Source organism: Phaethon aethereus (assembly GCF_964289735.1).
Source record: "Phaethon aethereus genome assembly, chromosome: 13".
In the NCBI taxonomy this organism is placed as follows: Eukaryota; Metazoa; Chordata; class Aves; order Phaethontiformes; family Phaethontidae; genus Phaethon; species Phaethon aethereus.
The window spans coordinates 7367173-7511351 of record NC_138589.1 but is presented as its reverse complement, the minus strand read 5'-3'; the positions used below and the strand labels follow the sequence as shown (position 1 = coordinate 7511351).

The window sequence follows — 144179 nt, the reverse complement described above, 5'->3', positions numbered from 1 at the left end:
TTAAAATAATTCTAAATGCCACAATTAAAGTGAACTATTTCTACAACTTTCTTCCCTTTTTTCAATTCACTAAGAAATCCATAAATTTTCCTTTTTTTTTTTTTTTTTTTAACCTTTTCTCTTGCTGGAGGGCCAATGAGAAGGTTCATTTAATCCCTACCTGATTCAGAGCAGCTGCTGGCAAGGTGTGGAGCCCTGGTCTGAGCATCCCGAACACCTCCCATGAAAATGGTTCAAGTTCACTTGCACGGCTGTCATCAAAGCAGCAGCACCCTTGAAACCACTGCTTTCCATGCTGGCATCTGTTGAAAAATACCCAGTTTATAGCTAGAGATAAAGAAAGTGGGAAGGGAGATTTGACAGTAAAAAAATGAAACACATACATAAATCTGTCTTTAAATGTAGCGCACACATATATAATTATTAATTCATCCCTCTCTATTATCTTCAAACCCAGCAATACACAGACTTCCTCCAGGCCCTGCTCTGTAAGTACATACGTCTCTGTTCCGCAGAGTTTTTCAACACGTGCCTAAACGCTTTGCTGCTCTGTTGTCACAACACATCGTTTGTGTATCTCCTCCAGATATATGTACAGGGAGTTTGTGTGGTTCCCCTAGCCTCTGGTCCCGCAGTCACTCTTGAGCAAAGAAAGCCCTGTAAGCCTGCCGACCCCCCAGAGAAATGCAGAGTTCACCCATCCAGGCTCTCTTCCCAATGCCAGAACTTAAACTCACATTGTCATTTAAATAGATACATTCCACGAGCGCTAATAACAAGGGAAGACTTCACAGGCTTTATTAAAATATTTAAGGCAAATGACACAAGCCTGTGTGCTAATTTAATAAAAATACATTTAATAATTCAATTTAATTATGGTAATTTAAGAATGCAATAAAAATACATTTTGAATCTATTATCAATCTCGTTTCCTCACAGATGCCTTTCCTTTTTATTCTGGGGAATTTTAATAAATGTGCAAAGCTGAGAGCGGCAAAGTGCCGAGCTGTTCTCTCCGGGAGAGAACCAAGAGCCCTCCTGCAGCTCCAGATGACGTCCACATCTTGTCTGGTTGCTGGAGCAATTTGGATGCCGGATTTTCTGCTTAGAACCCCTTTTGGGGATGTCACTGTCCTATATTATACATGACACAGACCCTGTACTGTATGCAGTGCAGCCACTGGTGAGAGGGAACCAGTACTGAGATGCAGCAGAGCCTCAGCATGGCTTGTCTGAAGGTGGGATTTGTGGGTGGAGGCAACCGACAGCTTCACAGTATCCACCACCTCCTCCATCAAATTTCCCATCCGAGCCCCATGAGGCTGACATGGAGACACCAAGCCCTGATCCAGGAGGACGTGGTGGGCCCTGCCCCTCCACTCACTGCCATGCTGCTCCTCAAAGACACCAGCACTTGTGGAAATATGCTCCCTTTTCATGCAGCGGAAAACCGATACACACACTTGCTTTTCATGCCAACTAACTCGGGATGATGATTTCATTTTGCTCTTCTCTCTTCTGACACATGGATTCACACTGAACACAATTTTTAAAGTTTGATGGCATTTTCAGGAATATACTACCTACACAGCAATACTAACGAGTTCTTTTCTCTTTGGAGAGTGGTTACACCATCCCGCTATCTCAGGATATTAGTCCATCCACACTGGATGGAGAGCATCCAGAATATTAGCACTTTGGCTTGAGTTTTTCCCAAACGATTATGTTTAAGGGAGAAAGCTGGCACAGTCAATGTTATCTCAGGTAGTTTCACCCTGGCAGCATTATAGGAAATTGATGGTTTGGCCTTACTATGGGAAATGCAGGCAGGACCACCAGCCTCTCTATAACATATAGATTTATTGGCATTCAATACTGAGAGCAAAACCCTATATATTTCTATATATAGATGTAATTATTTTGAAAGTGTTTCAGAATCAGTTTGAAATTACAAGTTACAAAAAAATAGCACAGTTGTGTAAAGGCAAAAATAAAAACTTCATGACAGCTGGGATGCCCAGCGAGGACTGAGGGAGTTAGGCACCCAATGGACCAAGCCTGCTTTGAGAAATCCAGCCTCAGTAGGATTTAAACTTTCTAAAGTCAACAAGAGGAATATCTTCAACACAAAAAAGTACTGATCTGGTGGACACCAACTGACCAGGCAGCACAGGGAAGATCACCTTAATTGTGGAGCAGCCAGTAACAGAATCAACCTTAAATTAAAGAATATATCATACGCATAGACCTAATTAAGAGATGTCGCATAATATCTAAGAGAAATGTGGCAAAATGCTAATGCCCCAGGAAAATCCTTAGAGGACGTTTGATCAGAGGGTTTATGTGCAGCTAAGACGACCACACAAAATGGTAATCAACCCATGCCACGACCTGGTGCCCACAGCACCTCCACCCTTGCCAGCCCTTGGCACAGCAGGAACCAGTCTGGCTGAGGTTTGACAGAGGTGGGCAAACACCTGAGATCTCTCGATCTGCAAAGGAATACAGGCACATACAGGAAACTCTTAAAGGACTGGATTATTTCTTAAAAAGAGATGATGTTTCCAAAGCACACAGCACAATGCACTCATTCAGCAGAGAGTCAAATGTCACAGTGGATACAGCTGCAAGACAGTGTCGCTCTTTATTTACAGTAAAATATGTCAAATAGGGAACACAAAGGCATCGTCGGGATAAACATGGGACTGGAACACACAAAGGCAGGCGGCATCCACAGTGCATCAGACAACCTGAATAAAAGCCCCGACTACAATACCAGCTCAGTTTCTATGGTGTTCTTGAATTAATGCCTCCAAACACTTTACATAAATAAATAACTGGCATCCCACATTTCGGTCATAAGAGAGGACTGACAGAGCCTGAAATTTGGGCTACAGTGCAGCAGAAACCAGAGGCGCTCTGGAGGGAGGATGTGCACAGAAAGGAAAGGCTTCATGTGAAGAGCCGTTGGTGTGTCTGTGGGCAGGACCCAGCCAGAGCATCTGAGTTTAGACTTTGGGAAGTTAGAGTGAAAATGGATTGAGATGTTACCCAAGAGCACTGAAAAACAAAGGGAAAGTTTCACTGTGAAACACATTTTACTATGTGCAGGATTAGAAGCCTGTTCCAACGGCACAGCGTGCATGCCATGTGCACCAGCATTAACATTCATACATCTCTAATAAGTATGGTGATTTTAAATTCCTTTTCACTTGTGTATGGCACTTACTTCTATCAATCATTTTTCCTTGCATTAAAGGAGACATACAATAGTCTGAAATCAAGGTAGAGTAAGTGGTGCAGTTAGTGACACTTTTTGAAAAATACTATCATACACTGGAGCTGAATTTAGCTCACATATCACAAAAAACCCATCTGTAGAGGAGCCACACCCCACCCCACCCCCAGTTACAGGAAAACAATCATTACTGATAACCACGCTAAAGATACAGGCCGTGCAATACCTATGAATAAAAGCAGGTATTTTTCCCTTTCCATAGTTCACCAAGCAAAGTATTCAGTTTTGGCCTCTGTTCCAATTAGATGCTGCAGGAAACGGTGTGGGAGTCAGGCAGAAGATCTGCACTTCATGACAAAACCGCCTTTAGCACGAAGAATTTTCTGGGCTCTGCACCTGCCTTTTAAATATTCCCGTAAAGATAACTTATAGCATTATAATGTTACTTAATAACTTGCAATGTTTAGCATAAGAAAGTATCACATTTCCACATTTGTAACACAGCTCAGAGGAAGTATCTCTCTCTGATGATTTATTCTGGGTTCCTTTCATCCCCACTGGACATGGGTCCATATTGCTTCTCAAAGGACATAAGGAATAAAAAATACAGTCTCAGTTTGAATTACTTAAAAGAGGATTAAAAAGTCTTAAATTAAATTACTTAAAAGAGGCTTAAAAGCCCTGGTGTACACAAGGTGCTCGATGGCTCTGGGGTGAGCCAGCCAGTGGTGATACATCGGGGTGTCTCTCCAGCTGCCAGCTCCAGCACAAGCCCCTGGCCCTCGCCCACTCCTCGACGACAACTCAGCTCTGCCGAGCTCCGATGAGGCATTTCTGCAATGAGGATGCGTCACTGCATCTGGGAGCATGTTCACGTCCATGAGAGTAGTTCACTGTGCCCACCAAGACCCCTTCTTACCAGGGTTGCAATGAAGGAGCTCATTCACTTTCCGGGGTTTCGTTACATGGGTGGAAGCTCCCCTTGTACTCAATAGACATCTTCACTGCTGTCTTGACCAGCAGCCGTGGCAAAAAACACGATATAGGATTTATAATTTTATTTACATCTCTGTCAGCGTTGTTGAGATACGGAGACAGTCAGCTAAAATGGGAAGGGCGAAGCGTGGAGAGGCCGGAGGAGGGGAGAGGCACAGCAGCGAGGGCAGCACCAGGAGCTCAGAGAGGGGCTCCAGGGCAAACCGTGGCAGCAGCCTTCAGGGCTGGTCATTCTCCACTAGCACAAAGCCGTTTAAGCGCACTCTTTAAGCCAAATGCTGTGTACTTTTACATAACTGAAGGAGAACAAATACCCCATTAGCAGATAATTAGCACTTGGACTCAGAGTGCTTATTTAAGGTATTATGGATCGACCTCCAGCGTTAGGAGTGATTCATGTCCCCCGTATATTCAGGCATCCTTGTTTCTTTTTATGATTATAAATATCTGTGCCATGTATCTGTGTAATGTTGATGAGATGTTCAGAATTACACTCCTGAGACAGAAGATTTCTCTTTATCCAGGGAAAAAGTTTACCAACGTTAATAATGGTGGGTGCATCGCCTTTCCTTACACCTTGCAGTCAAGAAGTCCCATTCACGCTAGACCGGGGCCATCTCTAGAAGTGCAAGGTGGATTTCCAAAGCCGTTAAACCTGGTCCCAGCAGGGTGTTAGGAAGTGCTGGGAGGCCTCGGGGCAAACTCACCCCGGGAGCTGGACCTGGCAGCACCCACACCATGGAAACTGTCTCAAAATGCTGTACCAAAGACTGCCAAACACGAACCGAGCAGCAGCCGTCTGGACTGGTCTCCCAACAGCAGCCGAAGAGCAACCTGTTGCCAGGGCCTAGGCTTTTCCAAGCATTTTACACAGGGAAGCACGGCTTGTCTAAAAATTCCTGTATTTCTGAAGGCTTACACTCCACTGTTAAATTCCCAGTAAAATAACAGGGAGAAGTGATAGGAAGGAGAGGACCTGCGGTTCGTTCCTGCTTTGCCATGTAAGAAGCAGACTTGGACAATCCACTTCACCTCTCCCCACCTCTGATTCCTCATAAACCACAGAAAAACAGTAATCCTTGACCATATTTCTATTCCTGCCAGCATTAGCCTGCCATCTACTACTACTGCTGCTTCCTAAGAAAGCATGACCAAGTAGAGACATTTACACCAGAACCTTCTCACCCTCGAGATTGTCTCTGCCAGGAAAACCATTACTAACAGCTTTTGGAGGTCTCTTGTGTTTAACCCCAGTGGTAGGAGGTCAGTGCTCACAACCGCACTGCAATGTGTCCCAGCTCAGCCCCATCCCAGGGGTTGTCCCGATCCCAGGGGAGCAGCAGTGTCCCCTCTGCTTCTGCACCCCCAGAGCTGTTCACGGGTCCAGGAAAGTGAAGTCCAAACAGCAGCTTCATGTTAAACCAAGTGGCTCCAGGACGGGCAGCCAAACTGCTGCTGGCACCTCCTCTTCCAGCTCCTTCCCACTGCACCAATGAAAACTGAAACACAAATCAAGTCCTATTCTACAAAATTAATAGTTGCCACTTGCTTCTTTTCTGTGTCTGCTTTTGCTCTGTAATTACGCAAAAAGACATGGCGTACTGTGTGGTGCTATTGATTAACAAACCCCACAGCTGCACAGGCAGACCCCCAGGCAGTTTTGAAAGCAACATTTTAGAGAAAGTTTGTCCTTTAATATTGAGATATTTATGGTCTCCCCTCTGAATCGGTGTGATAACGTGAATGAGCTTGTGGTGGGGAGCAGGTGGCAGTGTGAGAACATGCAGTTTTTATTCTTGTGAAAAACTTCTATAGAAATTAATAGACAATTATCTCCTTGTTATTGAATAATGTGGGATGATGCCAAAAACCCAGGGAAAAGATCTCATCTGCTATGAAATCGGGTAAGATTTGTCAAGTAGTTTCTATAGAATCTGCCCAGTTTTTAACAGATCTCTCTTGGTTTCATCCCTTCACAGGGTTTTGGAAAGGTCATAGAATATTACCCTATTATCAGCCCCACTGATGTCCTATGACTGGCAGTGTTTATTCTTCTCTTTTTAGGACTCCTTTCTTAGATAGAAAAGAATAAGCCTAATCAGTGATAAGGCTTACAGTCAGCTGAGCAAAATAGGAGAGGCCGAAGGATATTGAGAGAGCTGGGCTTGTTTACATTTTTTTTAGTTTAGTTTTGTTTTTTTAAATACTAAAGCATATTTTTAAATGCCACAGTACAAATTCTCAAAATATGTATAACAATGCCACTTAAAAAGTTGCCCTGCTATTTGTTTATTTTATTTGGTTATCTTGCTACACTGCCCAATGTTATTGTTGCATCCTCTAACCAGGCACCAAATGCCCAGGGCCCTGGCACATGGTGTTTCCCAGCGGCAGGCACAAATATCCAAGAGAGCTACGAAAAACTCCCACACTGAAGCCTGCACACTTCTCTGGGCAACTCCCACAGCGAGGTAGGCTCTGGCTGGCGGCACTGGTGGGCTGCAGTGCCGAGTGCCTGTGCCTGCAGCTCCTGGGGGAAAACCGAGCCCAAAGTGGCCATCAGCTTGTTCTCCACGCGGGGAACAGCATGACGTGCCCTCCCGGCATGCCCTCTCGAGAGGGAAAAAAATGCATCCCCATGAAGACATGCCGTGGGAAAGCAGCCTGGTGCATTTCTGAGGCTGTGGTTCTGGTGGTGGGCCCAGCCCCAGGGCAGCAGCTGGGGGGCTCATCGGCGGCACGGCCGGGGGCGTGGGGCCATGCTGGGAGCAGCCGGACAGGCCACGAATTCCTGCCAGCGGCCGGCCCAGCAGGGCATAGCAACGGGAGCCAGGGGAGGAACGTGAAGCAGCAGGAGCTGTGAGAAAGCGAGCGGCGCTGCGGGGTGAGGCGGGGGGACAGCGGGGGGATGGCGAGCGGAGGAGGCAGGGGCGGCGAGGCCGGGGGCGTGCGGCGCCGGCAGCACGGGCTCTCCTGCTGTCAGCCAGGAACAGACAGCCTCCCTGAAGTGAGTGTTACGCTGTCCTAACTCACCAATTTATGTACCGCTTTGATTTCTGCTGGCCCGTGCCTGGGCCTGGTCCCCTCGGAGAAACCCACAGCCTCTCCTAAGCACAGAAGAGGTTTGGGTTCCAGCAGCACACGTGCCTGCTGTACTTAGGAAACCCGAACGTTACCAATGCATTCCCAAGGAAAGCGGCCGAAGCCGGGAGCACGTGATGGTGCTGGCGGCTGTGAGCGCCAGCCCGCCATCCGCCGCTGGCCCGCCATCCACTGCCGGCCCCGGCCCCACAGGGGGCTTTGCCTTCGCTTTGTGTGCAGGGCAGCTGTGGGGGCCCCACGCTGGGGCTGAGCCGGTCGGGAAGGGACGCCGCCTCCAAATGACCGAATGCGGCCCCCCGAGAGCCTGCGACGCACACACACGCTTGTTGCCGCCAGCCCCACAGCGGGAGTTGGGGGCTGCCTGCTGCTCTCCCCACCGAATCCCACCGCTCCCGGCCTAAGGCACAGATTAAACCCCTCCCCCCATTTTTGGGCTGCCAGTCTTTCACAATCCCGCTTTCTTGGCCAAGGATTTGTAACGGGATCGCTCCCAGGCGCAGACCGCGGGAGCCGCCGTGCTGCTCCCCATGCACACAGGTTCCTTTTGAAACACCATGGCATTGGGGTCACTCCTCTGCTTGGTGCAGCCATTGCTGTTTTGCACCGGCTCCAGCTCCCAAGATGAACTAGCCCTTGCTGGGGGCAGTCATTGCTCTGCCACTAGATTTCATGTCGGAAAAGATGTTTTTACTGTGCGTGAGTGTTGTTCCTCTGCGTGAAGAAAATGTTAATCAAACTGCAGAGAAGACACAATAGCTGTACAGATACATTACATATCTAGTTTCTGTGTGATAAATAATTAATAAAGTTAATCTATTTGACCATACTCTGCTCAAGTCATACCCTTACAACCAATCAATAGCAATAAGATATAACATTTGTATGAGGCTTCTCTTTCTCCAAGTGCTGTGTGATCATTAATAACCAACGGCTGAGTACTGCCAGTAACGCACAGGCCAGTGAAAACTTTGGGAAGTTTTGATTACATCAACAATTTTGCTTTTAGTTTGTGAAATGCTACTGACGCGCCCTGGCATATTTAGCAGGCACATTGGCTGGGGTTTCCCTATGAAGTTAGGGAAGCTAATTGCTGAGGTCCTGTTGACTTTCAGTGGAAATGAATTCCCAGTAAAATTCAAGCCTTTCCAAAACCTTAGCCTTGATATTTTGAAAGCTACGCATAGATAGTGCCAGTTTTTTAATACTTTCCTAATTTTAGGGATGAACATTGTCCTCTCCTACATAAGAAAGAAAAAAGATGAAAGAACCTGGTTTAGGAACAGCAGGAGATTGTTTAATTGTATGAAGTTTACAAAACTTATATAAAGTTTACAAAACCATCACTACTGTTTCTGTTTCAGCACTAGCAGACATCTGCACCTGAAAGAGCTCAAGGCTGGAGGCTAGCACAGGGCTGTGAGTCATTCAGAGGGTAGCAACAACCCTCCTGCTTTCCTCAGGAGTTAAATCAAAATAGTTCCCGACACACAGCAGTTTGTTTCTTCTCTAGCGATTTGGAGAGGGAGATTTGCTTCCCACAGGGTGAAACATGACATGTGGGGCTGGCGCTCCTCCCAGGCCACTCACCTTGCTCCCTGAGTGGGCATGCATGCCGGGGCAGGAACACCAGCCCCTTGGGGGCAGTGACCAAGCCAAAGCCAAGACCCTGGCTTTCCTGCAGACCACCTCCTTCCAGCTGGTCCGCACTGCCCATGGCCACAGCTGCCCCCAGGTTTTCAGTGGGGTCAGCCGCACCTGCTGGCTGCTGCCTCAGGCACTGCCACAGCAGGAGGAGAAAGATGGATTGTCCCTCCAAGGGTGCCTGGCACCAACCCTGGGATGGCCATGCAGGTCTGCCCGCGGGTTTTGTCCCCCTGCTCTCTGTTTCAGGGGAGTCACACACCCCATCCAGCACCACCACTCTACCATGGTGCTCCTGTCCTGGTCAGGGTAGCATTGGGGTGAGTGAGCTCATCTTTTGGGGGCATTTTTAGCAACTACCTGCCCAATGGCTGCAGGATAAAGGGAGTCTGGCTGGATGGGAACAGGTCGACTGCTCCTAAACTCCAGCCCTCCTACAAGCCCATCCTTCCCCTCTACAGTCAGGTCCGACAGCGCGTGTGAGCAGGCCTCCAGTGTAGCCGTACTCGCACTCGGGTGCACACCCCACTGCAGCCCACCCCGGCTGCGGCTCAGTGCTCGCATGGCGCAGATGGCCACCCCCAGCACTGAGTGCTGCGGCCACGCTGGAGCAGCTGAACTAAAGAGCTGCAGGAGGAAGAACACAAAGGCTTTGTAGAAATATGTATTTCTTTCTACACCAGATTCTTTGTATATACAAAAAATCCTGCCCTGCTGTGCTAGGAGAAAAAAATCCTGTGGGCATTTCAGACCTACCTATTTTATTAACGCAAACTGCCAGATTCAACATGCGAGTCAGCCTGAAAAACAAGAGGCTGGGAAGGAGGAACATATCCACAGTAAGCACTCGGCAGGCCCGTCAGTCATGTCGCCCCTAGCTGGGGATCAGAAATAGAGGTGGGCGATAGATAGCAGTGCAAAACAAAGATGCTGTAATTTGGAGTGGGTTTTGCCAGCTCTGCCTGGGGCTGCACTGTACCTGCCTTCTACTTACTGGTCAAATGACCTGAGCATTCCTGGGCAAAACAGTAATGGCAAGCATGTTTTGGACATGGAAAATGTTCATGGCAACTGCTGCCTACATTTGCACACCTGAGTATGTACACTCAAAACATGGCTGCATGCGCCCCGGTCGAACCTGGATGTGACACTACGGTCATGGTCAATTGCTAACTGCCCCATACGGTGTTGGTGTGAAATAGTATCAATTTAATACTCCAGCATACAACTTCAAGAGATTTCAAACGATTTCAGAATAACCACATTTCAGTAAATATCTGTAAAATGAACTCTCAAGAAAAGACGTAAAAACTTTAAGCCCCAATCCATTAAATATTCACAGTGATGTATTTGCTCAGCTCTAATCAGCATCTGAAGAGGACTGATAAACACTGCTTATGAGCAGTTCAAACAGCAGACTGGGTCAATGTAAAAAATGAAGTGAAAACCCAGGGTATCAGCAGTCAGTACAGGGAATTAGTTGTCCAATAACAGGAAAAAAAAGTTTGGGATAAAAAGCTTTCCCAGATAAATACAATTGGCTCATTCTAATGGCTTGCTCTGGAGGTGCAGACACCGAAAGTCTCCTGGAAAGAGCCAGACCTCTGGGTGCTCTCCCCAGGGACACGCAGTGAGAAGGCACCCATCTGCCCTCGCAGGGTGCTCTCATCCACCCCTCTATCTGAAGATACTGGGTGTCTTTGAGGTCTCTGCCTCTCTAACACTGCCAGAAGTTGGTACAGATAAGCATGCATGCAAGAAGGCTGCAGAGTGCCATTTCACTACAAAACCACTCTGCAAAATCCTCTCACTATTTTTAGTCAGTAGAAAAGATGCCCATGCAGGCAGGGCACAGAGAACCAGAGCAATACCAGCAGAGATGGGAGCTGGAGCAGAGAGAGAAGTTAGGCTCTGGAGTTGACAGAAGCATGACTGAGTTTTCGGTGAATATTGCATGGCTTGGGGCAGTGCCACAGGACTCAGGCTCTGTGTCCACGTGAAGTGCAGCTACCTCTAAAAACTCTATGCATTTGAGCAGATGCTGTGAGGAAAACAAGGCTCTTGAATTACTCTGACTCAGTTTCACCACTGAGCAAATGGAGCTGATAACTGCTGAGTCTCTCTGGGGAATGCTCCACGACTCAGGCTGTATTTGGGTCATAAGAGACTTCAAAGGTCCTTTGAACAAAAGCACTAAACTGCTGCAAAATACTACAGGCACTGGTAGACAGTGACCCTGGCAGTAAGGCATGCTAGAACTACAAAATTCTTCTAATCTTTCCTCCCCAGCCAATTCTGTCAGACTTGCAATCACTTTTGCAGCTCTTCCTTGAACTCTTCCCTGCTCTCAGTGCTTTTTTTGTATACAATGGGATGTCCAGACCCATCACGCTGTGACCCCAGTGAGATCCCAACACACCCAGGTGGTCTCAGAAGGGTGCAAGTCCTGGCCCCGCTGGCACCCGCTGCTCCCAGCGCTTGCGGGCTCTGATGATGAGCCGTGTGTCCCTCAGGAGCCCAAGACCTCACATCAGGAAGAAAAAAAAAATGAAAATTATGGAAGAGGCTTGGACACCATCAGAAATCAAGCCATGGAAAGAGCTGGCAAAGAGTTAGTTACTAAATATTTTAAGACCAAATAAACCTGATGTTTTAGAAGGCTTTGGTCCAATATTTTTTGCAAATTACACGTGCATCCTCTGATATATACCTCCGCAGCCACAAACACAAAACATGATAGGGACAGAGAAAGAAAAATCTTGCTGAACAAGGGAGTTACATACTGTAGGAATGCAGGAGCCTGTGATCTGCGTTATTTCTTTGCTTAAGGCCACCTAGCAACAGCGCATAGGTTAATCCTCCACAGACTGAACAGACAGCATCAGCCAACAGAAAAACAAAACATCCCTGCTAGAAAAAAATCAGAACAAGAATTACCCATTTGCAAGAGTGTTGCAGGAACAGGCAGCAACAAATAAGAAAGAGGTATACATGATACTCCTGCAAAAGGAAGATTTCCCTGTAAATGGAGTTATTGTCCACCTTGTTATTAAAAATACAAAAAGAGCTTTACAACATTTACAGAAAACCTCTGCAGGAGCTGCAGGAGCCCTGCTCCGCAGGGAGCTGGAGGGATGAGCTGGACCGTGGTCAAGGATGGTTGCCATCTTAGAAAGTGCCTTTAAATGATTAATAGAGCGTCCTCTAAAATGATAAATAAACCTCTGGAGCTGTAACCCTTCTGCCAGGGGTTAGCAGCACCTGCAAGGGCATGTTCAGAACCCTACGAGCATCCGTTGGACGTTAAGACATACCATCACCTTCTTAAAGCCATAGTTCACAGCAGCTCAGCGCTCCCTTTGCAGCTCTGCCAGGCTCCCCTGCACCAGGAACATTCTGCTACAGGGAGTTGGCAACGCAGAATTAACTCACCAGGAGATCGCCACCATGCCGGAGCTGCCCCACTCAGCCACCGTGCCCTGGAGAAAACACCCTGTGGGGCTTGCCGGCCCAAACACCCACTGCGCCTGCAGCGCCTGCACTTTGGCAGCGCATGGTGTGGCCCTGACAAAGCTGCAGCCCAGGAGCCATGCCATCCCCCAGCATTCCGGCATTGCCCCTGCCTGCACCGCCCCTCCCACCTTCCCAAGGGGTAGTCGCCAGGGATGGGATTCTGGAGGAGAACGCAGTGGGAGGCCACCACTCCTCGCCAGCCTGCTGCAGCATGCCGCCTGCCTTCCCTGACGCCCCAAGCTGAGTGTCGCTTGCAGCTCACCAGTGCCAGCACAGCCGGCACTGTCCCCAGGGAAGCTTCTGACCCAGATTTTCTGAGGGGTCTTTGCCGCAGGCACACCTTCTCATGCTTGCTGGGAGATGGTGGCCAACATGCTGCTGTGCATACCTGCGCATCTGGGATGTGATTTATTAAAGGTTTATTGTTGCTCCTTTTCTGCTGTTCACCAACAGAGGGTATTGCTGCTGTCACACTGGGTCAGGAGCTGCTCGCAGGAGGAGAAGACTTCTGCTCTGAAACTTTTCCTACCTGATGAAAGGTCATGGCTGCCCATCCCCTTGCAACTCACTAGCTGCGCTGCCAGAGCCAGCTCAGAGAGCAAAGCAACCATCTCCCAGCACAACATATTCTCAGTTCAAAGTTCTAGGGAGGGACTTGGGCAGCTGACGGGGTTGTGGCTCTCTTCATCGAGGTTGGTAAATCAAAACATGTTCAAGTATACTAGTGACACCTGGGCTGGATGCCCCAAATGGTGACTCCTGGGCTGCATGGGGCTGCAGCAGTGCACCATGCCTGGCTCTGCCCACAGTGAGCTGTTCCCAAATGGTGAGCAACACCCAGCTTAAAGACAGGCACCAGCAAGGCCCAAATTAAATTACTTCATTTATTATTTACAAATTTAATTATTGGGCAAAATCCAAGCATTTCCTGCCACTGTCTGCACTGGCCGCTCACACCGGACGGGGCCCCGAGCCACTCGTTGCCTTTGCTGGGTGAGTGCTGAAGCCAGCTGGAGCTTTGCCTAAGCGAGGTCTGGCTAAGACGAGCTAAGTACAGACCTCAGGATCTGGTCTGTGGTGAAGCTGCTCTGCAGAGGAAAAACAAACAAACAACAACTCTGCACTAGAGGCTTCCCCTAATTCTGTAAAGTGCTGTGAGGCTTGCGAGAGGCTCTGTATAATCAATAACACCATTAACAAAAAGGTGGCTGAATGGCAGTTACCTCTGATTAAAATAGAGCCCTTGGTGTATTGCAGCAAACAGCCATGTAGCTGTTTCTCTGATCAGAAGCAGGTCTTTCCTAGTGTCAAATAATTCATGTTAAAATCACAGCAATAAGACAGACTTTCTTGCAGCTGTTCAGAAGTCTTTGGAGGCTGCCATTATACTTCACCTTTTTAATGCTTTATGTATTACAGCTTTATTTTCACCTAAGGCTGCGATCCTAAGCTTCCTCACAGCCTTATCTACAACTCATATTTCAAAGCCTAATCTTCCTGCCCTCAAACGTAGCATAAAATAGCTTGCAAAAAGGGTTGCAAGGAAGCTGCAAGTTCTGCGCTTTTATAGCCTTTCTCCATTGGATCTGTGTAGGTACTATTCCTCACGGAGCCGAAAACTTCCTGGAGAAGTACTGTAGCTAGAAGATATTTCTTGACCTGGTGTAACATTCTGTCCACCCTGGCTGGTGGAGAGATTATGAAATTTTAATTGGACTGAGAGCAAGATATCACTATAATTGGAGCCCAAGTGCCTGCACGAGCCCGAGAGCTAGGACTTGCTGGAAATCCTCGACAGCTGCCAGCGGCCCCAGTGCCCAAACATGCTTGTGCCCTGCGTGGAGGCAATACGCATCCTCCTCTCCGCTTGTGTTGCAGCCACTGGCTCCCTTCCAGAAATGAAAGGTTTTGCAAAGGAAGGGTGCTCAGGCCTGTTCAGGTTTCCACCTCCCCTGCAGTGGCACGAGCAGCAGCACAAGGGACAAGAATATCCCATCTCATCTCAGCCTGAGCTGAAATCTGCCCTTGGGAACAAAGTTGTCACAAAATGACTCTGCTGCAGCACTGGTAGTGGTCTCTTGCTCCACTGAGCTGCGGTCCCCTTCTCCAGTGCCGGGCTGATCAGACAAGCCTACCATGGCTGTGCATGCGGCAGCCCCACGGCAGGCACAGCTTGCCCCACAGCATGGCATCTCAGGTCTACACACTGCCTGTTTTTGTACCACCATCTGGTAGGACATAAACCAAGCACTGACTTCCACCACCTCCAAAAGGTAGGCAGGGGCCGTTGGTTGGAAAAGCTGGGCATGCTGAAGGAATGCAAAAGGTGGGATTATTTATTATTCACATAGATGCTCAGCCCGTAGCGTGTCGCCTGGCTCCATGTAATCGTACAAATCACTCAGCTGAGTCAGTGATCTAACTGTAGACCCCACAGCTCAGGGACTCGAATGATCCCTGAAGGACCATGTTCAAACATTCATGCCCAGATGACACTTGCTCCCATGCATACTTTTTAAATATTTGCCAGACACGATGACAGATCATTCTGCGTATGTCACATATAAAGTAAGATCTTAGTTTTACCAGGAAGCCCACATGGAAGAATCATCAGCAAAACAAGGTGCCACTACAAAATAACAGCCTGAATGCTTAGCAGAGATTGTCTTTATCTAAAGGTCAAAGCAAGCCTCCCTTGCATAACACACTTTTTTTCCTAGATAGGTACAAATCCAAGCTCTGAGGTAGCCAAGTGCTCCCCATTCCTAATCGTCATCTGCTAACAGAGCAGCATGCAGCTCTCCCCACTCTGGCCATCCCCACTGCAAAGGGCTTATCGCATTACTGCTGCTCTGGGAAATCTTGACTCCTGACATCAGCACTATGAAAGCAGCTGTTGATGAAGCACCATCACTTTACAGTACAGCTCAGCAAAAGCTTTGGCTTCATCTCTACCTGTGATGCCATAAAACCTCAATGGGCAAACAGCCCCACGTCAGAGCAAGGAACCAGCTTTGCCAAGTGATTTCATTGGCAATGGTCTTTGCTTATGCCAGCGTGAGGGACAGGAGATGAGGACCTCCCTGGCCCTCAGGGTTGCTGTACTAAGGCCCCCCTCCACATCGCTGTCTGGTGTGTGCTTTTCATGGGACAGGCACTGCGATGGGAAGGCTCTGAAAATACTGACTGGTTGTGCAGGGCATTCATTGTCTTGAGAAAAGGATTATTTTTGAAAATACAACAATGAACCAAGGATGCAGAAGGACAATTTAAAGCGGTTGTGTTGGGCAGAGGTGTCCTAGGGAACTCCTGAGCACGCTGTCTGCTGCAGGCTGCTGTTCTGAAACCACTGGGCAAGTTTCTGGCCTCGACTAAAGGCAATGGCAAAACTGGGGTTTACTTCAGTCAGGTCTCTGGTACCGGAGGATGCTCAAGGGCTAATGATGAAATGTTATTTGGCTTCTGGGCATGATCTCCTCCAGCATCAGGATTGCTAAACAGAAAAGAAAAAATTAAAAAACCAGAAGCTTGAAGGATGAATTGTTTGAGATACAGCATTCATTGACGCAGAGCTGGGAACAGTGTATGTGATCCTGTCCTGTTTAGCATCAGCCTCCCTGCCACACTTTCTCACCTCTCCTTAGTCCATGTCTCCCATCACATCCCAGCAGAGCTGCAAACCTGCACCCCCGCGCCAGGCATGGCCAGGCCACGCTCTGCCTGATGCCCCGGGCCAGCCCCCAGCCTACCTGCATGGGAACCACAAAGAGAGAGCAAACAAAATTACCAGTAAGAAAATGCTTTGCATTTTTGTAGCAGTTTTCATCAGAACAAAGCATTTGCAAGCCATGCAGAATTCAATTAATGAAGCCTTCATTTCTTAATTCATTAAAAAACAGAGCCTGCTTTATGACCTCATAATTGAAATCAAGTTGTTAGATATTGACTGTATTCACTTTTTTCTCTTTTGTGAGAAAATTAATAAAAAAAAATATTAAAAACCTCAGTCTGTATTGAGTGAGAAGGGAAGGAAATCCACTTCTTTGTTATAATAAGGTATCTATATTTCCGCTTAAGCATTTTCCAGTCGTGCCATCCAGCAGGTGTACTCTGTGGATCTGAAACCAGAATGAAGTCCCTGCTCTGGGAGTGCAGTACATCACTTTGGGAACAAAGCGGCCTGGAAGCTCTGATCTGCCACCAGTGCTCCTCCTGCAGCAACGGGGTGGCCCAGGAACAGAACTGCCCAAGCAACCGGGCACCAAAGTCAAACAGTACCAACCCCCCCAGTTAGCATAAATAATTGGTTTTCCAACATGAAGGCCTCCATGGGGAATTTCCCATCAAGGAACTATGTGCTACTAAGAAAATTAAAGGTTGAAGGTTCATTACTGGGACAAGTAGAGCACGAACTTTTGCAAAATTCCTCATCGATTAGCATCATCTCTTGACCTAGAAGAGAAACTCTAAGGAGAGTTGATAGGAATTTGATTCCTGCTGGGATTTATTTCTATTAAGTATTATTATTATTATTGATTTTGGCTCATTATTTTTCCTTTATTTAAAAAAAAAAAGAAGGAAGAAAGTGAAGTTCAATGGGCTTTCCATCGCCTGGCTCCAGGTAAGGCTATTCACATTGCAAGGCAAAATAGAGTTGCAGATACAGATGCTATTAATACTTCCTTTCTAATTAAATTCTACAAGAAATTGTGCAGGATATTTCTGTCCCCATACTCATTCTAGTCCCATCATCTTTTGATTAACTATCCTCATGCACTAGGAATTAAGGTGTGACCTCTAACTTTTTTTGAGAGAGATGTGCTGTTTTTAATATTAACAGCTCCATCTTTTCATTGTTCCTTGAGCAGGGTTGGGAGGAGAAATATAATTACACACAATGGGGGTATAATTCATACATTAAAAGTGACATTAAAATGATAGGTAGCAAAATATAACAATATAACAGCTTGTCTGTCACTCTTTTATGGATTGCTGGCACCCTCCAGCCCCATTACAAACACATCCCTGGAGGAAGCACAGCAGGAAGACATGAGCGAGATTAACGCCAGCGGAGACCTCATGGCGCTCAGTGCCGTGGGGCTCCCTCGGCAGGGATATCCGATTTAAACTCCTGCTTCCCACAGACGGCTGCTGCAGCCCACGCCACTGGCACCCGTGGGTCCCGCTCTCCTGGCAAGGAACCGCCCCATTGTTGCAGATTCCTGAAGCAGAGTCCCAGCGCTCCCATTAGGAGATAACGTTATGCATTTTGATGTATCTGGGGCATGGGAGGCCCTCCTACGTAGCACACAGGAGAGAAGCTCTGCTGCCCGCAACATTGCCTCCTTCCCAGAAAAATGAGCTGGCCCTGGCAGCGAGGAAGCCAAGCACCCATCAGCAGGGAGGCACACCAAAAGGGTTGTTTGCGTGGAGCCAGGCTGTGGGTACCAGCTGCCTGTGGGGCAGGGGATGCCCAGGCTCAGCTACAGCTCTGCTGCCGGCGACATGCCTGGCCTGGCAAGTCGCTTGGGCTTTGCCTGCCTGCGGGAGCTGCAGCTCAGTTTCACTCACACACTGCTTGTACACGGCTACAGAGAAACAGAGGTGCAAACCCCTGTACATGCAAATTTGGGGATTTTTTTCTGCTTAGCTGCAGGGTGCTCCCTGTCAGCATAACCTAAATGTAAAATGCTGTTCGGAAACTGAATTAGGGCATCACCTGCTGAACACAAGAATGTCCAGTGTCCTTCCCATCTGCGTGGCTGCCAGGCACCCCTCCAGAGCTCCTGCACCCGCTTCACAAGCACATGGGTTTGTGTGCGGCCCCAGCCACCCAGACTGTTGATCTGCCCTAACGTGATCCATTTGGGCTGAAGTAAATTAGAAAACATTCCTGCCCATGGGAGCTGTCCCCACCGGCAAGGAGGCACAGCCTCCCTGCAAGCCCAGCTGGCTCCAGAGGAGGATGCTTCCCACGGGCAGGCAAACACCAGCTCAAATGCTTTTGGTGTACATCTTCCTCAGACTGCAGAGAGCTTTCTTCTGAGCACATGTGCTTGGGTCAATGATCACCATGCTTTATCTAGTATGAAATTCAAATTAACTTAAGTATATGCTTACATTTAAGTGTAACTGACTCCTTGGTTAATCCCCACAAGGAGAAATTTGTGATCACTCCTCTCTTGATAACCTTCTTGCAAAACTGGGGCCATGCTTCATCGCCTGCTCAAGCTTTGCAAAGACCAGGTCTTCACATTCCTCAAAAACAAAGCGTAAACATTGCTTTTGACAGCAATTAGCTAATATTTAATCAAAATTGTATTTTTTTCAGGTCCAGTTTTAAGACCTGAAGATCCTGATGGATTAAATAGAAGTGTAAAAACATCAGTGGAAAATGCATCTAGGGCTCTTACAGGGGGAGTCTGAAAAGATGCAGCTCCACGTGGGAAGGAAAGTGAAAATCCAGAAGGATCCAACCTGAAACCTTAACACAGCAGCCAGCAAAATTCCAGCAGCAGGAACTTCACCGGACTGGCAATATTCTAGTTAAAATATGCAAATAGCTCATTTCTGCCTAGATAGTAAAACATGTATTTTAAGATAGGCCTGTTTTGGAGCACACCAGCCCTTCCTGCTCCCCACTTCTTATACCCATGAGGCTCATTTAAACACCAGTTAACAAACAGGGAGGTGAGACAGACCACTGGGGGTCCTGCTGCAGCAAGCAGAGTTTCCTTACCCTGAGTCACCCTGCAAATTCTACTGCAGAATTTTTGCCATTGCATATTTGTTTTCAGGAAAATGGACAATGGGAGGCCTCTATGCCCGGGGTGCACACTTTGCTCTCTCCAAACTCTTCCCAGCCACTGCCCCACACCTTGGGACCGCCAATACAGATGATTTCTCAGTGCATGGGAACTGCTTTCACCCCAGTTTTTTTTTTTTTTTTCCTTTTTTTTTCTTTTCCGTTTTCTTTCTTTTTCCTTTTTTTATCTTTCTTTTTTAAACATAGAATATTTTAGTCCATCCTTTAGCACTTGTCACCGTATAAATGTAAGGAATTAACTGACACCAGAAGCAAGGTTTTGCTATGTTAATTACAGCAGTCCCAGTTCTTTTGGAGCTGCGTGGAGCAGTGCACATCGCAGCAGCCCCTGTGGAAAACAGATCACCGACACCGCGCTGTGCTTTCTCAGGCTGCAGCACCGAAAGCAACCCGAAGGAATTAGGTTCTCTTGATGTCTAAAATTAACTGGAATAAACAGTACTTGCTGTGGTGGCTATCCCAAGTAAAAGCATCAGATGCTTTTTGTGGCAGAAATTTAAACTGGTTTGATCTATAACATTGACATCAAGGAAATCCATTGTTGCTACAGCACAACAGCCCGTCCAAACGGCAGGATGGGGGTGACTGCTTCAGCACCTGTCCCTCTCTCGGGACCCCCATCCCACACAAGGTCCTGCTTTCGCTCTTGGCTCATCCTGCAAGCCAGGGCCAAGCATCTGCCCCAAAATGGGGAACGAATCTCAGTCCTCAAGTACACTCAGTATTAAATAAAATCACTTTCCGTGTCACAATAACTTTCAAGTCAGCTGGAAAATTGTGGTTACATAGATTAGAGCAGTCACAGACGTGCCATTTCAGGCAGCACAAACACAGAAACTAGAATTAATTTTTACAATACCACATTGTGATAAATGGATGCCATGTTTATTTCTGGAAAACTTCAGAATGGTAAATGTAAGTCTGAAAAATAATGGACTCCTGAAAAATGTAGGACAGTTGGGACATGAGGTTAAATTTTGTGATTTATAGACAGCTGTAGTTTTATGCAGTCTTTGAGTTGCATTCTATTTTCCTTGGGCTGCTAGTTACCAAGGCCTGCTTCCTTGTTGACCAAAAAGGTGAAAGGAGAGTGGCTCTCATCTTGAACCTTTCTGGGAGCAAGCTGTTTTTTAAACATCATCATCGTAAAATATTGGGGTATGCATTTATCCCAAAGTATTTGTTCTTTTTCCCCATGCAGTCATACCCACCAACTTCCACTTCACACACCTGAACTCTACACAGCTTGAAGAAAGCCTGTCTAATGGTACCCATACTATACAGTAGTGCCATACCACCATTCGGTGCCGGTGCCTGAGGAAGCCCTATGCGATGGGCAGCCTGTGATTGCACAGCACAGGGAGTGACAAACTAGAAAATCACTGCAATACCCCAGCTTTAAGAAGCTCTTTTACATTAAAGGCTAAATCTGTCTGTCTGTCTACCTAGTAATTATGCCAAGATTACCACCATGGCACTCAAGAAAACAAGCAGCTAAGAAGTCCTTGGTAAATTTATACATATATATATATAAAAAAACCCCTATCCTCTTATTTAAAAAAACTATATAGTTAAGATATCTTTCAGCTTCACGTTTCCATTATCCATGAAGCCTTTACCTAGATATGCACATTTTCACATTTTATCGTTAACATAAGACTTAAGGGCATATCTAAGGGTTTAGGCAGTGGAAGTGGAAAGCTCTCCACGGACCATGAGTCATTAGCTGCAGCTTATAGCAGCCAAGCACTGAGCCTATGGAGTAAAAAAGAAGAGATTGGGTTTATTCGGGTTGGCCTGCAAGCACCGAAGGGAGCAGTGCTGTGGGGCATGTGTCTGGCCCTGGTGCATCAGCCCCAAGGGGTCTGTGGCCATGCGGTGGTGTCCTGGGCACCTAGAGTCGCTGTATCATCACCGTGCTGGCATGTCACCCCATAACTTTATTTATTAAATAGCATCTTTACGTTTGTTCCTTTTGCACATCCTAACATCCTCAAATGACTTGAGAGGGCTGTTCAATATATGTGGCTTCGCAGAAAATAAAAGCTGGAAAAAGAGAGCATTACATCTTCTTTTCTAAGACAGCCCTGGGTCAATATCTATACTCGTTCATTTTCTATACACCTGCCACGTGCATTCACCAGCCAGCACTTCCAGCACACTCAGGCTGTTCACCCATGCACTTGCAAGAGCAATTTCAGTACACAGATTTAAAGACTGCTTTTGAAAACAGGTCTAGCAAGACTGACATGTAATCTCCACAGTAGGGCCAGGCAAAGCTCTTGCAAGCTACTGACAAGCACAAGCATTAGGCTAAATATCTTGCAAATACAATTTCAATACATCAGGGTTTCTGCACAAGAAAACAGCGCTGGAGCACAAAAGACTGTGAGAGCCGGAGGTGGATGCAGCCTGCAGGCTTTGTACCTACATGATACCCTGGTCCCTGCAGGGGGGAACCTGATTCATTTCACCATTGTGAAGCCGGCTCTGATGGTATTAGGGCCAGCCACAAACAAGGCTGGGTCCCCTCACTCCCCGGTGGCATGGGGTGGCAGCATGCACCCATGAAGCAGGGAGGGTGCAGGTCCAGCTACGCTCTTGGTTCAACTGCTGGCATTTCCTTCAGTGTGAGTGAGGTGAGACCTTTGAAAAGGAGCTAGAAGGAGGTGAGGGGAGCCCCAGACACAGCCCCCATCCCTGCTGAGCAACGCGTGTGGAGAAGTCAGCAGCAGGGTACAGCCATCAGCAGCAGCAATGCCAGGCAACAGAGGACTCCCAGCCTTTTGGTGTCTCCAGCCCCAAGGTGCCTGCAGAGGAGGAACCGCAGCCATCACAGCCAGTGGTCCTGACGCAGGAGGGGAGAACACGCTGCCCACCCACCCCAACACTTCTCACAGCAGAGCATGGCACGTTGCTGCTGTCAGCAACCCAGCCCCTGGGCCAGCACGGCCATAGACCTATTGGGCACATCCTGCAGCTTCTTCTAGCTGTGATAGATCTGTTCTAAAAACACATTTCCTCTTTACAGTACTGTTTAGTGGTTCTGAATAATTATTCCCTGTGATACTATTTTCCATAGTTTTAAGAGCCAGTGATTTATTTTACTGCTGTCCATCTATTAGATTTTCATGTCCTTAGGAACACAAGCACCAACAAAGGAGATAGTGCAGGCTCCCTACAATTGTACATGAAGCATCAGCAATAAAAACTTGCAGCAAGTTTTCATTTTCTGCTTTCTTGAGGTAAGTTTCTGGAGAACTGACATCCATTTGTCAAAAGGCATTATTATGAAGCGATACCTATGAGAGCCGATATTGACTTACTGTCTCTGTGAAATTTCTTCTCATCTCTTTCCAACAGAGCTGAACACAAAGCTGTCACCGTCTCCAGGGAGCAATTCAAATAAACTTTTAAGCTAGTACCAATGCCCAACGCATCTCCTTCCAGGACTAGCAAGACTTCAAGAAACTCACTGGGAAGAGCTGTGCAAGTGCCGCTGAGGAGAGCTGCGAGATGCATTCCCCTCCAGTCCAGAGGGAATGCTGCTCATGGGGGCCATCATATGACATCTGGGCAGTGGCCACCCAGGGGACAATTTATCACTTTCACCCATATGCAGATCTCCTAGGAAACAGCAAAACACTCTCTGCAGCACAAAAGCACCCTCTAATTTAAGAAATTGAGCTGAAAAGGGACATAGCGTTTCCAGGACCTGCAGCCCATGGAGGCAACCATGCAGCAGAGGGCAGGGCTGGCTCACAGCACACAGGTGTGTATTTCCCCCCTTTTTCAGAACAACCCAATGCCTCAGCAGAGGAACAGAAAGCGGAGAGAGTGTGGCAAACCTAAGCTTGCCATCTGCTCCAGGCAGGCAGGGCTAATTTAGGTGTGTAATGCTCTGCACTTTCTGCCATGTCCTCTGCACAGGCAGTGCAGGCAGGCTGCCGTCCGCAGCAGGCAGTGGTGAGGAGCCAGCACACCCATGCACTGAGAGCCCATATTATGGACATGGTGATCTGTGATCATAGGCAGTCTCCTGCCATAGGGTCAGGAAAAGTTTTGGCTGTCTTTTTCCCTTGTCATCTCTGCCTGCCATTATCCCTCCTTGCGCTGGAATAAGGAGGTCAGCCAGACCCACACAATTAGAGGAAATTGTCTAAGGTTGACCTTGTACCCTGCCAGGTCCTTTCAAGTGTGGGCAGTCTTTATCAGTAGCAGCATAGAAAACACAGAAGAGATGTCCTTATAGGTGGGAGAATGAGACTGTTAAGACATTTTTTTGCTCACTCGCCACAAACTAAGATAGTACCTCTGCCACTTGGGTGAACTTAGGTTATTCCCACTCATATCTGGCAGCCCATGGTTTTCTCCTTCATCTTGACTTCTGCTATTTTCATTCTGTGATGTCTGTACTTTTGCACTATTGGGAGTGGATTGTGTGTGGATCACTAACTTTTGGACAGGTCAGCTATCTCAGCCTGAGCACCACTAGATGGATACTAATAAGAGGAAACGAATACATCAAAGAAAATTCTCTCTTTTTCCCCTCATATCCCTCTCCCAGGCACGCTGCTTTCTTCTGCTCTTGTTGTTGCTGCCCTTTCTTGCTCTGCGTTTATGCTCTGATTTCTGCAGATGGTGCTGTACCAAGATGAGGCAAAGATTGACTTTTTAGGTCTGCTGGAACTACCCGAATAAGCCTGCGTGGAGCCTCCCCTTCAAAAGGGACCATGTAAAAGACATAATGGATGTTACAAACCGTGCACACAAAATTTAACAAAACAATTAGAGCCGTGGCTGTTAGGAGATGAGTGACAGTGCTGTGGGGAATATATCAGCAGAATGTGGAAGTGGCTGTTTGAAGGAGAGATCTAAACCCTGGAGCATGTGGGGGCCTCAAGTCCAATTAAGTCATTTGACTGCTGGACATGGCTGTAGCTAATATTTGGCCCAGATGGATCTAGGTAAGTGTACCATGTTTGTCAATTCCTTGGCAGAAGATGAGGTGCAGGAGCCCTGTAAGAGCTGAGCAAATACCCCTTCATTTTGCACAGCTTTAGGAGACTCGGGAGTGGAAACTAGGGGGCCACTGTGGTTGCTATAAGAGTTTTTCTGAGGACATTGTCCAAACATAAGATCAATTCCTCTTTATTTGTAAGTGATGGAAGGTGGTACAGGACATGGCTGACCATTTATCCATAATAACTGTATATTTGCCCTACCTGCCAATAGACCATATGTAACTCAACCCAGTGACACTAGCAAGCTGATCATGCAGAAGTGTTGGGGAATAGAGTCTCTCTGGCTGCACTGATTGCGGCTGGAGACATGCACGTGTCTCAGCTGCATTGACGTAGCTGTCTCTGAGGGCCTAATCTGGCCAGCAAAATATTTGCTACCAATGGCAATCCCTGAAAAGAAACTGCTCCAGCCTGACTGCCAGGCTGGCTCACAATGACCACAGTGAGGAAAAAAACATTCCTTTACCAGTAGAAGGAGTAAAGCAGATTTGGAATCAGCAGGGTACAATAAATCTGGATTCCCAAAACACTGTTTTGCACAGCACCAGCACTTTGAGGATTTCCAGGGCAAAAAGCAAGTATCTCACATGGCAGGACTGCACTGGGTGTGAGCTCCTGTTTCTGCTGCACTGGCAGATGACACAAGATCAGGCTCTAAAGCTGAGAAATTTGGTGGTTTGGACCTGTGAATTCAAAATAGTTGGGCCGTAGGAGCTTTGTGGAAGTCTACCTGCATCAAGACTCAGGACAATCTCCCAAAGCAGTTTGGGTTATCTTCTTTGGAGATACATAAAGCCAAAAATTCCCCAAATGGCAAAGGTCTGCCAGGCCTCTAAGCATTTGGTATGGCCCAGAGAGCAGGGCAGCAAACCTGCCGATTTCCAGCAGCGAAGTCAGTTTGTGGGGTAGTTATGGATGCACAGAACACTTGCCTAACCCCTTCCTGATCTCCTGCTTTTTTTCTTCTCCAATTTAAGCATCAGCCATAGCAACAGTGGTGTCGCACAAGGAATAAGGATACACGAACTCCACTCAGTCCAACCCAAAGTGCTGACCCTGCCTCAGCCACATTTTTAACAAGCCTGGGCACAGCAAGCAGTTACAGGAGGTGCCAGGATTTGCAAAGGAGCCCTTAGACGTGGCCCACACCAGAGAGATGTTCCCAAGCTTGTGATTAGACACAGTGGAGAGAAGCAAACCAGAAGTGCACGACAAATTAATGGCTTTGCAATTTGTCACTACAGCAATGGTGCAGGTTCGGGTATACAGACCAGCCTGGTACTAGCCTCAAGGCACCCTGGGCAGATAATGTATGCAACATGGGCTTGAAGGACAGACTTTCAGAAATAGCTTTCAAAAACCATAAGCTCTTATTAAACTAATTCTTTAAATTAGTTAAGCATCATTTGTACTCTTTTAGCAAACAAGTGAGTGCAGAAACACTGACGTTGGGTGCCCAGTTGCTTCCTAGACTCCTTTATGCACAGGGTATTTGTTTAAAGCTATTTTAATGACCATACCTGCCTGTGCTAAGTAAAATGGAATGATCTTTCCATTAGTGGAACTTGGAGATGGTATCTCACTTGCGGTTTCTGTTTTTCAGATGCATTAATAACTACAGCCCACATTAAATCCCAGCATCAAGGACTTGCTCCAGGTTTGGTTATTAACAAGCCGGTAGGAAGTTCTGCTGACTCCTGCAATGACGGCCTGACCCCTGCGCATGGAGGCAGCGGGAGATGCACCCAGGGCTGGTCCATGCAGCCCTGTGCCCCTGGGGCACTGCCAGGGATGGGAGCAGGCTGCTGGGGCAAGCTCGGGCATCTGCTCAGAGCTGCACATCACCTTATGGACGTACCCATCAACAGGCAGCGTGTATATAATTCTATATACACGGGTCAAATGCACACGTGACCTGCAGCAGCACAAGCTGGTAGGGGCACGGCCACGGGTCAGGGCACTGCCAGCATGTCCCATGGCCATATAGCTAGTACATCCCAAAATTGTGCCCATGCTGAGGCTGGCCAAGCAGCCGGTCACCAGGTCATGCTGCAGCCGCCTGCCATCACCCGCTTCAACATGATGGCCCAGCAGCCCCAGCCTTTGCTCCACGCCCTAGGCTCATGTTTGGGTTTTTAAATACATGTCTCATGCAGTATTTCAAAGACTAAACACCGGTCACCTCCGACATTGTTGGTTTTTAAAACCTCATTCGATATTTGTATGTGAGGCTGTGTTTTCCCTTGTGGTTGTACCAAGAAATTAAGGTAGATTTAAATTTTTCCAACACAATTATTTTCCTCAATGATTTCTGCTAGACGAAAAGTAGACCATGGGGAAAAAAGCAACAACAAAAAAAATCAAAGTCCTAAAGACAGGTCAGGAAATATCCTCCCACATAGCAGGCTGCTTGCACCCTTGTATTGAAGGGCTCACAATCTCTCACCCACAGCCCAGCCATCTTCCTTTGGTCATGATCTAACACTGCTATTGCACCAAGCATGAAATTAGGATACCACAGTTTGCTGAAGATGGTGATGCCCAACTTTGTCAACAGCACCAGTGGAAATGTTTCCACCTCCAAAGTTTTTCTATATACACCAACCTTTCCTGCCCAAAGCAGGGAGGTCAATGCTGTTTTCCAAACATCTGCAGTGACAGATGAGGCAGTGAGAGATGTACAACATGAATGACTTTGGGGCAGGTGCCAGGGAGACCTTACAAGGACTGGACCTCAGATGAAGAACCACCTCTGATCCCAGCAGTACCTGCAGGAAGCACAGTCAGCCTCAGCTGTCACTGTGCTGCCAGGTCAGGCTGCCAGCCACCAGTGCCTCATTGCCCAGGCAGTCCCCACTGCAAGGAGGTGTCACATGGTATTTGCCCCCACCCTACTGAGCCACAGCATACCATTTCCAGCAGTCATTTTTTGAGGAATTGGCTGTCTCTGGGCTGCCCATAGCAAGCCCCCACATCCTGCCAAGCCCCCATGGCGGCACAGCCCTCCCACTGGCCCACGCTTGGCCACCCCCGCATCTCTGAGCTCGCCCCCTTTGCTAACATCCCCATTAGCTGGTAATGACTAACATTTAGAAAACATATTTCCTCCCACATGGTTCCAGAGGGGTTTGCAAAGTGAGCGACAAGAGCTCGGCACAGGGACTGCTCTGCTCTCTGGGGCGAAGCGCCACGGCGGCTCCAGGGTGCACCGCAGCCCAGGAGAAGCCCCACGCACCAGCACTGCTGTGGGACTGTGGTGATGCCAGCAAGGGGCTTAGCACTGGGGACGGATTCCTGCACACAGAGCCACCACTGTGGGGGAGGTAGCCCCCAAACGAGGCCAGCATCTCCCAGGCATCAGCAGTTGCTGGTGTCCCCATGCAGCACTGCCTCCTGGCGTGGTCGGTGCCCAGTGGGCGAAGGCTGCCCAGGGACCACCGGTGCCATGGGGAGCTTTGCACCACTGGCACCCGCTGCCCTACACCTGCCATGGGGGCCGAGAAAGCCAGCGAGACAACAACCATCACAAACTTCTGCTACTTTTCTAATTTTCTAAATGTCCAGCCATTAAGCATTTCAAATTCCTTGCCACGGAGTCATTACACATTCAGGTGGAGAGGAAAGTGAGCTCTGCAGGAGGCTGACAGTAATTCTGCATTAGTTAAGCATTAGCTGACAGATGTACAAAGCAAAGCCATTACTCTCGTCAGCCGTTCTGCCCCGACTCCTGTCCCTATTGTGGGGCTCCTCCAACCAACAGCTCCAGAGCATCGCATAAACACTGTGACGAAAGCCTGGCAAGAGAGGGGGGGTCAGTCATAATTAAAGGTGAATGAAAGCAGGGGGAAGGATCTTGTCTGGAACAGTTTGGCAAAATGTTACCATTGCATTTATTTCAGTGCTTTTCTGTTGAAGCAAAGTCATGGATACAAACCTTTCCAAACACACACAGAGGCCATTTAGAGTGGCCATGCCAGAAGTAATGCTTACATAGACTTCAGGTTGCTAAATATTAAACAAATTTGAATTTATTTGAAATTCAGCCCATTAGTAACGATACTGTGAAACCACAAGAACTCCCTTGAAAATTTGGCCTCCAAATAGCTTTGACTAAATCACTTACTACATACTAATCAGTAAGTACTATTAATAGGAAAAGAAATACATTAAGAGATCACTGGGTACTGCCAGGATCCAGAATTGTATAAAAGATCAATACTGCTTTTCTGCTCAATAAACTTTAAAAAATGTTAAATATATATAAAAATGCAAATTATAATTCCCTATGATTACTGTTGTTGGGTGCAAAATCAAAGTGCAAATAATTAATTCTCTGTAGTCTTTCTGTACCCCTCCATCATTGGCCTATCTGAGCCCTGCAAAAGCCTGAGCACTGTCCCATCACCAGACACAGAGACCCCGTGGTTAAGAAACATGCTCAGTGCTATCAGGAAGAAGTTTCCAGTGTGGGAGTAAAATCAAACTGGTGTCTCAGACAAGTCCTTGTATGACAGGCAGACAAAGTCCTTCTTATCACATACTACTTTTAATGCAAAATTATGTCCAGGAACCTAAAGAGCCTGTTATAAAGTGCTTAAAGATATAATAATACAGAAAAAACTCCATGGCCCTCTATTCTTGCCGTTTACCAGATGACATCTATGTTAAAAGCTTTTGCACAAGCAAGTGCAGACACAGTGAGAACAGGACCTGCACTCCCTGTGTGTCAGCCTGTGTGAGGTCCCTTGCAAGCACAGAAAAGGTTCATGAAGAATTAAAATTAACTCCATGATCCTGATGAGACTCAGCTGAATACTTGTTTTCAAACATCTGAACAAGATTTGCTGAAGTTTCAATGCAATTAATTCCTCCCAGTAGTTCTTGCTATTTTTGCCCCCAATACCGTCACTGCTGTGCAGTTTCAGTTCTTTCCCGCTCTGTGGACAGACAGTCAGCAGTGAAGATGTTTCCCTTTAACGCACCTCAGAACAGCTTTTGTATGCTTTTAGTTTCTTCCACAAACGGGCCATGCAACGAGAAGGAAGCGAGGCTGGCGCCTCGATGGCTGTGTGCACCCGAGCCCCCGACAGTGCTGGGCTGCCTGCAGGGCTGCTTTGGGGATGCTCTGCCCCCAAGTCCAGCAGCTCAAGCCAAAACAAACCCTTTTGTGAACTAAACTAATAGTAGAGGAGAAAAGAACGGTGAATTCTGAGAACCAGAAACCTCCTAATGTACTTCTAGTTTTAAGTTTGAAACTAATTCACAGAACCTATAAACCCATCATTCCCTTCAGGATCTGCATGGAAAGGCACAGAACAAAGCTCACACCTGCCAGACTTTCTAATGGGCCCGTGATGCTTCTTGCCCCATGCACAAAGCCTGGCTTACCTTCTCTATCTCCCATCTTTAACTACTTGGACATCGACCACCTTTTAATGACTGGCTTCAATATTTTATTGCCCTGTACCACTTTCTGTTAAACCATCTTTTATCACATCCCTCACGCCTGTTAGACACTCCTCCTTAATAAATTATTAAAACATGTATTTAGATCACAGCAGCAAAGAAATTAGATTACATTGATCCACGGTAATTTGCTCCCACACCGTTTCTTCATGAAACAACATCCCTGCCATGCTTCATTCATATCGGACCTCAACACTGAACTCTCACCTCCAACATTTTCATCAGCTAAGTGTGTGGCTAACCTGGGAGCTGACGCAGGCAGAGGGCAGGGGGACCCTGTGTGGTGAGGATGCCGGTGGGCTGCCACAGGCTGTGTCCCTGCTGGGCAGGTGCTTTGCAGAACAAAAGGAGGCCCTCCAGAGAGGGAGTTATCAAATTTAAGAAGGGCTATTTCCTCCTTCTTGCATTCCTCTTTGGCAGCATTTTTCTTAAAGAAGAGACCAGACAGATTTTTAATTATTTTCAAGACCTTCCTGGAATACCAATGTCTCTGTACAGCCCTGTGTGCTGGCACGGGCAGTTGCAGTACTCTCCCAGGGACAGTGCATTGCCGCAGGCCCATGATGGTAGTGGCATAACCATATCCCACAGTGCTGTGGTGGGGACAGGCAGCTGTGGAACGGGCTCCCAAATGCATATGCATTGGGAAGATATTGTAAGGGAACTTCTAAAACATTTTTGTCCATGGATAAAAATATATAACACTCCCCCTCCCCAACCTGGTCCTTCTCCAAAACTCACCAGTTATCTCATCCTGATGTATCGCTTTTTTGATACAACAATTTAATTTCAAACAGAAATCAGCCAAACAGCCAGAGAAGTGTCACCTGCAGGGTGCCACAGAAACACTACCAGTACCACCAGCCTGTACCTCCAGGGAGCTCCTCGTCCTGCTATCAGGAGAGGTTGAGGTACCCCATCCCATGGGGAACGGTTGTGACTGGCAGGCAGGTTGGGGCAACCACCAGGGCCCACTGGCTCATTCTGCACAGGACAGGGGCCTGCGTAGAGGAGCACAGCTGAGCCCAGCGCCGGCTCCCCAGTAGGGTGCTGCCCTGCTGGCTAACTGCAGACAACACACAACACAGGCAAAAACTGCCTAGGTTAAACAACTCGCCTCTGTGGGGAAATTCATCTAGATCCATCTTGGTGTATTCAAAGCAGAAAAGCTATTTCTGAGCAACTGAATCCATTATCATCTTTATTCCAAGCTCTAAAATTAGCCCAGTCTGAAAGTACAGACAAACACTAACATTAATCAGGTAACTCAGTTTGTGCATAGGAGGTGACTTTGCACACCAGTGGGACTGTGGATTGTTCTCCACAATGAAAAACTACTCCACTTCTGAGGGGATGCTCTTTCCCAGGGCAGACAGACCCCAGATGTTGGCATGAGGCACCTTGCTCTGCACAGGCCAGCACGCAGTACCCCAGTGGCATAGGAAGGTCTGGCCTTCGCAGGACTATGGTGCCATGTCTCGGCCCTTTGCAAGGGGGATGCTGGATGTGTCAACCTCCCCGCTGCCCTGGTGCACCCCTCAGCCAGGTGCCCTCCCAGCCACAGCCATGCTCGACCCTGTGGAGAAAGGGGTAGGTATTTTTCTCCTAAGACTTCTCAATTCCCCAATAAGATATTAAAACGGATCAGTTTCATTTTCAAACTCAGCAATAATAATCGCACAGCTGTACAAAATAGCAGCAGCTGAGGCACCTCACTTACACAGAGCCCAGCACCATGTGGCTGGCTGCCCTGCACAGCACACTGCAGAACCTGTTAACACTAATTTTGTTAACTTCCCACATCAAAAGATGAAACTCTTTCTTCAGAGTCTCATTTGAGGCTTGTGAGCAAAGAGTTTTCAAGCCTGCTCTGCCACCGCAGGAAGGCAGGAGAGAGCCTGATGTGCAAAGGCTTTTCTAATTCAAGGTACTTTGGAAAAAAACAGCTGTTTAAGTGCTGTTGCATTTATCAAATCTTTCAGTAGCATATTTGGGAGATTCTTAATAGGTGAGCCAGCCTGTGCTTGCTGCATGTTATCACAGCAAATCAAAGCAACACACAATTTTCTACAGGTTCTGTAATGTCTAGGTGAGTACAGTGCTTTCTGCACCGATATTGTGCTCTTGCATATCCATCTGTCAGTCCCACTGCCCCTTAAACATGGGCATTACCCTTCTGGGGCAGGCTGGGGTGATGGGCAGAGGCAGGGGTGTTTGTTTCTTATTTTGGGACATTTTTGTTTGCTGTTTTTTAAAACTCAGAGGCAGCTAACAAAGAACATCTCCCTTTCTGACCCAAATCCATTTCAGTGTCTGAGTGGAAATTTCCACGGTTTTAACCAATTTTTTCATTTCATTACATGTCCTCTTCTAAACGCTCCAGGTAAGAAGCTAAACAAAGAAACAGCAAGGAAATCCAGAAACAACTTTCTGCCTCTCTCCTCCCCATTCAGCTGCACAAGCTTTCAGTGGCAGAACAGAGATAGAGCACAGATACAGAGAGAGAAGATCATTGATTTTCCCTAAATAACACAACTTTAAATCAAAACTCCAGTTTTAATCAAGAAAGTTAGGACTGGTGATTTTCCTAGCCTCCTGCTATTACTGAGCCTTCCCGTGCCTCTTGCTGCCGAAGTGTGGGCGCGGGATAGCCTGGGAGTGCCGCTCCCTGCAAAGCTGCTCCTCTGTGCCCGGCCTGAAGGCTGCGGCCCCCTTTCCACCCTGTGGGGCCCGCACCCATCGCATCTCCGGACCGCCCACGCACAGCTCCGGTTGTTCAGATTGCTGCTTTCAAACGTACAGGAAGGAGATTGCGCAAGAAACCCCTCAGTCTGGAGAAGAAAGTCCTCTGTCATGCAGCTCTACTTTTCCTTTCTATTCTTTCCTTAATCATCTGCCAGAACAGGCTTCATACTGAATGAATAAAAATACTGTAGAATACGGTACTTATACAGATCGGTATCAGTGAAATGATCAAGAACTTGTAGCGTATTTTTCCAACATAAATATCCCGACATACGCAACCACCATCCCGACCTAGCTGAGCAAGACTGACGCATTCATTTCTCTTCTTGCTTTTTCTTGCCTTTTTTTTTTTTTCTCTTTTTAAAGGCTTCCAGAAGCAAACTGCGACCTACAACGCCGAGGACCTTGTACCCTGCAGACGCAGTCCCCCCCGGCTCTTGCTGAGCCCTCCTTCCCCGCGCTCTGCGTCGGCCCGGCCGACCCCCGCCCGGACACACAAGGTCTTTCAAGCCCGCGCATTGCAACCCGCCCGGCCGGCTCCGCCGCGCACTCCGGGCCCCGCGCCCGCGCAGGGGGTGGCTCCGCCCCCGCCCCGCCGGGCGCTCCCCGGTGCGCCGCTGCCCCCTGGCGGTCGGAGGCGGCAGCGCGCCCCGCGGAGGGGGCCGGCCCGCCTCTGGGAGAGGGCGGGGCTTAACGCCGCACGCGCCATCACCGCCCCGCCCGTCCGGGGCCCGGCCTGGGACGGAGGCATGAAGGGTAGCGGCTCCCTCTCCGTCCCGCGGCCGCCCTCTTGCCCCGGGCTGCACCCGCGCGCGGCTCTCCTCTGGGTTTCCTGCAGGTACCTGTCCCCACCCGCAACAGCTGAGGCAGCTCAGCATCTCTGAGCTTCCTCAAACGCCTGAAGGGAACCGAGCCCACACGGGTGCTGCTCCGGTCTGGGAATGCTGTCAAAGACTTCAAAAATAACCCGCAAGCTTCGCATTTGTCCCACTGACGTCTCCCACTCACGCTTTAAAGTCGCGGCTTTCCTAACCCTCACAGCCCCTTCCCACAGAGCTGGAAAACTGGTACAAGGGCCCCTGCGAGCAGGTCAGCCATGGAAAGCAGAGCTCAGACACATACACCCATGGGTGAACAAGCTGACGAGCCTGGGAGCAAAGGGTGGTGTAGGCAGGGCTGTTTTCCCCTTCCCTCACCACTTTGGGACTCAAGGAACATGGAGTCGCTCTGAAGGAAAGGCTCAGCGCTGGAAAAAACAAAGGCGCTGAAGGAACCGTCCAGCAAGCTCAGGAGAGGTGCGACAACCCCAACAGGAAAGGCAGGAGCTGCAGGCAAAGGCACCAGCTGCGATTGCTAACCAACAGCAGGAGTAATTAATAACACCACCTTGGCTACTGCCAGGGATGTAAGCCCAGAATCATCAGATTATCTACTCTGCCCATTCATCTGGATGACTTCTCTAAAGCAATTAACCCCTTGGAGCTCTAAACTGTAAGAAAAGCATCAGAGAATCCAACATATCAACAACGGTTTCAGCCTGCAAGGATGGAAGGGGAAAAAAAGGGTTGTTGACTCAGTGAGTAAACCCCTGGAACTTGGGGCACATTACATCCTTGTCAGCAAGGGTAAAGAGCTTCCCAGTTATTAGATGTCTGTCTTCTGCCAAGGTATCTGGACACTCATATCACAGCCAATCATCTTTTTGTGAGAAAAATCAATCGCTTAAAACTTAGCAGCATGAGGCTTGTTTTCACAGCTAGGGCTCGTTTCTGTGGTCTGTAATAGGCTCCCAATGTATCTCCAAATGCTCCCTAAAATATGTACTCAAAACAGGCAATTCTAGTATTCTTTCTCTGAAAACAGCACCAGTAAAAATGTTCTCCCTTCTGCTAATGGAACCACAAGGATTGTATTTACTTCTTCCACTGCAGCACAGCACTAAGTCTTCCAGCTGCAGCTCCAAAGCACTATCTTCCCCCATCTGAAACACACCTTGCCTTCTTTGTACCCAGAAGTGCAGCAAGAGCCAGCTCTTGCCTTTGGCTGTGTGTGCGCTGATTGAGTCCACTTAGAAAACAAAGTCAGACAGAAACAAAGTCTTTCTTATTTACTACCTTGCTGCTTCACTGTTTGAAGTGCTCAATCTACCACACATCTGCGCTTGGCTTGACAAACCAACTCATCCTGCCCACAGCCTGCCTCTGCATCCAACCTTTTCACACAGTTGTTAGTATCAGAAATTTCAGTAAGATTTAACCCAAGAGCCTAAAAATGCTTACAGAGAAGGATGAAGAGGATTGAAATTTCACAGCTTCCATGAGAACCAAGTTATCTGCTGTTGCAATTTCAGTGTAGCTCACAAGAGGCAGCAGATACATTTCCAATAAGAGTTTCTACTTCTATTCATCCTATTTGCATTATATGTCTTGCTTCAACACATCTAATTACACAAATGACACAATCTAGCACTCTTCCCTCCCAAAGTAAGAGAGAAGACCCAAGCAGACACTACTGAACTGTTCCATAGCTGCTTTGCACCGAATTGTGTAGGAAATTGCTACTAAATAAAGCAATACAGTAAAGCAATACTGCTACTAAATAAAGCCAAGCAGTACAATGATGCTTCAGTTTGTTTTCCATGCCCTAGGAAGCCTCACAAAGCTTTACAGATGCTGAACAAAGTGTTCAGGCATTAGGAATGTCAACTCATGTCTGAAGTTGAAGGTGTGGGGTCCACCACGAGGTCTCGCCAACACCCATGTGTAGTACAGCTCACTCTCTGATCACAAGATTGCGTATTTAAATTAAGACACAGTGCTTCTCTAATTGAGTGACTATTTGATAAGGAGCAATACATAATTTTATTTACCATCAGAGTTGGGTTTTTTTACTATAGGGAATGTAACTAAGGAAGTGCCTACGGTTACCACACAGCATTTAGCACACACTGCACACAGCCTCCTGTTTCCTCCAGCTTTTCCCTGACATTTGTCCCTTGTCACTGAGGTCAAAAGAGTCAGAGGATTTGGGATATGCATTGCCAGCATACCAAAATGGGTACTCAAAGAAATTCTTACACAAACAGGACCCAGTTACAGATACTTTTTACATGGTTTGCCTAAAGTTACACAGAAAAGATGGGACAGGCAAGAAACTCCAAAATACATTGTGATTTTTGTGATCTCTCAGCTCTCAGGCTTAACACAGCCTTAGAGGATTGGAGTCTGTTGCTGACTTATGTCAGGAGCCTTCCAACTTCTGCAACATCTATTACATAAGAAGGCTTCGATTTTAAAACTCCGCAGATAATTATTGAGACAAATACTCTGTGCACATAAGTGCGCAATAATCAAATAACAACAGAAGACAACTGTAACTAAGGAATACAGCGTAATTGTGACACACATCAGGGATGTGATTGAACTGGAGCCTCAGTTCAGCATCTTCTAAATATTTGATGTTGCAGCTTCAGCAGTTAGTGTAGCCCCAATACATAAACCATCACTGAACAGGTTGCATACCTTAAATCAATCAGAACTCAACAGTTCTCAGTTACTGACACTTGAGTCTGAAGTTTACCCTGGAAATCAGGAATTATAATTACAGAGAATGCCAGAATTTGGCAGTGAGCATTTCTGAACAATTAGTTCTCACTGAAGGGATATTAAGAAGCTTCTAAGACATCAATGTAGCTTAAGTACTGTCAAGCCAACACTGTACATAATTTCATTCATAACAGACCTGAGAATAGACATTTTCTTCCCTTTACATGTTCCACTTACATCCCCAACAGTGTTACACCCCATTAAACACTATAAAAGGATGATGAGAAAGAAGTGCCAAAGAGGAAAATACCCAATAAAATATGTACTTTTACAAACATCAAAAAGCTTACAACACACAAATGAGCACAAAAGAAAGGATAAGTGCTTTAGGCTCACACCATTTGTTCAACCCACAGACCAAGGAAAACCAAGCACCATGCATATAACTTATTATCACAAGAGGAAACATCTTCTTGCCTGGTACCCATGCAGCACTCTCACCTTTAGTAAAACTCATTAAAACAAAAAGCAAACTAAAATCATATCAAAGTATTTGTGTATGCCTAACCTGAAGTATCACAGGTAGCTATGAAAAACCAGTTTGAGAAAGAAATGTAGAATTAGGAAATGCTTAATAGAACTGTACCTAAAAACATTAAAATAGTTAATCATCAAGCTTTCATCATCATGCACTCAGACACTAAAGCAACAGCACTGATCACTCAGCAATTAATAAGCCAACCAATATTTGTATTTTTCAACACATCTGTTGCAAAGAGCAAAGTTTACTGCCACTGCACCATGGTCAGGTACATAATCCTCAGCCTCTCTACTCACACTCTGCATTTAGAGAACGCTAGGAATCACTTTCATAAAACAATTACTTTTCTTTCTCAACCCCACAGCTCATGCGAGTGCTTGAGGGCAGCTGAGCAGACAGGTTTTCTCCACAGTCCACCAAGGATTCATACCATGCCTGGGCACCACAAGGCATGGAAACAGCTGAGCCCACTGCACCCAGGTTTTACACACAGCCTTTTAACAATATGCACAAGCAAAACTGCATTAATTGAAGGCTGCTTTTGCAGTTTATAACTTACTTTGGACAGACATGTAATGAAAAAGCTCTTACCTGCAGCAGGCCCCTTCTTCCAATGTGCTGCCAGCGGCAGGCAGCCCTGCCAGGTGGAGCAGGTGAGCTGCCTGCCCCTGGCACAAGGCTCACCTGCCCATCACTAGCTGCCAGCTGGTGAAGCAACAGAATAAAAGAAAACACAGGCAAAGGGAGCAGTGCACTTTCCTCCCTGGTCTGCAGTGGGTAGAGAGCACACCATGCTTACTTTTGGCCATGGAAATAAAAGGCAAAGCAACAGCACTGTTTCTTCCCCCTCTGTTGGGCTGCAGCAGCTACTGGGCTCTCACCACTCCTGCAGCACTTTGATCTGCTCAGGCAGGAGAGCAGCTTCAGACACCGTTTTGCTCTCCACGATTTGTGTTCAATTCCCAGGCTTTTGCTGAGGGGCTGGCAGTGAGAGATGTTTTTCCCCCCCTCAGCAGCTCTGACCAGCAAGACAAAGCGCAGCCATCAGCCAAGGAGGTGGGCAGCCTCCCACTGCCTTTGTCAGCACTCCTCTTCCCCCCACTCTGTCACCTCAGGTACACAGCATGAGGGAAAGTATCAGACCACGATGTTGGTCCACTGCAAAAAAGTTATATGCCCCCAAATACACATTTTTAAATGAGGAAGTCACTTTCTCTTGCCTTGGTTACTCAAACTTTGCCAGTCCTCTGCAGAACGATGACAGCTCAACAACATTTTCATTTACTCCAAATACAACATTTAAGTTCAAAAGCAGGTCAGAGTAGCACTGGTATTTGTCCGAAAAACACTTTAAATCCAAGTTTTCTGTCAGAAAAGTAAATCCAGCTAAAGATGTAGGAGCACAAGATGAAAAATACAGTGCCTCTAAAATGTATCACCACATGAGCCCTGAGGACATCTAAATCAGCTGTAGCACAGGCGATATTAAAAGCATTCAATAATTCAAGCACTCTGGGCATATGTCAGCCTTAACTACAGTTGAAAGTTATCTTTCCTTTTTCTGCTTGCTCACTGGAGCAGGATTCTGGTTAAAATCTCATCTGTCGTCTTCTTTGTAAAACATGATGTAGGCCTCAAATGGCTACTGCACAACTAAGCAGTGCAGCAAATGAACAGCAGATTGATCAAAGGATGCGTTGAGAGCGATTAGGTGGCCACCACACACCTCCCACAGGTCTCTGACACCGGCCACGCTTCATATTTATTCCCATCCTCAGGTGTAATATGAAGTTTTGAAGACCAGAAGACAGACAACTGGTAAAGATTCAGTCTTCTCCACCCCTGGCCTCGGCCATTTCACACAGCCTTATGCTCCACACACAACTGGTAACTCTGAGGAGAATTGAGAAAACTCCAGAAACTCACCAGCGACTAAAAATTGAGCAGTGAAAGCAACTAACTGGGAATTCGATCTCTCTCCTTCACTCTTCACAGCCAGCGGCCTACCTCAGTGCCCTCACGCCTGAGGGGCCGCCCCCGGGCTGCACTGCAGGGCAGGCCGCACCGACGCCCACCAGGGACTCGCGCTCTGCCCGCGCCGGGACACGACTCCGGCCGAGTAACGCAGACTGACCCGCTCCCCGACGCCATGCCTCAACTACCGGCCGCTTCTTCCACAGGGGAAGCCGTATCAGCTGTGTTAAAATGCAGTAGGACTTAATTTACCTGGTCAAGGTTCAGTCTGCTGCTTTTTTTTTTTTTTCTTTACTCACCATCACTGTGTTCTTGCATGCTCCCCAGTACTGTGCGGAGCATTGGCCTTTTCAACCAGGGAGCATACCTCACCCAAGGAGGAATTTTAATTTGTAATAAAGTTTAAGACCACTTCTAAGAGTCTGCAAACAGCAAGTCAATGAGAAATTTCTAAACTATTCTAAGCTGCTCAGAACTCTCCTCGGGAAAAATAAATTAAAAGTTGATTTTTCGTTTAGTTGACAGTGTCCTACAAGGCTTGGGTTTGGGCTTTTGTGTTTCAGGGTTTTTTTGTTTGCTGTTTGGGTTGGGGTTTTTTTTGCTGTACTTACATGAGTGAAGTTTCAAATATAATTTCCTTTGTACACAGGCATGCTGAGCTTAAAACTTTAGTGTTTTATTTTTCACTGGTATCCCATCAGTAAGGCTATTAAACCAGAGTCTCTTGAAAAGTAAACATCAACAGAAACACCCCACTTGTATCCAAACCCAGGTGTAAACTGGCTTTGCCTCAACTCCCTTAAATTTCCTTTTCACAGGCTCAAGATGACTCCTAAAATGGCATCATAACACCCCTTTCACTTTCTTTAACACTCCTCTTATGTTCTTCAGAGTACAGATACATACCTCTTTCACTCTTTATTCCCTTAGGATATTTAGTTTTAGCACCCTCCCCACGACACGGAGGGATTAGGGTTTACACACACGAGGTGTCAGCTCTCCACCCGTGGTTTGAGCCTCTGCGCACGCCACAGCAGCGCCCCAACTTCCCACTCTCTGCCTTCAGAAACAGAGGTTTTACACCATGACAGATAACTCTTTAGCAAAATTCACCTCAAAACCTCAACCTCAAGTGTTAAAAAAAGAAAAACCCTTAAATGATACAAGTTATTACATTTAATCCCTTTGAGGGAAGTGGGGAATGATTTTGTGATTAAGGACCTACTGTGGGGCTCAAGAGAATTAGTTCAATTCTGGGCTCTGAAACAAGCTTCCAGGTTCCCCTGGGAGAGCCTATGCAATCTCCTATCTCACATGGACACCGACAGGGTAATTTATAAGTGCGTGCAGCCCTCAGACATCATAGTATCAACAGCCAAATAAATGCATAGGTAGGAGTTAGGTGGGCCGCAACCATTTTGAGGACTAGTTAGCTATCCAAAGAGGGCACTACCATTAGACTATCACTTACCACAGAAGTCATACCTGTGTTTTTAAAAACAGATATTAGAGGGAGTTTTGAAAAAATAAGCTATATTATTACTTACTCTTGGGCTGACAGCTAGTTCCTAATGGTTTTAGCTAATGCATTAAGTGAATGAAAAAAGCTGCAAGATAAAAATAAGTTGGCAGGCCTTGCAGAAAGACACCACTTAACTCTCAAGCACAGGACTATTTTCCAGTTTGCACTGCAGGGAAATCTTGCTCAATTAAGATCTATATTTGGTATCGCTTCTTGGCAAAATTAAATTTATGAATTGATTTAATTCATAGAATGAACAAATTCAATAATGAAAACTCATCTGACAACACAAGTTATGATAGAGCAAATCAAGCAAGCACTATCAGAAAAACATAGAACTGAAGTCACTGTGTAACCTTCTAGATGGCAAAGTGCTCCACTACACAATCCAGTGAAAGCATTAGACAGCCTGTCTTGCAAAAAAGAACAGAATTAATTACTCCAATATACTGATAAGAACACATATTAGTCGATTCTTGTCTATTCACTATCAGCAGAAATTTTCCCCCACGGTTATGAAAAGCAGCTGTCATACACCCATACCAGAAATATATAAAAACCTACTTCCAGTTTTTAAAGACATTGTGTAATTTAATAATTTAAAAATTTGACTCTTTTGTGAAAAAGTACTGTGCTTATTATGGCTGCAAGTAATATCTATGATGTATTTAATACATTACAGAAGTTATTTGCAGTAACTGAATGTGTGCTTCATATACATCTAAACTATTTTCTCTATGAAAGTAATTGCCTCTTTCAGAAGCTGGAAAAATCCACGTAAATTTTCAAGATCAGTGTGTCTGGCATTGTTTCTTTATGTTCAATCTATAAGCAGTAATTTAACCTTAAGATCAAGTATATTTGCAGAATGGCTACCATTTATTTTGCATGTATTAAATCCAAGTATGCTTGATATTTCAGTAGAACGGCTGTTAAATATTTTTAAAATCTGGTATTTGATTGGCTTGTAACTACAGATTAAGGTGGTTCCTCACATTAATTTACTGACTGCTTTTCTAACTACAATTGTTTCAATATTTTCCTTAATTTTTCTACTGTTATTACTTCAGGTTATAATAGAAGTGCAAACAGTTGAAAATACAAAAAACCAACCCCAAGAAAATTCAATATTCAAGAGATCAATATAAAACTGTTTCAAAGCTATCAGTTATTAGGTAAGCATGTAACACCAACAGTTCTGGCTGAGGTTAAAGTCAGTCCTTTCACCTTCATCTCTCTAAGGTGAAATGCAAAAACAACTGATGGACTTTCATTGAATTTAGACACATTCCATCCATCCCATCCAACATGGGCTGAACATCAGGTCTGACCAGACCTGCCCATTCTAACTTGAATAGTCAGATTAAGTTGAACCACAAAGTGAAATTGGTAACAACTGTATAAAACGAGTAACTTTATTTTGTGACTGTCTAGCAGCTTCTAATTTAAAATTACAGAGGTACAACACCGACATTCATGAATAATTGTTTTAATAGAAAAGCCTTCTTAAATTTTTCAGAAGTTCTTACAGGCTGGAGTGCGACAGAAAGTGCGATGCATGTGTGGTTACAGGACTTCCACTATTGCCAATGGTGTCCGCAGTGTCGTCTTAGTTAGGCTCGCCATCAGTGCTGTACTGGTTTAACACGAATAGCTGTGACAAAATACAACAAATACTGTAAGACAGCTGTAATTCCTGTATCTGGTCACCCTCCCCACTTCTACTTATATCTAAAAATCAATTCCCCTCTTCAACCAATAAAAGGCTAATTGCCATCTCAATTTTTCATTTTACTGTATTATCAAACCTAACGATTTGCTATAAACTTTTGATTGTTCCATGTCCTCAAACAGGTAATCTAACTTCTCATTTCAATACAAGATAGAGTCCAATATCCTATTTCTTTTAAGCATCCTGCATACCTGAACCAAGTTTCTGGTAAGAGCCCGCTGCAAAGCTAACATACTCCTCCAGCTGACACTGTGCTGCAGAACATTGTTAAAATGAAAAGGTATGTCCTGTCCTAGTGTCTGATGCAGAATCACATATACCCATATTACCACTGATGGGTGCATGTCTCACCAATTCTTGTTCCTGTCCAGGCAATGTGTTTCAATATGAATTGGCCACACACTTCCTAGCATCTAATCTAAATCATCTTTATTACAGATTAAAGCAATTACTTACTCTACCTACGATGAACACAAAGAAAAGTTATCTCCTCTCTACAACCTTGAAAGAGTCAACCCATAACCTTGAAAGAATCAACCCATGCCAAGAGGAAGAGCTTTGAAAAACACACACAGTAACTAATAATCTTTTATAGTTCTGATAACACTGTTGAGATTATGTCAGCTCAGAGCTACTGCACACTCTCAGATAGCTCCATAGCACTGCATGTCTAATAAGCAGTAAAAACATCCACTTCCATTTCACAACTAGAGAAGTACATCAGTATATTTTCATATATTATATTTTATATGTCTATAAAACACAGGGATAGCAAATTACTCACATATTTAACCATCATGCTTAGTTATTGCTGTAATTCCTACCAAGGAGGAAAAGCTTCACTCCTTAAAAAGGCTGAAGAATACACTCAAAGCAACAAATCAGCTTGCCTTGCAAATCAAATGAATGTGAAATGTCACTTGTCTGCTCCTTTATGCCCTGGCTTTCTACCAAGTACAAGCTCAAGCTAAATCTAAGCCCCTTCCCTCCTCTCCCTCCCCTTGTGACCATGGCTGCTCCGAAACCTCTGTTCTAACACAACAGCCAACTTATTGACCAAGTCCAAGCAGCTTGCAAGTACAGGAAGCAGCTCTGGCAGGCACTGTAGCTAGATAACCAGAAACCATTACCTGCAAGAGATATTAGTCACAATGGGTCTAATCCCCTTTTAAATTAGTGGAGAAAATGTATTTCAGTGTCTCATTACACCCTCCCCCCCCCCCCCCCGCCCACTACATGTCTATAAAACCAGACAAAGACCTAGAGAAAAGCTAGCTAGCCTTCCTTCCTACAGGCCAGAAGGTATTTCCCTCGCAAGGTCCGCAACCCTGCAAGCAGGGCACATGACTGCTCAGCTAGACTCAGTAAGTACTTCTTTTAAACTGATCATGATCTACCTTTTCAAATCCATTCTCAGTGAGCTATGGGGATCTGGAAGTTTTTTGGTTTTTTTTTTCCCCACCCTGAGAGTGTTTAAAATGAGAACTTTAAACTGGAATGGTGATGTAAGAAAATTAGTTATTTCCAGTGTAGCTTTCATTTGTTTCCCCAGTCGTCTTAGAAATCAGGCCTTCTTCCTCTCTCCCAGTAAAAAAATTGAAGTCAGGAAGTATGCATTATTATTTTTCTCATCTACAGCAATATCTAATCATGTTTTTCTACCTATTTTAAATTTTAAATACTCTAATTATAAATTACATTGTTGTATTTCTACTGTGAATAACATTTCATTTTGCTTGAATGACAACAGTAACAACCACACAGGCATCTGTGTGGTAAGTACCCTGGTTACTACCGAAAAGCCAAAGAAACCCACTGGCCTTGTATGCTTTAGAAAGCAGTATCTAATTATTTCAGTATAGAAACAGTATCCTTCAGGCTAAGACTGGCTTGAAGAAACATGACTTGTTTGTGTTATTTAAATGAAATAAAGTTCTCCTGCTAGAATACATATATAGTTGTTAGCATCAGGAAGTTTTTAGCTAGAAGTGACTTACAGTTATTACACCAAACAGCTACAGAGCTTTGTCACTCTCACCAAAAGGCCAGGTGTTCCTCCAAGCAGTGGCCATTTTGCACGTTGATGTCAAAAATATTCCAGAAGTCCAAATCCTTTAGCAGGTGCTAAAAGAGGTGGAAGATTATCCTTCACATCTGACAGTCCTGTTTAGAAGAGGTTTTTTTTGTTTTTCATTGTCAACCATTTTAAAATAAGTAAAATCTGCTTTTATTTGCAGAGGACATTATTTTAACTGTGAGGGTCTGAAAAACACCAGGCTTAAGAAACACCAGTTACCTATCTGAAAACAACTATAGAAACATAGGGAAATGAGCACTGCAGACAAAGCAGTGACACCACACACCAACAGCTACAAATGCCTTAGCCTTTATCATTAATAGTGCCCTACTTTAAAAAATGTACAACCACTGAGCTACAAGTATAACCTTCCTGTACGTATTTAACAACGGAGCATGCTGACCTGCAGTGTTACTAATCTTGGCATGAGCACACTACAAAGTAAAACTCTCCCTGATATTAATGTTAACCAGCACACGCAAGTTAAAACACAAACCGACAAATGAAGTACAATTAGTATGGAAAGTTAAAGCCAGATTTTATTTCTGAGCGATTTTGTCATGACAAACATATTAGATGTCATCTGAAGCTGGTTCTAAGCAAGAATTTAATCCATGTAGGTCACTAGTTCTGATACAGTTTGTACCTAGTATTCATTCCAAGGAATCAGACTCATACAGACATCCATAGCTGTCAAGAGCATACATGTCATTTCTTTTTACACTACCATTTAATAAAAGAAAATAATCCAATTAAGCAGATGCCACAATATTTTGTACTGACTTCCCTATTTATTTCAATCATTAAAGCAGTATTTAATTTACAACAAAGCACTGCACTCTAATCCTATGCATCCAAGAATATTCATGTTTAAAACCCGAACCGCCCTCACTGTTTCTGCTGCCCTTTTGGGTTTCAATGAGCTTCAGTTAACTCAAAAGAATTGCGGCCAGCTTGGTAACTAAAAACGAAAGCTTTGTAGAATGGGAAAAGTTCACAACAGGGGAGGAAAAAAGGCTTTCTAAAATAGCCAGGTGTTCACCTCAACCCATACCAACTTCAAACAGATGCAAGGACAGCAGTTGAATCTGATTTCAGACTAAGGACATGAAAGATGAGCTTTATGTTTTTATGCTTTTATAATGTTAGAACAAAATCATTTTTAGATAAAGAATAGTATACTCCCCTACTCCCCTATTCTTTCACATAAAGTTTGCTCTGAAAATAGCACGGCTGAGTTCCAGTCTTTCAACCATTACTTGATCACTGCCAAATATTTGCAAGTTCAGATTTTTCCACATCCCACCCACCTACTTGATTGTAGCTCACGTAGTATCTGCTATGTTTTGTTCTACTGTTATGAGTCAATGTACTAAGGCAAATGATCAAGTCAGTCACGAAAACAGAATGAATTACTTTGAAATACAAAACAAATAGTATTGAAACAAGAGCCCCTGACAGTATCACCCAAATGAAGGTTTAACCTGAGGAAGGGGTGACTGGCCTAAGAGAGCAATCCTGTTTGGCAGCGGAAGAGGTAGAGGTTTACTTAAGGTATGGGTGGCAATGCTTGTACATGGCCTTGCATCCTCATGACACACTCTGCCTTCAACTTCAGTTGAAGGGTCAGTTTGTTCAACAAGGCTTAGTTTAAGTAAACAAAAGCAGTAAGCAATTATTCAAAATACATTAAGAGTACAAGTAGAAGCTTGCAAGAATCTTACTATCCCCTTATCACAAAGAGATCCAAGAATTTTCCATAGAGTAGCTCCTAAGATCAAAATGGCATAGATATTCCAAGTCTATAATTTACGTATGTGGCTGGGTTTATTTTTTTCTTTTAGAGATGTTCTGCTGGATTTTAAACTTTGTAACTAAGAAAAGTTTATACACCATTACTGAATTCTGTTAAACCAAGAGTTGCATTCTGCTTAATGGACTGATGGATATCACTAACCTAAATGCATTGATGTTTACAGTGTTATTAAAACTTAAATACACAACAGCATTAGCAGATGATCAAATACTCACTTTGCAACCATAACCTGTGAGAGTGCAATGGCCCATTAGGGGACTTGTGTATATGTCCTTGTAACATGACCAGTTCTGTGAAGAATGTATGCTCCCTACTTCAGGATGCACATGCCCATTAATACACACACTGGCATTTTTATACATGCACTTTTGATCTCTAGTGCCTATCTTCTTTTTTTACACATTATTTATGTGGCATGTACCCAACCTTATTTATATCAGAATTAAAAGATGCTTGAAGTTAATATTTTTTCCCACTGAAATACAATACCTTCAATCATATCTCTTCTGGTCTTTGCATAGTCGCTTACCGAGTTGAACTCCTCCCAACAGAGTACTTCCCCGCACTTAGCAGAAACACATCTAAAGCCCAGAAGCACACTGTACATCTCACACTGCTCCCATGCTAGGCAGTCATCTAGCTGATCAGCTGCCTTGTGTGAAATCCTGGTAAACTCCCGTTGCTCACCCTCAAGCGTATTCCCAAAAGCTTTAACTACAAGAGCCAGTGCATCCTCCACAGGCATGTTGTGACACACCAGAGTGAAGCGAGATAGCTGCTCTTAACAAGCTTGTGTTTTCATCCACTTCATACATTTACAGAAACAGAGAAATAGAGCTGTTTAGTTTGTGCAGTATAACTGAGTGAGATTTTTAAAGCCTTCAGTTCAATATCGATACAGCCCTCCTGTAGCTGCAGAGGTTAGTTTTGATTTAGCACCAGCGTATGAACTTCATTTGAAATATAAATGAAAAGTTGTAATTCCTCCTCCCAACCGTCAAAACATTATTGGTCATTCATGATATGAACCTAAAATTGAGATAAAGATTCCCAATTCCATACAAAGACTGTCACAAACACCTACACCTGAAATAGGATTAGTAGAAATTTTTTTTTTTCCTTCATTTCAGAATACTTTTTACCTAACTGGAGAACAGGGCAGTTACCTTCCCTCCAGGAGGAAGTGCCTTTTAACTATTGTGTTCTTGATACAAGAAAATATGCAAAATTTGTAGGTTTACAATAAAAAGTTCTAAAACAAGTATAGATAAAAACTTTTAAGAAGGATTTTATTGATTCATTTACATAAAAATTGCTTAATTAAAAGAACTTCCTATCATTATTCTATCTGACAGTTTGTTGCATGCATTTTATGCCATTTAAGAATTTAAATTTAAGAATTGCTCCAATCTAGGACAGATGTTTAATCACTCCATATATTATCAATTATTATAAACTGATTCAGTGAACTAGTTCAAAGCTGTCTCATTTTAACCAGATCAAATTTTGCTACCAAGTGCAATGAATCAGTGCTTAAAATTTTAATGGGTCAAAAGAAATTTAAACTGGGACTATTTTAAGTGACATCTCTCAAACAAGCTGAGCTTTCTTTTGATAGAATAACGAAGCATGATTATAGTGCAAGACGAAAGTGCTACATTGGGGTGTTCAGGAACACAAAACCACAATTTTTAACTTTCTGGAGTGCATGTGTGAGATCTTATGTAATGTACATTATTTCCACAAGACTAGGTTCTTGTAACTGCCTATAACTCTAGCATATTCCCCTGAAGAAAAAAAATAGCAAAGTTGGTTATATACAAATAAAAATCCATGTAATTGTTTCTCATGGCTGTGTTGTTGTTGCCACCTTATATGCGCCAGGAGGCACAAGTATCAAGTCCTCTGTTGTGAGGTGTAAAAACCCCACAAAACACCACGTTCATTGATCAGATATACTTTTTACAGTACCAGAAAGTAACCGTGAATTCTATTTTAAACCACACAGAGAAAAGTTTGAAATTATTTGTCAAAGTATAGTAGGAAGCTATAATATACCTAAAAAATTTTAGTTAGTGATTCCTGCTTGATCATGTTTTAGTGGTAGAATCAAGAGTGAAATACACTGAGTTATTTATATTTAGCATTTGATTCTACCTTCTTCGTATACTGGGAAATATTCAGCTGAAAAGAATATAGTCTATTATGAGCTATTATACTGGCATTAGTGTAATTTTGTTAGTAGGCGATTTTTTAAAAAATAACTGAAGATAGAGGGCACAAAAAGAAAGAGTAGTGATCCATATGTTCTGAGGATAGATGCTAAATATTATCCTTTAAGAATTTTACTGATACCTTGATTTTAGTTTTTTAGACTTGGAAAATCATGTTTCTAACTGATAGCAATATGGAGAGAGATGAAAGGCACAAGTTCCGTTTGCTTCACCAACAGAAAAGCTTGCTAACCTTGATCCTGAAATTACCAATAGGACAGCAGACAGTCAAGGAAGAACTATGGCTTATTTTTCATAAGCTGTAGTACACCTGTTTTAAAACAGTTCTACAAGTGTTTCATTTATACAGTAAAGCAACATATTTTGGCTTAAAACAACTGAAAACAAATTGATTTGTTAGCTTCAATTATTTTTAATTGTTTAAAAATTAGAAGTCAATTTGCAGCCTGCTCTGATTATCCCACATGATCTTTGCATTTCAGGCACATCAACTTATCCAGCTGCAGCAGCTGTAGTTTTTCCTATCTGGATATCAAGTCTCCCTAGTACTGATTGAACATTTCAATACAGCACTAAACATTTTCAAATGTGAGCTGGAAATTCTCTGCCACTATCATGGTTATGTACCACTACAGTTCTGCAACATTCCATGAACTGAGTATCAGACAGGGATATATCTAATATGGTGGTCAGTGAGGAGGAAGGGAATTAAATATTGCAATACAGCACCAGAATTCAACAAAGAAAAGAAACTGTCTCAGCTTATAATAGTTTCGTTGATTCAGTTATTAAGAGGTGTGTGAAGGCAGAATATATGGTCTACATCTATAAGTTTCAAATCTATTAAATACATTAAAAAGTGATACCAATAACAAATTTGGTATAAAACACTTTGCTGGGGGAAAAGAGAGAAATGCAAGTTAGACTATCAAAGCAGCAATAAGGAATTCAAAGGAGCTACAGTTTATATTTCCAGTTCTCTAGATAGTCCTCTTACAAGAAGAATGAATTCTGTGTATTTCAGTGGTTCAGATCCCTGTATTCAAGTTGACCCAGCTCACCTCCAGAAGATGAACAGCAATATAATGAAAACTAACTCTCTTCCAGGATTAGACACACTTCTGATAGAAGTTTGTCTTCTGTTTAACAGTATGTTACTGTAAGAATTCATTTTTCCAAAGTTTTCTTCTAGTTTTGCTTCAAGTACTAAGAACTAGATACTAGACAAAATAAAGTTCTGTGCACTTGAAAGTCCTTTTTACATAGGCAACTTTCATTTTTCCTCCTGTTGGCAACTGCGAAAGGAATCTTTCAAATTAGAAAGGTATCTAATATGCATCAAAACCAGCAAAGATTACTCAGGCAAAAATAGTATCTGAAACTACTTTTCCTATGTCTAGATGGAGAGACCACAAAACCCAGTCAGATGCTGCAAGGTGGCTTTTAAAACAGAAGATAGAAGTTATGATTGGATTATGATCAGACTTAATTCTCAAGTAATTTTTTTATGAACCTAGGCAAGTCCCTCATGGCTGTTGTACTCCAAAGCCTGGGAGATGCATAAGAAATTTTATGACTAAATAGAAGTATTAAGGAGATCCAGAAGCATGAAATAGGCAAGATTAACATTCAAACCATTAGCTACATATTTGCAGGGTCACATTTCTGAACTGGGTTACACTTACCTGTGTAATTACCATCTCTAATAGAATTAGCTGAAAAAGATCTTAATAGAAACCTACTTTTGCTCCTTGTTGATGGCAACAACAGTCAGAAGGTGTGTCATTCTTTCTGCATCTGCTGGCAAAAACAGGTAAAGCAGGTAAAGCTTCTCTCTGCAATCATTCCTGGTGCAAACATCTGCAACCAAGTGAAAAATCAATTAAGCAGCAGCACAGACTGCAAAACTATATTAGAACATCACCAAGTCTTCACTACTTTACCATTTAACAATAGTACAAAAAATTATAAAAAACCGTCCTTTGAAGCAAGTTTTTTTTTTCCCCTTTTCTTCTTCCCTGAGGAAATTTGTTACAGACATGCAAGAAGGCATAAGAAACATGGGTAATCTTCACTGCAGACTTCTCAGAATTAATCTACTGAGAACAGCCTATTCATCTATTCCAACCCACAGAGGATTATTTTTGTCCCATTCTCTCCTGAACTTTCTTTCATTTTGATGCTGGGACTCAAATTTCACTCCAAGGGAAGGCAGCTTTTCCTAAAAAGCCACCAGACTTTTTTTTTTTTGCAATAGCCAGACACTAGGAGCCAAACTGGAACATTTTTCAGCTGTGTTACAGAAGGCCTTTCCTAAATCATTTAAGAGCCACGTTGAGAAAATACCCACACTGGACACACACCAATATAGGAGTCACCAGCAATAAGGTTGCTTACCTACCTCCAACATATAGACACCATCCAGTTTTTTTGAATCTGCAAAATATACACACAGTACTTCCTCACAGGACATTTTGCACTAACTCGAGAGATTTTTGTGGGTAAGCATTCATTCTCCTCTCTTGAGCCGAGTGTAGTATGTTCACACCACTAATTCTCAAACACAAACCACTTTAGCTCTTAGATCACATCTCCCAGCCCCACCCCAAATAAATGGACACTCAATGAGCTAGAGCCCTGAGAAGCAAGCCCTACTGTCCCAGTCTGCTCTACAGCCTCAGTGCCAGGTAAACCCACTGACTGCCAGAAAATATAATGCTGTAAACAAATCTTTCAGAGTTTTGCTTCAGTGCAAGGTGATGGTAATACAGACCATCTACTATCTATTGTAATCTGCACCTTCTGCTTCTGCTCGTTTCAATAACTGGCTGAATTTTTCAAGTGCTGAACATGGAAATACAGCCCTTTATTGGCATGACTTTGTCAACAATTAAGAGGCAAAAACACCAAGGAAAACAATTGTCAAATTCTGCTAAACATTTCTGTGGAATTATTAGTCTTCACGATCTTCCTAGCAGTCTTAAAAGAGGAATAAAGCAGTGAATATAATTCCAGGTCTATTGCCCACTGACTTGCCTATGCAAAAAACCCAAGGTAGTTAATCAAGCAATATGCCTCTTGTACCTTCTTAGAGCTCACAGACTGAGCACAGGTAAATCCATAAATGATCCTGCAATTCAATTAGCAGTTATTCCTCACACAGATCTTCCCCCATGCTACAACATTCACACCATTCATTACCTTGTCCTAGATATCATGGGATTAGCAACTTCTTCACATGGACAGAAAACTTTTTCATAAGTACTTCCCTTCAGGGTAGAGAAGAATACCTATATATTTTTGCCATTGAGTTCTACCAGGGATTAAATTTCTCACATTCCCACAAACTCAGCTTCATTCTATTATCCCAGTCCCCTTTTATTGAATGGATTTCCCCATACAGCTAATACAAATGTGTGTGTCATTGTCAAAACCCTTTTCCTCTTCACCACAGGAATCTATGGTAAGCAACATGTATTCTTGAAGTATATCCCTTCCCTGAAGTTCCAGAATAATGGCCTGTGATAAACATCTACCCGGTCTGCTGGGAACCCAAGAAACCCCTGGTGATACACAAAAATGCTGCAGTAGAAAACCAGACCAGAGGTTTTTCACCTAATACTAGCATAGCCTGTAACGCAAGCTCCTCAGTAATGGGCTCCTGCCACACTCCCACATTTTATAAGTTTGCTGTATTGCATCCACATATTCGAATGCAACTTATCTTCCCAAGTGTGCTGCTATACCTGTATATACCTGCCAGCTTTCCCTGGGACATAGTCCTCTTTGTCCTACTGGCCATGACAGCCTTTTTGCTGTGGTAAGAATGAATTTTTCCCTCTCTATTGGCTTTCAGAAGCCACAAAGCAGAAACACACTTATTCAGTAATCTACACCACGATTTTTGTGAGCATCATTCAGCAATTCAAGCCTCAACGTGTATCCCAGATCCACCAAAGAGTGGTACCTTCTGAAGATAACTGAAGAGTTACAATTTTTCTATAATGATTTAAGGCTGGTACCACCAGTAGGCCTTGAAGGGACACTGGCAGATATTATGAACTTCTCTCAACTATAGATGAATGTTCATGCTCTAAGAAGGAACAGGAGCTAGTTACAATTCTTACCTTTTTAGGAGTGCCGTATCTTATGCTTATCTTCTTTCCCTGTCAAATACTCATATTGCTGCCCAAATAGCTCTTCAAAGCTAAGGAGAAAACATGGTTTGAGTGCACTCTTCTCCAAGTTAAAATAAAAGGCAAAATATTTTTTCTTCCATGCTGATGGGGGATTTAAATAAGTTAGACACATCAATTTTCAAAATACTAGTGTAAGGGAATGCTGCTAACTGAACACATTTCACAAGACTGACCTGATGCAGAAGACTGTTCCCCACAACTCATACAAGCTCATAGCAGCTAGTTGCTTTTCTTGGTATTCTGCATCTTCTGTTCTTTCCAGCATTTCCAGTTACCTCGCCACATAAGTTTTCTGTATTTCACAGGGATATAAAGCATCCTTTCACTAAATATAGACTAGGCTAATAAAATGAGGTTTTTGAAATCTATTTTGTGCTTTCCTAGAGGGGTAAAAGGCACATAAGCCTGGCACAATTTAACTCTAGATTTTAAATAATTTAGCCTTCTTTAGAAGGCTACCTTCTTCAGCACTGAAACTTTTCTCTTAGCTTACAAATTCAAAGACTTCATCAAAATGACAATATTTAAGACAACTGGCAAAAATCATTAGCTGCACTTCAAGAAAACATAATGTGGCAAGAGAGATCACTTATTATTACTACACACCACCTACATCAGACATCTGTGGCCTAACCAGTCAAATTGCTAAACACAGTATGTATCTTAGTAAGGTCCTTTTGATCTTGAAATTAAAGTATACTGTTTTGAAAAGCACTCATACTTTGGATTGTAAGCACTTGCAAGATCTTTGGTAAACAGAAAGATAGAATGGGTGAAATAAAGCCTTATATTACATCCTTCTTTTATATGCATGTATTTTTATACCTATTCTACAGATTGGAAAATAATCAGCAGTAGTTGATCGTTATCTGTTGTAACTATTTGTAATAGTAAAAAATGGACAGGTATTTCATTTCATATGGTTATTCTTACATTTAAAGTTACATTTTGAGTAACAGTGATGTAAAATCAAAAGAAAAATACATTATATCACAGGTGAGAGATCAAGTTGCAAATAGAAGGCCAACCTGTTAAAGTCAGGCCAGTTTTGTGCTCAGTACAACAACAATCCTGTCAAGCTGTGCATCTCATTCTTTTAAATAACTCCGCAGTAGCTCATTAAAAGCCTCACCTTCCTACAAGAGTCACTATAACAAAGGTTCTTAAGCAATCACATCACCTAATCCTATTCCAACTTTTTTCTAAACTGTATGAAAAGCAAATTAATAACATGGCATTTACTTAACCATAGCTTGAGCTGAGTTAGAAGATGTTAAAACTCTTGAGAACTTTTCTTCAACTTTATTTTTAGAAGCATAAGCTATGAAAACCAGGAAGTTAGAAAATAGTAATTTCCAGGCAATTTGATTATGCGCTCAGCATTTCTACTTAGCTAGATTTAGTTTCTCTTAGAGAGTAAGACTCCCTTACCACTAACAGAAAAAAATTATTTAATGAAAAAAGATAACTAATTACAACATCCTCAAAAGTTGCAGGATGACTCCAGAACAGGTAAGAATGCATATATGCATTCTCAGAAAGAACAGGAAAAAAGCCCTCTTTGCTCTTGAAACAATAATGCGATACAACACAAACTTTTCAAAAAATAAGTACCTAGAATCAAGCCTGTACACCATAGAAATTGTCAATTCAAATCCTTGCAAGAACATCCACTCTTTTTGTCACAGGCATAAAATCAGTAGCCAGGTACCCGTAACAAACAGTGCTTTGGAATTCAGTCTCAAAGAACAGAGTCTAGAATTTGGTAGACTTCAAGGCATGAGATATTTTTCTTCAATATTTTATCTATTTATATGACCAGATGACTATTAAAATTAATTTATATTCCTGCTATAGCATTACAAATATTTTTCTGTTAAACACATAGGACGTTCAAAGACTTAGAATAATTTCTATTTATGCTTCTGAAAGTTTCCTACCTATTCAGATCTTCAAAATCCTTTGAATAATCATCTTGGGAAGGTTGACTCTTCTGACATGATTTATAAGGTTTTATACTAAAAGATGTAAGAATATGAGGTTAGATGTATGTTACCAGAAAAGTCTTTTAAAAAGGCTAGACTAGTCCAAAGTGTTAAACAACGATGAAATAAGCACATTTAATAGATTTTCTTACTACATTTGCTTTTTAAAGAGCATCATTATATCAAGTAAGTGATGTACTATTTCTCCTTCAGTACTCTTCCATTAAGAAACTCTAAGGCAGGTGTTAAAAGGTCATGCTTCCTTGTCTGGGTTTGCCTAATCTACTGAATGCCTTCTGATACACTATACAGCAGCTCCATCAGTTCCTCCTGACATTGTTTAAAGAAAGCCTGAAATAGTACACTGACATCACAACAGTCATTGTAAAAATTTGCAACCACAGAGGGGCATTTTAACCCAAGATTTCTGCTTACATGAGATCCTTTTAAAGCTTTTGCTTCATTCATTTTCCCTTGAGTAACAAGGTACTGAACAGTTTACTGCAGGAAGTATCTTTGTTAAGCATCAGCAACCTGCAGGATCTAAAGTGACTTATGATATTTCATTTATTTGCTTCCCATAGTAAGATGTGGCACTTAAACATCACTTTTGCATTCTAAAGTAAGCATTTTTTTCATTTACAGTATCTAAAATAGATCTTACTGAAAAACTACATCATGAACTTGCCATATGAACTGATTTATAAAAATACAGGATTAGTAAATTCAAAAAGACTGAATTTTTAACAGCCTTAAACATTAACACAGTATCTCTGAAGCAACATGTTGCCTCAAGAGGGAGAGATTTTTTTAGAGGACAATGATCAGGAGAAGCGGTTATGTAGAGGAAAATGTGCAGGAGAAGGCTGGAAATGCAATCAAAATAAGAAACAAGTGACCCATCCTAATTATCGATGATAGCAGATGCTGCTAACAGATGCTCTCACATTATGCTCAAAGTACAGCTGTGAGAACCAGAAATAGATACCAAAGATGATAAACTCAGAAAGATGCATCCATTGCACCTTGAAAAGAGATACTTGAGACATCATTCTAGGCTAACAAAGCACATTTCTTCCAATCACCTCTGCATTATGAAGCGATTCAAATGTACACTAGGCCCTTTTGCTTAAGCTATTACTTTCAAGGCTTCACAAGCGTTGGCAGAAAAAAATTCAAGGATTATTAAGAGGTGCACTAACTCTAAGATTATTCCAGTCATAGTTGTAGTATGACAACAGTTACATTGTCTTGCCTCATTACCTTACTTAGCTAGTTTCCAATCAACAAAATTGTACAGAAGAGAGTAAAAGCTACTCAGAAAAAAATCAGGGAAATAAAAGCATTTTGAACTGCCCGAGAAGTTTTACATTACAAACAATAAAGAAATTACAATTCACTTGAGTATCTCAAGGGTTATCTCTCGCCATGTTTATCCTGATGTAGGTTCAGCTTTTAAGACTCACAAATCATGAAAGCTTGAACAAAAACCAGATTTAAGATATCTGCATCTGTTCAGAAGTAACCCAATAGGTTGAGCAAGATAAAAGATCAGCAAGAGATCTGCACATCAATCACAGAAGTATAAATAGCCTAGTGGAAATTACAACTTTCTGATACTTTCATGATGCTAGAAATCTCCACAGGCTATGCACAGCACTCCATTTTTCAGAGTGGCACCTAATTTCCTGGGGTCTGATTAATTTAAGGTTCTACAAACAGTTGTAGTAAGGAAGCAAATATCTACTACTTCCCAGACTCCAGTCTTTTGATTCAGTGAAACAGTCTACTGCTAATACCTGCTATAGTCTCTATCAACACCCAGGAAAAACACCACTGAGGTGCTCAGACCTTTCCACATGGCTGACAGAATTCCAAACACAGCCAGTTGGAGTGTTTCTGTTGGTTTTTACACTGGCAAATCTAGTGTAAACTATCTAGGCAAACTAATAATAAGCTGGGCTCAAACACTGTGAAGAAAATATTACACTCTCACCAATATCCAGTGGGCTACCACCAAAGCAAAAGTAACTTAAGTCTTTCTAGAAAACACAATTTTTTGTGATTACACTTAAAGCCAATGAGAGCAAAATGACTGCAGATCATGTTTTCATGACTTTTCAAGTTTTCTTTAAGAAAAATCTTTCTACATAAGTAATGCCCAGCCTGTGCCCCATTAAAGGGGGGAAATGATACCACATCCCCACCCTGAGAGCACTGCAGCTTTCAGAGGACAGCAACCCAAACTCTGACTGAGCCACAGGACACCAACACAGCCTCCAATGTCAGTTAGCTGAAAACAGATGGCAGAGCAGAGAGGCCTGGTCCCTGGAGAGCTCACTAATCGAGTTACACTGTAACTCAAAAAAGCTTTAATTTAGGAAAAATAACAGTTCGGTTCCCTCTGTATCCTAGCTGGGATGGCAGGAGAGAGCAGTAAGGGCCATGGGATCACGATGGCTGAGCTCTGTACGTCCAAGGGGACACTTATGGCCTATAAAAGATACTCAACCTTTAAGCACTGCTTTTAGACACTCACTATTTCAGACGTCACCATCTCCTTAGACGATAGCTACCGCCGACGCACAGTCGGGACGGGGACACCCGCTCAGGCGGCAGCGCAGAGCGCCCACCCAAAGGCCGACCCTCCGGCGCCACACCGCTCCCGCCCGCGGCCGGGGGCACAGCCGCCAGCCGGGACCCGCCGCCGCGTCAGGAGAACCCGCGCTTAAACATACACCGGGGGAACAGACGTGTAGGGGCACCGCGCATCCCTTCTCCCACCGGAGAGAGGCCCCGGGAGGGCCCAAGCACTGGCAGGTTTGCAAGCCGCGTGTCCTAAGGAGAACAAAACCCAGCAGAGCCGTTAGAACTAAGCCTAGGCCCCAGCCCGCCAGCAAGAGCGGTACCGCTATGCCCAGGCTCCGCACCCCGCCGCCGCCGCCCTCAAATGTCTGGAGCCACGCCCGAGTCACGCCCCTTCCCTCTCCCTCTGCCAATGTAGACCACGCTTGCTGAGGGGAGCGTGGCGAGTGGGAGGCTGGCCAGTAGGGTGCGGTGTTGTTGTGGGGGCGGGACCAGCCGGTGTGTGGGGCGGGCTGGGCGGCGGGCGGCCGCGGAGCGGTGAGGGGCACGGCTGGTGCTCGCTGCCTCCGCCCGCCCGCCATGAACTCCCTGGACCAGGCTGAGGGTGAGTGCGGTGGTCCGGAGCGAGCCCGGAGTTGCCTCTCTGGCGCGCCGGGAGCTTCCGGCTCCGCGCCTGGGCTGCCTGGACGCGCCGCCTCGTCCCTCTGGAGCGGGCCCCACCGCGGCGCTGCCCTGAGGGGGGCGAAGCGGCCCTGGGAGGCCTTGGCTCCCTCTCCGCTGCGCTCCTGGGGCCGGCGCTCCTCCTCGGCCCAGACAGGCGAGCTGGGGCGGGGGTCTCTGGGGCCGCATCCTGAGGCTCGGGGGCGGGCTGCCGCCGCTCTCCGGCCGCCCCGCGGAGGCGGAGAGCGGGGCCCGCAGGGAAGGCGTGCGCCGGGGGGCTCCGTGTGCGGCCCGCCAGCCGCCGTCCTCCTCGGGGGGGCGGGGGGGAGCTGCCCAGTGAGCGTTCCCGTTCGGTGCCCCTTCTCGACAAGGCTTCGCCACTTCAGCTTGTTAAAACCCGCCTATGCTGCGGTAGCCACTTCTCCGCTCGTGGGTTTTTACGTGAAATGCTTTTCTCACAGCTGTGAGTCCCAGCTAGCACGCTAGCCATTGTATTGTGCCAAGGCTCCTCTTGCACTTGAAGAACGCGACCTCAAATAGCCCTCTCTTGTCTGAGAGCATGAATGGTTTGCGTTACGAGTTCTTTGAAGTTACGGTTTACAGGATGTCAAAACCCTGAAAGGAGTTTTTAGTGCCCAAAAATAAGACTGGTAGAGATTTTTAAAATGCGTCAGTATCTCAGACTTAGCAGGTGTTTTGTAGCAGATACTAGATGTAGGCATGCCAACAAAAAATGATAGTCCGGCCTTGTGACAGCTTTGTTGCTACATCTGTACAAGCTGTCGGGATCTAGGAAGTGTGCCTGGCTGGTTACAGCTGCCAGGTGCCAAAGTGATCAACTCGGAGGAGGTTCTTAGAAAGTGAATCTTCCAAAATAAGTTGAAACTTGTTCCTGTTTTCTGAAAGTTTTTTTAATGTTAATGTTAACATGTTATATCAGTTTTGAGAACTTCATTATCAATAGCTTGATTTTTATGCCTTACAGGTGCTATTTCTCAAATAGCAGGTTTTCATGTGATGCCTCATTCCCCCTTTTCACTTCAGTGACTAGTTGTAAGGGTTTGTGCTAGTCAGGGAACAGTTAATTAGCTTTAATTGCTGGGAGTGGTTTAGCTTCCCCAGAAGGGAGGTGGAGGACAGGCCGTAACTACCGGGCTGTTGGCAGTAATTAAGACTAGTTAGCTGTTCTGTGGCTGAAGTCACGGTGGTGTAATCTTCCCCCATGAATTCACCTGCAAACCACTTAAGAGTAAATTTAGTTTTGAAAACTGCATTAGTAATAATCGTAATAGGTATATTTTTTCTAATCTTATTCTCTAATTGCTTTATTATGTTAAATAATTTAGCAATAGTTGCAAGCTGAAGGAAAAAATTTCTGGAGTGATGCTAACTGAAACACTTTAGCTGAAAGTTAAGTTTACGCTAATAAAAACTTAACCCCAGGTAGAATTCTGGCTTTAACTGGAATGTTGTCCTTGCTGAACAGTAGCTTAAATCTAACCTAGACTTCAGGTTAAACAGCTCCTTGTAGATAAACATTAGGTGGTTGGCTAAGATTTTTTTTTTTTTAAACAAATTAGGAATGTGAACTTGAAATTCTGCTCGGCATTTAACAGCAATTTCAATGGAAAGACTATGGGAGAATAATGGCAATACGAAGAAAGATCTATTTAAACAAAAAAAGAATTAAAATAAGATTGTTAAGCTACTGGTTGCTGTGGGTTTTTACATACATGTGTGTATGTCATGGCACTAAAAGTTAGTACATAATGAAGTCATCAAAGCCATGCTGCTACAAATAATCCCTTGGACAGCTGGCAAATGTTCAACTTTTTTTTTTTTTAAATACCATTATACAGATAATAGAATTTAATGGTTTCCTGATGTACTTTATAGTCCAAAATGTGATGCTTTTTTCTGTATGGAGAGGCAATGTAAGCTATTCTAAATCTAACTCTCAATATTTTTAAAGATGTCTACAATACTCTGATTTCTCAACTATATTGATTTTCTTTTCTGTAAGTGGGAGCGTTTCTTGCATTTAGTGTTAAGTCCATCGTACTTTTTAGCTGAAGTTGTGTAAAGCTACTTTGTGCTTTTATTGCATCTAAATGATCATTGCATTGGTTTTCTCTGCCTGTTGTGTGCACAGAGAAGTGAATTTGTTTTATCTTTTACATTAAAATTTGACTAAATAGATGAAGATCTAATTATGCTTGATATGCATCCTCCCCAGATCTCAAAGCTTTTGAAAGAAGACTTACTGAATATATTGCATGTTTGCAACCAGCTACAGGACGTTGGAGAAGTAAGTTTGATGTTCCAAGGGATAAAGAGGATTCTCTCTGTCAAGCTTTTTAGATTTACCAGTGTATATCTTTGATTTATGCTTGCCCAAATAAAAATCTGTGCTTAAACTCTTTAAAATTCCTGTGGCATACATTCAAACACTCTGCAATGAGATAATACAAGGTACCAAACGAATACTTTAGCCAGAGTTAAAAAAAAAAGAGGTCAAGACTGAATTGGCTCCAGGCTGAATTGTTCTGGAAATAGTTGGGACAGTAAATTGTTGTATTTGTTTGTGTTATGGTTTGTTTTTTTGTTGTTTTTGGTTTGGTTTTTTTTTTGAAGGCTCAGACTTCCCAGGCAGTCACTATAGGTACTTGAACTAAATATGATTGGGTGAGATAGTCTCTATAAGATTGAAGGTGAAAAAGTTAAGCAGTGTGCCTTAAGAGCAGAATATGTCCTCAGCTCTGTTCTAACAGGAAAATTTGAAGGAAGGGGGAAAGGCAAAAAAATACCACTGATATGCTGCCAACTTTGGCATCAGTCTATGGTGGAAACAGACTGCTTTTTTTGTCTTAAGATTCTGCTGAAGTTTCCATACTCAAAAAATACATAAAATAGCATCTTTTCTGCTGAGAGGTTAATTTCAAGTGAAGGAACTGGAGGAATGACTACTTAAAAAGCAAAATCAACAGAAAAACCATCCCACCCGAAAGCACAACCAAACATCATGCCCACCCCACCCCTCAAAACCCCTTGTTTCAGAGCAATTGGGAGGCAAGCAGATATTTTTAAGTAGATCTGTGCAACTTGTGTGCACCTGCTGTAGGAATGCATTTGGCTTCCAGAATTGCTATTTACTGTCAGATTTAAGTAAAACAAACAAACAAAAAGTACTGCAAACTTCTAAGTGTATTTAAATGAGGTTTGCATAACTAGTATTGTGTTCACTAGCTAACATTTTTTTTCCCCTAACTGCTGCATTTGCTCGTTTTGTAATTCATGTAAAAGAGGGACTTCTTACTTTAATTATAATAGGGTATTTAACCCGATGTTAACCTTTCTTCCTGTTATCCTGGGAAAAAGTATTTATACACAGAAGCAGTGCTATGCTTTTGATAGATCTTTTCCAACTTTCTTTTGAAAATATAACTTGTTAGGGTTACTTTTTTATTTTGTTTTAAATTTCGTAATATCAGTAAGGAATATGCAACTCAGTAGTAAATGATAGCAGTCTTAGAAACCTGAGGGTAGTATTTCATGAATATCTGGGTTTTATTTTCAGGTTCTTACCTATGATCCTAAAGGCTGGTAACTCTGGGTTGTCTTTTTTTTTTTGGTGTATTGGTTTTTGTTCCCCCACACTCCCTGCCATAGAAGACTTTATTTGCATCCAGAACTTCAGGCTCCAGAGAAAGCACTTTGAACAGCCAAATGTCCAATGAAAGCTGCAAGGCTTTATGGGTGTGCAATAGAACAGGAGCTTTCTCTAGCTTTGTCTTTGTTCTGTTTTCTTTTTCGATCAACCTCGGTTCCCCAAGCCTTTGTTGTCTCTCGAAATCAGTCTAGTATCTTGTGTTACTCTGATATGTATCTGGCATTATTGATTTACAGTGAATTTATTGTTCTTTCTAAGCCATTCTGGATATGTAGGGGTGTTTGTTGATCTTCATGTGCTAAAGTTAACATGCCTTCTGACTCCTGTTTAAATCTTGTGGTTTTTTTCTATCAGCTTTCCTTGCTTGTAATTGTGTTGATTGGGGTGGGGAGCATAACACAACTTAGATGTGCTGCTGAAACTGCTGGTGCTAATGCCTCAGGTTCTTCTTCTGTAGAAGAGCTAGTGGGATAGAAATTCTGCTCTGCAATTTAGGGGTGCTGCATTTCTGCTGCCCAGGCTGCATGAGCTCAAATAACATACGGAACATTTGGTACAGCTCTTACTCCAGTCTTTCAACTCATATTTTTGCTAACTGTGTTATTTTTAGAAACTTTCATTTCTTCAGAGCATCAGGATCTTTTTACTTGACAGAATTTAGATTTTGGTACCTGCTTGTCCTGTCCAGGAAACTTGTACAGAATCTTTATGGTTTCATGTAATAGAAGTTTCTTTTTTTTTTAATTTCTACCTTCCAAGTACAAGCTTTTGCTCCCTCAGAGGTATGAGAAAAAAGAAATGCTTAAAAGCTGCTGCTGAAAAACAAATGCTTTTTAATAGGAGTGAGGTATACTGTTTATCACTCTCTTTCTTCTCTTTATCAGTGATACTGATAGTGGTATCAGTCTGCACGGCAACTGGTGCTTGGAACTGGTTAATAGACCCGGAGACACAAAAGGTAAAAATCATGCTAATCCCAAATGTTGTCTGTGTCATAGCTTGGTGTTGCAGCCAAGTGGTATAGTATCTTGAAAACCAAAAGGCTAAAGGTGATTCTCCCATGAAACTGGGGGATCGTTTTTAGGTAAGCTCTCAAGCTGCCTGTTGTGGAGTATGTCCTGGGATAACACCTATGAAAATGCTACACCTTGAATGCTTATCTAAAGAATTGTTTGCAAGTACTTAGAAATGGCTAGGAGCAGTGGTTTGTGGGGTTGGTTTTGTGTGGGTTTTTTTTTTTTTAATTAAATGAACTAGGCAGCAACTTTATGTTTTGAAAAGTGTATAGTGGGTCTAATCTGATTTCTTTCGCAGGTGTCATTTTTCACATCACTTTGGAATCACCCATTTTTTACAATTAGCTGTATTACCCTAATAGGCTTGTTCTTTGCTGGAATACATAAAAGAGTGGTGGCACCGTCAATGTATCCTTTGATCGTGTTTGTCAGGTTAAAAACGTTGTAGTTACTGCTGTTATTGAGGCCTATGCTAGTATTGCTTTTGCAGTTTTTATTTACTCTGTGTACAAGCGTTAGCTGCTTTCCTTGACACAATCCACACAGTATAGCAGCCCGATGTCGAACTGTTTTGGCAGAATATAATATGTCCTGTGATGATGTAAGTGTTAGTGGTTCGTTGCCTAAACCTTGTTTTTAAAAAAATGGGAATAATTCAGAAAGGGAGACAGGTTTTTTTTCTGAACAGCACTTGTATACACCTTGACAAATTCTGTCTGTAGGAATGGAATGTAGAATGCTTAGTGTTGTTCTGTGTGTTGTTTTAAACTTAGTCTGTAAAATTGAAGTGCAATTGTTGGGCTTGACTTTCAGGGTCTAAATTTTTTTTTTTTCTGTCTTGCAGACTGGAAAATTAATTTTGAAACCTAGGCCTCATGTTCAATAAGGGCTGTCTTCCTTCATTTTTTTCCACTGCCATGGAAACCAAAAATGACCTTTTTTTAAAGGTAGTATGACAGCAAAAAAACAAACGGGACTGGTTGTCACTGCCTGGGAGTGAAAGTCTTACACAGTTGACAGTGAAAGTGTGCAATATTACTTTCTTGAATATTTATCCAAATTCTTTGTTATCATATTATCAGTGCTTTTGCTACTTCTGATTACCTCTTTTTCAGTATTAGTGTCACTTTTTTACTTCAGCTAGAACTGAACATACAGGTGAAGTATGTTAATCGGCTATGAAGTTGAACTTGAAAATCAAACCTCATTTGTGTTACATGTCTTTGTAAGCAATTGTAAATAGCAGATTGATGCCAATGTTCAGGAAAAGAAGTAATACTTGCCGTATGGATTTTTTTGTTCTCATGAACAGTGTTGAAAGGAACACTTACCATTCCCATGACGTTTTATTAGCACACTTACTCAATTACCACTGTCCTTGTCTCCTGGTCGCTCTTTTTGGAACTGGTTGAAAGGCTTGCAGAAAGACTGTCTGTGCTGGAGAAAACTGGTCTTATTGTTTAAGAACTGTGCAAATATACAAAGGATTGCATTTGTCAAGTTGTATATATAGTGCACCAGCCACTTTCATTGTGGTCATACATATCCCCTTGTTTGATCTGGTTCACAACACTGCTATTTTAAGATTTTAATATTTTAAAAATTGTCTTAAATACGCTTGTATCTTCCTGATTGTAAGGTTGTACTGTATCTTAAGTCCATGTGACCCATTCTGAGTGGATTTTTATGCTGTGATAATCTGAATATGAAACTAGTATTGCAAATGTATAACTTCAGATTTGGTGAAGAAGATATAAAGAGTGCCACAATAAAATAACAAAATTGGTTATTCAGAGTGTTAAAAACAAGCTGTGGATGTTATATGCATGAAGTCTAGCTTTTGAATAGCTAAAATTGTAGAGAGTTCTAAGAGTTTAAGTTTTTCAAGGTGCCTTTTTAATTGTTTCAAACTTTTTAAGTGACTAAATCTGCAAAGCTGTTGCAACTTCAGTAACTCCTACTACAAGGTAGACAGGCTTTTAAAGTCAGCTTATTGATGTAACTTTGTCAGCTGAGACACTAAGAGTCGTCTCCAGTAATTTTTCAAGTAAGTCTTCTGCCCATCCATTATTTTTAACTGCTGTATATTTTGTAGGTAAATGTGTATAAAATAAATTCTTTGTATAAACAGATGTTATCTTCTTTTGTACTGTGCAAATACAGATCTCGAGTGAACACAGAAGAACTTCAGATGCTTATAGCTGAAGTCTGTAGCTTTCACACCGGACCAACATTTCCTATATTTGATGTGGTTCTTGTAATCTAAGATACTGGCACCGGAGCGAGAAAGTCCTTCCACTTTTCCACCCTGCAGCTCGCTCCTGCCTTCTGTAAGTGCCGTTGGAGGAAAGTGTTTCATTCAGCATTTACCCTGTTTAGGTTTCTGACCCGGCCATCCGGCCGGAGCAGGCGTCGCGTCCTGCGGCCGGCGTGAGGACGCGGCCGATGCCCGGGGCTGGCTCAGCCCGCCCCCGCCGCCCGCGCTGCCCGCCCCGGCTGCAGTCAGCAGGCACCCCGGGCCGGGGGGGCGGTACCTGGCCGGAGGGCGGTGCCGGCGCTGCGCCTGCGCGGGGCCGCACACGTGGGCGCGCCGGCGCCGAGCGGCGCGGCTGCCGCGGAGCCATGGGGAAGAGCCGGGCGCGGCGGTTCCGCAGGGCCCCCTTCTCCCCCGCCGGCCCCGAGCAGCGCCGCGACGGGGAGGGCGGCCCCGAGGACGAGCCGGCCGCGGAGCTGCTGGAGAAGGTGCGGGCGGGAAGCGGGGGCGCCGGGGGCGGGAGGGGGATGCTCAGCGCGACCTGTGTTCGGGGCCGGCGGGAGTGGGGCAGGCCCGGCGGGGGCTGTGTCCGCCGCTGCGGTGCGATGGGGTTGGGGCGAGGGCTCGGCCCTTCCCAACAGCTTCGGGTGAGGTCCTGGCAGCGGAGCCGCCCGCCCTGGGGCGTGGGAAGGTGCGGGACGGCCCCTCCTGCCGCCACCCGTCCCTCCTGCCTCCGCGTCGCTTCCCCCGGCGTCACGGCCGCGCCCGCAGGCCACTCGTGGAGGCAGGGGGGGCGGGCCGGCCGGCGGCTGCGGCCGTGCTCCCCTGGGCCCGACCCCGGCGGAGCGAGGGGCACGGACCCCTGTCCGGGCTTTCGTTCCCCTTCCTGATCGGTCCCGTGGGGCTGAGGGCTGCTCGATGCCCTCGTCCCGGGTCTGGGAGCGCTTGGGTCCAGCCTGCCTGGCTGGAGGGCTTTCCTACAGGTAGTTGGTGCGGTGAGTCCAAGATTTACATGTAAGCAAGAACTGATAGAAAATGCTGAAAAAGACTGGGGTTGGCCACATTCTTGGTTTTGTTTTAGTATTACAGGTGAAAACTAATTTAAACCTCCTCCTGCGCATTTGACTTTAGACTCAGAAGTAACAACCTGTTTTCCTTTCAGTAAACAAATCCCCTTTGTCCATGTCACCTGACTCAACTCATTGAACAAATCACTGCTTGGTTGTCCTTCTGGACTAACCTACTTAGTCTTTTTTTTAAAAAAAAGGGGGGGGGGGAAAACCCATAAATGCACAGGTGAGTGTGAACTGAGAGACCTCTACCAATTTCAGTGAGGCAGGATCTGATGTACCACTCTTTTCCACACCGTTCTTCAGCAGAGTGGAACCTTCTCTGTTAGGTTTTCAACAAACTCTACGACCTTCCAGGATAGGCATTTCTTATGTTTTATTGTTTTCATGGTTTGCAGTTCTTGCGTCTCACCTGAGTGTCTGTTACAGTGCAAGTCAGTGTTGTCTTGTGGACACAGAGAACGCATGCTCCTTGTCTGTAAGCACATGTTTTTAGTCTAATGGCTAGTGTGGTTTTTTGTCTTTCGATTCTTCAGTTTTTCTTTATAGTGGCATGTTATGTCTGTTATTCTTCCTTGATGGTGTTTTTTCCCTACTTTTGTCCATTTTTTTAAAAACATGGTAATCAAAAGTAGATACAAGGTCTCACCAGTGCCAGCTAGTGTCAAATCTGTGTCTGAACTATGGCTCTCTTGTCAACACACATAACCCATGTAAAGATCTACAAACTTCCATGGAAGTTTAAAGCTCTTGATTCCATTCAGGAGCAGCAAAACAGGAGCTACAGTGCTAGCCTGCAAATCAAAAGGCAGATCAATCTTTTCACTCAATAAAAATGTCCAGCTACCTTCCCCCCCGCCCCCAATCTGCTCTGTGTCTCGCAGCTGCAGCATCCCAGCGCTGAAGTGAGAGAGTATGCCTGTGCCAGTATTTCCAAGCTGTTGCAGCAGAAGCATGTAATCCCAGCGTTTCTGCAGAGAGACGTCGTCCGGTGTTTAGGACCGTTGTTGATGGATCACAGTTTAGCTGTTCGTGAGACAGCTGCAGGTGCTCTCCGGTAAGTAATTCAGAGTTAGAATAAGGTATTGGCACAGGAAGGAAAAGAGAGGGGGTTTGCTGTTAACAGCCATGGACTTGAATGCCAGCCACTCTTGCTTCAACTCTGTTATGAGTAAGCATGCGTACATCAGTCGAAGTCGCTAAGAGAGGGGCTTTTGTTTCTCTAGTAGGCTGACATGAGACTTTAATCAGGAGCAGGGTTTAAGTTGGGTACTACTGTTTTTATCTACTGCCAGTGGAACGCGCTGCTTTCCACCCTTACATTAGGGGGAAAAAAACCCCAGTAGTATGAGGAAATATAGAGAACTTGAATGCTGTTAGCATGGCATTTTGTGTCTTGATAACACTGTGGGAGTGGTGGGTTAGTTAGAGGGTGCACATAGCTGGCTTTTTGGGAGACTTGTAAATACTGAACAGCATCATTTGGAGTTGATATTCTGTGGTCAGACCTACAGCTTGCTTTATTTGTACAAAAATGTAGTGCTAATACTCGTTAACATTCATGTTTTATCTTACACTGAGTAATACCTGACAAAAGTCGTGTTTTAGTACAGGTAAGCTTTCTAGTTACGTTAGACAAATAAGTGAAAATATTTTTTTTTCCTAACACCAAGGTTATTCTTTTATGTTAGGAAGGTAGAAGACTAACTTATTAAGCGCATTGATTTTAAACCAAAAAGTACCATAGCCTTTAGAGAAGAATTCTGAATACATGTTTGTTTTTTTAAACATTCCTGGAAGGTATTGTATCTGATCCAAAGCATTTATGTTTCTTTCCCAGAAATCTGAGTGCTTGCGGAGGGTTTGAGGTCTGTGATGACATGGTGACAAAAGACATCATGACACCCCTTGTTGCACTTCTGAAAGAGGTATATTTATTTTTATTCTAATTTTAAAACTGATCTAGCCATTGAATTATCCCATTTTAAAAATGGTTCAATTTTTGTAGCTATTATCAAGATAAGATATTTGAAAGATCTTTTAAAAGAATGTTCCTGTAGGTTTAATAGTACAAAAATGATTCTAGGGATTTCAGATCACTTGCATCTGCCTCCTGACCTGCTAACTTGGGCCCTTGGTGAGGTTTGCTGCCTAGGATGACTTTTGCATAAACAGTCTGGAGATTTTTGATCTGGAATGTTAGTCAAGAAAAGTCTATTCTGTCAGTCAAGATCCAGATCCAACATTTATGTTGCACCATTATTCTAGTGAGGTTTTTTTGGTAAAACAGTTTTGTCTAAATGAAAGCTTGGATTTACAGTTGGGTAGTTACTGCTATTATAGAATCATCTGTACTGAATACCTATTCTTTGTTTGGTCCAGGTGTTGCAGTGCAGTTTGGAAATTGCATTGAATTCTGTCACCTGCTGTCTTTGTATGAGCAGCCTTGAGCAATACCATCATTTTCTGTATGTTTCTTCCCCATTTTAAAATATGGGTAATACCGTTGTTGTAAATCATAGCAAGCTATTAGCTGAATTAATCTTTGTGATTAGAAAGAACTGTTGAAAATTGCATACAGACTGTATTAGCAAGAAACAGCATTTCAGGTTCCAAAATTGCTAAGCATTTCTTTAGTAAAAAACGCTTCTGAAGACTACTGAATGCAAAGCAATACTATAAGAGTCTGTCTACAAGGTAAAAAATTTATCAATGATTCAATTCCATTGTGGCCTAGTTTTAACAGAGAATGGGAAACTAGTCAGGTTTTCTGGTAATAAACACTTCATGAGAAATCTCTCCATTCACTCTGTTGCTAATGTTTTAAGTTTTTGCTTTTCTCTTGGCTTGTTTATTTCCCAACTCTGTTTCTCTTGTTTGGTTGTAGTGTAGCACTGGCCTAGATGCTAACCAGCTCTCTCCAAAGAAATGCAGAGAGATGAACAAAAATTACGTTGAAGATATAGCCAATGAGGCTATTAATTTGCTGTGGAATGTATGGTAAGTGCTGTGTAAACCCTCTCCTTTTAGAAGAGTTAAATTAAATTGTTCCTTAAAAAGAGCATGGTAATTGAGGCAGAAAAGAAATTACTTGTCCTTGGATGGGCAGATGTGTTCAGTTGCTGATTCTGATTTCTCATTTCTCATTGTGTTGCTCCTACATGTGCCTTGCTAAATAAATGGCAAGCCCTCATCTGATCTGAAATACAAGCTTATCTTCTACCATTGCTTTTGTAAGTGAAGGATTCTAAAAGTGCGCAAAGTCGGTCATTAGTTTTAGGAGAGTGACAATTTTTTTCATATTGGTTGTTCATCCTAAGTTCTGATCTTGTTTTCTGAACGTGTTCTGTCATAGTCTCCTGTACAGTTTGGGTTGTGGGGTCTTGCATGTAGTTCCTGCAAATCCTTATTGTGGTATGGGATATGGAGAAAGTTAAATTCTGATCAGTGGACTCTGGTGCTCTGGGAATATGAGGAGTTTTTGTACTACTTCCTCATTCTACAGGTCATCCTGAAAGTTAATCTTAAATGTTTGGGCAAACTGTCCCTTAGTGTCTCAGGCACTGGTACAAATCTACTTAATTATGTGAGAAAGAATGTGAATTGTTCAATTGGTAGCTTACATTGGAAACACCGGGTGAAGCAAGAGAAATGGCAATGCTGTTAATACAGAGATGGCTATAAACGTGGAAGTGATACAAACCTGTTCTGAAAGTTCTCCTTGAATTATGTGTTATTTATCTTTGTTTTGTAACAGCTCCATGTCATTATACACTTCGGTCCATGCAGAGTTTTGTTTTGTACCGTACAGTATTTCAGTGGAGCTGCCTCTATGTCTGTCTGTACGTTATGGCTGCTGGCTTGAGGCCTTATTTGTAAATTGTTTTTTAGGGATTGGAATCTAGAACAGTACAGAAACTGCTTGCTCAGCACCTTACACAGAATATGTGACCCTTTATAACCCCAACTCAACAATATTTTGCATTAATTTATTTTATGGCTTTTATAGACATAAGTGCTTTGGAACAGGAACTATAATCATCAAGTGTGCTATAAATCACTTCTGTATTTTGAACTTTGTGGCAGTGACCGTGAACTGCTGACTTCATTGCTAAGTTTGGTATTGATAAAATTGGGGCTGGCATGATGCTAAGACATAATATTTTCAAAAGTAAATTTTTGAAGACCCTTGTAGCTAGTTAGGTCCCATGCTTTTTTATTTTGAATTTGTCTTGTATCAATATATTAGTTTAAAAATAGGAATAACTGTGAAAGCTTGAAGAAACAGAAATCCCCCGTTACATAATTAAATGCCACATTTAGCATTGATTTAGCATGTATTTCTGAATATTAAGAGCGGTCATTTTCTGGAGTAAGCGACTATTTCGATGCGAGAGGCAACAGCCTGCTCTGTTGTCGGTGGGTTTGTGGATGAGGTCTTCCACGGCCACAGAAAGCCCTGGGCTGGCTTGTAACCTGTAGTTATAAGCTGCCTTTCACGCTCTGGCTGGCTCTGTCCGCGTGAGACTGTACTTATGCTCCCAGATAAACTCCTGAATACTGTGTGTGAGGAAGCAGCTGGCAGAATCCAGCTTTCCTCAGAAGTGTCCACGGTATTGCAGCCTCTCTTTCTCTATTTTACGCAGAGTGACCATAAGATTATGACCATAATCTCAATAACGAAGGATAGGTCTTTGACTAATGTGTAATTCTTAGGTAGGTTTTTAAAATGGGAGTGAGTACATGTTACTTAAAATGTTGTTACAGTAATGCTTTTCCCAGGAAAAATATTTATTAATCTTTTTTTATGCATTAGTGAATGCAACAATACTGCGGTATACATATTCAATAAAGAAGGATGTCTGGAAGCTGTCTTACGTTACATGAAGAAGTTTTCCACAAACGTGGATTTGGCTATTTCAGTAGGTAAGTGGTAAAAAGAGAAGTTAAGGATTTAAAGATTTTTTTTTTTTCTTTACTATATGAACGTAACACTGATGTCACATCCATTGCATAATGCACCTGCCCTAGAATTACTTAAACTTTACACTGAATATCAGACTTTGAGTTCCTTTTTGAAAAGCACATCATTTGGAAGTTGACATCTGTTGTGCTTGTTTTCAGTCCAGAGAAGAATAGCTTATTGGTGGTTACATGGGAGGAAAAATTTTGTGGAAAAATTTTTGTGGAAAAGCTTTACATGGAGGCGGTGTTTTCACTTTTGTTTTCTGGGTTTAGTAATGAAGGGTTTAATTTGTAGAGCAAAGGACATAGTCCATCTAAAAAAAACCCAAACAACTCCTATCGCTTTCAGTGTGTTTTTATTAGTAGTAATGTTATTGTAGTCTTACAACGGTCTTACAGGTTTATGTGCTCGCAACATTTTTTTGGTGTTTCCCCTAGTCAGTATACAGTGGAGAAATTGAGTCTTGAGTAGCAGAAGTTAATACGCCTAGTCCCGTGTCTGATGTGGTGCTGTCCTCACCTGTTTATATTTATATACAGGTTTGTTAGAGAATGTCTTTTAATCTAAAACACAGTTTGTGAAGGACAGTGTCATACCATTACAACATGATGCTGCATGAAATTTTTTTTCCTGTGACTGTGTTTCATTACTCCAGCTTTCAGGAGGATAATGCTTTCTCACTAGGAGAGTGAAAGCTACTATTGGGTTTGTTAATTATCTTTGTTGTTGTCTGCTGCAGCAAACTGCTTGCAGGCAGTGACAGAAGATAATCCAGATCTTCTTTCTTCATTCAATGCTTCTGCACAACAAGTATTGGAAACCGTGATGTTGTGTCCTGAGAGCACAATGAAGCATATCCTTCTGAGAACACTGATAGCAGGTACAATGCTCGAGGGTGTTCGTTGCTTTGTGATGGAGAGCATGGCAGGTAAAGGAGGGTGGGAAGGACAGAAGGCGTAGTCTTCTCTGCTATAGTCCGGATATCTGATCTGATCCTCAAAGCCTGTATAGATGGTTCACGAGGTTATTTATGCCTCTGGGGATTGTGTTTTGAAGTGACCAAATATTTGCAACTAGTTTTAAAACTGTCTTAAATGCTTGATTCTGAATTCAGTACCTGCTCAGTGTGATAACCCATTTTAACTGTTCATTTGGTTTTCAACAGTGAAATGAGTCAATGATGGTGACTTGTTTTGATCTTAACAGGCGTAGGTTTTTATCTCAGATTCTCTACCTTGCATTCTTCTTTCCACCTCAATTGCTCAATCATGGTGATTTTTGATATTGGAGTGTAACAAATTAGTTAAATTTGAGAATCCTTAGAAAATTGTTCTCTTGTGTGGATTTGTTATTGCAGGTAAAAAGTGTCACCAAGATGGCTCCGCATAAATATTCTGTGTATTCTTACATGTTGACATTTACTTAAGTTTAAGATGTGGGCATAAATTGGTTAATACAGATTAGTATATGAAATGCTAAACAAGAAGATAAAATTCTGTAGAGAAAAGACTTGAAGATTCATACTGAAATCTAAGCACTGAATATTTTTAACTAATGGAGGCTGTGTCCTTACAAAATATATGGCTATTACAGAGCTGGGAGCTGAGTATTTTAACAGATTTTTGTACTTCAACTATCTCATGTTTAGGCACTATCTGGAATATCAAGGATACCATTCCACCAGGCAGCCTGGGAAGCATGGTTAATGCAATCCTGAAGATTTTTTCAGAATCATTAGCAATAGATGCTGGTGAAACAATTATTCGTATGAATGAAGCTGAAAAAAACAGGTTAAAACTTACTGCAGAGGCAGAAACCGGGGAAAACATGAGTGATGTTATAGACAACTGTGTCTTGACTGAAGATGATGACATGGAAGAAATGCCAAAAGGAAAAGTCAGGAGAGAAAATGACATTTCAGACCTACTTCCAGTAAGTGTGGTTGGTGGGCTCTTGGAGAGCTTAGTGCGTTTGGTTGAGCATCAGACTGATCTTGACTGAGCATTAGCCATAGTAGCTACCTACTAGCGTTACTAATTCTAACTCCCAAGTAGCTTGACTGTTTTAGCTAAAACTTCAAAGATGAGCATGGAGAATTTCAGCTGAACTTGTTGAAATGTGGGCAAGTTGCACAGCACATCAGAAAGTGCGTTCCCGTTTTTTTCCTCTAGTGGAAGGTCTAGGCTTATCTAACGCTTGTAGCTAGCGCAGGAAGTTCTGATCTCTGCATATGGCGAGTGAGACTTTTAATGGTTGTAACCATTTAGTTGTGAGTGGAGATGACACAGAGGTTACCGAGTGTGTTCACTATTGCGTACAGGAACTGAGTAACAAATAAATGTTTTCAGTAGGGCTTTAGCCAGCTAGGTAATCTTGTTTTTGTTTGTTATACTTTAGTGCAGGTGGCATTTCTTACAGGTAAAATTTGGTCTCAAGCATCCAGCAGAAAGATTATGGGTTTTGTTTGCATCTTGGTTTTGTTTTGTTAGCTTTTTTAAAATTCTTTTTTATGGGGACAGATGAGAAGAGGAAATGGCTGGATTATATTTTTAACTGACAGCCTGAGTACTTTAAATTGTGCCAAAATGTTGTTTTACAAAATTAAATTTAGTTCATACTTTTCTTTTTTAGTCTGATAAGTTGGAACTGAAAGAAGTGACAGCTTTACTGATGGCTCAGCAGACTGCTCTGGAAATCATTGTTAATATGTGCTGCAGTGAAGGTTTGTAGGAATCTCTTTCATTGCAAGTGTTGTGGTGTATTGTGTTTCTGAAATAGGTCATGTTTAGTTTGCTGTTTGGTGATCTTAGCTTTTAAGGGTGAATGCATATAGACCTGTTGTCCCTGATACCCTCATCTAGGGGGCAGATTGGATTGTAATATCTATCACTAATGTAAATGTGTTTTTTTCATTTAAATAGTTTCTATCACTTACGTATTTTTTGCATGATACTACACATACCAACATTTAAGAGCAATGAAAAAAGCACTTGGGCCGAAGAGATACTTCCTAAAAAGTATGACAGCAAATTCATTTTTCAGTTAGAGCACGGTGTGAGTGCTCATCTGAAACAGCATGGGTGTGAATCCTATTGCAGGACTGGGGCATAAATTTTTTAAAAGCAGATAAATCTTCCAGTTTTGATTTAGTTTTGATATTACAAGTGTTGCAACAGTAGGAGGAGAGACATTTTCAATGCAAATCTGTCAGCCACACAGATTTAGGCTGTTCAGAGCTCCATCTTCATGAGCTTTTTTTGAGGAGAAAGAAAGGCTGTTACTCTGAGGGGAGTAGGAAATAGATATTCTGTATCTTCTGTGAACTCTGATACTCAGTTTTGATAGCTTTTCTCCAAATCTTCAGGAAAACAAATGATTCTCAAATCCTGTTTAAAACAAACCAACCCCCAAAAAACTCCGTTCAAAACCTGGAAGTTCTAATTGCTAGTACAGCTCATGAGCCTGATGCAAAAGTAATTGTGTAAAGATAACTTTCTAAGTAAATCTTTCCAGTTCTAATAAAATCTGCAGTAATACTCAGATATTCCCAATAGTGATTTTTTTTTTTCTCTTACAGCACAAGGAAATGCTGCACCTAGTATATGAAGCTACTTTCATAACTGCATTTCTCATCTAATGAGCTGTAATTGATAAGCTCTCCCCTTTAATTGGAAAATCTCTTGTGGATAAGCTGCATATTCTGCCATTCACTCAGTGTAATGTAAGGTTGATTGTGTTGTATTTCACTACAGTACTTTACCCATTCATGGGCAGACAGTGTGTAGAAATTAAGAGGAATCCAGATGCAGCCATTCATTTAATTTTCAAGTTATTTGAGGACTAAAATAGCTTTAGCCATTAGCTGAGTTCATACAAACACTCGGCTTGCTACAGTACTGAGGGAAATAATCATGCTGGCAAGAGACATGTTTTACTGAGCCCTGGCCGGCGTTTGGAAGAAGCAGAGTGCTCTCCCTTTAATGGGGACGTGGGAGGGAAGCCAGGAGACTCCAGCATCACTGTCCAGTCTGTAGTTCATAGGTTACCAGCGCTAGTTAAGATGGGCTTGCCATAGGAAATACTTCTGTATTTCCAAGAACGTTACAAGAAACCTGATCTTAGTTATGGGCTAATGTTCCAGAGTCTGGTTCCTGCTCTGCCCTGGGCACTCACTGTGAACATATGATGACTGTTGTCTTCGTTGTTGCTGAATTGCATGGTCAGCTCATATAGTTATTTAATTTTGAAAGGAGATTTTTTATTTGCTTTGCTCTGTAAAGATGCAGATGGAATTTTTTTAGAAGAGGCAAGAGACTGACTGAAGGGAGGGATGTCTGCTTTATTTTCATGCTTGTTGCTACTGTGGGTTAGTAAAGCATAAAAGACAACAGTTTTCTTAAGCAAAGGCTACTAACACCAGCATATTATGGCTGTAGAATTGGATATTACCATAAGCAAAAGAAGGTGTCTGTGTGATCAAGTTGCCACAGCTGTTGAGTTACTTTGCATCTGATAAACAGTAGTCATCATGTTCAGACAAATTCTTGAGCTGCTGCACAGTGCAGGTGAAATGTGTCCATTTAAGACCTTTATTGTTGTATTTTCAATGAATGATTTACCTTTTGCCACAGCAAAAGTGCAAGGCTGTTGCTGTTGTTACTACGGTACCTGGATCGCAAGTGAATGTGTTGTCAGACAAAACTTGAGGGTGAATATGATATTTTTTGCCACAGTAGTTAAATATCCTGACCTATGTACGCCGGCAGAGCTTTTACCTGTCAGTGAGGAGGATCAGTCCAAGCTAGGACTTGTGTAAACACTAGTGTCACAGCAGTTAAAATGTAACCAGGTTTAAAACAACTTTAGATAAATCAATGTAAACCCTGTGAGTGTAGATGTATCAGTTTAAACATAAATGATGGACTTAGCTTGTCAGGCCAAGTCTGCCTTAAGCTATGGACAGATTATTCACTTTACAGTACCTGTGCCCATTGGTAACACTACCTCAACCCCTCTTGCCATGTCTGCCCTTACAGATTTGTTAGTAGAGTAAATCATGTAAGTATAAATCTAGTTCAGGTTTATAACTATAAACCTAGTTTAATTTACTTAAAGTACATTGCCAGAAATGCCTAACAGAGCTGATCTGGCTTGTGTTGGCTTCTTTTGCTGTTGATAATTTCTTTCAACTGGGTTTGCTGTGGAGACAGTAGCATCTTCATCCAGCCCGGTTACTTCCCAGTTAGAGGACATCTGTCTGTGGCTTCAGTATTGCCAGAGGAAACAGTTGCCTTAAACTGATTGTAGTTAGTAAACAGGTTAAAGTGGTGTATTGGCATGCTTGAATCTACCTCAAAAAGTAAAATGGTACAATCCAAGTTAAAATCTCAGTAAATGCTTTATGAAATGTTTCTTCTATACCTTTGTTGATATCTTTAAGTGAAGCATAGTTAATATCAGAGAATGAAGTACTCGTGTATGAAGAACCTCTCATAAGAATACTTGTTGCCTGAGTGAATATAAAATAAATAATTTTTTAAAAATAAAACAATTTAAACAATAGTAGTGCAATACTTAGAACTGTGGCTTAATGGCACTTGGTTTGTGTGGACTTCATTGGAGCCCAAGAGCTTAAAGACTCCTAAACCAAGAGCTGGAGCCAGGTATAATTGAATCACAGAATCACTAAGGTTGGAAAGGACCTTCAAGATCATCAAGTCTAACCATTAATCCAGCGCCACCATGTTCCCTAAACCATGTCCCGAAGTGCCACATCCACACGTTTTTTGAACACTTCCAGAGATGGCGACTCCACCACCTCCCTGGGCAGCCTGTTCCAATGCCTGACCACCCTCTCAGTGAAGAAGGTGGTGAAGAAGTTTTTCCTAATATCCAATCTAAACCTCCCCTGGCGCAACTTGAGGCCATTTCCTCTCGTCCTATCGCTGGTTACTTGGGAGAAGAGACCAGCACCCTCGTCGCCACAACCCCCTTTCAGGTAGTTGTAGAGAGCGATAAGGTCTCCCCTCAGCCTCCTCTTCTCCAGACTAAACAACCCCAGTTCCCTCAGCTGCTCCCCATAAGGCTTGTGCTCCAGCCCGCACACCAGCTTCATTGCCCTTCTCTGGACACGCTCCAGCACCTCAATGTCCTTCTTGTAGTGAGGGGCCTGAAAATTGAGAAGTAGGATACCTATTGCATGAATGCTGTTATGTTTACAAGTCTGTCTTCTGTTCTCAGATCCCTCTGATGATGAATGGGAAGAACTCTCCAGCAGTGATGAAAGCGACTTGTTTATGGAAAACTCGTACAATGAGGGGAGTGGGCTGCTAATGTCACCCCTGTGCCTCTCTGATGAGGTTAACTCAGCATTTCTGAACAACCTCATTCCAAAGAAGGTAGTGTCTTTTATTTATTTCCAACATGTGGTACGGTTTTTCCCTTGTGCCTGATTTGTATCCCAGGTTAGGCAAACAACTTATCCCGATCCATCTGGAGAAAAGGAGTACGTTTTTTAAATCAGTTTAGTTTCACTTTTTTTCGCCTAGAGGTGGAGCATCATCACATGAGCTGTCTTGACCTAAATAATGTTTTCATGTAAGTGGAAATAGAAGGTTCATGTGTTTCAGAAATTTGGTGCCTTTTTAAAAATTATTTTTAATTTGGCTTTTCAAAAATGTATGCAAAGGTTATTATTCCTTGATTTGGACATGAAAAAGATTACCTGCAAAAAGAAAGGAAACTTTGATTAAAAGCATGACTGCCAGATTTCCATATTGGCTAAGTGAGGTGGAAGTAACGTATGTGAACAGCAAGAAAAATGGCAGCAGATTGAAAAAGCACAGATTCCTCTTTCCCCCAGTTTTATACATAGTGTCTGAAGTACAATATTTGACACTGACGAGTATTCAGAGGTTCTTGTTTCAGAGTTGTTTTGCTCATTCTTATTTGGGGTTGTAAAGATGAAGTTTGTAATTTGAATCCGTTACTAGGCTAGTTCAGCAGCGTTGTAGAATTCTGACCCAAGGCATCAAGATGCAAGGTGACAACATTCAAGGCTTTTTGTACTTAATAGCGAGCAGTTCTATGTTTCATGGCAAGGTCTTTTAGACTTGTAGCTATCTGAAAATCCTGTAGCGGAATCTGTAAGAAGAAATGTCTAAATAAAAAAGAATAGCAGAGACCTAGAAAGTGGCCTTTTGTTCAGTACAGTTGGATACTTAAAATATGCTATGCTAAACCCAGTGTATAATTGTACCATTTGTGTGATTGAGGAAGATTCTGGCATTGTTATCAGGTGAGACACTTGCTACCTGGGAAGCTTTGAAATACGTAGTTGGAAGTATTTATTTGACATTAAGCTAAAATTTCAGTCTTCTGCCCAAACACACTTAAAAAAAAAAAAAAAAAGCTTTATTGCTAAACCTTTCTTTTTCCCCTCCCCAGATTCTTGAAAAAACTGCTTTTCCGAACAGTGTTGCTCTAGACATCTGTATGCACAATCCGTCTTGGAAACCATTAATTAAAAAGTAGGAATTTAATTGTCTCTCTTACTATTTTTCATGTCTATTCAGTTGTTTTAGAACTCTTAGAAGGACTGTCCATCTTTGGGTTACTTTTAAGATCTGGACAATGGCAGAACCAATACATGATTTTTTAATAAAGAGATCCAAATGTTTGTATAAACGGCACACCAGATCACAGCCTTATTTAATTCAAGATTCTTTGTATTTTGACATCTGTTTTCAAAGAGATCTGCTAAGTGCATTTTTTTGTTTGTTTCAGACTGAATGCAGTACAGTGTAGAGCTTTAACATGTCTTCATAGCATTTTATTAGTGTCAGACATGGATTGTCTTGGAGGAGCTTCAGCACTTCAGTCCCTTGCACAGCATCTCTCGCAGCTAGTCTTTTCTAAAACCGGTAAGATGTTTAGTAAAGGGGGCTTGCTGACCTATTTCATGCAGATATAAGGTAGCCATGTACATTGTTAAGTTTTAATGCCATTTTATCACTAATTTTATCCCTTTGGCCTTTCAAGATAAGGATACTGAATGTTGGAAATGTGCTGATGAAACAGTGTATCCTGATACAATGTGTTAATCCAAATTGCATTTTGAGCAAGTATGCTCCCAATGCAAGAATATGCTTTAAGTCTGTGTGTGCATGCAGAAAGTCACGTAAGTTAGTGGATAAATCCTGCCTTGCTGTGAGACCGGAACTGTTTGCTTCATCATATTTGTGATAATAGCAGTTTTTAATCAATCAGACAAGCCATGAAGAAGATGGGACATTTTCTTTTTAAATGTGCTAACTAGCCTTAATAGACATGTGAAAAAATGGGTATCTAGCACAGTCTTCACATATATTTTTCTAGGAATTTTATGAAATGATGTCAAAGTTGGTTGTTGCAAAAACCTCCAGAATGTACATGCTTATTACAGTAGGAAAGAGAGCAGCTGCCTTGTCTCCAGGGCATGCTTTATGCATGTGATTGCATAGCTTTGTTGAAAATATATTTGTAATAATGAATTGTGCAAAGTTTTTATGACTAATGTTAAAGCTGCTTAGCTTACTGTTATGGTGGTGGTTCAATTTCAATGAAGGTGGCAATAAATTTCATTTTTCTAAAAATACTATTTTAGAATATCAGATAACATCCTCGTAAACACTGGAGTGTATCAACTGTAGTTCCTCCAAGGCACATTATTTCATAGAGATACTGTGATTTTTTTTTTTTTTTTTTCCCCTACTGCTAGTAGCAGTATTATTGGATGGTCTAGTGCAGATACACAGCAGTTAGCATTTCCAGGTGCCTCCTGTCATCTTATACATCAGATCAGCATCATTCCACTATACTGCTGGACCATTTACGCAACGATCTCTCTGTTACTGACACTACAGAGAAGCTGAACTAAGATTTAGAAAAAAAGGGAAAACAAACCCCAAAACCCTAACTGGTTCCAAGCTGATGATCTGGTTCCCTGACGGACTGCTTCATTCATAGTATTCTGATAATCTGTTCTTGTTTTAAGGTCAGGGATGATGGCTTTTCAAAAAATAACAGGTATTCTTAGAGGCTGGAAAAGCCTGCCAATTCTCAAAATTGTCAGAAGACATTTTTCCTGAGACAGGTCAGCTGAAGTCTAGCATATGCATGGCTTTGTCATTTCTTGTCTCTTAGAAGCTTGAGAAGCTCAGTTTTCTTCTCTTCCTTCAAGTGCCTTCATTTGTAGCCATAAATGTGGTGCATGTAGTTCTTACTGGCTGTAGTGTATAGTGTGACGCTGCAGTAACGCTTGAAAATGCAGCTGCCTGCAAAACACACTTTTTTCTCAAAGTCATTAAAAGCACGTGATCGGCCTATGGGAACATTATTCCTGAGAGTGTAGAGCTTTTGAAATCCTAAAATGCAGGAAATGAAAAATATGAAGACATATGCAAGGAAGTTCACAGAAAATATTTGTCTCGTGCCTGAAGAGCAGGACTTGTAAGATTTCAGAGTCTATTACTATTATTACAGTAACTGTTATGCTTCACAGTAGTCAGTTCTTACATGAAACTGGAGAAGTGGCTAGCTGAAGACAGAGGGTGCTAACAAATTAATGGCCCAGGTCCATTTTTATTAACATCATGTTTTTTTAATCTTGAAATGCTATGTAACAGAAACTGCCAGAGAGAGTTGATAACATACCAACATGTGGTTAGAAGGAATTCTGTGGTTTACAGGCTGAAAAAGAGGCATAAAGATCTAGTTGCTTACAGAGGGAAGGAGGACATATGCATGAAGTAATCAGGAGTGGTTCAGAAAATAAGAACACATAAGACAAAAAGAAAAAGCTTCAAGAAATGCAGAACATGCATTGAAGATGATGGCTGCTATTGATGAATTTGTAGTTAAATAAGAATAATACAGTGTTTGAGTCATACATCTATGAAAGGTTATTAAACCACCAGAAAAAATGCTTTTTATATGAATTGGAAAGAGTCCAGTGTTCTGGGTGTCAAAAAAGCCTGCTTAGAAGACAGAAGAAAGGAGTTAAAGTACACAGTCAGCTTCTGTAGTTTTCTCAGTTCCTGTATTGCGGCCTCGATGTGATACCAGTTTTCAAGCTTCTCATCTGACGGCCGTGGTTTGTACCATACATTAGGTCACACAAGTGTCTTAACCAGGGATCTGCCTGAAAATGAGGACTAACTGTGGTCTAACCTCCAGATGCAATTAATACTGAATTCAAACAAATCACTATGGTTACAACCTACAAAGACCAGTCTCTGAAAATCTAGCTCTTCCTGTTTGTGGTAGTACCTGGAGGAACAATTAAAGGATTAAGGAATTTTTATTTCTTTGCTTCTTGTATCCTTCATCTTCCTGTTTAATTCTGGGCTCTGGTTTCAATTCTTTGACAGAACTCCCTACAGACACACAATTCCTGGAAGCCATAACCAGTGCTTTGAGGGCTCTCCTACAAACAATGGCATCAAAGAACATCTCCCAGGTAAAAGCTTTCAAACTCAAATGCTCTGGTAGGTTTGAATTTATGTGAAATTGTGCTGGAAAGTTTTTGAAAACAAAAACATTTAAATGAAGTGCTAAATTTCAGCACCCATGAACACTGGAAGAAAGATTTAATAGCATTCACTCTTTGTGTTTTTCATGGACCTTACAGGACTACTTTTTTTATACATCTCCTCTTTAACATGTAAACAGATGAAAGGTACTTCAAAACAGCAATAAGCCACAGGTAGTAGGAGATGGATATAATGACAAGCATTTAGTAAATTAGCACCTAGAAATGTGGATTCTTTATTTCCTGATGTCATGTAGTTGAAGCTAGTTGTCTTTCTAGAATCTTGGTTGGATGTGAGTTAGTGAGCTAAATATAGGAATGAAGCATAATTGTTATACAAGACGTAATATTAGATGGTCTGCTGGCCCTTTCTGGCTTTAAACTGAAAAATGAGCTTCTATACTATAAATTGTAATGAGTTGGAAATGGGTATTGAGTTAGATAAATTTGTGAAATTCCCTTTGGGCTCAGAACTTTTTCTTTCAGCTTCATGACAGCCTTGGTTATGTTCTGTAAGAAACACTTTCAGAAGTTGAAAGGGAAAGTCTTAACTGTTTTCTTGCTGATTATATTTCCAGAATTCATGTAATTTTCATAATACAGGACTCTGTTTCTCTGTTATAAATTTGCCTGTGTTCTGTAAAAGCAAATGATTTAAATGTCATATTTGAAAATTTCCGTGCAAATGTAAGTATGTCGATCTTCTTCCTTTTTTTTCCCCTTGCTAAACAGTGTATGACTCCTGAGCAGCTATTGGCTTTATGTGAAGCTGGTATTCACAGCAGCAATGCCAGTGTTAGAGTGAACGTAGTAAGCATCCTTGGAATTTCTGGCAGCGTGCTGGCAAAAGGACAAGATACAGCTGAAACACTAAAGGTGAAAAAGTAAAGAGCTTAAAACAGTTTTGATACTTCTTTCAATTTTCTTAGGCACTGCTGGAAAAATCAATTTTTCTCTCATTTCAGATGATTGGAAAATTTCTTCTTGAGGTTGCTATGAAGGAATCTTCTCTTGTGGTAGCAGGGGAAGCCTTGGATGCACTTTTTGATGTATTTGCAGATGGTAAAGAAGCAGAAAAGGCGGCAGTACAGATCAAGTTGCTTCCAGCACTGAAAGAATTTCAGCCAGTGTTCAAAATGAGGGTAGGCATCAAATGCAGCCAGCTCAGGGTCTCAGCAGACAATGTAGGCTAAAGCTTTGAGATTTGGGCTGCTAGAAGAGATAATTAAGCAGGAATGTATGGCTTTATAAGATGATCACAAAAAAAGAAAGCAAATAATTGAATTCCTGATACTCTGCTTTAGAGGGAAGCAAATACACTTACCTTGCAGTTCATGGAACTGTCAAGGTAGCAGTGCAGCATCTGCATTGCAACATCTGCATTACACCATCAGCATTATTGACGTCCAAATCACTGTATTGTTCTGAAACCCTTGTAAAAAAAAAAAAAAAAAAAATCCTGCAGATGTCTCTGGAGGAGAACAGCTAAATTGGTGGGAGAGAAGTCCCTTCTGAAGCTACATTGACATCTTTTGTTTTTAACTTGTTGTCATTGCAGGTGGAGGTTTTGTTCTGTTTTTGGTTAATTAAAATAGATGATGCATTCTGTACTTTGAAGAATCACAAGGCCAAAATTCTAAACTGTAATTTTAAGTACATCCTTGTCTTAAATAGTGAATGACCTTCAGTACGTTGTTTCCTTAGTCAGATGAAGCCTGAGGAGTGACTTTCACAGTCTTAAAGCTAAGCGCTCTACACACAAAATAAACACTTGACAGGGCTACAGTTGTTTGGTTAGTTATATGTGCAAGGTCTTTCATATAAAAAGCTTCAGAAAATAAGTGTATGTTTCAGCTTTATGAGTGAACTAGCATGACAACAGTAGTTTAGTTTTAGGTAGAGATGTATTATAGTAAATTGACTTGCAGAAATGATTGCTAGCTATGCATGTGCACACGTGAACCTGTTGGAGTTCTCAAAAGGCATGGGTAGCATGCCTTGATAGAAGACATATATACAATTACTATGAACTTCAGGTGATCTGATGTAGGAGAAACTTCTCTGTTAGTAAAGTATGTTTTTTTTGGTTTTCCAGATGCGAAAAGAAGGCAAAGGACAATATAGTACAGATCAACTGTGTGTTCTTGACAATGTGAAGATGAATTTGAGAAGATTCATTGCATATCAGGAGACACTAGGGAAAACCCCAACTTGAAACATCGAGGAACTTTAAACTAAGGTTTCCCTTATTGCATAATGTTTTCCAAAAATATAACCGTTTGAACTTCTGAAATCTATTGAGCGGAGCAGTTTTGCTTTCATGTTAATACTGCATTTTAAAATTCAGTATTTTTATACTTCTGGGCTGATGCAATATGAAAGTCACATCAGCGTAAAAAAGCATAGCATACTTTGAGATTAAGTGTTAGCAGTGATAAGAATGTGCTCTTGCGGTCCCAACATCTGTACGTAGCACAACTGTCATTGTTTAGAAATCCTCACGTATCCTGGCAGAAAACTATAAATGCATGAAAAAGTAATTCAGCAAATATTCTCAGCTATGTGCCAGATCAAGAAAAAAATTTTAGAAACTCAAGATATTTTTCAGGGAATTGAGCAGTGGAAGAATGTTCATATTTGCTCTTACCTGTTTCTAGAATTGCACAGGCACTTACGGCAACCTTCCCAAGAGAAGTGTGTGACAAGTGTGTAGATTACTGTCAGCACTTGGATGTGTTACTTCATGAGGTTTATTGAAAACTGTTTCAGATTAATTTATGATAAATTCAGTATGATAGCTTTTTGCTGTGGAAATCAGTGTAAGAGGATCTTTATGCTTATATTCAGCTCCTTGTTTTTATTTTATTTTGATTGGTATTTCTGAAAATCAAGTCTCCTGATTTACTTTCTTCCTTGTAATTCTACATCAGGATGAATTTGAAGTCAGGGAAGTAGTAAACCTAGTAAGTATTTTTTTTTTATACTGAGGTATTACCTAAAGTAACTTTATGATTGCTTAAAATGTCTTTTTTCAAAGATTTGTGATAAGAGATTTTTAAGCTGTAAAATACAGAAACTGTTTTCAAAACATGTCACTGATTCATGAGGATTATATGAGAACTTCCATATATCAAAAGCTTTGGTTTTGTTTCTGTGAATGAGATCCTCTCATACGCATTTTTTTAAGGAAAAAAACCCCACAACCAAGCACAAAAGCATTTTGTTATGGCGATTTTTGAAATGGGACTTTCCCCCACCTTCTCTTGATATGTTGCCTTAGCACAAGCATCTAGTTTTTGGAAAAATTTTGCCCATGGTGTTTGTTAGGCATGGAACTACAACGACCCAGTTTGCTTGGTTTGTTAGATTTCAGTCTCTTGGATTGGAAGGCAGGCTCAGGAACTGACTGGATAACTTGCAAATGACTTGACTTTATGAAATCCTGACATACGGTATTTTGGCAAATGCAAGAGAAAGTGAAAAATGAGTTTAAGCAGCTATACTGCCTGGAAATCCTGTTACTGCTATTACTTTACAGGAGTTGGATGAAATGTGTGATGTGATGCGATGCCTGCTAATCAAATGAGTGAGTGAGCATGTGGGATCGGGAGGGATGAAGGGCCACTGAGCCTGGCCTGGAGAAGTCCTGAGGAGCATGGAGTGGCTGAAGGGTTATGCTGGGATTTGGCAGGGGCAGGCAGCTTAGAGGGCTGGAGTGTTAAGAGCTGAGGAAAGAGTAGTTAGGTGGATTGTGGCGTAAGACTGCACAGTGTGTGGATTTTAATCCCAGTGTTAGTTATACTTGCTGTAAACTGAGGATAGTACAATACTAGCCTGATAAAAGGCATTAATACTTGTTTGGAGCACTTAAAAGGGCTTTCACACAGAAAGTTCTGCTCTTATTTTCTGGGTGCTACATTGAATTGCAGGATGATACAGTTTGGAAAGGATCTCTGGAGGTCTCTTAGTCCAGTCCCCTGCTCAAAGCAGGATGTACTTTGGAGTGAAATAGGTTGTGCAAGGCCTTGAGCATCGCCAAGAATGGAAATCCCACAACTCTGGACAGCTTTTTCCAGTGCTTGACTGCCCTCACTGCGAACAACTTCTTCTTTTTCCCCTTCTACCTAGTAGGCCTTCCCCCTGCTGCAAAATGTGCCCCTTGGCCTTTGACTGCACACCACCAAGAGGAGTTTGGCTTCATCTCCTCTTACAACCCCCATTTGGTACTTGAAAACAACAATTATATTCCCTTCTTCTCCAGGCCAAATAAACCCAGCTCCCTCAGCCTGTCCTTGTGCATCATGTGCGCTAGCCCTCTAACCATCTTGGTGGCCTTCTGCTTGACCTGTCCTACTGTGTCTCATACTGGGGGGCCCAAAACTGGGGACAGTACTCCAGATGTGATCTCATCAGTGCTGAGTAGAGGGAAGTAAACGGTTTTCTTGACCTGTTGGCCATGCTCCTGCTAGCGCAGCCTGTTATTTGTTAGCCATCATCACTGCAAGGGTGCACTGCTGACTTCTCTTCAACTTACTGTCCACCAGGACTCTTAGGTCTTTCTCCCCAAAGCTGCTCTTTGGTCATTCAGTCAAGAGCCTGCTCTGTTTTGTGGGATTAACTCTGTCCCAAGTGTCCCAAGTGATGTAAAACTTCGCATTTTACACCAAGTGTAGCAGTCAGAATCTGGTTGCTGGGGCTTAGCAGAACAATGAAGTATGGTGGGGGTTTTTTGTTGTTGTTTTTAGGTTATTAATGAGAAGAAATGTTTCATATTCAAATATGAATCTGAAGATTACAGATAAATATATAGAAGATAGGACATCCACTAGAAAACTTGGTTTTCTTGATATAATCTATCAGACTCTGTTTTTTTCCTTCAAGTGATAAGACAGGCTGTCATTTAGATCTTAAACTGTTCCAGCAGTAGGAATGCATGGTTTTTTTTTTTTTTGGTATGCACTAATGAGTTCAATGTCTTAAAACAAAAAAAGTGTCATAATCTAGGTGCATAGTATGAACCATATTGCTTGCAAAAGTATTATGATTTTTAGTGCTTAAAATATTTGTTTCCGTCTTCTGGTACACGTGCCATTTCGAGCTAATAGCTGAAAGAGAAGTGAGGACATGCAGAAGCATTTTGGTTTCTTGTGAGTTTGTCCTAAAACTCTTAATATACAAAACCTAAACTAATCCCTTCACCTTTGTTTCATCTGAGGAGACCAGAGTACTTTAGTGGGCCTGTTTGGCTGGGGGCATGAAACACAAACAAGCTGGTGGCTCTGTCTCCAGCGCACCATGATAGAGGGGTAAGCTGTAGCTCTTGGGAGGTGTTTTTGTTGTTTTGTTAACCTCATCACTAATATTAATGACCCTTTTATATGTGATTTCCTAACATCCAGTGTTGTAAGATCTTTGCCAAAGTCTACTGCCCTTGCCAGTGGCCCGTAGCAAAATGGAGCCCTCACCTTCCTTTGGGGTTTCTGTGATGATATAGTTACCTAACAATATTAGCCAGCTGCGTATTTTGATGTCTGTATTTTTATTTCTCTGAATGAGAAAACCTTACTCTATCACCTGCCTAGCTACCAGTTTAGTGTAACTTGCTCTTGGCGTCTAATGGAGGGCTTGTGACTGAATGAGAGGTAATAATTCTGTGTGTTAATTTAGAGAGCATGTTGTGCCTTGTAAGGGACAAGATGCAAGTTAATAGGACAAGCATGGAAGACTTTTGAAGACTTTTTGTCTATGGAAGACAAGGCAAGTTGTCAGTGATTTAAAGGTGTCATATCGGGGCCTAAAGCCAGACAAGATTTTTAAGTACAGAAGAGCTAAGCTGTGAGATTGGCGCTATAAAAGTTGTTCTGATACAGTTAGGGAAAATTAAGGCAGCAGAAGAAGTGATGATGTGGTGCAAAGTAAATGTTTTGGGAGCTCTTTTGGCACTGGTTTATTTAAATAGGTTTAGGGTAAGCTTGAAACAAAGACAAAGATCCTTGACAGCCTACAAAGGCAAAGCCAGATCTTGAAGATACTTTGAGGGTGGCAGAAGTAGGACTGATCTAGCCAGTGTGCAGCATAAGTAAATAGATGCTAAATAGATGATCTTCAAGTGATCTTCATCAGTTCATGTAATCACACAGATAAGACTGGTATCAAAACAGGTATCTGAAACTGAATTTGTTTGCTTTTCCTGGTCCCTAAGGCATCATCTGTCTGTGCTTCAATTAAAAACTGCAATCCTTTGAAAGTATGGATTGCTGCTTTTTTTGTCTCCCTGTCTGACACCTAACACAACAGAATCTGTCTCTTGAGTTGAGATTTTATACCAAAATAGGTGCTGAATTTAAGTCGGTCTATGGTATTGAGTAAAGAGGGCTGTGTGCTCCCTGCCCTGTTCAGAAGCAGTAGGACTGGTGGCATTTGCTGCTGCTGCTTTGGCCTCTCTGCAGCTCGCAAAATGTTGAATCCCCATTTGTGTAGATCAGGAGTTATTGCTATGTGGTTTTATTTTTGCTCTCTATGAAAAGAAACAAGTGGCAAGATTTAAATAAGCATTTGTTGTGAAGTACTTTTTATACATCATGCCTTGACATTCAAAAGATGGCTGTATACCACATTATAGTCAATAGTTTAACTATTTGGGGTTTGTGGTGTATGTTGAAGGTACTTTTTTGCACAGTGTTCTTTTTAAAGATTGTCGTCTTGGAGGGACAAGAATAACTTTAACCAGTACTACTTGCCTTGGTTTTACATTTGTATTTTGAGAGAAAATAAAATTAAAAAAAAAAAAAATCAGAGTACAGTAAAATCACAAGATGAGAACTGTGTCAGAGAACACATTAATTTAAAATCCATTTGTAGTTGAAGTATTATAAATGAAATGCATATCTTGTGGGATATTAACATAAAACAACCAACCAAAAATGAACATAAACTCAAGTTCTGCTTCCTTAGTAAGTAATTTTCAGTAAAAGCATTCCCAGAGGACTGGATGGAAGTGTCTAGCCTTACATTTACTGTTGCAAATTCAGGCAGTGGTAGTGGTAACTGGAAATAATATAATTGTTCCTTTCTGGCACAGACAAATTGAGCAAACAATCTAAATACAGTTTGCGCTGGACATACTGTTAAGATCTATAACATTAAGGTAATTGGCAAAAACTTAAAACTCTGACAGTCACAGCAGATTAAAGAACTTGAAGTTTTTCCACAAGGGCTGAAACGTGGTGAGCCTTTCTGTTTGAAGAAGCTTTTACTTGAGTGGTGGTTTTTTTTTTTTTTTTTTGTCTAATTCCCAAATAAATTCAAACTGTTAACTTTTGTGCCTTCCAGGAAAAATAGCATGCATGTAAATCAATTCACTCTAATTTAATTTCTGTATTATTTTCATAAGTTCCTTGTTTCTGTGAGAGGCATTTTGTCAGACAATTCAGTGACCACATAAAAACATAGTTTGAGACTTGCACGCAAAGGATATGGTAAGACACTTTTTTCTCTTTCAAATCTGGGTGTCAGGAACTCCTTGTATTACTGTTACATTAAGGGCTTAAATCAAAATGCTGGTGAACTGAAATAAGATACCATTGTAATAATCTGTATGCCATTAGAAGGATTGTGGCTGCTACGTGGTCTCAACACAGTGGAGGGTCCCAGTACACGCCTGGGGTTGTGAGGCGCTCACATAAATACCTATATCGCTTTTAAAGAGGCATTGGGATTTTGATATACCTTCTCCCGCTTTTGTGTTCCATTTTGGACAAAAATCTTGACAAGGATTCTTTGTTTTCTTTCTTCTCTGATGTGAAGATTTTTTGAACTCCAAGGAAAATTGCATTGGCCTCTTCCCTCCTCCCTGTTCCTTGATGGAGAGTGACAGGCACTTCCAGAATTCAACTGAAGAATGGCTGATTCAGCTAGAAAATGCACGATGTTTCTAAATAACCTTTTCTGAGAAGTTCTCTTTTTAGTAAATAAGAGCTGTAAGTCATGATTAAAAAAATCTCTCTGACTATATTCAAGTGGGGTTTTTTTCTTTTTCTTTTTTTTTTTTTAAATACCCCATAGGTATACTCCTTAATCTAAAGCCTTTGTGGTGTCACACCACCCATGTTGTGTCCTGGCTTTATTTGCTTGGGACAAGGGTTGCTACTGAGGAATCCTGTAAATTAACAAACCTCAGTCCTACAATAAAACTTGTTTACATTTTTATGCTATGACTGTAGAACAAATCATTGGTTTTTGCAGAATTAGCTGCTTTTTTTTTAAACAGGTATTTTTTCTGTTACTGTTATCTTCTTAAGGATAACATGAAATCCTTTATTAGACTCATGCTCACTTTTCTGTGTTGTGTTTAAAACGTTTTATGAATTGAAACCTTTTTATTTGCATCTTTGATGTAAGAGGAACATCAGGCTAGTTGCCTTTTTCTGGTATGTTTGTAATTCTCAGAATAACTGAGGAATGTGGGTTTTGGAAAATAGGGTTATTTAGGGTGGTTTTTCTCTAATTCCAAGCTGTGCTTAAGTTTCCACTTGGCTTTGGTGGTAGTTTTGGGTACAGATCCTAATTCTTAAAGCAATTAAACAAGTCTGTCAACTCAAAGGCCAGATTTTACCCTAGAGCTTCTTGCTGGACTTGAGTTTCTCTTGGTCAATGCAGATCGGACATCCTGTGACAAAACAGAAGAGGGACAAGGACAAAATGTGCTGCTCTTGGACACTGGGGGATGGGGGTGAAAAGGCAGAACTTCAGTCTTCAGCTGTCATCAGGCAGTGGTGTGCAAACTGTCCACCTCATGAAGATTGGAATGCGTCTTTTCAATTCCAAAACCTCCACCTCCGTCTTCCTAAAGAGAAATCCTTTCCAATGCAGTTCAGAAACTATGGGAAGCACCAGGCCCCTCCATGCTGTATGCTGGAAACTTTCTAGCTGACACTGTATGGAAGATGTTTTAAGGCTGTAGTATGAAAACACTAAAAATAAAACTGAATCTGAGCAGAACTTGTACTACTTAAATGTTGCTGTTTGCTGTGCTGTGTATGTGATGTGTTTTTCCGTCTGCAGAAGCATGGGCTATACAAGCACGGCACCTAGGCTATCTTTTCCCCTCCTCTGGAGCTGAATGAAAGGCAGAAAGACCCAGAAGTGTCCGTAACCATCCCCAAAGAAGCTTTTGGGGAGCGCGGCGGCAGCTGACGGCGTCCGAGAAGGGTAACGCGACCGCAGATGAGGCCGTGTGCCGCAGAGCGCCGGTACTGGTACGCCCGACGCCCTTGTCTAATGTACACAGGCACTACTAGCCCTGCGGGGGACAGCAGCGGCACCCCCGAAGCGGCCGCTCGGGCGCCCTCCCCGCCGCCCCGGCCCGGGCCTCCCCCGCCGGCGGCACTGCCTCCTGCCGCACGCCCGCACCTGCCGCCGGCTGGGCTGGGGGAGCCGGCGCGAGGGCTCTTCCTCCGGGCGCGGCCCCTCCCTGCCGCTGCCCCGCAGCCCTGCAGCGCGGGGCCGGTGGGTCTCCAGGAGCCTGCGCCCCGCCGCGGGCCGCCCCGAGACCGGGACGGTTCTGCCGTGAGAGCAGCCGTCGCTCTCGCCCGAGCGCCGCCCGGCCCCGGCGCTCCGCTCCCGAGCGCCGCCGGGACCGGCGGCAGAGGCGCGAGGGAAGGCCGGGGGCGAGGCCGGGGCTCGCCGGGTGCGCCGCCCGGCCGCCGCCGCCGCCCCCCCTCGTTGCGCGCGGCCCGTGTGCCGGCGGCCCAGCCGGGCCCCGCCTCGCCGCGCTCGCCAGGAGGGGCGGGGGCTGTGGAGCGACGGCTGCGAGCAGGCAGGCGCGGAGCTGCCCTTCTATAGGAGCCGCCATTAGCGCTGGGACCCGGTGACAGGGTCTCGGCGTCGGCGGCCGGCGCGGCGCGGGGAGCGGAGGCAGCCGGGGTGGGTCCCCGTTTGATGGATCCCCGGATCGCCTGGTTCCAGCCAGAGCAGCTCGGCCCCTCGAACCGCCTGTGGATGCAGATCTGGGAGACCACGCAGGGGGTCCGCAACCTCTACTTCCAGCAGCAGCAGCAGCAGCAGCAGGAGCAGCAGCAGCAGCAGCAGAGCGCCCCCGCCGGGGCCGGCCCGGCCTCCCCGCCCGGCATGTACCGCGCCCCCCGCGCCGACCCCCAGCCCGACTTCCTGCCGCTCGAGAGCGCCAACAACCAGCACAACCGCAGCCACCACCAGGCCTCGCCGCCCCCGGGGGCCGCCGCCTGGGCCCGGCCCGCACGGGGGGGGGCGCCTGCCGCCGCCGCCGCGGCCGCCAGCAACAAGAGGAAGCGCGACAACAAGGCCAGCACCTTCGGGCTCAACTACAGCCTCCTGCTGGGGCCCCCCGGGCAGGGCCGGGCCCCCGCCCTGGGGGACGAGCCGGCCGCCCGGGCCCAGTCCGGCCTGGCCGAGCCGCTCTACACCGGCAGCCCCTGGAAGAAGAGGAACTACAGCCAGGGAGTCGTAGGGTGAGCGGCCGTGGCGCTGGGCCGGAGAGCGGGCGGGCGGGCGGGCGAGGGGGCGCCGGGCAGCGGCCAGCGCCGGGCCTGGCCCCGGCCCGGCCTCCGGAGGAGGGCCGGAGCTGGGGCCGGGTAGGGCAGCAGTAGCGGGGCGGCCGCCGAGGTGCGGCGGGGGGCGCTGGGCCGCGGCACCTGAGGCGCGGCAGCGGGGCGCGGCCCAGGCCCCGGCCCCGGCGGGTGGCGCAGGGTAGCCGGGCCGTGTCCGCGGGGCGCCGCTCGCCGCCGGCGCGGGGGGAGACGGGGGCAGCGCTGCCCCGGCTGTCAGTGCCCGGCGCGGGCCTCCGGGGAGCCGCCGTGCGCACCCGCCGCCCGGCCCCGCTGGTGCCCGCCGGCCGAGCGGCCTGCGGCGGGGCGGCCCCTCGTGCGCCGCGGCGCTGACCGTCCTGCCCTCCGGGGCGGGCGGCGCGGCCGGCCGGCGCGGCGGCTCCTCAGGGAGCGGGGGTAAAGGCGTTCGGCGGCGGGGTGCCCGGGTGCGTGCTAATGGTGCGGGCACGCCTATGCGCAGGGGACGAGGGCTCCGCGCGGGCTCATCTGCTGTCACCGCCTGTGCACGTGGGGCGTGTTACACGCTCCTCGGCCGGTAACGCGCCCCGCTCCGCGCACGCGGGTGTTGCCCTGCTGCTCGCTCTGCGGTCGTTCTGCGTTTCGTCGTTGCTGAGGCGTCCAACGCCGCGGCCGCTCCCGCACCCGCACTTGCTGCGTGCCGGGTCGCGCGGCGCCTGGCGCGGCCGCCGCCGGGGGGACCGAGGGCGCCGGCGTCGCTGCGGGCCCTGCCCGCCGCTCCCGCACGCTGCCGGAGCTTCCTGCTGCGCGCGGCTCAGACGTGTGCTAGGAACCGTAACTTAAACAATTAATAACCTGCCGCTGCTAAAAGGAAGCGCGCAGCCGAGGTGATTGCACGGGGAGCGTGTTTTCCAAGGCCTGACAGGGAAGGGACACGCACATGCTGGCGCCCGCTCTCAGAAATAAACTTGTGTGCGTGGATAGAGCGCTGTGGGTTTCAGTATGGGGTTATTAATGGTTTTCATGGAGCCCCGACTGTGGAATGCGTGTGCCGATGGGAGTGTTTTGTCCGTAGTGTTTTTGTGTTAGCTTAGGTCTCATTGGTTGGCGTTGCACGAGCCCACAGAGATCGAGGGCAGGCAAACATGTGTCTTCTGTCCTGTTTACCTGAAAACTGTTTTGAGCTCTCCCTCCACTCTTTTTCTAAACACGGGGATGGCTTTTGTTACAGATGATGCCCTGGATAAAAGCCATTTGGTAACTTCTGTGGCTTTTTTTTTTTTTTTTGAAGTTCATGCTTTTCAAAATACAACCTTTGCCTTGACTCATAGCATACCCCTCCTCCCCGCGACAAGAGCACATTGATGTGTGTTTGACTTGTTAAGTATGGATTTCTCATGTGGTGTGTGCAGGTGTAATACCCTTTCCAGCCCTGCTCCTTTACAAACGAGTCTGGCTTCGTTCCAGAGTTCAGATGGCGGAGGTGTATGGTGACAGTCAAAGGCCAGGAAGAGCTCATTTTAGAAATCTGTAATGATTTGGGTGTGTCAGTTTTTGTGTGCCCAGCTTGCACGTAAAGGTCCTTCAGCCACCTCCCACCAGAAAGCGTTGACCTCTTTGCCTTCCAAAATCATCATTCTGTAAGATTTGTCAAAATGACTATTCAAATTTGCTGGTCACTTTGGAAGAATAACTCTTACCACCTCTGGCTCTCTATTTTCTTGACAGCTCCTATGCTACCTTTACTGCTGGGGTTATAATAATTCATAAAATGACACTACAGAAGTGTGCTATTTTAAGTTCTCTAGTCACTATACGTTGGAACCTTCTATAACTTTCTTCGCAAGACTTGAAAATAACACGTGCAGAACATACTAAGTACTGAATTTTTCTAAGTTAGTTTTTGGACTCTGTTTATCTTCTAGCATGTCACTTATTTACTTGAAGGTTGAGGAACATTTTTAGAAGTGCCTTTCTCTATCTGTGTTTTGTTTCATAGACCAAAATTCATAGACCTTTTCCCTGTATAGAAGATACGGGGGGGCGGGAGGGTCAGCTTCAGCAAGAGATTAATAACAACAACGGCAGCAACAACAGCAAATGTACCAAAGTATTCAAGGTGACGTCTGTTGCTAGAGTAGAATTTTGGTTGAATCAGTTTCAAACTCCAAGTGGAAGCATACTGTGGACTTTTTTTTTTTTTAGTAGTATCAAAAAGTACTCAAATATGTTGGTCTACATTTGGCTTGACTGTCTAGCTTGTGGCATATATCTACAGGATGCTGAGATTCTGTTTCAGCTATTTCCCTTGTTCAAGGTAGAGTGTCTCTAAAATAAGACCCCTACATTGCTTTTCCTAAATTAGGGCAGTGAGTAATGTTTAATTCTAAAAAGGTACTTATTCTAAAGATACTTAGAAGCAGTTGGCTAACAAATCTTGAATGAAAAATTGTGAAAACAACTTCTAAAAGGAGCTGAAGCCTCCTAGGAATACATAGAAAATGCTTAGGTCTTGTGAAGGTTGCAGCATGACCAACTGGCTGCCGGCAAGGCCGCGTGAAGCCTCGCTTTGTAACTCCTGTGGTGTGCACTGAGGTGCTGGCATTGCTCCCTCATACAAGTTTCTTTTTAATAACTGTCTTTTAAGGCATCTGTCTCAGGTCTTGAAGCACCAGACAGTAATGATGGATAGAGAGGTTTGTAACGTAGCAAATGAGATTGTTGGTAAAGTAAGTATTTTAAACTGATTATTTCCAACATGGGTTCCCAAATTCGTGTTGAGTGGTTCGAGCAGTTGTTGGGGAGAGAAGATACCTGCAGTTCTATTACAGCATTGCTTGTGTGTTAACAGGTACCTTTTTCTTCCCTAATTCTTACGATACAAATTGTGAAAAAGTAGTAAAGGCTCGGCACTTTTCCCTGTGTACCATCCTGTAATTTTGTTCAGTTAATCACTTTAAATTTTGAGTCTTTTGAATACAACAGTGTTGTGGAACAGTCCCATTTACAGAAAGATTGGGCCTGATTTGCCAGCAAACACAGTTGGAAGCTGACATGCGGCGTTCATATTTCCAGTGCAAGAATGTCACTTGTGTGTATGGATGTGCAAAACCAGCTTTTGTGTGAATATGCAATTGTGTTCATCAGCTGTCTGGAAAAACAGTCCAATAACTTTTAGGTAGTAAGACAGTTAACGTTAACACGTAACAGCGTGTAACTAACTGTCTAAAGATTTAGTTAAGTTAAACATGTTGAAATAATAGAGTTTTTTAGTTAAAAGCTAAGTATCTGTTCAGTCAGATCTTTGAGTTTTTTTCTTTTCATTTTTTAAATTTTTATTGAGAATCATACTTTCTTAGTTAGTGCTATTTATACATACAGAGATAAACAAATAATTAAAAAATAGCCCACAACAGTATTGGTTTTTATTTCAAGACATATTTCTTAGAAAGCATGCACAAGAGTTGTTAGCATGTAACAATGCTGAAATACTGACAATTCAAGACGTGGCCAGTTTTTACTCCCACAGACTTAATAGTACTATTGTATACATCATATTCTGGCCTATCTTTAATATTGTCCCTTATTCTAGGTTTTCAGACTTGCAGTTCTATTAATAATGTAGAAGTTTGCATTACAGGTGCTCTGCTTTGTTCTGGCACTCTTAACTTTGTGACTTCTGACACATCACTGTAAATCACTTATCTGGTGCTGCCTGCAAGTTTCTTTGCACCGGTCACATTCAGCTTGTGTATCTTACAGGCTCTGGGGGCTTTGTTAACAGACAGTAGTGCTAAAAAGAACAGATAATGCAGAAAATGAAAGAAAAGTTTTACAGCATGTGTATGATGTTACTGTTGACTTAACATGTAACCTACCTTTAAAGAGTTTAATTGTATTTGCCTTGACAGGGTACTTGGTAGCAAAACTCAAAGATGTAGAAGGATGTGTGGGTTGGGGTTTTGGCAGAGATTCTGTGTGTGCGTGCGCGCGCATGTCCCAAGGGCAGCAGTAAATAATGTTAGTAATGTCACAATTAAAAAGACAAAAAAAATACTTGGGATACTGAAATGGATGTTTTACAGTTTTCACTGAGTTTAGGTTGAGCCTAGCTAAAAGGTGACACAAGAAGAACTGCTTAAGCCAGAAGCCCTAAGTGTAACAAAAACCAAAAATAAAGACTTGCGCTTAAGTTTGGCCTGTCTTCTCCTAGGTTTCTGTGATTCTTGTGCCAAAGGAAAGAGTCCAGTTCTTACGTAGTTCCCAGGTAGGACATGTGCATTTTGGGATTCTGCAGGGAGCTGGTTAGTTTTCACAGGAATCTGCAGTCCAAGGCAAGAACCCATTTTGTGCGTTTAGGGAGGGAAATCTGTAATATGTGCTCCTGAGGAGGAACCTGGGTTAAATAGAAAACGGTGTACTTTGAAATGTTGAACGCACACTGTTGTGAAGTACTGATGGAAACTCCCAATACGAAAGGGAGAGAATCTGTGACCCCTAGAGGAGGGGCGCGCACACGGACGTCGTGCACACGGATGTGCACGCACTCGCCCACTCCCCAGCTGGTTGGTACAGAATTGAGCAGGCTTCAGCTTACTTGATATAAGGGTTCCCAACATGTTGCCCAGAATTACAGAGGATACCGTGAAATAAAATTGTAACTACTTTAGGAAGAAAATAGCTTAATTCCATATGTCTTTGCTACAGAAGTTCTATTACGATTTTTTTTTCATGTGAAATTTGCTTCTTGGGTCTTTTAATCTCTTATTTTGAAAGAAGCTAAGTGCGTTAAGGCAGGTGCAGGCTCATTCTCTGCAGGCTTTGAGCTGAGCAGAAGACACGTAGCTACACTAACATAGCCCTCAGCCTGAGATAACTTACCCTGTGTCTCTTCAGCTCTTATTTGCTCAGGCCCTTGCATGGTGTCGGCCACAGTAGCATGATTTCCACATAGGTTGGAGCATGAACAGAAAGAGCTGTGTGTAGACTGAGCAGAGCAAGTATCTGTACCTGCAGCAAAATGTTTAGCCAGGCTGAATGCCTAACTTGGGGAAATCCGATAAAATCCTAATCAACTGTGTTGTTTTTTGGCATGTACCCTTAAGTACTTAAATGTATGGGTGGTGCTTGATGTGCTGTCGCGCTACTTGATATGTACAAATGCTTCACAAAAGTAAAACAAGCACTTTGGTGCTCAGGCTTCTGACTTCTGGTGAAACAGCACTGAGGTGTGTGCATGACTTCTTCGTACTTCTTCATGCATTCTCTTAGAGTAGTTGCCTGTGTTTTGGACTTAGTGAAGACATGTACGTTAAAGCATAGGTTGCAGTTGAATTCACTGTGTACATCATGCGTAAAAATGAATTATTCAGGAAGAAATCACAGACACAAATTTGCTTGCTCCCTGAAAAAGCCTCTTAGAACAGTACTTTCTCTTCACTTCTGTAGCTGCGTACGTAAGCTGTGAGGTAGAAGTGCAGGGATGTGACTTGAGTGCAAATCCTTTTCTTGTATCTGTCTGATAAGATCCACCATCGCTCTCGGACTTGTCCTGAGTCATGCCACAGCACAGTTCTGGCAGTACCCTTGTGACAGCTTGTGCAGCTCTTGAAGGCGGTCATCTGGGTTTTATGGAAGTGAAATCAGATATTTCCCCACAGCCTCCTGTAGTAAGAAATTACTTCTTTTGGAGGGGTTGGGAGAGAGAAACAAGTTTACTAGGGGATGAAGATGTTGAACTAAAGGCAGTTTGAGGAAACCTTCAGGAAATATACTGTAAATATTATATAACAGTATTGTTTGAGCTTGCAGGATTTTGGAGCGGTGCCAACATTTCGGCATGTTCTGTTTAAACAATTTAAGGCGGACTTCAGAGGCTTGCTGGTTTCTACACGTGCAAGGAAACGGCACGTGAGCGTATTCTTGTGAACTGTTTTGTTTTCTCCAGTTCTTATCTTCTGTTTGAGACCTGGGCACCTATTTACCTTGGAGTGGCTATATAAGGAACAGAAGTTTGGCGGACTTTTTTTGGTAGATAGGGATGTCTATATTAAGTAATAGGAAGAGTATGTCATTCCCCCTTACGTGCTTGCTGATTCCCGAGAGCTGATGCATGCTTTCTATAGCAGTAGGCAGTTGAAAAAAGAGGATCTCACCCTGAATCTTTATTAATATTGTATTAAAATGTGTTGGGGTTGTAGCTGTTACTTTTCAGTTGGCAAACTGTTAGTATAAGGTCAGTTTTAGGAAGCCTGAGATTGTGTCGTTGGTCCTAGCAAATAGGTGGGAACCCGTATCATGAAAGCGTATTGTTGCATTTTTCTCTCCTTCAATTTTTTTTTCAACCATCTTGCTGTTATACTTTGTTCCTGGGCAGCTTGTACTCACTTATTTAAAGTTGGAGTATGAGGTCTGTTTTTTACTTTGGGAATTGGCAAAACTTTGAAATGCGGTTTTAAGAAGTTGTGTATGTAACCTTTCTATCAAAATAGGCAATAATATAATACTTCATATTTCTTTTTATTGACCTCATAATTTGGTTGTTCAGAATGCATGTCTGAGCATGGGGTATGTGCTCCAAAATAATGCATGTGCCAAAACTAGAGTTGAGTTGTGCCTCTCAGGTTTTTGTGTATGTTGCATGCGATATGAAACAGTCGTTTCATATCCACTCTTTGCTGGATGTTGGAACTGGCAGCAGTAGCAGAATGCAGCCCAGAGCCAGGTTGGGTATTGTGTTGAGAGGTGTGTGTGCTGTAGTGATACAGTGGCATAACCAGTGAAAATCTTGCATAGTACATATAATATGCAAATAAATACTGTCACTGTTCTTAGCAAGTAGTTTGTGTGCTAATTCATTATTTGAACATGCTGGGATTTCTTAAATTACCAGCATTGGTCTTTTTGAACTATCTTTTTGGATGTACTGCCAAAGAATGCTCAAGATGTCGGTCATATTTTAATATTGCTTTCTGTCCCTCTGCCTCGAAATTGGGGCTAAAGAAAGTATTCCTATAAGCAAGAAAAAGAGAGGAAAACTAGTGAACTGGATGCAGGTTTCAGATATTTTTCCTAGGCTGCAAATAGCTTTACAGAAGGAGCAATTTGAACTTTAATCATTTTGTAACTTTAACCTACAGTAGATAACAGCAGGAATTTTTTCCAGGAATACTATGAACTTATGATGTCAAAGCAAGACATAGACGTGGATCAAGGCAGCAGAACTCTTGTTTGTAAGTGTGTACAAAAACCTCTCCTTACAGATCTCTAGAGCCCATTTAAATCTTTTCAGTAACTTTGTATTGGTGGTACTTGAGTGTTGCATCATAATCGCACAATTAATGCATTAGTTTTGCTGCATTTAGTGTAGTTCTTTTGATATGAGCTGTCCCTGACGGTTATCGTTCTGACCCTTAAAGCTGTGTCCCAAAACCTGCGTGAGACCGAGCAGCACAGCCCATGAACTGATCGTGTACCACGGCCGCCTCCGGGCCGGGAAGCTCTGCGAGTGGGTGGCAGGTAGGAGGAAGCTGCTCCAGCGCAGTTCCAGCACATCGGCTCAGCGTGAGGATGAACCGACTGCATGACTGGGTCTGAGGATGTCTTATGCTGGTACATCAGCAACATCTGTTAATTTTCTTTCTCCCGTGGTGACAATCAAGATTATTTGGCAGCCCTCATTCCAGATCAGCCTTTCTGACAGCCTCGTAATGTAGTTCTCATGCCATGGAGGACATCTGAATTATTCAAAAGCAACATGCAGCTGAAAAGGCACAGTCTTGCTACAATTGCTTGAGAAGGCTTTACAGTGTGGAATTCTCCATCACCATGCTGTATTGCATACATCTTGCAATTTTTTTGTATTGCATTTTAGAGATTTTTTTTACTGGAAAACAGTGGTAGCAGAGGATCAAATAAGCAGAGGCTTAGGATCAAAGTAAGTGTCTGTGCATCTCCACTCTTCCATCTTGTCAGCATGATTTATTAGGGGGGAAATAGCCAGCACTATATTGAAAATGTTGTTAGACAGCGTGGAGTAAAGTGTGTTGTGATTCTGCAAGTGATAGGTTATAACAAGGAGCAAATGCAAACATTAAGTCCTGTAGAAATTTGCAGATCAGGGAAATGAGGGTAGTAGAGGAAGAGGTGTGTAGGTGAGTAGAAACATTGGCTCATCATCTTCACTCAGTGTAGATTTATTTCCAGGTAGATTTAAATACGCACATTTAAAGTGTCAGTGCTTTCTTACAGTTACTTTGTTTATGGACCCAGTAAAATCTGAAGGAATTTGCATTAACCTGTCACAAATATCAAGTATGGGTAGGCCTTTCATATAACGTCATACTGAATTAAAGTAAGAATACCGCTAACATAAAGCATGCAGGAATATCTTGCAGTAGCCTGATGACTAAGGTGTTGGTCTTAATGTTAAGTGTCAATGTGTAGTCTGAAGATACAGATTCCTTAATCAAAGCTTGTTGACCTTGCCTGACCTCTTAATGTTGTGATTGATCTAGACTGAGGAAGTGTGATAACATAACTTTCTTCTTTCCTTAAGTTTTTGTCTCACCATGTTAATTTTAAAGCTGTTCACTTCCATTGTTACTTTAGGAACAGCTGATATTTTCTTACATATTACAAAAAGCAAAAGGTTTTTTTGTTCTCGTTTTGGGGTTTTTTCCTTTGTTTCTTTTCAAGGGGATTGTTACAAAAAGCATACTCCTTTATATGCATTTACATTCCTCCCCTTTCTTCCTCAGTGAGATTTTGCCTTTAATCTAAAATAAGTATGTGCATTGTCTTTGAAAATTTTGTGAAGTTTTACTCTGGACTTGCGCTTTGCACAGTGGCTTTCTGTCTTATGTATTCAGAGGTACTCCTAGTCGGGAAGCTTTCCACAACTGTCAGTTAAAGTACTGAGTTAAACATAGTGCGGTGAGGGAACTGTCTTGATCTGAGTAATGGTCATGATTGCAAGTCATGCAGTCTTGGGTCAATATTGAGCCAGGCTGAAAAAAGGAGGCCCTGATAGTTTAGTTTATTTAATTTTTGCTTTGTTATGTCACACTCCTCTTCAGTTGGGTGATTGAACTCATGTGCTTGAGGATCTTCTCTTTACTTAGCCTTCTGGTTGTGTTTTGGGGTCAGTGTCTTACTCTCATTCATCCATGGGGATTTTTCCTTGTAGTAGTCATACTTGGCAGGTACTCAGAGGAGAAAATTTTCGTGTTGATTTTTGCCTTGAAGAGAGAGTTCATTATTTGAGGTAAGCAGCTTCTTTACATGTACCTCTGCTTCCAACATCAGGTGGAAGAGAAGTTTGTTTCATTGAGCTGTTGGATTTCCTCTTACGGGATAGTTTTTGAGATTAGGAAGAAACAACAGTACTGTCTTGCTTTTGTTGCTGTCTTGTAATCACATTATACATCAGCTGCAAACGTTTTCTTAGCCAAAATCTATCTAAATTTGAATTAACTAGTGATCTTCTGAAGCTGCTCTTGTTACAACTTGGCCAAATGCGACAGGGCATATGCAGGTGGTAAAAGATAATGTTTCAGTGGCATTGAGCAGCAGTGTCAGCTCCTGGCATAACAGCACCTTGGAGCAAACGAAGAGAATAACTGTGTAATACCAAACTTCCTCTCTCGTTTCTTGTATAATGTGGTATTTGCCTGTAGGCATTAAGTCACTGAACATTGTACGCTGGAATAGTTCCCTTCAGCCTTTGCTCCTCTGAAGCGTACCTGCTTCAGGCGTGCTGAAACGTGCTCTTTCTAGTTGCTATTGATTCAGCAGTATGTAGAGCTTGCAGTGACCCTCTTATGCTTCTCTGATAGCTGGTCTCCACTGCTGCATCTTCTGCCCACTTTTTTGGTACACTAGACACATTTGCTTAATCTTCAAATTATTACTGTAATTATTTTGAGAGAGTGGTTTCAGAAAGTGAGTTGGATGAATCTTGAGTGGGTGTTCTGAGAGCTCTGCACAGCCCCTCGCTCTCCATTTGGTGCTTCTGTTGGAAGATGGCACACAAGTGTGTTCGCGCACGACACGTGAACGGCATGAGGAGGTGTGCCATGCCGGGGACATCCCATCCTAGATCCACTCTAGGATGTGTTTGCCTACATGATGTTAGGCCTGGGTCAGTTGTGAGGATTTAACTCTCAAACCATTAGAAGCCCCTTTTTTTCACCATGTGCCGATTCTTTTGTCCTTGTGCCCAAGCAGAACCCGGGAATTGAGGTGGTTGCATGGAATCTTTTATAAGTCATCTTTTGGCATATATTGGTGTCTCTGAATTTTAACATTTTGGACTCGGGGAAAGTATTTCAGTGAAGTATTTTCTAGACTTATATTGGTAGTTTGCCGACAGATGTACTAGCTGAAGCTTCAGAGGGAAGAAGAATATAAAACCCGTGATTTGATACACAGGGTTAGTCAGAGACTCTCTTCTCCAGATACTTTGAAGGATGAGACCAGTCACGTACATTGGAGGAGGAAGCATTTCTTCCAGTTCCTGACATCAAAGCTCTTGAGTGTGCATCTCTATCGCTGGGCTAACAGGGGTGACCTTAGGAGACATTTTTCTGTGATCTGCTTGGGCATTGTCAATTTGACAATTACTGTTGATAGCTTTCTAGCCCAGAGTAATAAGCAGAGCAAAAGGAGGCTGGTGACTCTCCGAAACATTTTGCAGGTTGAGTGCTACTGCTCCAGGCCCATGGTTTTTCTGCTACCCGTGTGTCTTGCCTTGCAAGTGGGAGCACCTGCACACAAGAAAACAAACCAGAATATGAGCAAATAGTTTCTCATATATACCTTTAAGGTAGCATATTACTGCATCATGAGTCCCAAAATGAATACTGCGTTGTTTAATCTGAACATAGTTCACTCTGCACACCTTTACTGTAAAGATAACAAATCATCAAAGTAAAAAGTTACCTGAAATGTTCCTTGTACCTTGCCGTAGTGCATGTGATTGTTTCTCCTCCTCCTTCAAAATGTACCCGCTCCAGTCACGTCTGAGCATTTGGAAGTGAGAAGGAGAGCTGCTGCTGGGATTTGAATTTTGCCTGGATCTGACAGCAGCACATCTAACCTTGTATTAATATTGTAGGGGAGTGTCACTAAGGTGCAGTAACAAGTAATAAGTGGGTGATAAGCTGGTTCTGAACACGTGCTAAACACGTAAGTTGGGATCTCTATTTTGCTTGATGACTATAAATTTAACATACAAACTTAAAACCTTGTAGCTTTCATAGTAAGTGCTAGCTTCAATTTTTTCCGTAAGAAGTTTTGAATACTTCTGATATAGGAGATGCGACCAAAGTGACTGGTGGCTCACTTTTGTATTCCTTGAATGTTCCAAAATGCTGTGCAAAATTTCCCTCCTCTCCAAAAAGAAAGGAAAAAAAAAAAAAGCCACCCAAAATTCCGAATGTTAGAGAATGTTGGAAAGCTTTAGGAATCTGCATTGACTTCCAGGTGGCACTTCAGATTTAATTTGAAAATGTTCTTACACTGGAGCTGAAAAGGTATTCACAAACTGCAGCTGTGGCTAGTTATTTAGTTATTGGACTTAGTATTTTTATATTAAATTATTTTAAGCTTGGTCTAGTGTGTTACTGAAGCAGAGGTGTTTAGTTTTTATTCTGTTCTTGGTTATTCTGCCTACTTAGCAGCTAAAAAGCAGGCTTGCTGCACAGGTGGCCGCGAGGTGGCTTTCTGGCGTTGGCACAGCGCGCTCTCGGGGGTGCGTTACTAATTTGCAGGGACAAGTGTGTAAGCAGTACCGGCTGCCGGTGGGAACTTGGACTTCAGCTTTTTGACTTGGCTTTGAGGTGAGCAGCGTAAGCCTGGGATTGTGGTAGTGTCTCACTTCCTTCTTAGGGACTGGTGTGGGCTTATTTGGGGCGGATGTTTGAAAGTTTAAATCAACTCTGATGGAAGGAGACAGGAGTTAGTAATTACATTGCTCTCCTTCCTTTCATCTAACTAAGCTTTCGAGTAAAATAATTTATCAAGTCATGAACAAGAAGAATATTTGCCAGGCAGAACACGCTGTGTGAGAAGGCAGAGGACTTTTCCCCACTCTTTTCTGTGTCAAAGACCCTGGTTTGAGCCCTGGGCGAGGCTTGCCTGGCTTCACCTGGGGTGACCCGCCGCACACGCAGCCGTTTATGTGGTGGCAAAGGTCTGTGCTGCGAGTTTTTAGCTCTGATCAGAGTCTTCAGAAGGAGATTTTTTTTTCTGAGCACATGTTATTTATCGGAAGTCAGCCTGCAGGGAGTGTTAGGCTCGCCTCTGCCCAATAGCATGCGGTATCACTAATTGGCAGGTCACAGATTGTTCGTTTATGTGATAATATTTACTACACTAACAAAATAGTAGTGATATACTAGTGATGTATAAAAAAAATGTCCTGATAGCTTGGCTTTATGAAGACAAACAGAAGGGCATATTAGCTGACCTGCGGTATCCCTCTGTTCTGGCTGATACTAATACCACTGATGGAATTTGCAAAACCGATCTAATACACTTTTTTTTTTAACTCCCTCCTCCTACCTGCTGTGCTGGTACACACCGGGTCAGACCTACTCGCAAGCCTGCGGGGATTTGCTGGCTACAGCTTCTCTTAAGAATCCTGACCCAAACCCAAACATTACTGTGTTATTGGCAGCTAATATAAATTGAATTACTACTGATACTGATAGTTACTTTTACTTCTTGTTAAGCTCTTGTTTAAAAAAACTTATAAACTGTTCAGTCTTTTTGAGTGAGAGCTTTTTAAGCAAGGGGAATTGGCAGGCTGAGGGGTTACTAATTCCCCACTATAGGAAACAGATACCTTTAACTTCTCTGTGGTTTTAGCTGTTTGGAAATTTTCCTCAAGCTGTAATCACAGAATGTATGCTAAGAGTTGCGCTTTAAACTTAAAGGCTTTTAGAAATATATATCTGTATTTTAAATTGTGAGGTTGTAAACTTCATAGCTTGTCTGTGTATATAACTGTTCCAACAGACTGATACTTTTCTACAAGTGAGCTGAAGAAAAACCTTGTGATAGTATTTTATGGGAGATGTTGGAATTAGTGGTGTGTTTCAAGGTAATTTGGTATTACTAGCGTTAAGCCTTTTTGTCATTATGAAATAAAACGGGTATTTCCCATCTCTGCTCTTCCCACTTTCGTTTTTCCTGCACAAAACCTTTCTCTCTTGCTTCACCTTGTTCTTCTGTTAGTACTTGTTCTTTCAACTCTGTCGAGGTAGCAGTTTCTCTTAATACCTTTTTTTTCACTCTGTTAGCAAAACACATGCCTGCCTTTGGCAACCCATTCCCTGGGAGAAAAGCAGCAGCAGACTCATAGCACTTGCTTACAGAGATGGGAAAGAGGGACAATGTGTTGATAGTTTCCAGGGAAGAAATAGAAGACTATTCCCACACATGTAGTGATTCAGCTAGATTTTTTTTTTTAAATACAGTATGATTCAAAAAAAAAAAAAGCGCAATGGGAAGTAAGGGTACTTCTCAAAATGGTATTTCCAGTTAGCATTTGATGTTTTTGCTGGAAATGCTGTAAAAATAAAGAGCAAGACCGAGTATGCACATGGCATGGGTTTGAAAGCCGGTGGATCTGTTGCGGAGTTGTACTTCAGATTGCTTATTGGTAGGACTGGTTCAAGCATCTGATGTATAATTAAAGTTCAGTAGGACTTTTTTTCCTCTTAAAAGACAAATATCTGTAGGAGAAATTCCAGTACATCTGAGTGTATTTTAGGAAGACAAAGCACACAATTTATAAGCAGACAAAAAATGCTCACTTCTACCTTGATGTGAAAAAAGAATCCCTCACATTACTACTTCAGTAAGGAATGTGCTTGGCAGTTTTAATTAGAAATAACTTGAATCAGTTTAAAGAAGATCGCATTCATCCTCATTGAAGCAAAGGATCTTTAAAATAAATTAAAAAATGAAAAGATGGAGATAACAATTTAAATAATTGAAAAGAACTGCCCACATTGCTTCTTTCTGCTGTGTTTTAATATGTCTACCACACTTTGGCCGTCTCCATAAGGCAGTGCTATTTTAGTGCCTTTTATGATGCAGTTAAACCCATAAGCTAATGTTAAATCCAGAACATAAATAAAAAATTACATTAATTTGCAGGGTTTGGGTGGATGGGTGTTGATGGGGAGGAGGAAAGAGGGGGCTATGCTATACACTTTCAAATATTTGCACAGGATAGAAATTGTAGGTCTTGTAGTGTAAACTTAGTGGCATCTTTTTTTACTCCACAGCATTTGAAGAAACTTGCATAATCAGTCCACCGTAAATTGTTGAAGTAAACAAATTAACTCCATTCAGAAAAGTGTTTTCAAACCCAATATTAGACTGATTAGGTTAATCCCGAAAGACATCAGTCCTGAAAACAGGATCTGGGGTCCTGAATCATTTAGGTATTTGTGAAAATTTTGCCCTCTCTCAGTCCTGAAAGGCAATTCTGTGAATTACTCCGCAGACAACAAATGCTAGTCAGAAAGGTCAAGCTGTTCGTGGGTGAATACTGCAAGCTGCTCGGATATCGCCTGGTTGCCGGCGGTGGTCTTCTGGACGTAGCTGTGCCTGCTGAAGGTGTTTCTTCCACTGGCCTCTTTTCCCCCCTTGCCACCTGGCTGGAAGGGACTGCAGCCGCCACCCTGAGGGGTCCTCTTCGGGCTCCCCGCAACGCGTAGGAGGAGTTGGCTGCTTTAGCTGGGCCGGTGAAGGTGGTGGAGTGTAACATGGCTACCTTTACCTTAGGTGGATTAGGGAAGCTTGTGCAATCCGCTATAACAGACCTTGTCGCTGGGAAGCCCGGGAGTGGCAACAAACACCTGGGCTACAGTGGAAGGGGAGAGAAATAAATCTCATTTGCCTAACGCTCTGCAAAGTGAAATTCTTCATTTGCATCTTAGGAAACTGTTTATACAGTGGATATCCTGATTTTTAGTGACATTTAGTAATCACATGGCAGTGGAATACCTGGGTTTTCTGCATGTCTGTTTTTAGGTAAACTGTGAAAAGATGATCTGTGAAGCTGTATTTCAAACAGGTGAACAGAACGGAAGAAAAATGTGTGATATCAAAAACCCAGCTTCTTAAGCTTCCCTGGTTTTGTCAGGTTACTAACATGGACATCTTTTAGGATGTCTATTTATAAGGCTCCGATAGGGCATATGCGGCTCAAAATATGGTTACTATGTGACCTATAATATATTGATATGGTTCTATAACTAAGGGTATAACAAGTGATGGTCAAAGTCTCTGAGGCTTTTAAAAATTGTTTGCTTTATTATGCACAATTTTAGTCCCTTGTGAGGACTGATGTGTCAGTCACCATGGAACTTAACTGCCTGTTAAATCACCTGCAGATGCAGTTGGGTGTTTTTTTCAGTAGCTTGAAACCTAGCAAATATTAAAGGATTTGTCTGCTACAGAGGCCCAGGTGGTGGGGGGAGGACCTCAGCAGATACTTCATATTTACTCACTTCACTACTCTAACATTTGGTTTTGCTTGAGTTTGTAGGTGGGAAAAGAATTTGTGATCTTTACAATGTCTGCTGCTGTTCCCGCTTTGTTATTCAACACATGTAGATGGTAATAGTAATCTAGAAGCTATTTTATTAAGCTCATGGGAGATGAATGTTAAAATTGAACGTTAATTTGGGAAGCTTTTGGATTCCCCATCTTGTAAACTGTCAATGTTGCTTTTAAAATAAATTTAAAAAAGAATAGATGAAATTGTGAGGGAGAGAGGGCAGATTTCTGTGTCTTTCCTCTACTTTAGTACAATTTTGTTCAAAACTGCTTCAGGACCAAGTAGGTTGCCGGTGGGAGAGGGAAAAGCTTTGCTTAGTTCATGAAACTTCTGAAGGATCAGAATTTCCTGATGTAATTCTTTTTTTTTTTTACAGTTGCAAAAACAGTACCATCTTTTTCTTATGAAAACAGCTTGGAAAGCTTCAAACTGAAGTTATTCTCTTTTCTCCTGTGCAATGCTGTCTTTCCTCTCAGGAGTGGAGGGATGGATGCAGTTAGGACTCTTAACTGTTGATGCTTTCAAGAAGCTAAAATACCTCAGGTTCCTTCTTCACATACTTCCCCAAAGACAATTATAAACCTGAAATTCTACAATATTTCTCTTTGTTGCCTTTGATTTTTTTTTTTTTTTTTCTTCAGAGGAAACTTAAAATGGTAGGGACAAATAAACGCTGTCCTATAGGAATTATTCATCTAAAGAAAATTCAGATACAAGAGACTTATTTAGTGCTACCGGGGTGCATCGCAAATATCCCATCCAAGTGTGGATGTAAAATCAATAAACTCTTAAATCAGAAGTGATTCATCTTAAAGCGTAGAGTTTGGGAAGGCAAAAGTCATCTGTGCCTTCGTTGCTTACTTCTGCCCACTGTCTGCAGAGGTTCTAAATGATTTAAATTTTCGTCATTCTGAAAATGAAGCTTCCTTCAGAAAATCCTGCTAAAGAATAAATTGTAGTGCACGAGCACTGTACGACTTTTTTGCATATTGTTAATGTCCATTGTTTTAAATTATTTTCAGCAATGTTGCAAATAGCATTTCTTGTATATATACATACATGCCCAGGGCAGAGGAAGCTCTTTGGGATGGATGAGCAGAATTTTTAACCCAGTCATTTTCAACAGTTGGAGCAGAAGCTAAGGGTAACACCCTGATGAGAGAAATTGGAGCATGCATGCCTGCCTAATTTCTCCTGTGAAATGAAGTGAAGAAGAGCCAGAGGAGAGTGGAAGTATAACACAATCCCAGAATGACAAAAGCAGGAAATTTTTCAATTAAAACTTACTACTCTGGTTAGTATAATACTGCACGTTGGCACGCAAAGACAACGGTTAACTGCTATCCTGTGATTAAGCAAAACCAGTCAGAATTATCTTTATCTCACTGGCGGCTCTGCTTAGCCAGACTGCGCTCTGCTTCTCGGCAGCCTGGGGCAGGCAGGTCCAGCGCACGGTCCCAGCGGCTGGCGTGGCTGGCGAGCGCCGGGCATTGGTGGTGTCGGCTGGCCTCCCCAAGCTGCCAAAATCTGTGAGCTCAGTGGGCTGGTCGTTCGGTCCGTGTCTGGATCCTAGCGCAGAGAAGGGGAACTTGGAGTATCTCCGGTTATGTTTCGTAAAGCGAGATGGCTGCCAGTATCTCTCTTGGTTCCAGCCAAATGGACTTACAGCAATAGCGAGTTGTGCTGCTTTCTGTGTCAGGTAGCTGAAGTGTACGGTCAAGTGTATGTGCTTGCCCACCTAGCTGTCTGTGTGCTGTGCACGTAAAACAGAAATAACGTTTGGTTCATACGTCATTATTTTTGAAGTGATTGCCAGAGGTGCAGTAAGATTCATGCTCCAGAATAACAGCGTCTTGGATATATGTAAACCAGCTTGAGAACCCTGACTTGCACGTTTAGAGCCCACAAGTTGTGCTACAAAATAAAGTAAGGTGTATTCAAACTAAGACAGAAATGTGATGCACTGTGTTCCATTGTACCGCTGGCATCTGCACAAAAGCTGTGGCTTTTCACCTCGACGGCTTGAGTCTAGCAGACTTGCGTTCCTCGGGGTGCTATGCAGTGATGTTATGGTGGGAAGTCCGTCTTGTGATTTGCAGCCATTATTTATTTTTTAATGACGCATCACTCTGTCAGATAAACATAACAGACACCATAAGCCACTAAATTTAGTGGCTTCTCTTCTCTGTATTTCTGTTTCGTCAGTGAAATTCTGATGGAATCGGCTTAACAGGCTTGAAAATGGGTTGTGATGCAGCTAGTACTTTGTTTTAAAACATAGTCAGAGAAAGTGAAAGAGCTGATCTTATTTTATCTTTTCCCCCCATGTTAAGATTTCCTGAAGTACAGGACAAAGGAAATAAATGTAATAAAATGCTGTAATAAAAACAGTGAACTAATGCTCTTATGCATTGCAGAGAACTCTCTCCATGCATCATAAGTAGGTCTTGGGTGTTGGTATGCTTCAGTATGCCTACGAAGCCAAATGAAATATCTCCCCGTGGTGAAATCAGGTTTATTATTAGAGTGTAATTTCCCTCTAAAAACAAGTTTCCTTTTAAGGATTTTATCTAAAGTAACTAATGAATGTAATGGCATTAAATAATAAAATACTGTTACGATGCCAAAAATAACTTCTCTGTCTCTTTGATCTTCATTTCAGCTAAAGCTATAAAGTTCCACCAGAGACTCTTGTAAACAGACTCCATTAATACAAACAAATTGTTTTGAAAAACAGTGACTCTCATAGATGTTAAGACAGTGAATAACCTTGAGTTTTAATTTTCAATACAGCTTGAGTTAACTCTACATTAATTGGAGTCACACCTCTAAGTCATGTTGCACTGCTCTGAAATCTGCATGTGGCTACTTCTGTTTGTCTGGAGTTTAATTAATAATTCCCTTATTTCTTGGCAGCAGCCATTAATGGGCAGGGAAATAAAATTTCAGGTATAGGCTTGAGCCTTTGTGGCTTCTGCCTGCCGTCAGCATACTGGGGCTCTGGGCAGCGCAGGCGGTCCTAGCAGCGCGGAGTCTTGCAGCAGATGAAACACAGATATGTCTGTAGTATTTCCAACTGGTCTGCCGATGGGAACTTTCTCTAGTAGCCTTTAAGTCTTTCTTCTATCATTGAAAAAGTTCAAATTTAATTTTTTCTGCATCCGCATTGTTTAGTAACATTCAGTTCATGTGTAATGTAAGTTTCTGTGTGTTTGCATGCTGCTTAATTTTTTGTTTTGCCATAAAGCTTTACATGATTACCTAAGAATAAGAAGGATCCCATTTAAAGAGATGCAGACATATGTTATTTATGTTTAGAAAAATAAATATATCTGATTCTTACAACATGACATTATTTTATGTGCTTCTAAAGAATGCAACGATTGATATAATTATCTCGATTAAGAGTGTCAGTGGAGTTAATAAAGAGAAGTGCCCTGAGAACTGCAGTGTCTGTATGGCTTGGCCCTTTGTGCCCTTTGGGGACCTCATTTCTGATTGCCTTGTTCTTTCAAAGTTCCCTTATGGGGTAGGGGAACAATTAACTCCCATAAAGTGGAAGCACAGGAGCAGCTGGGCCTGCTAATGATGGCCAGTGTGGATTTGTGTTGTGCCTTACATTGATTTCTCCCCAGGGACAGTCCCTCGGTATTATCCTGGCTCATCTTGTGCCCTTTAAGTGCCCTCAGACAACGTGGTGCCACTCCTCGTGGCACACAGTACATGCGTGCACTCAATCTTGCGCTACTGAAGACATTGCTCTGGGGCAAATCTTGTGCCTTGTGGACGTAACCAGCCCGTTCCAGTCTGCTCCAGCTAGTCCAGAGGAGCAGAGGCAGAGACGGGGCTGTGTTGCTTGATAATTCCCCACAACGTAGCCCACAAAAAAAGTAAAGAGTTTGCCAGACATGGTACGAAGCCTTGAGCTGGCTCCCAGGTCTTCCTGTAAGCTGGTTCACCAACTTACAGTTGAAAAATAATTTGTGTTTTCTAGAGTTTGATTACTGGGTTTTTGCTTGTTTTCCTTGTTGCTCCCGTTTTTGAATGCCACCTTAATGGTCAAGCATGTGGAGAATAAATGAGCAATTCAGATGGGTGACTGGCAGTGGGGATGGAGAGTGGACTTGGTTGTTGGAGCGCTCAGCTTGTCCTTTATCGCATACTTCTCACCTGAATTTAATTCTTGCAGTGGGAGGATAGCTGTATGAAGGTCTAAGTGCCAACATGTTGAACAGCAGTGAATAACAGAAGAACGGGAGGTGGCTGAAAAGCCAAAGGCAGAGGAGTCAGGGGTGGTTTGGAATGTGCACGTTAACCCCAGGTTGTAAACTTCCAAAGAAAAGCAAGAAAGCAGCTGTAGGAGGAGGCAAGGAATTTCCTGGCAGTGTCAAAATAAATGCTGAAAACCGCATTTATCGGTATGAATATCACAGCTGCGTTGTTCAGAACATCCTTGTGGTACCTGAGATGTTGAGCATGAACAGGGCTTGGTGCCACCGTGGCAGTAAGAGAGGGAGAGGAGGGAGATGGCACCTTGCATTTTTGCAGATCTTTGGCAGGGGACAGGGTGTGTTTTATTATAGTTTAAGCATTTGTAACGCTCCCTCTGTAGGTGTCAAAGGAGGAGAAGCTTCTCCAAAGGTTGATTTAGAGCAGCTAAATCGGGTATCTGTCTGGGTCTCCCTTTGCAGGAACTCTGTCAGAGAAGTTTTCAATTTGTGTTAGCTGTAGAGAGCCGGTGGGATGGCCACCAAAAGTTGCTAGGCTTTTATGACTTTCTTAACTCTGTGTGTGTGAAATTCCAATAAATGCACAGTGAAAAGTAATGTCATTATTTTATTCCTGTGAGAGAGAGAAGCTTGTGTTGTTCATAACGCTGCAGTATTGAAGAACATAATGCAGATGGTTTGAGTTCTGTCCCTACCCTGACTCTGTTCAATACAGCTTTCAGATATTTGTATCTGTTTTGTTGGCATGTGTATACAACTTCCAGTTATTAACATTTGATTTATTTAAGTGTGGGTGCAGCAGGGAAGTATTAGATTCCACATCTCATCTACGGGCTTGCTCTTAATAAATTGCTCTCTTGTGATGGTCCCTCAGAGCTTTAAGGAGAAATGCAGTTGTACTCGGTAACTAGAAACAATAAATTTAAAAAACAAAACTAGCTATTACTGTAACGGTCATTGCTGGAAACAAATGAAATTAATTTAGCGACTCTGTGGCTGGAATTAAAGGGTTGTGTCTGGTTTTTCTTAAATATGTTGTTAGTCAAGATGATGATGTGTTTATGATATTACAGAAGCATAGAAATTTGTATGAAGACATTTTATTTCAGCTCTAATCATAGGCAATCTAAACATAACTTACTGACTGTGAAAAGCACATGTAGTAAACTGTCAAATATGTGGGTTAACTGGCTGTCAGTCATTTATTCTACTAAGCCACCACTGCTGCTTGTGTACTACTTATTTTCTTGTTCTGGGGAGAGAGTGCGTGTGCCTTCTCTAGGCGGTAAAAGAAGCCGTTTTTCTAGTTCTAGTACTGGCACGATTACTATCAACTTTTTGAAAGCTTGGTGCTGAATACAGCCTGATGCCTGAAAGTCCCTAGCTGGTGCCAAGGGACTGGCTAGGAAGCATTGGCTGAAAACCTCCTCTTTAAATTTTTGCAAAGTGTGTACTCGGAGCTTGCAGCTGTGTTCGTAGTTGAAGACTGAACCGTTTCTGTGTTACGCTGGCATTAAAATACGGAGTGTGACTTTCAATGTGAATTGAAGGCGATTGGATTTAGATTTGCTTCCACACTTCTGACAAATGCGGTGTAATATTGACCGATGGCATAAGAAAAGTAACATGAGACTAAACGTTACTAAGTGTTGTGAATCTGTGTGGGTTTTTTTTTAATTGCATGCTACTCTTAAACTACCCCTTAACTACATAGGTAACTAGGAGCTTAAAAAGCATGTTTGATTAGAGTAGTTGCTATTTCATTCTCCTGTGGGTTTTTTCCTGACTTTCTGTTCTTTTTTTTTGTTTTTTACCTTTCTCAGTCTTCATGAAGAAATCATTGACTTCTATAAGTATATGTCTCCCAGACCTGAAGAAGAGAGAATGCGGATGGAGGTGGTGAACAGGATAGAAAACGTTATAAAAGAGCTCTGGCCTAATGCAGATGTGAGTAGGACATTGTTCTGTTTGTTAACCTATAAAAGCAACATTTTATGCCTGTTTGCGTTGTGGAGTATTGAATAATGAAAATACTATTTCTTTTTCCATATTAAAAAACACACAGAAGGATTTCTGGTCAAATAAGAGAGACGGTCTTTATTTCTAGAATAATACAGGTCAACATCTTCTGTCACATATAGGAACAAAGACAAGCTAGACCTGCTGTAGTCAAAGAAAGGGCATAAAGTGTGGCAGCATTTAGTCTCATTAATGTTTATTTATGGGAAGGTGTCAGGCACGCATGCGTGCTTGTGAAGTATTGTGTTTTAAAAAAAAAAAATCTTCTGAAAATAGCTTCACTAGTAGCAGGCCTCCTAGTCCAAAGACCTGCAGTCTTGAATAAGTTTATTAAGGTGGAATGCCAGCCATGTTACATAGACCATACTATTTTTAATGGGCAGTTAAACTAAAGTGATATATCTTACAAATTTAAAGGAACGAGTTTTGTGTACAGGAACAAACAAGTCTGTAGATTTGTGTATTGAGCTTAAAATCTGTAATGCCTCTTTCCACTGAAGATGGTTTTTTGCTAGTACTTCATTCAATTGAAACAAAAGTTTCTCCTGTGCAGAACTATGCTTTTTTTTTTTTTTAAAAAAAAAAAGGTTGCATTAAAGAGAAGCCAGAGAAGTTGCTTTTACAACTCAGGATGGTTTTATGGGGACACAGTTGGATTTTTAGCATAAATGAATCTAGTTCAATTGTATCCCTCTACTAACATGGCGTTCATTTCAGGATGCAGATTTGTAGCTGTAGTCATCTATTTGTAGATAACGGTAGTTGAAAATAAGAACTTGTTAGCTAGGATAGCAAACCAAATTCAGACAGCAGAATCTTTAGTATAAGGAAAGCTCTTTGATCCTGCCACAGTAAAAGACAGTGTTTTGACATAAGTGACTTAAACCCACTGTTCATTTCAGATCTTCTTAATCTGTTTGTTGGAATGTGTTTTTAGAAATTGGTACAATATGGCAGAATATGAGTTCTGTATAAGCTATATGTGTGTGGTGTGTAAAATACACTCGCATTTTCAAGGTGGTTCATGTCATTAAGGACAAGGCATTAGGACGATGTGCAATATGCAAGGAGCACTCCCCACGCAGTGGTAGTCGCCTTTGCACAGTTAGAGGGGCTGATAAGTCAGTACTGCATGTGTCTGGTAATTTCCTCTTTGAGCAAAACCAATCACCTTTCCAAGGGAACTGTGCAAGAGACTTCAGCATATCTCAGAGGTGTTGTATAGCTCTCCTCTAACCCAGAGAAACAGTGCTGTAGATGCTAATCAAGAGCCGGAGTGGTGGGCTGCCAGTCTGGCAGGCAATAGTATAGGAAACAGTGCGGGTATGAAACAGTACTTCTATGATACACCCTGCCAAAGTCTTGTAGTAGGGGATTTCACCAAAATAACTGATTGCTTCAGCCTAGAGGAGATGCCGCTGTTTCCTAGACAAGTTTGTGTGCTGCAGACTTAACTAGTGTAACGAGGTGAAGGGATTTACTACCCGGGGATCTTTCTTTGTTACCACTAACACTTTGGATGGGGCACAAGAAATGAGTGCTTCCAGAGATACTCTGTTTGTAGGACAGACTCGATCTGTAAAAGCCAGGTCTTTTCTATTAAAAAAATATTTTTATATATATATGTGTGTATATATATGACTTTGGGGACTTAGAAAATAGTCTTTCTTTAAGCTACTGAAACTGGGTTTTGCAGCCATAATCCGTTGAAGAAGGGAAAGCGAATTACAAGCCCTACCACAAGTGACAGCTGACCACTGGGCTCAGCTGTAACGTGACTGAGGAAGCACACGCCGTGCAGTTGAAAACAGAGGTTCACTTTTTAATTAGTGACAGTTAAAACTGCCATGACCATCTTTCTTCACTGTTCTTGAATATGTTAGAGAGCAAGAGCGTGCCAGTTCCTTTTTCTCAAGGCAGTAACTGCTCTTCAAAGCCTAACTCTACATTTTGTATGCCGTTATTACGTCGAGGAAGAATTCTCCTCTTGTATGCCCTTCTGTTTTCTGGAGGCTAAAAGGGAACTGAATGGTGATAACAGCATGCCAGGTCATAATCTGGAAATTATTGTAATGTTATTTTTCTAATACTTTACGATCTGCTTGGGAACTGAACTGCTGAACTCAACTGTGTTCAACTTTGACAGTCTTTTATTGTAATTTTTCAGTCATCTGAGTTAATGACTAACCTTTTGGAAATCTGTGTTGGTTTAGCTACTTGTAAGATTTAAGTTTTGAGTACGTGCTCTGAGAAGGTGGAGTGTTATCTGGTCCAATGTCCTCAGCTTTAGCTGTAGTGTAAAGTGGTAAGTTAATGTTTAAGCTGTTCGAGTCATAGATGCAGCAAATCCACCTAAAATAAACTTGTAAGTTAAACATACACATTTTGTTTGTAGTTGCTCGCTAAACACGTAGGTAAGACGTACTCTATAAAAATCAGATGCCAAGAAAAGGAAAATCAGGCTTCATGGATCTAAACATGTGCAGAGTGTGTGGAATGTGTCTGTGCATATACCTCCCCCCCTCCCCGCTTAGGAAAAGGCTGAAAAAGCAGATGGAGGGGGGGTAAAATTAGGTATCCTAAACTATTACTTTATTTATAGAAGTTAGCAATTGTGTCATTTGCTCTCTTACTCAAGGGAATGTGCTTAGAAGGAAACATTCCTCATAAGTGAGAACTGTTCTTGGCATCAGCAAGGCTCTGACCATAAGAAAGGCTTTAATTACACTGAAACTGAACAACCCAAAACATTAAACGAAAGCATTTTAAGACAAAGATTTTTGACCAGCTGAATACAAATACCAGTTGACTATTGAACAAATAAGTACTTATACAGTGGAATTTAGGATACATTTGTCATAAAGTCCTCAGCTTCGTGTCTGAGTACTATGAGGGCTCGTAGATCTGAAAAGAGGTAATGTTGCGTACTTCACACACTTCAGTTATGAAAATGCTATGATTAGGAATGGAAGTAGAAAGATTAACTCTATTTAGTTTGACAAACTTCAGAAAATTCTACTTAATGATGTAGAAGAAAGGGTAATTTAAACTGGCTACGGATAGATCTTTTTGTTTTGATGGAGGGATTTTGGTAGCAAGAACTTTCCAAGCTTTTGTGGGTTTCCAAGTTCTGCTGTGCATAGTGAGGACATATTTGGACACATACCGTAATTAAAGCTTCTTCAGGAACTTTGGAATTTAATATGAACAAGTTCGCAGAAATATAAATAGGATAAATAGTAACAATAACATAGAGGAGTAGAAGGAGTCCATTACAGTACTGTGAACTCTTAAGTTATCTTATGAATGCAAATACATATATCTGTCCACATAGAATAAAACCATAATCGTGAGTGTTGGCCCACCACAAAAACTAATGCTCACGTCTCCCAAGTCGTAATAGTGGCCTGTATTCTGGGTGCTTTAAATATGTGCATGGCTACAGAGCTTCAACAGTTTAAATTCCGATTTGATAATAAATCAAAACCCTTTAAAATTTCTGTCCCGATTTCCCCACTCTTCCTCTTCTTCCATCTTTCCAGATTTGATGAGAGATTGAAGTGTGGGTGTGGGTTTCTTTCATAATAATTCAGCATTTCTCATACTCCAAATTATTGTACAACAGCAGATGTTGTCTCATTCCTTTTCGTAAAGGTCATATATGTTATATCAGTAAGTTTACAAATTTCAGAGTTGTTTATTCAATAAAGGCTCTCTGCTGTTCAGCTGTACACAGTATTTTGCTTGATAATGTGCAAGCACATTTAGTTTTTTTCCAAATGTATTGGTGGTTGTTTTATTGTGCAAAAGCACTTTTCACATGTTTTTGGTGGTCAAATAAATCCTGGTTTGACTGAATCCAAAGAGTTTCACAGAGGATGCTTTTATTATTACCATTCTGGATTAAAAAAAAAAAAAAATCATTATTACATTCTTAGCTTTGTGATGCGTTTATGCTTTTGTCAAGATCCAGTATTATATTGATGCTAGTTCTGTGGCATCTCTTGCAGTCTTTTCTAGTTCGAGAAGCTATGAACTTCGAACATTAAATTTACCACCAGCATGTGCTTTTTGTTGAGGATGGGCGTGAGAGGGGGTAAAAAGAGAGAAGTGATATAAAATAATCAAGAGGAAGCACTCATACTGCTTCTTAGTCTACTAAAGCACTAAGATGCTTACTTGCAAAACATCCTCTTTTCCCGTTTCCCCCTTTTTCTTACCTTGAAGGGGAAAAACAGAAGTGGGTCACTCCACATACAAATAGGTGGCAATCAAGCTAGTGTATGAGACTCATTAAAGCAGAATACGCAAGTCTGTAAGGTGGCTCCAGGAAACACATCAGAAGACTGTCTGGTTGAAAATTAGTCCGAATGTGTAGATACTTTTCCTTTGAAGTCTCACCAGTTCCCCCTTTGATACTTAGCGCATGAGTCCGACCTCCCTGTGAGGCTTGGCTAAGTTAATGAGAACGTGGTTCGGACAATGGAAACCTGATCATTTAAACCTCCAGTGCTAGTGAAAATCGAGCACAATGAACTAGATCTGTGGGATGTGAAACTTTCTGATACTTTTTTGTTTGTTGTTTAAGCAGAAATAAACAGAGTTATGCTACTTGCTTTGTAATTCAGAAAAAAAAATGGATTGTTTTGGGGTTTTTTCCCCCCCAAGTATGCAAAGCAACAGAATTATATTAAACCTAGAAAATGTGTTTAAACACTGAAGGGTATACTTTGAGATAGGAAAGCAAAAAATAAATTAAACTGATACTGGGTTGGTTTTTTTTTTAGTTCTATCATTCTTAAGTGTTTTTAAATCTTCTGGTTCATAGTTTTTTGACAAATTTGGTCATGGTAAAATTTTTTACATTACAAAGAAGGTTTTGTAATGGAAAAGTCAAAGTTATTAATGTTTCATGGGTAACAACAATGAAGAGTAGCCGTTTATACTACATTGAAGAAGTAAGTGCTTTAATAGAAGAGAGTATTTCTGTTCAGAACGTGTCTGTTAGCAATACCAAAACGTACCAATGGAGGGTAGCAATAACCAGCCTTTACAAGCAACTTAATAGAACTTGTTTGTCTTCTGAAGCTGAAGATTTGTTTTCATATATCCTTTTCTTGTGTTTCAGGTGCAGATATTTGGAAGTTTTAAAACTGGTCTATATTTACCTACAAGGTTAGTAATTTTTCAGTGTAAATTCCATACAACAGAAAAGATAGTACGTTGAACCTGTACTCCTGTCGTGACTAGTCTGATCTCCCAATATCTGTGTTACATGTGGGTATACTTATATTAAGAAAGTGTTAAACTATTAGTACTCTGCAAAGTGTACAGAAAAATAGTCATTAAGATATAATACATGTGTCTATATAGATTTTGCATGTATCAGTAAAAGATCTGAATTACCGTGTTGTCAAAAAAAGGCTTATTCTGATTTGGCTTCGTTAAATGACTGAACCAAAGGAAGAGGTTGGCTTTAGTAGAAAATCTAAATTTTATCTCCACAGATGATTAAATTGAAACATTTAACATTACCTTGTTAATGATAATGTTAGCACTGAAGATAAAAGATTATGTACAGAATTGTTTTTTTCTTTCAGTCTTCTTTTGTGAAATCTGTACAATAGTCAACATCTACCTTTTCCAAATTTATTACTAGTTTTCATAAAGAAAAGTCATTACTCAGTGACACCGGTATCTTCTGTGTGGAAATTCCAAGTATTTCTGACAGTTAAACAGAAACAAAATCAAAGACTTAAATGGCTGCAGGGGATAAACACATTTAAATAGTGTAAGTCTGAGGTTAACACTTGAATTCTATACTTTGGGAACATGAGGAATTAATATCTAGTACTGACTGCAAGTGATGGATACCTGAGTCGTCATCTTATCTCTCTTTGGAAAAGTACATGACACATGCTTTAGTGTCTGCTTTAGTCTAAGGAGTTGCAGGAAAGCTGAATTGCTCAGTTTCTGTTTGGAAAGTCAGAAGTAAGGTGTACATATACACGTTATTTTCACATTTGGCCTTGTTTTTATTCATTTCAGATAGGCTGGATTAAGCTTGATTGGATGCTGATAATGTGAGAGAGATATTCCTATCCACATGACAAGTATTTGCTTGATTGATTTGAAACTGATGCGACAAAACCACTTTGCTGTTGTCTGTTTGATTTCATATATTGCCTTCCTCCATATTTGTTTGAGCTGAGTTTTCGGGGGAGAATAAATGCAGATACTTCATGTAATACATAAACCCCCAAAAAGCCTTTCTGTGGCAGTACTTGCCAGATGTTCGAAATAACCAGCATTTGAGTGTCGGTAATTAATTTACTGTTGCCTCTGTCCCTTTGCCCTAGGTTTTCCTTACCTGTCAGTGACTGCATAGTTGATTTAGATTCCAGGTTCTGGGATTCAGAAAGACCCACAGTGTGGTTTTAATTCTGTTACTCTGTGTTAGAAGTTTCCTAATACCCTTTTACTTAGGCTGATATTGAGGGGTTGGGCACGAGGTGGTTTAGCTGCTGGATCTCTGTTACTTTGCAGGCAGTATCTATACTCAAGGTGACAACAGAGCTGCCTTTTTTCTCTTGGTGTGCATCAGAAAAATGTACCCCATTGTTAAATGTTGGCATCAGTAGCGGGCTTAACACTAATTTAGCTCCGAAGAGAAGTGTCCAGCAGCATTTCCTGCTCTCCAGGCAGGTTTTGAACATCGTTTTCTGAAACCATCTGAGTGCTGCCTGTCCTTGTCAGCTAAACGGTATGCGGCTGAACTTGCCCGCTGCCGGCACCGCTTGTCGGCAGCGGTGCTTCATCTAATGCAGACGTAGCTCTTTGAGGTTGCTAAAGCAGGGGTGTTTGTGAATCTGCAGACCTGTAGAATCTATAGGGGGTGGGGAAAGTATTCCTAAATTTTTTTGTGTTTTGTGTCAGGCAGTTTTCCGTATCACTGAAGAGGCCTGCTGATACAACTATAGGGTTTTATGCTCGCCTGCTTTGTGTTCCCAGCCAAGCAGGGGAAACAAAAGAAGTTGTTGAGCAAAGAGGAGAAGCTCAGGATCTCACGGTAGCCTTCACTGGCTTCAGTTTGGACGCCAGTCACCTTTTGAAATTGAGTTTAGGCATTGAATTAGGGTGTCAGCTCCCTGCGTAGTCAAATGAATGTGTATGTGCATAGGGAGGAAGTGTAGCAGGATGGAGACACCGCTGCAAGGACCCGAGTTAATGAGTGAAGTTAATTAGATGGCTTGATCTTTTTTAACAGCTTGTTGCTTCCTGAAGTCAAAGTTGCCACATTTTCCTTTCTCTTTCCCTGTTCCCTGTTCTTGGCACTACAGGTCAGCTGCTCTCCATGTGCCCACTGGTGCTCTCATCACCCACAAAACCAACTTGGAGATGCAAAGAGGCCGGAAATTACTCCAGAATGTTTTGGGTTTTTTTTAAGGGAGGGGGGAGCTGGTTTCTGCCAGGCCCATTAATATGTCGGATTAATTTGCTGTGGATTAGACAAACACCAGACCTAGAGGAAGGAGGAGACCCGGCCATGCGCCTGGGAGTAGAGGATGGGGAACAGGACTTTCCCTTTCAGTGACAGGCTGGTAAATCGATGCTACTGATTAATACAGCCCAAAGGCGGTGATTCACAAGAAGTTAACTTCTTGCTTCGAATCACTCTGGAGAAGCTGATCCCTCCCTGCTGCTGGTGTGACCTGAGGAGACTAATCTCAGGCTTTGCAGCCCCATTGATTTGTGTGTGTGTTTCTGTCCCCTCCCCTTGGTAACCTTGAAATGTTCTGTATTTCCCCAAGTGTGAGAGTTCATCCCCACCCCTTTCATCAGAAAATTAAGAGTTAATTATTTGGTTAAGCTGCATTCTGTCAGCTTAGATGTGATAGTTACGTGTGGATGTCAGTTGTTTATCTTGTAAGCGTATTGGCCTTTTAATTTGAATAAATCTATATTTTTCTTTCCGTTTCAGTGACATTGATTTAGTCGTGTTTGGAAAATGGGAGACATTACCTCTTTGGACCCTGGAAGAAGCTCTTAGAAAGCACAATGTAGCAGATGAAAACTCAGTAAAGGTTTTAGATAAAGCAACTGTAAGTTTGGGGGAAGAGGGTATTTCCTTGTTGTAAGCTAATTTTCAATCAAAGATCTTGATTAAAAGGATGAATTTTCATAAGCAGAAACTATTTTATATATAAATTTGAAAAAGAACCAATAGAACCTTTTTATTTAGTATGGTTTCTATTACTGACAATTTAATGGATAGTGCTCAAACAGAAGCATTTATTCTGTTGGGGATGATAATCTCATTTTCCATACTGCACAACATACACTTGCTTTTAAGTGAGATTATACTAGTCATTGTTGTGAATCAATGTCATTAGACTTGTGAATTTCTGGGCTGAGTTGTACATAAATAAATTATTTATTTTTTCTTCCTGCAAGTAAGCAAATATAATACATTTTCACATAGAAGTAGTAAGTAAAGCCTTGTACAAATATGTAGTGTTACATCTTGTGCACGATAGGATTAATTTCATTATAACTTCCTACCTTTTGCTAATGGTAAGAGTATATAAGAGCGATGGGGTTTAAACAGATGTCTAATTGATGGCTAGTAGTAGAGAGAGGTAATTTGGAAACCACTCAGGTGGAGATACGTCAGACTGCTCTCAATACCTTGTGGTGCTTGTTTGAAGATAATTTTGTTGAGGAATCAATGACCCACAATGACACGTGAGTGTGTCTTTTCTTAAGAGTATGTCTATTACCATTTATCTTTATTTCTTAAGTGTTTGTCTCCCTCTGGTGTTTGTTTTTGTTTTTCCCACTAGAGCTGTGCTTCTGCACCAGGGACTGACTGAAAACAATTTGAAGTTAATCACTTTGAAGATGAAGTGTTAAGTTCTGTTAATCAGGATAGTAAATTGAAAATAGCATTTATAAGCTAGAAAATCGAAGTTTATGCAAACAGACTCATAAGGAGAGTGAGTTCATAAATAGACAGGAGTCTATTTCTCTGTCTACCTTCCCTCTGCAAATTCATAAAACTTTTCAGTTTTACTGGTGCATATAAGTATGAATGAAACCAAATGTGTCTTGTAAATCTCTGCTGACTTAATCTGTCTTTCTTTTGCAGGTACCTATTATTAAACTGACAGATTCCTTCACTGAAGTAAAAGTTGATATAAGCTTTAATGTACAGAACGGGGTTAAAGCAGCACAGCTCATCAAAGATTTTATTAAGGTTAGGCAACACTATAATAGAACTACAGAGCTGAATTTTCAATGACTTAGTTTGATTTAGTTTTGACTGCATCCTTACTAGAGATACGCTGTCACTCTCTGTTACTTTTTGTTGTCCGATACTACTGTGTGATGTTCTTAGGTTTTGAGATATATTGCCCTAAAAGGCATGAAGATAGCAAAATGTACAAAGAAAGTATGGAGAAGTTACAATGGTACAATGACTAAGGAAGATGCACTAACACCTGTCTTAAATGTTCTGCTCTTCTAACTCTGGTTCCTTAAAATTAGTAATAACCACATGTTCCTAAGAAGGTAGGAATAATCTTGTTCTAGATTGAATATTGTTTCAGCGTACAAATGCTAATTAAATAGAATAAGTTGAATTTAGTAAGTTATTGTTCAGGGATTCACTAATACCTGTATCATAGATACATTGTGGTTATATTTGTTTAATTTATGGGATCATTTTGTTAAGATTAATGTGCTTTTATATTTAAGTTTTGAAGTATCATTACACTATTTTCTTGTCCTTTATTCAGTGCGTGGGACACTCGTAAATGTCTCAGAAAAGCAGCAGAAAATTTTTCTTGAGTTTTCATGTTCTGTGTAGGGAGATGAAGTGCAGATCAGTCTCACTTAAGTGGTTAGGTATTACTATTCTGCTACTAACTGCTTTTTAACCAAACTAACGGACAGTAGGAGAATCAAAATATTTCAATAGCTAGACAAGCAAAACTCCTTCATAAAACTCCATAAATCGGAATAAAGCAAGCACTTCTGATCACAAGGGTTAGAAATCATGTACATCTGCTTTAATAATGTCATAGAGTTGCAAGAAGTCTTCTAAATTTGGGGGGATTTTCAGTTGCTGATGAGTTGAATTTGTGGCCTTCAACTTGTTAATCTTCAGTTCCTTCATCTATGTTCAGTAGCAAGTATGAAAGTAGCTCAGTTTGCTTCTATAGCGTCTATTTCTTTAACCTGTAGAAGGACGCAGGAGAAAAATCTCTGTCCTTCATTTCGGTAGAACAGTCTGAGTCCTTGTCTGCTAGTCTCACCTGTGTGCTTACATAAACCTTCTGCTTAAACCTTGTGCCAGTGAGGCCTCTTGTACCTGTGTTCAGAGTAAGAGGGTGGGGTGGCTCCAGAGACCTTTCTTCTCTCAGCCTCGTATCTGATGAACGGAAGTCGATTGTGTTGGCCAACTGTTTGCTGCTTCAAGACCAATAGTTTTGTGCTCCTTGTTGGGGAAATAAGATGCCCAGATTCTCTGTTGTAAGACACTAGCTACCTGGAAGTTGGTAGCTAACTTCAGTTTTTATATCCTGTGCGTTGTCGCGTTGCCTTGCGGTGGACAGGCAGTCTGTGGTTGGTTTTCTGCCGCAACACAGGGGCTCTATTTCTGCGACACTCCGCATATAAATTTGTTTTTAGGGAAGTCCATAAGGCCTGCATACTTGCCCCAAATTGCCCATGTGCCTCTCAATTTCAAGATAGGAGGTGGTCTTCTCTTGAGAGCCTGAAGGCACTTTTGTGTGCTTAAAAAAAGAAAAAAGCGTTGGCCTGTTCTTGTTGCGCAGGTTATCCGTAACCCGTTGGAGACGCAGCTTTGGCCTTGGGTGAGGGCACAGCAGGAGCGGGCTGTGCCCCCGGGCAGAGGGCGGGCACTGCGTGTGGCAGCCGCGCAGGCACGGGGCAGGGCCTTGCCTGCCAGAGCGCAGCCCCGTGGTACCCCGGCCCGCAGAGCAGCTCTGGTGACAGTAGTCGGGGTCAGCTCACAGTCCGGCCAGCGGCTGGCAGGCAAGTCCCCAGTAAGGAGGCCGAGGCTGACGATGCCAAGTCAGTAGTTAGGGTCAGGGTCAGTGCACAGAGCATGGCTCACACAGACGCCGAGGGGAACAGCTGAGACAAAAAGCAGCTCTCGAGCGAAGTGGAGGGACTCCCGACAAGGCTTCCCCCATGGCGCCTTCCCACAGGGCTGTTATCCCAGCAGCCCAAGCCAAGGCCGTGCAGCTGAGCCTCACCAGAGCTGGCCTTGAGCAGGGGCGGCTCGGCCTGGTGTGGCGGGGGAGAGAGGGCACTCGGCCCTGACACACAGCAGGTAATGGCTGTGCTGCTGTGGGGGGTCGTTTGTTTAATTTGGAGAAAACTAAATGTGTACTTGCCAAGTGACTTCACTGGTGTTCTTGAGGTTCTCTCTATAAAACACTTACAGGGCATTCTCTTGGGTCTTATTTTGTCCCTTGTAACGTTGAATACCGAACTGAGGTGTCGTGTTCAGTATTACCCTTGGAAATGCGTGTTTCTTTTCATCCAGTTTGTTTAAGAAGTCTGAGGCAGCTGAAGCCTTAATGAAGGTTTTGCAGTTTCCTCAGAAAAATCCTGTCTTTGAATTTTGGTATATACTGCTACTTAGCACTTCAGCGTGTGACTGTTAAGTTCTTAATTTTTCCAAAAAGTGTTCTTGGGATCTTCACTTAAATAGGGCTCCCGATACTCACCGTAAGACTCGTGCAGAGAAGTTCTTGGAGAAATTCTTCTTTCCCTTTAATCTTTTGTAATCACGGATACCATGATCCACATCTCTTCTCTGACACTAAGGAACTTTTTAGCTCTGTGTTGCTAAAAGGAGTGATATTATTGAGCCTCTTTTGCCCCCTCCCCTGTGAGGGGGTGTACAGAGTGCAGGCGGAGCCCCAGCCTCCACTGCTGTCCCAAAGGTCCATGTTCTCTGCATGTGCAGCGTATGCACACCTCTAAGGGAATCCATGCGGACAAACCTATTGAAGGACCAGTTACCCACGGGTAAGTATTTGGCTCCTTTGTAAAATGTTATCTGGGTGTAGTAATTTTGAAGCACTGGTTTGAACTCTGAGCATCTGAAGTACTTGCAGGACAGAAGTCACAGTCCACTTTGGGGTAACTCCTTGGTTGTAGCAGAAAGGTTTTGTTACAGAGGTGGATATCTCCATAGTTCTTCCTTTGCTTTGCTTTTCACTTGTATGAGAAAAGAAAGTGTATTTATATATTCAAACATATTCATTCTGATTTTATGAGGTAATAACTTTTTTCTGTTGTTAATACCTGCCACCAGAGTTGAAGAGGTAAAATAACTGTACTGATCACAGGCAGAGCACTTGGCTTCTCCCCGTTACTAAAAATAATAAGTTATAATTATGCTTAGTTTTGAGACTTAATATACAGATAGCTTCAATATGCTTTCTTAGCATCAGTTGGATATATGCATCACAGTATCCTAACACCTTTGTTTTTCTCTTTCAGAAATACCCTGTATTACCGTATCTAGTTTTAGTATTGAAACAGTTCCTGTTGCAGAGGGACCTTAATGAAGTATTTACAGGTGGAATCGGTTCTTATAGTCTTTTTTTAATGGCTGTCAGTTTCCTTCAGGTAAGCTTAATGAAAAAAGGGCATGACATTAAGGAGGAGTTTAATCAATCCTTAAATTCAGTCATTTAAGCTATCCTGTTTGTGGTTTTGCACCCCTTTTTCATTTAAAAATAGACACATCCCACCTGTCTTCTGTTCTTTCTCCCATACTGGTACTTTTGGTATTCGAGATGTTTGGAACACCAGACACCATTAGTGTATCGATACCAGGCCCATGTGTCATTCATGGTAAAGTAATTTGACTGTTGTGTAACTTACTTGGAACAAGCTATATAGGTTGGTGTTAGATGCAGCTGTCCTTTAAAACACTGGTTTTCCAGGTCATACACCCTGTATGTGTGTTAATGAATGCAATGGAATTTTGCTTGTTTGTCTACGGTTTTAAGCTGATATCAAATAAACATGTTTTACACCTTCCTCTTAAACCTAGGAGAACAAAGTGCATGAACTAAATCTATATTGTTGTGCCTGGGGAATTAAAACATTGCAGAAATGTGAAGCAGACAAGTTCTGGCTTTATCAACCTCGTTATTTTTTCTTGTACTAAATGTTCTTGTATGACTCTGTGTGTATGTGTACGTCTGTACTTTTCCAGATTGTAGGTACTTTTAAACCTGAGCCTGTTTGCTGAGTGCTATTGCAGCTGACTGCTGAAAAGAAATGAAGGCAACAGGCATATCTTTTTGAAAGAAACCAAAATCTCTCCCAAACCCAGTTTTTTCTTGCATTGACTAATCGTGTTTCCATTTGCTCCTGCAAAGAAAGAAGTTGGGGGTTGTATCTGTTACGGTTCTGAACTGGTTTTGTTCATAATCTCTCAGGCTGCGTACTTAACAGTAGAGGGGATCATTTATGTAGCTGTGCACATTAGAAGCCTGTATTTGTATTGCAAACCCAAGTTCGTGAAGTGCAAATCTCTTTGTTTTTTTTACAAGAACGCTGCCATTAGTGCTGGAAGTTCACTTATTGAACTGAAAGTTCAAATACAAGAACAGTAATACTTGACAGCCTTATTTTTAAGAGGTAATTAATTTATAGAAATTTTGATAGCATCTTGTTTTAAAGATGCAAAATTGCTTTATCAGAGGAAAATACTATATTTAGACATTTGCTTTATATATTAATTTTTGTCGTTGTTGTATTTGGACATGTTTGCTGTGGGGGGAAAAAAAGGCACTTAAAGGCATTTGAAACTTGAAGTCTTAAGAAAATTATTTTTTTTCTTTCTCTCTTCTTAATAGCTGCATCCAAGGGAAGATGCCTGTATGCCCAGTGCCAACTATGGTGTTCTTTTAATAGAGTTTTTTGAATTATACGGACGTCACTTCAATTATCTGAAGACTGGAATCCGAATAAAGGATGGTGGCTCTTACGTTGCCAAGGATGAAGTGCAAAAAAGCATGCTGGATGGCTATAGACCATCAATGCTGTATATCGAAGATCCGTTACAGCCAGGTATCCTCATAAACCAAGATTTAACATACTGACTAAGAAAAAAAGTTAGGGCAATGCTTAATCCAGAGGAGTTAAATCAAAGAATAATGTAGAATGACCACCAAAAAACAAACAGAAGCACTGCATTCATGCCTGTGAACACAAGATGCACTCAGAACACAATGATTTTCTTTAAGACACGTTCCTAGCAAAAGTTACCACGTCACCCTGGAGCACGCCTGTACTGCAGTCAGGAGGTAGGGTATGAGAAGGCACGCCAAGCAACTGTCACATGCTCTGTGGTAGCAGCAGTAAAGCCACAGCACATGGGCCTGGTGTGGGCTGGATGTACCTGTACGTACGCGTGGTCCCTTTCAAGCTTGTGCTTGCCTGTGTCACAGTTGCACTTCATAATATACGTATGCTCTTACGCATTCTCTCCTCTTCAGTTCTGTAGAGTCACATACGTATGTAGTGATTTCATTCTGTACTGTTACCTGTAATATGCAGTACAGGATTTTATTTTTTTTCTTCAAGTATTGCACTTTTACCCAGAGAATTGCCATTTTGGACTTCTGTGCATCTAAATATCTATAGGCCTTTTAAGCTCTTTCAAATATTTATGCTTCGCTAATCGTGTTTACAAGAGGTCACTGAAGTGAGTTGGGACTTAAGGGCAGTTTCAAAAAAATATTACTGTCTCCTGTCTGAAAGGAGAAAACCACGGTTTCAATCTCATTTATTTAACTGTATTCTTATTTTAAGGTAATGATGTTGGGAGGAGTTCCTATGGTGCCATGCAAGTGAAACAGGCTTTTGATTATGCCTATGTTGTTTTGAGCCATGCAGTTTCCCCCATAGCTAAATATTACCCTAACAACGAAACAGAAAGGTAAATTTTATGAGTCTAAATCTCAGACATTCATTGCTTATATTTTTGTGTGCCCAAAAATTAATGGTGGTGATGTTTGTGATTTTTTCTCCCCCCCTGTTTTACAGTATATTAGGTAGAATAATTAGAGTAACGCAAGAAGTGGCCACATACAGAGACTGGATATCAAAGCAGTGGGGAATGCAAAGTAGGACAGAGTCCTCATGTAATGGTAAGTTTTGACTAAGCATGGCTGATAGTGGGAAACTTCCTGCATATTTTGATCATACAGATTTTGTTGTTGCTTTTGCCCCACATAAGGCAATGTATACATCTTAATATGAATTTTATTTTTCTGCTCAGTGGTGACAGGCTTTTTCTTGTGTTCTCATCCAGAAAATTTAGATTTGGACAAGAGTAAAAAGGCCCAAAATACCACATCTTTATTCTACTGTGATAGATTTGGTCAGCACAGGGGTCTGTGAAGAGTGCTGGCTTGCAAAAGGAGACTTTTGAAGAACTTCCAATTTAAATTACACGTGTTGTTACTGTCACACTTCCTTTGTCCTTTAAATGTGGGCAAGGTTTTCAAACGAATTAGTGGGAATGTTAGCGTAAGTCTAAATCCTTACCCTTTGTTGTTCTTTTATTTTTCATTTTAAAGTTTTATATATCATACATGTATGGAAGCAATATTTAAACCAGGATTGACCATATAAGTTGAATAAGTCTTTTAAACAGAAAAATCCTGAAATATCAAGCATGATTCTTGTTACTAACAAATGGAAACACACAAAATCTAGCCAGACAACTTGTTGAAAATGTTCTTTAAAATAATTTCTAATTTTCTAATAATTTCTAATGCCCATCTTCGGTCTTCACCAGCCAGTTGCCATGCTCTTTTGGTGCAGGTGTATCTGCTGGCTGGAAAATTTCAAATTAAATTTAATACTATCCAGTTAATTTTAGAATGTTGCCTACTGGAAGTCTTCTCTTGTTAGGGATTTAATCAGAGAAGATGACACAACTACCCAGTCTTTAGGCTAGGTTGGGATTTTGTTTCTTTCTTTTCAAAGCTTTTGTTAGTGATTTCCCTCACTGTCCTTGTAAATTGAATGTGCTTCTGGGCCATTCGTGTTTTATCACTCTGTAGGCCCTTGTGGCACTGCGGTATTGGTTAGTCCCGCAAGCTCCAGAGTAGTACGTAGCTACTACCTATTGTGACATGTCTGTTAAACTCTATATGCAAATACAGCTAGTGGAGCAACAAATGTGTATTATATAAACCAGAGGTAACTCCTAGGTGTCTTATGTGAGATAAAACAGTAATTAAAAAAATAAAAATAGCCCTTTACCAGGAAGATAATGGTGACAGTTACAGTAGTTGTCTTGTAGATTTAGTTTAGATTTAAGTTCTGACTTTTTTTTTACTTTTAATTTTTTTATTAATTAAGGTAGAAGTTAGTGTGATATCAGAGTTCTGTATCTTGTATTTTCAGTGTAGGCTATCATACAAGCAACCAGACTTACTTGGAGTTCTTACGGCCTGGCAGCTCCAGCAGAAGAAGAACAGGAGTTGCTGAGTGTTGGGCCTATAGGAACAGAATTAAAACCTATGTATTTGAGTGCTGTTGAAGTGTGTCATGAAACAATCTAATTAAGCAGCACATCTGAACTTTGGTACTACCTTTTTCCATGTCTTACCTCTCTAATTTCCATCTTGAACTGTGGGTAATACTTGGCGCTTTTCACAGCGTACATTAATGGATATTGTCAGGAAACAGCACACCCTCTGCGAGGTGTCGGCTTGCTGCAGGCAGTACCTACACACAAACACACGCGCACATGCGTCTGCCGATATTGAAAGTGTGTACGTGTGCAGATAGATGCCTGTGCATGTCCTGCTATATATAATATAATACCTGAGTGGGTATACTTAAAAAAAAAAAAAGGCAACATATTTAGCGGTTTATGTGTGGTAATACTTCTGTTTTGTTTTTAATAGGTAATGGAGTAACCTTGATAGTAGATACTCAGCAGCTAGACAAATGCAACAATAATCTTACTGAAGAGAATGAAGCACTGGGAAAACCTAGAAATAAAACTTCAGAAACACTTAGTAAACATTCTTCAAATTCTTCATCAGGTCCTTTATCATCATCATCCTCTACACTGTCCAGCTCTAGTGATGTAGTAAGTACTGGAGGCTTTCTGATTTTGTTTTTTCAATTTGTATGGGGTTTTTTTTTCTTGATTTGAATTGACACAGAATACATTTTGAAAGCTCGGAATCCTAGTTAATTATTTCATCCAGAATCCTAACTTGCATAAGATGCAATTATGCAATTTCTCTTATGCAATTTCTATACATGTAAGTTGCAGTCTGGTTTTGACACAACACATGTAGAAAGTGAATACAGTAGATACAAAGTTACATAGCCCTCTTTTATCTGGGAAAGCAGTATTTCAAAAAAAGAGATTCGTAGTCTTAAACTATATGGTTAAAAAAAAAATAAATCTGTTTGGGAATTCTATTTAAAAAATAAAAGGCAAATCCCCAAATCAGAATCATGCATCAATACACTTTTAAATCTGTCTGGTTTACTCAGTAAGAATTCTGGATTGAAAGAATGTTAATACCCATTAAAATGAACACACTTTCAGTTTTGACTACTTCTAGCTTTATTCTTAAGGGAAAACTCACTTGTAGGAAAACTCACTTACTCTTAAGAAAAACTCACTAATACTTTACATTTTCCTGAAGGATTCTGATGGAACACCTTGCAAAACCTCTAAACAATTGACTTGTCGTCAGTCTACCACAAACAGAGTGGGGTCACAAGAACTGTCACTGGAATCTTCCCAGTCAAGTGGGAAAACACAAAATAGCCAAACAGCCAATACATCCAGCAACACGAACAAATCTCAGGTTTGTGAAATGTTTGAAAACAGTATAGACTGTATAGAATATTTGAATATTACACGTCCTCCATGGAAGGGTAGCTTGTTCTGGAAAGGAAACACTGCTTTTTTCACCTCTCCTTTACCCCACCAAAAAGCTTTGAGCACTGATTGTATCTAAAATCACCTGGTTCTGTTTAGCTTACACATACGAGTTTTCAACTCTGGCTTTCCCAGTCTTAAAACAGATGAAATTGGATTGACATATTCTGGGAATCCAGATTTGCCAGAAGTATACAGCAGTGTTGCACCTATTTCCTTTTTGCAGAAATCATGTCAGTCCAGTCTTTGCTGCAGAATGTGAGAACTTGAGAGAATAATGAGACTTGCCTACGCTTAGTGGAAAACAATTAGCAAAAATGTATGTTTAAAACTATGACTGGCTGCTCTGTTAGCTGTTGATACTTGTTAAACTGTCTTTCATTAAGCGAGATGCAGATTCCTTGCAGATACATAAAATTCCCTCTGATTTCCCCCTAAAGACAAATATCTTTATGATGAGATCTAGCAGAGCTTACGCATTTAGGGGATTTCTCATGTTGAGGAATGCTTCTATGACAACTCAGTAATCTGGAAATACTACATGCCTCTATATACTTTGGATATATGCAGTTTAAATGTTAATACTTTTTTAGAATTTAGGACTCCCTTAATGTATGAAAAGTAGTCTGGAGTCTTCTGGAATATTATTCCTGAAAAGTAATTCTGAACACTTGCCTGCTCCTTGCTAACGATCTGTCTCTAGCTAGTAATGAGACAGTTTACAAACTAGGCCTTGGATATACCGTGAATGTCTGTTTGTGTTATTACGCAAAGCTAGTTGTGGTGCTGGAATGTGATCCGAGATACTCTACGTCTGTAAAAAGATGTGGTATAAAATCAGTCCTCGTCTTAAAAGAATGTTGTCTTAATTTTGCACAGAAGATACGATTTGAGCAATTTTCGTCTGTCATCTTGGATTATGGACTTAATGTTTCTGTAAAAACTTTTTTGATGGTTGTGAAACGGGAGCCATAGAACAGTTCTGCCCTTTTCCAAATTCAGAGTGCTCTGCTCTTTCCTCTTGACCTGCATAGTTTTGGATCTAGAGATGAACATCTGTGTGCAACCACCAAAGTGAACGATCCGTGGTACTGTGCCGCTGTCACAGCAACGGCCTAGCTGCTTCTGCCGTATCAATTTTTTCAAGTGTAACACTTTCATGAGTTAACGTCCTCATTATCTAGAAATAGGGTTATGCAGTTGCCACACTTTTTTCTCTTTAACGCTGATTTACCACATTCTCTTTCTTTTACAGCATGGATCTGCACGGTTATTTCGCTCTTCTAACAAAGGCTTCCAAGGTCCAACAAACTCAAGCCACGGTACCTCAGTCACAAACAAACAACATCAAGGCAGCAAATCACACCATCAGTTTTTCCACGGCAAAAAGAGGAAACACAAGAGGGATGCGGCCCTTTCAGACCTTTGTAGATAGTTGCCTATTTTATGACTGTTCTTCTGTGTGCAATGATCTCATGCTACGGGATAGTTTGATAGTGACTCCTTGGATCTCTTCCGGAGCTTCAGACTGTTCAGACATTGATTAGCAACTGCATTTTTTTTTTCCCAGCTCGCCACGGAACGGATCATGAAGATTGATCACTGCAAAAAAAAAAAAAAAAAAAAAAAAAGAAAAAAAAGAAAAAAAAAAGAAAAAAATTTAAAAGACAAAAATTAAAAAAAAAAGAGGAAAAAGGCTGCTCATTTGATAAGTCATATGCTACAACAGGGTCATTTAGGATATAAAAGCTTGAATGTAAAATAAATGTATTTCCCATCAGCTCATGCTGACCTGTAGAGGTAGTACTCAGTGTGTCTAGGGGGTGGTAAAAAACAAATAAAACACAAAAAATAGGAAAAAAAGGCAAAAAATTGTATTTTGAGGGAAACCCAGCCTTTGAAGGTGAAAGTAATTTGTGCATGATTTTTTTATTATTTTTGCATATACTTACCATTTTATTGTGTATATATAGATGACCATATAGGAAAACTGACATTTGTAATAGTGGATTTGTTAATACTTTTTACATAACATTACTGTTTAAATTGTAAACATAAATTTTTCTCAGGATTAGTTTGGAAAATAATCTGAATTGTCATCTTAACATCCATATAAAGAGACATTACTAGTTATATTGCTCAGAATTTCTTTTCTTGGCATTGAAAAGATTTAATAGAACATTTGATCTGCAAAAGCTGTTCCTCGAAAGAAAGGTTTATGGTGGCAAATGAAGTTTTTCATTTGTATAATGTGTGCATGTACTTTGTGTAGACACTGAACTTGTCATCTCGGAGAAGTAACCTTCACCTCGTTTTCCAGAGTGCCATCATTTCAGGCAATGGGGTTTTACAGTTGCATCTTTCTCTTCCTCCTCTTAGAGGTTTCTCCCTGACCCTTCCTTTTTTTTAAAGAAATATGAAGCCACTTGGGGTTTGTTGGTTTTTTTTTTCTCGTTTGGTTGGTGGTGGTGATTGTTTTCTTTTTTTTTTTTGTTTAAAAAAACCAAAACCAAAAACAACAAAACTCAGTTTGTTACAGACGTTTGCATTCCTGGGCTGCTTTAATCCCATGCCTCTTTGTTTGTGCCTTTCCTCCCCCTTCCAGGTCTGGGTATTTTTGTCTTTTATATTTTTGCTGACTCCTGTAGGAGATGGTAACTGTTGAAGCTTTAAGTAAATTTTACAATTAAAGTGTTTTTTTCCTCACTCCCCTCTTAGGCATTTTTATATTTACACTTACTCATTTAAAAAAAAAAACAAACCACCTTCAAATAACAAAATATATTTTGTATTGCCTTAAAGACCCAAACCCTTCATATCTCATAGTATTTCTTCATTGACCTAGTTATCATTTAATTTAAACTCCACATTTGTCCGGTTCAGTCGCATTACGAATCTAAGTTGCAGTAACTTTCGTGCCATGAGTATGAATGCAAATTAAATGTGTAATTACACTTACAGGCGTAGCTTGGAACAGGAGTTGGGACACTGCAATGGTAGAAAGTGAAGTGGCATTTACTTTCATGTATTTCTTTAAAGAGGAAAGTCTGTACTCGGCATACGTGGCTGTATTTAATGCAGCTGTTCTGGAGATGATGCTTTTATAAAAAGTACTATTAGCTTTTAGAAAAATTTTAATATACATTTACAGAATACTACAGACCAACCTGACCTTTAATGGGCACTGATGAGTGCAATGATTTTTAAAGTAAAATAATGCTAAAATAAGACCAGAACTGATGTCATCACTTAAATTAATAAACATTTTCAATGTGTTAAAGTGTTTTACTTCAAAAAGGAAAATATATATGTTCCAAAAATATGGAGAGTCGTAACATTTACTTGAACACTAAGCTTAAGTGATGTTAATTTGACAATTTTTTTTTTTAAATTTTTAGATTCATATTTTAATTTGATCAGATAATTTTATCAACAAGATGTTGAGTTTTGTTCATAGAAACTAGTAAAAGTTGTACCACATTATGCATAATCACAGTATTTATTTTGTTTTAGATTATTGTGAATGTGTAGACTTATGTTCACCGCTTAGGGAACAATTATTTATAAATTATATTAATCCAGTATTGTTAGCTGCTATTAGCAAAACTGTTCCAAAACTTAATACTTGCAAAGATCTGTATCGCATTTACCACACTGAAGTGTTTTTAAAAGAATCACCCTCATCGTTGAAAGCAAATGTACTCTTAGGGTGCAGATATTAGTGTTCCAATAAGCATGTGATAATTTTAAGGTGGTGGTAGCGGGAAGATAATCTTGATTCCATTGGGAATCTTAGGTTTGCCTCAATTTATGGTTTTCATAAATTTAATGGAAAATAGCTTTTCCTGGACTGCTCAAGTTTCTTTTTGGTAAACAGTATCTTTCTAAAAGAAAAAAAAAAAAGAAAAAAAGAAAAAAAAAGCATGAAGGAAAAATTGAGGTATTTTACATTGCCTCAAATGACCAGCATTGTATTCATAAAATACTGTATATCTTGCAAATCTTTATTTAAACAGAACAGTTGAACTGTTCGTTTTTCAATCTGAAGTAAAATACTTTCAAGACCTTTTAGTTTGCCTGCTCATTTGTCTTGTACATTTCATCTCTGTATTTGACTCAAGTCTAATTCCTTTTTGAGTTTCAATACTTTTGTGAAGATTTTGTGAATATATGAAAAATAAATGTTTAATCTAACGACTGCAGTTTATCACCATTCTTGACTCTTACCCTGTTTTTTTCCTTCACAGTACTGTGGAGAGAACAGACCAGTCAAGGCGCTTTGTAGCGTTTTTGTAGTCTCTGGGTGCCGGGCCCCTCCGCCCGGTGTTTGGAAGCTGGCTTTGTTCAAGTGGGCTTGGTCTGCCGTGTTTCCTTCCAGGAGAGCTGAGGCAGTCTGTATGCCTGAGAATAAGTGGCAGAATATAGACATATAAAGGGTTCTTAGTCTATTATTTTTCTCTAACTTTCCTCTGCAGTATTCATAGGAAACTTGTGGAAGGATCTGTTCACTTTGTCAGCCGAAGTTGGGTTAGGGGTGGTGGTCCAGCTGCAGGACAGCAGCTTTTCAAAGCTGGACCTGCCACGCTGAGGAGGGCTTTGTAGAAATACGCAAAAGTTACTGTCAGCTAGAAACCGTGTTTAGCATAGTTCCTGAAGCATGGTTGGTATTACTATTAATGTTCTTAACTTTGGTTATCTTCCTTCCTTGTGTGAATCGGCAGGGAGACGTGCACATGCTGAAAGTTCTTGTCTTGCCGCTGGTAGCCTACCAAAGACCATCTGAAATACGTAAATAACCTGGAATGTTTATGTGTCGTCCTGTTTGACATTAGATTGATTTGTTAAGGGTGTTCTTTACTTTTTTCTTAAAGAGTAGTTCAAATGGTGTTCAGGTTAAAAGCTGTATATATATATTTATTTATTTTAATTGTTGGTCTTCTACCTGTGGCAGAAAAGAAGCTGAAATGTAAGTAAATCTTGCTGTTTGTGAGACATGACGTGATTCTGTTTACTGATCTCCGTGTTCTGTGCAGCTTTGTCAGAATTTACAGCTCAAGTTTTTCAGTGTATAATAAACTTGTTTTCCTGGAACTTAATCTTTAGAAAATAATTAGTAGTCCAATGGCTGCTGGCAACTTTGTTAATGTAGTTTCAAAATGGACTTTTTCCATTCTACATCTGTAGTTTCCATGAGTGTATCCTAAATATAATGTGAGCAACTGATTAGAAAATAGTCTCATCTTGAAAATACATTGTAAATAAAAGCAGACAGCCGTTTGGCATCTTGATGGATGTTAAAACTCATGATAGATGTTAAAACCGAATGCATGACTCCCAACTTATTTCCTGAAGAGTAAAAGCTGTAGGAGATTACAAAGTATGTAATTAACTCAAGAAGGGGGTATATTTACCTATTTAAGGGCTGTAAAAAAAAAAAAAACCCACAACATTTAATTATTCCAGCTACTGTTAAAGGGCAAAAAGTAGTGATTATTTATTATGCTGACTCCTAGAATTTGATTCTTCTTCTTAATGATGCAAAATAGTTTTCTAAGAGTCAAGTTTACCATGTCTTGAAACTGTTTGTCTTGTATGTGCAGAATTTGAGAGCTTTATTTTCTAGCTAATTTATATTGTTTCCACAAGTTTTCCTCAAAAATGTTTTCCAGGTGCAGTGACCTAAATGTAAATGTGTCTTGACTGTATTTCTCATCTGTAAGTTGAAACCAGCTGTACTGGGTTTGCGTGGCAAGGTTTTGGTAGTTGGGGGGCTGCAGGGGTGGCTTCTGTGAGAAGCTGCTGGAAGCTTCCCCTGTGCCCGACAGAGCCAGAGCCAGCGGCTCCAGGACGGACCCGCCGCTGGCCAAGGCCGAGCCCATTGGCCACGGTCATAGCGCCTCCAGGGTGACATAGTTAAGGGGAAAAAACTGCGCAGCTGCAGTGGGAGAGAGGAGTGAGAGTGAGAGAAACAGCCCTGCAGCCACCAAGGTCAGTGCAGAAGGAGGGGCAGGAGGTGCTCCAGGTGCCGGTGCAGAGATTCCCCTGCAGCCTGTGGGGAAGGCCACGGTGAGGCTGGCTGTGCCCCTGCAGTCCGTGGAGCTCCACGGGGGAGCCGATCTCTCCACCCGCAGCCTGGGGAGTACCCCATGCCAGAGCAGGTGGATACCCAAAGGAGGCTGTGACCCCATGGGAAGCCCTTGCTGGAGTAGGCTCCTGGCAGAACCTGTGGCCCCATGGAGAAAGGAGTCCTCCCCCTGAGGAGGAAGGAGCAGCAGAGACAATACGTGATGAACTGACTACAGCTCCCATTTCCTGTCCCCCTGTGCAGCTGGGGGGGAAGGAGGAAGAGAAATCGGGAGTGAAATTGAGCCTGGGAGGAAGGGAGGGGTGAGGGGAAGGTGCTTGAAAATTTGGTTTAGTTCTCATTACCCTACTTTGATTTGATTGGCAATAAATTAATTTTCCCAAGTCTATTCTGTTTTGCCCATGACGGTAATTGGTGAGTGATCTCCCTTACCATGACCCACGAGCCTTTTGTTATATCCTCTCTCTGGTGTCCAACTGGAGAGTGGGTGATAGAGCGGCTTTGGTGGGCACGTGGCGTCCAGCCAGGGTCAACCCAGCACACCAGCTTTGCGGTTCTCATGGTGCGTAATTACATCACAGTTGTAGATTTTCCTGTGCCAAAGTTATTGGGCTCTTCCCTGTAGTAATTTGCTCGGAGCCTAATAAACTAAGCTCCAAAGTTTGATTGTTACGATGTTTGAGATAATCCCAGAGGAATTAATCCAACACTAAGAATGCTTTGCGAGTTACTTAATGAACAATGTCCTGAGTAACATAGGAATTAAAATTCAAATGGCCTTACTGGGATGTCACAAGCCCAAAGTTTGTGTCAAGTATCTACTTGAAATAGGTATGAAAGAGCCAGAAAGTGGCTGTTACTTGTGCAGTTTAGCATGGTAGTGCTAGATCAAATTAATCTAAATTTCAGACTACTCTCAAATTTAGATCAATTAATTTTGAACAGCTTTGATTTTAATTCTTAGTATATTTAGTGATTTCCCCACCCTGACTATTTTATCGATTTGTGGACTCCAAATCTTCTGCCTTTGTTAGACACCTTGATCATGCAGTTCAACAGGCCTCTCTTGGCAGTAGCTAGCTTAAAAATTGCCTGTTCTCGTTTGCTCCTTCCTATAGCAGTACAACCAGTGGTGAACTTGGATAGGTATGAAACTGGGGGGAAAAAAGGAACGTGAACCTTTATTTTGGTGTAAATTAATTGGTAACAGCTGATGGGATCCTGAAAATCACTTATGTACACAAATAAGTAAGGGAAGACAAAACATCTCTAAGACCCTCTCCATAAAAGCCATTTGGAGGAATGGTATCTTTCTGCCTTCCAAGGTGCATGAACGATAAGGTGCTGCAAGTCTTCTGGAGATACTGTTTGCTCAGATATTACTTCTTGTCGGATAGTGAATGACCTGAGCAGTGAGTCTACTCACCATCAAAGTATATTGAAGGTTTCTACGTTCTGCAGCAGGTTTAAATAGCTGCAAAGGTGTTTATCGGCAATTAGACTGATACTGGTGTGTCTTGGTTCTGCTCTCTCCTGCTAGGAGTCCTTTAAAAAATGTCGTCTTAATCCTTGATTGCTCGTGATATTTTAAACTTGCTGAATTGAGTCTCCTAATCCTTTTTTAACTCTGAGTCCACCCTTTGTTTTTTGTGGCCCAGAGATTTGGTGGTGAATATGGCATTTATCAAATCCTGTCCAACAGGCTATAGTGAAGCAGGAAGGGGATGGAGATTGGTAGTGCTTTAAAAAGAGTATTTCCTGCTGCTGCAGCTGCTTTTTAAAGACAAATAAAACCCCACAAATTTCATTAATTGAGCAGGCCAAAGCAGGAATATATCCTCCTAACCCTCACATATTTGAAGCTAGCTTCTGTGCAAATCATTCAACAATCTAATGTTCGGATGCTAGTCTGATTTTTTTTTTTTTTTAAGTCCTTCTGTATAATGAAGGCCTAATTTCCCATAGTACAAAACACCTGACAAAGAAACCACTTGGCTGTATGCAAGAGCTGGCTTGTAAAGAATGCATTTGTGTGGTGTTGTAGGAAGTCTGAAGAACCACGGGTGCAGATTTGGTGAGTGGTTTGCTTGTCTAAAATAAAAAAAAAAATGCTTTTGTACAGGTATATAAAATTACTTTTGCTTATGTGTGAAGCAATGTTTGACTCTTGAGCTGGAAGATCATTAAGCAATCAAATGCTTCTGAATAGCTATTAGAGAAAGTAATCTGTGCTCTCAGCTCCATTTTCCCAGGTCTAAAGTTCATTCACTGTACCAGATTTGGTGACAGTGAAATCTAGAAATAAACCTGGTTCTAATTGCTTGTTTATGCTGCCTGGCAATGTAACACAATATCTTTTCTGAACTTAGCGCTCCCATCTTAAAAAAAAACAAAACAAATCCACCTTGCTGGTCTGTATACAACAGCTTGTGGTACCAGGAGTATGAAGAAATATTTTTCTTACAAGAACATTATGTGGTTTAGGTGAAATATGCATTAATGGTTGCTGTTTGCATTTCCTTCCTTCTGCGGCCTATTTCCAAACAAGACTGTTGTTCATTCTTACAGTAAGTAGGGGACTGATTAAGGCTGGGTGGCTGGGGTTTTTTTTCCCTCTTCACTGGAGTGGATCTTGACTCAAACTTGTTTGTGGTTGCCTGGTAATCAGTAACTACGAAAAGACCATGCTCAGTCAGAAAAATCAATGGCTAACCCAACAGCCGGTAGAAATCTTTCATATTGTCTTCCTTCAATGCAAGCTTGTTTGCTTTTTCTTTTCAAAATTTTTGGCAGTGCAAGGGAGGAATAACTTATAAAATAATGTAATCTTTTCTATAAGATTTTTATTCATCCCAAAGTGTGACTTACTGAATCCATGTTATGATACCAACTTTTATCCATCAAGATAATAACATGGTAAAGCAATCTAGTTGCTGAAAATTTCAAGCATCTCTGAGTTGGAGCATGTGCCATCTAATGAATCACTTTTGTGCAGTGTCTTAAGCAACATACTCCAACTACAAAAGGTGGTTTGAAGGCTTCTGTTTCATAATGTTGTTTGTACGCAGACAATAGCACCTTCAGGGAGTGGTAGCTTATCTGATATTGCTGAGCTACTGACTGCACTTATGCATCCTAAATCCCACTACTCTAAGGGTATAGCTGAGAAAACCGAGTTTTGTTGCTTAAAAAAAAAAGAGTTTAAACAATGCTAGCAGGGTCAAAAGTTGCGGGGGTAAGAGCAGTACCTGCTGCTAGAAATAGGAGCCGGTGCGGCGGGCTGCCCTGGCACCTCCGGCTGTGCAGACAGGCAGCCTTTGTCTCCTCCAGCAAGATGGCCCAGAGGCCACCATGGCCACCTCTCGCTGCCCTGGACATGCTTTCCTACACAAAGTGCTTTATATAAATATATCTAACAGCTAAGTACTTCTAAATTCTTCAGAACAAAGTCACATGATGGTCTATCAAAACCAGAACAAACTTCTCAGAGATTATAGGCAAATACAGAACTTGGGAATCTGGAAGCTGAAGCATGAACTTAGAAGGGAAGGAATCCAGCTTTTGCTGTTACAGAGCATGCTGGTCTGGTAACTTTACCATGCATGGATGGTCTGATTTAAAAAAAAAACAAAAACAAACAATAAACCAAAACAGCCCCATAATCTTCAAATGGCATTACTGCACTTTACTTCTACTGAACAAAGTAATATTTTAGATTACAGTGGTGATTTTAGGGGAGTATTTTTGAAGTAAAAGCAATCGAAAATAATAACAAGACATGAAATAATCCTAGTTCTATAGTTTCTGTATTATGTACTTTTTTTCTCATTATCAACACTTAGAAATAAAAATCTGTCCATGAAAAACAATAGTTGTGAACTCTAATTACTGTGTTTGAACACTTGTGAGAGTCTGAATGTTCTGGTGCTGCTTAGTAAGGGAAAACTACAATTAGCAATTGTGATGAGCTGGTGCAATACTAAAAGAACACAAATTAGAACTGATGTTTACTTTTCTCATGTCACTATTAGAAAGTTATTTATCTTTATTTCTTGTTTTGTGTCCTCATAAATGTCTCAATTTTTATACACTTTTTCTACCTTTGTGCTTCATCTGGCCTGCATAGGAAATCACAACTGTCCTGTATTCTATCTGGCTGCTGGCATTGGTTAAGACTTAATTTTATGAACTGGATGGCTCACTGTTAATGAACAGCAAGTATCCATTTTGGATACAGTCATGTTAGAAGCTAGCTAAGCTTCTCCTTTGTTTGGTAGTCTATCCACATGGAAAAAATTTATCATAAAAATGCCAGTACAACCCCCTATCATGTGGACATGCTAAAGCACCAGACAATCCTTATTCTGAAATTCATCACTTCCCAGCTGATTTCAGTTAATAGTGTGTTGTACTGGCATAGTGAAGATGTAGTGTGAACACAATTTTAATGTTGCTATATCAATAAAAATTCATAGACTTTATTGCAAAGGAGAGAAACCTTTGCCGTTGTAAATTTGAGGTTACTCATTTGCCTTACTCCAATAATTACTATTAAAAGCCTGGTTCTGTTGAATTTAAGAAGAGTTTTCCTACTGATTTCAGTTGTATCCTGTTTTTTCTCTGATTTTTCAATCTCTTGATTTCAGAGCTTCAAAGACTGTTAACTTTTTTTAGGCAAAAGCAAATATTTATACATCAGTAGAGAGATTACAACTATGCATACATCTTGCTCAGTTCTCGACCACCCATTGACACTTAGTGACTTGTCTTCAGTCAAAGTTTATTTAGATGACAACAGCCGAAACGTCAGAAACCAAGCCTGTCAGCAAAGTAACAGTACAGAGGTTGTGGCTTCATGGAGCGGGGTGGGTGAGGGAGAAGGTGGTGCTAGCTCCTGGTGAATGGGGAAGGGCTTCCAGTACCACGGACTCCACCTGGGATCGGGTCCCAGGGACTAGACCATGATGGCCTTCACAAGCTAGATTAACCAGTTGCCCACTGTTTGGTTTATTGAGGTGAGACAGTCTCTTAAAACCTCCTTGCCTCACATTTAATAGCATCATGATGTCTGGTGGTACCAGGATGGTTATTGATATTGGTCCTTGGAGCAATTAAATGACACCAGACAACACTGCTGCAGCAGAACTCTGTGATTTCAGGATAGTAAGAAACTAAACCATTTCATATCTCAGTCCCTGTCAGCTTTGGCATAATTATTGCATCGGTTTGTTCATACCAACTGCTTGGCGGAAAAGACACTCAATTTCTCAGCATAGAGGGAACTAAAGGGAGGGCTATATACTTGCTCTGTATTTTCTCTTGCCATCTAAATAATCTCATCTTCTAGAAGTCAGCTACTGCCTTAAACTCAGTAAGTTAATATAAAAGGCTAGATCCTCAGGTAATATAAATAATTTTTATTCCAATGGCTTCAGTATAATAGGCCTATGTTGATTCAACCAGATGAAGTTTGTCCACACATTTTTTAAATTGCCTTTTTTTTTTTTTAAATCCTTGTTTCCTAGTGGATTCTCTAGGAACTTTCTGTTCTAGAATTGTATTCCAATTTATGTAAAAGCTTTTTTCCCTAATAATATACATGGTCCATTTGTTATTGATTTTTCCATAGTAGTATTCTTTTCTTTCCAATGTGCCCTCCTGGCTACAATTGCAAAGATATTGGAAAAGCAAATTGAAAACAGTTAGCTAAATAGTTTCATCATTCACTGTGAAAATAAAACGATCTGTTCTTTTCTGTCGTTTTTAAATCAATAACATCTTCCATTTTGTTATAAACTCCACCTGCAGTGTTATGGTATCTAACAGAGGAATGGCCTTCCTGTCATTTATTTTCTTCCCTTGTGTAACTTACCCATTAATGAAAAGAAAGAATCACCCCTCAATAAGACCATCTAACAGTTTTCTAGGAAGTCGCAGACCAGATCTTCTGTCAATCAGCATTGTTGAGAGTAATTCAATTCCTAGAAGAAAATGTTCCATTTTAATACAGGTCAACTTGAGTATACAGAAAGATTTTAAAACAAGTCTGATATATGGCCCTTCATGCAGTCCAAATCACACCCACAGTACAGGTAAAAGGCTTAAGTGACTAGCCAGGCATTGATTTTTCAAGGCCCAATGCATGTTCACCCTCTGGAGAAAGAACTTTAAGCATGAGCAGGAGAGGAGGTGAAGATATTTTTCTCATTCTTAATCCAAGAAATCAAACAAAACCTCCTAGCCCAGGCTCTGGAGCTGCAGGCAGTGGGACTTGAATTCTTAAGCCCTTCAGCTCCTTTAGAAAACCGCGTATTAGCTCCTCAGTCACACACTTTTTTGGACTGATGGTACTTTTCCTAATTTATTCTATCATTTCACAGTGCTGTGAGTTTGCATTGGACTTGAAGTTTTCTTTGGAGAAATTACGGTTGTAGAATTAAGTCCCACTGACTTTCATAGAATGTGGAATGCTAGAAAGTATGATCGTGTTTCCAAGTCAGTTGGACTCTTGGACAACTTTAAAAGAAATAACAAATAGGACAAGAGACCCAAATAGCTTTTCATTTCCCTAAGAAACATGTATGGCATTTATTGCTTTATTTAGAGAATAGCAGCAAATGATTCCCAAAAGTTTGTTCCATTGATACGAGGGCGTAGAAATGCAAGCCACATAACAGCAGTGAAATGCTACATTCCCTTTAGCCTGGCTGCTGCAGTATGATACTGCTGCATTTAACAGCATAAACTTAATCTTCTTCAGCAATTGATTCTAATATTGTCCTG

At 42.1% G+C, this 144179-nt stretch overlaps 3 protein-coding genes across 3 annotated transcripts; all 3 read left to right on the top strand.

The window, feature by feature from the left end:
- Positions 1-57338: 57338 nt before the first annotated feature.
- Positions 57339-62994, top strand: CNEP1R1 (CTD nuclear envelope phosphatase 1 regulatory subunit 1; the record flags this gene model as incomplete). The annotated part of the gene is made up of 6 exons (XM_082005550.1): positions 57339-57366; positions 59659-59730; positions 61977-62050; positions 62407-62516; positions 62655-62709; positions 62953-62994. The coding sequence occupies exons 1-6, from the start codon at positions 57342-57344 to the stop codon at positions 62992-62994; spliced, it is 378 nt and encodes a 125-aa protein (XP_081861676.1). The 5' UTR covers positions 57339-57341.
- A 1736-nt stretch (positions 62995-64730) lies between these two features.
- HEATR3 (HEAT repeat containing 3) lies at positions 64731-83183 on the top strand (the record flags this gene model as incomplete). Its single annotated transcript, XM_082005502.1, has 15 exons — positions 64731-64850; positions 66317-66489; positions 67273-67360; positions 68320-68432; positions 70249-70358; positions 71138-71278; positions 72047-72330; positions 73030-73120; positions 76639-76796; positions 77845-77927; positions 78184-78320; positions 80808-80896; positions 81701-81844; positions 81934-82110; positions 83064-83183. The coding sequence occupies 15 exons, from the start codon at positions 64731-64733 to the stop codon at positions 83181-83183; spliced, it is 2028 nt and encodes a 675-aa protein (XP_081861628.1).
- A 7724-nt stretch (positions 83184-90907) lies between these two features.
- Positions 90908-134237, top strand: TENT4B (terminal nucleotidyltransferase 4B; the record flags this gene model as incomplete). The annotated part of the gene is made up of 12 exons (XM_082005848.1): positions 90908-91455; positions 113139-113262; positions 118463-118509; positions 121316-121436; positions 122483-122590; positions 125875-126003; positions 127245-127458; positions 128203-128329; positions 128437-128540; positions 130314-130501; positions 131073-131237; positions 132567-134237. 12 exons carry the CDS (start codon positions 90908-90910, stop codon positions 132744-132746), a joined length of 2055 nt encoding a protein of 684 aa, XP_081861974.1. The 3' UTR covers positions 132747-134237.
- Between the last annotated feature and the right edge of the window lie 9942 nt (positions 134238-144179).